The sequence below is a fragment of the Notamacropus eugenii genome, chromosome 1, assembly GCF_028372415.1.
Source record: "Notamacropus eugenii isolate mMacEug1 chromosome 1, mMacEug1.pri_v2, whole genome shotgun sequence".
NCBI classification, from domain to species: domain Eukaryota; kingdom Metazoa; phylum Chordata; class Mammalia; order Diprotodontia; family Macropodidae; genus Notamacropus; species Notamacropus eugenii.
The window spans coordinates 188,004,633-188,148,811 of NC_092872.1; the positions used below are offsets into that span (position 1 = coordinate 188,004,633).

Genomic DNA, 144,179 nt, shown 5'->3' on the forward strand with positions numbered 1-144,179 from the left:
ATCTAGAAAAATTGCAATAAACCTTATATGGCAACACTCAAAGAACAATCTCTTCTGAGTGGCTGATTGAAAAGGTAGTGAGCGCTTCACATTTACGAGATTGCAGCCTCCCTTTCTCACTCCTCCTAGTCCAAAGCATCTGAAATTCAATGTAAAGACAAAATCAGCACAGGCCAGAATCTGGCTAATACAGTACTGATTTAACTCCACTACCCTTCTTGGTCTTTTTTACCAGCCTCCTCCAAGTCCCAATTTTTCTCCTCTTAATGAGGTTTAAGAGTGTCCCTCTAGCTTTATACGTTGCAAATTTCTTTCAGGGAGGGAACGACCAAAGGAGTGAGACATTTGTAATTTATTCAAGGCACCTACTCGTCAGAATACCAAGTTGGGATATGGATTTTCTCATCCCTAGTGAAGATCAGTGAGCCCCTGACAGATGGCATTTCCAAAATGGCTTCTTATTTGAGTGTGAAAAAAAGCCACAAAAGTTATCTGCATGTTTGTATCCATTCATAATCATAGTTTAGTGGCAGTGTTGAATAATGGATAGATAGATTGACATGGTGTTAAAACTTGGGTTTGGATCCTACCTCAAGCACATACTAATTGTGTGACTGTGAACATGTCACTTAATTCTCTCAGTCTCAGTTTCCTCATCTCTAAAATGGGGATAGTAATAGTATCTACCTTACAGTATTATGAGCACAAAATTAAATAATGTGTATTATGAACTATGTAAATTCTAAAGCCAATATAAATGTCAGCTGTTGTAATTATTAGTCTTGTGCAGACTGTTCTCAAGCAGTAGTCAAGTTTAAATGCCATGTCATTGCTGTCCTGCAGATTGTAATAACCTCTTTTTTTAATGTAATATTTTACTTTTCCCAAACATAATAACTTCTTGACTAGTCTGCCTGCTTCCAGTTTCTTCCCTCTCTAGATTGTTGTTTATTCAGCAGGTAAAACAATCATCAGTAATTCCTTGTTGCCTATGGGATAAAATACAAAATCACATCTCTATGGAATGTCTGTCTCCAAACTACCTTTCTAGACTTGTACAATGCTACTCACCTCCATTCATTCTATGTTCCAGTCTCATCTTACATTCTCCTAGAATAGTGTATTTTCATAGATCAGGGGTGGGGAACTGGCCGTAGATTCCCCACCACTGGCATGGACCATTCATCATGCCTGGAATGCATTTTCACCACATCTCCACCCATTGAAATTCTCTTCCCTCGAGGCTTTGCCCAGATACCACCTTCCCTAGGAAGCTTTTCCTTTTCTTCTTCCTCCTGCTTCCTTTTTGTCAGATCTCTCTCTGATCCTCAATGCTAAAAGCATTGTCCCCCTCCTCAAATTCCTATGTCACTTTACCTTGATCTCTCCTTGGCCCCTGTCTCATTATGTTGGTATTTTATTTATTTGTGTACATGTGGTATGGTTCCCCCTTAGTACACTGTAAACTTGTTCTACATTGATGACCTCTAAGGTCCCTTAAGTCTATGATCCTGTGATCTTTGAGGGCAGGCACTGTGTCCTCTTTCATCTTTGCTTGCCCACTGCTAAACACAATGCCTTGCACATCCGTGCTGTAGCTTTCTTGATTTCTTTTTACTCTCTGCCTACCATGTGATTAGGATGCACTAAGTAAAAATGGAAAACTCAGGATGGAGAGATGCCTCCAGGAACATTTTCTGGGCTCTAATTGGAGAGTACTTTCCTAGTTGAACCTGCCTCCCTGTCTAGTGTCATTTGCAATTAAGAATATCACCAACTGGGAAAAAATCGTGCACAAGACTAGGAGGAGCCTGTCCTAAGACTCAACAAGCTCCTGTTCTGGCTATGGTGTTGCCAGTTCAACACACATACAGCCAATTGTACTGTTGTGGATTTCTTTTGTATGTGTTTTTGTTTGGTTTTCTCCCAGAAACGTGGTTTCTAAGGAGCTGGGAGGAAATGTCCTGTGCAAAGGGTGAAGGCATCCTAGCACAATGGAATGATGAGTTGGACATAGGAGACGTGTCTGCTGTGACTCAATCTGGCACCAACATTGGTAGGAAACTTCTCTTCTCACAGTATCCATTCCATTGGGTGTCATATCAGCTCGATAGCATTCTATGTGAACAAATAGGACATCTGTCACTTCCTCCAGGAAAGGAACTTGGCATTTGGATGATGTACAAAGTCAATCTGCTTTGTCAATCAGCATAGCCACCTTTGGGTTCCTTTCACCTCCGTACCCTTGAGACCTAAAAAAGAAATAAAGAAGGCAGAATCTGAACGAAAATGGATTTTCAGTAGGTATTTTTTTTTTCAGATTTTGAAAATGCAGTCCATTATATTGATGGGCCATTCCTTGACTCCTAGTGATATGAGTGTGAGGAGTTTGGGGGAAAACTTTGCAGGACAATAAATGTTTTGGGTAGAGGCCTTTCTTTGCCTCTTCCATGTAGGGCTAAACTAAATAATAATAATACAGTACAAATAACACTTCCCCTGGAATCAGGAGACTCGGTTCTGATATAAGGCTCCATGACCAGTTTGTTGTGTGATATTAGTCAAGTCAGTTTATCTCTCTTTAGGCTTTAGTTTCTTCATCAGCAATAAAATTGAGGGTTAAAGTAAACTATCTCTAAGTTCCTTTCCAGTTCTATGATTTTTTAAGTTTCTAAAAAGCTCTGCTCCTGTGTTAAAGTAAACCTTCCATTGGTCAACCTTAGTGACTTAGGTATTCGTTCTCAGTGACAATCTCAACGGAAGGGCTGAAACCCAAATAAACAGCGGTTTATGGTAAACTTTAACCTATCCCCTGAGACTCTTTACCCTGAGAGTCAGAGAGTGGTTCAGCTTTTGGGTGTTACAGACTGTGGTGACGGAAGATCAATCATCTCAGTCCAGTCAGGAATGTAAAGCATTGGTATCTAAGTCACAGGAAATGCTTGTTTCAGTTCCTGCTGTGATGTCTCACCACCCCCACAGGTGCTCAATAAGTGATGTGTTGTACAGTGATGCAGCTTTTAAGAAATTCTTTGGAAATGAAGCTTCTGTGTAATAAAATTAGATGTTTTGAAAATCACAAATCATGGGAAACAAGATTGCTTTGTAATTCAGCAGTATTCTTTCTAAGTTATATATGTGCAAAGGCAAAAATATTTCTTTACACAACTTAAGTATGTCTGAAAACAGTTGAAGGTAAGAAGGAAAAACTGTTGGCAAACTTATGAAATTGGCAAAGTTTGTCATTAATACCCTCAACTGCCTTCCCCTTTTTCTATGCTTGGACTTCCTCTTTGGCGGTCCTGTTCTTCTAGTACCCCATGTCCTTCTACTCTATAAACCCAGTCACTTTTGGAACAGGAAGTCTAGAATGGGTCATTTAAACTTTTATTCATGTAACTCCAGGAGGATAATCCAAGGCCTCTCTCTCTCCAATACAGGCCCCTGCGGAACATGGGGAAAAGAACCTGGCAATAGTTATAGCTAGTGAAGGCCCATTCCAGGATTAGCTTGGGGCAGAAAAGTGTATGTCCAGGACCTGGAGCCTATCCTTCCCTAACAGGAATCCACCTGCCAGGACCCCTCCCTCATATCTCCTTGTCACTTTCCTGCCTGAGTACAGATCACCACCCTCACCTTCCAGCTTCTTCTCTTCTCTACCAGCTACAAGATTTCCAAATGTATGTTTTATATTTCCCAAACATTTGACATAATTTTTAATGCTATTTTTGTATAGTAACCTAACTTCTTCTACCACTACCACTGTCATCCTACAATTCGTCCATCCCTATGGATCCTGTATCATATATATTTCTGCTAATGAAGTTTCTGGCAAGAAAGTATGCTATTAAATTGCTTTTTTTTTGCTAATACATACGTAAGCATATGCCCAATTAACATCATTAATTCATTCTGCAGAAACAGAGTATTAGACAAAACATCCTTACAGAAAGCACTTGGTTCCATAGGATCAATGCTACAAGTGTGTGACCAGCCAAACATTCCATCAAGGTTTTGTAATGTGGTTCTAATGTTTTTACCCGGGGTATTGGTCAGGGCAATATTATGCCAAATATGTTTGTATCACTACTTCCTGTGTGCAGTCAATACTACTGACCTACATCAGTGAAGCCTGGGCTTTGTACTTTCTTTCCAGGGATGGAATTGGATTTGATCTAGAAGTGCTTTCTTGACCTGTACTCCCTCTGGCCAGTGACTTTGTATTTTTGAGATGCCTGGCCTAGGTTATAGGTGTAATCTTTAACTGGAAACAGAGGAAAACTAATTTTAGACCTATATAGATATCAAATGCATATCCTTGACCTCTTAAGAACTCTGCTCAATAAGTAGTTGAAGTACTGTAAGATAGAAAAAGAACAATGAATTTGTTCTGCTTGGCCCCAGCAACATAACTAGGAACAGTAGATAGAATTTGCAGGGAGGTAGAGTTAGGCTTGATGGAAGATCAAAAAAAAAAACCCAAAGAAACCCAAAAAAACCAAACCAAAAGCAAAATGCTTATCAAAAAGAGCTATACAAAACATGAGATGGGTTGTCTCAGAAGTTAGTGTGTTCATTCTTATTAGAAATCTTTAAGTAAAGCTGAATGACTGTTACAGGACAATTATTGATGGAATTCCTATAAAAGTATGGATCAGACTTCATGGCTTTTGAGATCTCTTCTAATTCTGTTATTTTTTGAAGTATCATTGACAGATTGAATGCATTTAATCAGGGAAGTCTGTGGTGAGATTTCCCTTTGCTCAGGAATAAGGGTTGGAGAAAACAAAAGAATAAGAATAATTTCACTCTTTCACTCCCCTACTTCCCCCCTCACTTACCTCCCCCCTCCCCCTTCCCCCATAATTCCTCAATTTATTGAGAAAAAACCAAAGTATATAACCTCTGTTAGACTCCTTGCCATCTTGGGGGAGGGGTAGGGGATGGGAAGGAGGGAGAAAAATTTTGGAATTCAGAAATCTTATAAAAAAATGAACCTTGAAAACAATCTTTGCATGTCATTGGAAAAAATAAAATACTGTTTACAAAAAAAAGATAAACGTTAAAAGAAAAAAAGAAACAAAGTAAGAGAGATGGCTCTGTGAAATTTAATAAGATCCTCCAAAGAAGAAATGGATTATCCCTGCCTATGCCAGAACGCCCTTCAAGGTAACATGGCTGAGTGGAAATTTCACTGAATTAAGAGTCAGCAGACCTGGGTTCTAATAACTCTGTGCCTACCCCGCTTTAATTTAGACAAACCACCTTCTTTAGGCCTCAGTTTAGGCCTTAGCTATAAATTTAAGAGAGTTGGAGTACATGCTCTATCTGGACCCTTTCAGCTCTAAAATTCCATGAAATGCTACCTGTTGCTTCAGTGTTGTAGTCTAGAAAAATCCCTTTTTGAGTTGGTAGATCTTAGAATTCCCTGTCCCTTTCCATCTGTTGGATCTCCATTCCCAACAAGAAAGAGGATACCCCAGCAAATAGAAAGCATGTTAAAGAACAATTCATCAGCCTCACCTTCTGTTTAATATGCTTTAAAATTCAAAGAGTCAGCTGTGAAACACATCAAGCTAAGAGGAGATACTTCCTGGGTAACTCCCACAGGCTGCTAATCTGCCTGTAAAACTGTTTGCCTCCTGTGACCTGTTGCTCAGACATTTTTGACGAACTTTCCTTCCAGCTCACTGGGAACCTAGACTGCAAGACCCATTCTTCCAGCCAAAGAATCAGACCTACAGGGGAAGTCAAACAGAGGAGAAAGAGATGCCTCTCCTGAGGCTACCATGGCCTGGTTTTTCTCTCAGTCAAAAGAAAAACAGCTGGCCCAGATCACAGAACAGCTTTAGAAACAAGGTGGGGGACAAAACAAAGGTGTACATCAAATTGCCAAATGTTCATGTGTAGAAATCTGCTCTCTCTTAAGAGCTGCCAAGTATTATTTGAAAGTGAGGAGAACTTCTGAATGGTCCCAAATACCAAAGCAAAGAAAACCACTGAAAAGTGTGTTGGTTTTTTTTAATGGTCCCAGACAGGGTATAGCTAAAGGAAAGAACAGTCATATTGGAAGAAAGAGAGCAGGAACAATGAGGACCTGGCTGCTTCCAGAGAAAAAAAGGTGGTACATGTAGAAAGCATGGATCATACGTCTTCACGAAGGACCCTCTGAAGGGAAGGACTTTGGGTAGATGTAAAGAAAACTTGGACGGAAAATCTTGTTGCAACTCTGGAATGGTCATAGTTGAGGAGTCTCCAGTACAATCTGCCAGTACTGTTTTAATGGCAGAAAAGTGCTACAGTAGATCGAGTTCTGGATTTGGAGGGAGAAGGACTTGAGTTTGAAAGCTGTCTCAGATTCTTATTAGCTGTGTGACCCTGGGTAAGTAACTTAACCTCTCTGAGCCTCAGTTTTCTCATCTATAAGATGGGAATGATAATAGCACCCACCCTCCTAGGGTTGTTATGAAGACTAAATGAGATAATATTTGTAAAGTACTTCATAAACCTTAAAACACTACATAAATGCTAGCTATTATTATTATGCATAGGAATGAGAAGTTGGCGTAGAAACATGATGGACACAGTATATCCCCTAGACTTAACTATATCCCTTTTGAAAAGAGAAAAGTTTTAAGTTAGTTTCATGTGTAAGTCTTATAGGATGTGGAATTTGCTTTAAAAAAAAAAAGGAAACAGAAAATAAGTCTTGATGAATTCAGATCACAGGGTAATTCAAGTTAAGGTTACTGAATGGAAGAGGGTGTGGTCAGCTGTTGTTTTGAGCCAACTTTTGTTTGTTGCATAGGAGTCAACATTAGAATCTAATCTCTTTGTGAGTAGGGATTTTGTTCTTTGTAGAGAATTCTATTTTATTCCCAACTCCCACTACAATTCTTGGCATTCAGTAGGCACTTAAGAAATATTTGTTAGTTGGAGACTGATGTACCAGGCCCAGTCTCTTCCCAAGGCTAGAGCCTGAGATCAATGATTATTTCAAAATTGAACCTGCATCATCTTTCCTGCCACCAAGTGTGTCAGCCACATTGACCAATCCTCAAGTTATAGAGAGTTTAGAGTTTCTTTTGAATTCTTTACTCCTATATAGAACTGCATTAAAAGAACCAGAGAGTGGCTTTGAGCATGTTGAACTGACCCCTCTGCAGAGGATTTACCACGAGTCGGATAAGAATTTTGTTAGATAAGATGTGAATGGGTGAGTGTCAGCACCATTAGAAGGGTGTATCCTCACCTAAGGAATCTTCAGTCAAAGTACAGAACTATTTCATGAGAACATACCACAATCCTATGCAGCATGGCAAAGGGAAAGAATCAATAATAGGATATTACAGTATGAATATTAAAATTGGAAATAAAGAATATATTTAATGAACAATCTGAAAGACTCCAAGTGGCTCACAGTAGCAGATGGAAGCACCATATATTGGTGGTTTTTCTATCACCCATGTAGTTATGCTTCATACAAAGTAAGAAAAGAAGAGGACCAAGGATAGAACCTCGGTGAATGCCCATATGTAGAGAGCAAAAAAAGAAAAAGGAATCATCAGAGCTAGGGAAGGAGTGGAGACAGGTGGGAGGAGGTAGCATAGTGCCATGTCACAGGAGCTGAGGGGGTGTTTAGTAATGAAGTCACTGTCAAATGCTTGAAAGAGGCTGAAGAGGATAAGACTTGAGAAAAGTCTTAAGTGCTGTTGTTTAACTGTGTTACCCTACAGCTCAAAAAGCTTAGGCCCTTTACAGGATGGCACCAGCTTACCTTTCTAGGTGTATTACAAATTATTCTCCTTCATGTACTTTATATGTTGTTTTTATTTTATCTCAACCTTAACAAAAATCAATTATAACATGCACTTCTGTATACACCATAGAATAGAGAGGGTGTCCAGGAAACTGCAAATTTCTTTTATGTACAGCTTGCTTTTCTTTTAATAAATTACTTTCACAGCTGTCCTACTTATCTGTGACTCCTTATGGCCTTTTCTTCTGTACATTTCAAAAACATGTTTTCATAACCTTTCTTTTCTTTTCTTTTTTTTTTTGAAGGGAGGGGTAGGGTAACCCTTTCCCTAGCTTTCCTCTCCCTATTTTCAACCCCCAAATTGAGAAAAATAAACAAAACCTGTGTAACAAATTTGTGTAATCAACAATCAAGTGGGAGAAATTGAAGATGCCTAAGAGAGAGAGGATGAAACAAAAAAGAAGCATCTCAGAGAGTAAACAGCAAGAATAGTTAGAGTAGAGGGGGACTTCACCATCATTGAAAATAATAGGGAAGGAGAAGAAAATAATCTCTTTTCTCTTTAAAAATCACATTTCTCCCTAGCCTCAAAACACTATCCCAGGCAGTTTCTCCCCAGCCCAAAGACACAGCCTGCCCTAGCAGGAACCGTTATCTCCCTTCCTGATACAGCAGCCAGCTGCACCTAAAGAACGTATTAGTCTGAACCAGCTGTGTACTGGCTGAACAGGATGTGCACTGGGTCATAACAACACTACTCACTAACCAATCTTATGTATCCTAGACTTAGGCATACGTGTACTCCCTTACATTTATCTTGTCTAACAAGACATTGATGGGAGCAATCTGGTATTTCTGAGCCAGCCCTGACCATTTGTTGACTTAGTGACATTTCAAGCCAAAAACCACACCTCCAGGTAACACCTCCCCCCCCCCCCCCACCTTGGCCTATTTCTGGTGAACTCTGGGTAAAATATCTGTACAGTAGATACCAAAAGTCTAGGTTCCTTTAAGAACTGACCACTCCCTAACCCCTCCCTAATCCCACCCCAAAACACCTAGTTAGCACATTTGGCGCAAGTGATACTATAGAATATCCTATATAAACTTTACCTGTACCTCTCTAAGGTTTCCTAAGAACTTTTGCCCACTGAAAAGCATAATAAATCTTTACCTTGACCTCAACAATGCTTGAGTCCATGAATTCCTTCCAGGCAACCTGCCCCTGGTATCCCAGTCTTTGTGGGGGTCTCACCACCCCCCCCCTCCAGCCCTCATCAGAGGCACAGGCAAACTTTGATTTTTGGAGGAGAGGAATGGAGGTAGTTCATATTCAGTAGCCTAGATCTTTGTTAAAGTAGGGAATAAGTTCATCAGCTAAGAGCAAATTGAGCAGGGCTAGAGTTTGGGGCTTGAAAAGAATGGAATTGGAACCATGTTTCCCTTTATACTACAGGGAAAAGTAGGAGGGACCTTTGACATTGCACAATTTCTTTCCCTCTTTGGGCCTTGAACTATTAATCAAGGTTCCTTTTGCAAATTTCAGCAACTCTCCTAAAGCAGTATTCTCTTTTCTGAGGTCTGTGGATAAGGGCTAGGAAAAAGAGGAGTGATATTTGGATCATCCATGAGGATTTCCAGTTTGACCACCATCAAATGCATGTACTGGCTCTAGACTTCTTTCGCCAAGAGATTACTAAGCCTCTTCTTTTAAAACAATAAATAAAACATGCTCCTCTCACTTCTTTTCTTCCTGCCCACTCAGCTAATTAAACCAAAGAGGCTTAGGCTTGTTTACCATCTCCTGAGTCATCTGCTGATGGCCACTTTCAGAGACAGAATAGGAGGGCAGGGCTTTCCCCATATCAGCTGTTCTCTTCGGCCACCTGCTTCCTCCTTCCTCTCCCCCCAAACTATCTTAGCACCCCAGACAAATTTAGATTTTTTTCAGGAGTGGGCCCTGAGGCATCATGGCATAGTGAGAGGAAAAAAAAGAGCTTTTATTAGAGTAAGAAAATAGGTATTCCACCACACTCATGTTTTCTAGCTGACTTTGGTACAAGTCACTGATCTTTCCAGGTCTCTCTTTTTCTACAAAATGGGTTATTTATGAGAAAAGTACTTTTCAAGCCTCAAGGGGGCCATATAAATATGAACTGCTTTTATCATTTTCACCTGGAAAGCAACAGCTGGCCACATTCAGCATAGTTCTCAAAACTTTTCAGGGCCTCAATTTGGCCAAGTGTGCTGACTCCTATGTTTGATACTGCAGAGCTATCACGGCCTGGATATGTGAAAGCATAGGTTAATAGGTTTAAAAAAAAAAAAAAAGCCAAATCAGGCTGAAAAGTAGCAAGGCTAAATGGACCTAAATACAAATGTAAAGAAAAGGAGAAGTTATGACTCTCCTACTTGGTGCTGAAGTTGCTAAAGAAACCTTCGTTGATTAATGTCTCTGGTGCGGAAGGAAACCTGAAGGAAACCGTTAGTGAGCTGGTGCCTCTCTCATTTTTAAATGCTCTGGGTCCCCAGCAGGAAATTAGAGAAGCATTGCAGAATACAAAGATCCTGCACTTGGAGTCCCAAGTCCTGGATTCTAGTATCAGTTCTGTATCTGACTCCTGGGGTAACCTTGGAAAATTATCTTCTCCTCTCTGATCCTCCCTTTCCTCATTTGTAAACGTGAAGGGGTCAGGCTAAAAGGAAGCTAAATGCTGAGAAATTGCAGTGTTTAGTCTTGGCCTTCAGGAAAGAGATGTGGAAGTACCATTTGGCTTTTGGTAGAGAGGTGAGGGACTGTGGGTGCAGAATGCTACATACACTATCAGACTTGGTTGGTTTCGCTTGTTTTTCTCTGTTATAAGAGAGGGTTCATTTGGCAGTATAGGGGAGTATAATATTTAGAAGTGAGTGTGATATAAAAAGACATCTAAGTGCTTGCTTTAGCAACTCATATACTAAAATTGGAATGATACAGAGAAGATTAGCATGGCCCCTCCACAAAGAGGACACACATATTTATGAAGCATTCCATTTTTTTAAAAAAAGGCATCCGTAAAAAAAATTTTTAACACAAAAATTAAGGGGAAGTTAGTCCACATTAGATGATGTTCTAAAGGTCATTCCAGTTCTAATAGTCTCTAATTCTATTCCCTAGGATTTTTGAAGCACTTGGAAAAATTTTCTCTCTAAGGTTCCCCTCTTGTCCCCATATGTAGTATACTTTCCTACCTCCAGGCCTCTGTTTACATTGTTCCCTCTGTTGGAATCCCACTACTCTCCTCTGTCTATCCAAAGCCTAGCCTCCTTCAAGATTCAATACCTGTTCCACTCCCTCCTTGAAGTCTTCCCTAAACCTGTCTAACTCACAAGGATCTCTTCCTCTTTTGAGCTTTCATAGCACTCATCTCAATCACTCATTCAGCAATTATTCACATTTATTGTAATGTCTTATGGTTTTGGTTTTGGGGTTTGTTTGTTTTTCGACTTAGTGTTATTTAATTCTTGTTAAATTTTTCATGTGTTTAGTTTTGTGTATTTCCCTCACACAGCTACTTCGCTACTTCGAACTCTGGTTTCCTCTAACCTGGAATACTGCAATAACTTTCTCATTAGTATCTGTGCCTCAAGTCTCTCTCCTGGTCCATCCTCCATACAGCTGCCAAAGTGATTTCCCAAAGGCACATGCCTGACCACATTACTAGCCTACTCAGTAAACTACAAAGGCTCTGTATTGTCTCTAGGGGAAAAAAATGCCCATATTTGTCTTTTAAAGTCATTCACAACCTGGCCTCAAACTATCTTTCCAGTCTCTTAGGAAATGTATATATTTCTCCTCCCTACACTGTAGGATCCCACCAAACTGGCTTTTCCACTGTTTCACATATTCAATACTCCATTTCCCATGTCTTTGCCTTTGTATTAACTATTTGCTATGGCTGAAATGCAATCTCTTCTTATTTTCACCTTATGGAATCTTTTTCTTCCTTTGAGACACAGCTTAAGCATTACCTTCTGCAGGAAACTTTTCCTGATTCCTCCCCACCCACCACTAATGTCCTCCATAACTACTTTGCATTTATTTTGTATTCTATTCATCAACAAGCATTTACTGAGCTCCTACTATATTCTAGGCACTGTGCTAAGTGCTAGGGATACAAAGAAAGGCAAAAGAAAAACCTTGCTCTCAAAGTCAAAGACACTAAGATCAGGGAGGACTGGAAAACGACTCTTGTTAAAGGGGAGACTTTAACTGAAACATAAAAGAAGCCAAGGGAAGGTAGAAGGTGGGGATGAAGAGGGAGAGAGTTCCAGGCATGAAGCACACCCAGAGTTGGGAAGTGGAGTATGATGTGGGAGAAGCAACAGGGAGGTCATATCATTGTCATTCTGTATATGGTGTGAGAGACAGAGACAGAAGGGGTGGAGTGGAGTCAAAGGGAGAGAAGGAAGTAGAGGGGAAGGCAATGTGGCACAATAGATAGATCTGGCCTGAGGCCAGGAAGACCTAGGTTCAAACCCTGACTCTAGCATATACTGCCTCTAGGACCCCAGGAAAGTCAATATTACAGGCTTATAAGACTATAAGTTGCAGAAAAGGTACCAACCTGCATTGGTAAAGAGAGTTTACTCACTTCAGATTTCCTTCTAACAGTGAAATCATGGGTCTAGTCCTTATTCCTATCCCTGTGTTTATGTATGTTCATGTTGTCTCCCTTGATAGAATATTAGCTCCTTGAGAGTAAGGAATATTTCATTCTTTGACTTTATATCTCCTTTGCCTAGCACAGTAACTGGAACATAGGAGGTACTTATTAAGGATTTGTTAATTGACTGATTGATCGATTGAGTCTGACAGTATTTACAGCCTCCACTGTGATAATCTCCCCCAGCCTTGGAAAGAAGGAGGGAGACATACTTTCTCTCTTTGGAAGGGTCAAGCTTGATTATTATCATTTTACAGATTCCATTTGTATTATTTTGTTGTCATTATTTCCTTTTTATACTGTTGTAATCACTGTGTATATTGCTTTCCTCGTTCTGCATCTGTTCATGTAAGTCTTCCCCATACTTCTCTTTATTCTTCATATTCATTGTTTCCCGTGGTGTGGTAATACTATATTGCTAGTAGGGCTACAAATTGGTCTGGCCATTCTGGAAAGCCATTTGTAATTATTCAGAGAAAGTCAATACAATTTCCATAACCTTTGACTCAGAGATTTTTCAACTAGGCATATATTCTAAGGAGGTGAGTGACTAAAAGAAAGGTCCCACATCCCCCTAAATATTTATAGCAGCTCATTTTTATAGTAGCAAAACAAAATATTTCCCCATGGTTTGAGGAATGTCTGAATAAGTTGTGGAAAATGAACGTAATGAAATATTGTTGCACTGTAAGAAATGAACATGATGACTACTGAGAAGTATAAGAATACTTACATGAACTGATGTAAATTGAAATAAGCAGAACCAGAAAAACAATATACACAGCGAACCCAACATTATAAATGGAAATTGTGACAACAAAGTAATCAAAACTGAACGCTGCTAAGTGATAATAATCAAACTTGGCTCTTCAAAAGAGAGAAAGTGCACGTCCCTCCTTCTTTCTGAGGTTGGGGACCATCGTAGCACAAATGGAAATAAAAACTACAACCACACACTCAGAACTGAAGGCTATGAAATCATAAATACTGAACTTGAACCCAAAGGAATATGAGAAGACAACTACCTCCCTCACCATTTCTTTTCAGAGACAAGGGACTATGGGTGTGGAACACTGCATCTCATGTCAGACTTTTTTTCCATATGTATGCTAGTTTTACTAAATCATTTTTTTCTCATAAAAAAGTTTTGTTATAGCAAAAATGACCCTCAGGGAGTAGACTGAAGGGATGTAGGTTTTGTAAAAACAAAACAAAATTACTTAAAAAAATAAACTCCAAGTAGCTGCTATTACTTAGACAGCTCTTACTGGCCTTCAGAACCATGCTTTAACTTAGCTTTCCAGGTTAGTTGTGCATTACTCCCTCTCACATATTCTTAGTCTAGCCAAACTGACCATCTTACTATTTGTCATAGAGAACACTACATATATGTTGGGGTTCCATGCTTTTCCATAAGCTATAACTCATGTTCAGAAGGAGCTCCCTCCTCACCACAGCCACTTAGAATCCCTGATTTCCTAAAAGAAAAACTTTCATCCTGTGTCTTTTTCATATAACCTCAGCTGCCTCAACATCTCTTCCCTCTCTACTCCCTACCACTCCCACCCCCAGAAAAAACCCCAAAAGTTTCTATTTTTAATCTATATTTTATATGTGCATATTCTCTACTTCTGTAGAATATAAGCTCCATGAGGGAAAACCAGTTTCATTTTTTTCTCTGTGTCTCTTGGGCCTGGAACATAAGAGATGCTTAATAAATTATTGATTGATTAATTGGTAGACTATAAACTTCCTTAGTGAGAGGGATTGTATTTTATTTCCTTCCCTTCAGTAATCTCTAACAACCACAGCTAGCACAAAGTTCTACATAACAGGTAGGTGATAATTTAAAGCAATGAGGAATAGGTAGGGAATGTAGACTTTGCCACAAGTTCGTTCTTTAAGGATTTAATTTGCTTCTGAGTCTGGGAACAATGACAAAGAGATAGCTAAAAATTCAGTGTTACCTCACTCTCTGAAAGAATTTGGTTTCTTCATAATGATAACTAAGCTCTACAATTTCAGTTTCTATGAATACAACAAGTTTGCTATATGCCTAACCCTGTGCTAAATGTTTTAAGGGTTATTAAAAGGATTCCATAATCCCTCCTCTGACTATTCATAGCACAGCAGAGAATAAGGAAGTAAAAAAAAAATGAGGTAATCAATCAATCAACAACCATTTATTAAGGGCATATAAAGTGTTGCGTACTGGTATGGTCAGCACTTTGTGTCCCAATATAGATAGAAAGAAAAAAACACTACCAATAAAACAATCCTTGCCCTCAAGGATATTCCATTCTAATGGGACAGAAAAACCTATAAATAGGTCCATACAAGATACTTAAAGAACTTATAGAAGGTACTTTTAGAAGGGGTGGTATTAACAGTTGAGGATACAGGAAAGGTATCTTGCAAAAGGTGGGATTTGAGCTGAGTCTTAAAAGGAAACCAGGTAAGCTGAGTCAGAAGTGAGGGGCAGTCTAGGGTGTAAGGATATATATTATCTACACATCTTAGTAGGTCCCCAGGACATTACAATTTATGCCAATATAATAATTTGTACACATTTTGAGGATCCCTAAGTCATCAAAAAGAAATTTTATTATGTACGGTACACTGTTTAAGAAGGTACATAAAGGCCTAATATATCTTAGAATACATTTTCTATTTAGAGAGCAATTTATAATTGTGCCCAAAGAGTTACAAAACTGTGTACAGCCTTTGACCCGGCAATTCTACTACTAAGTCTCTTTCCCAAGGTGATCAGGGAAAATGGAAAAGAATTTGTATGTTCTGAAGAATATATAGTAGCTGTCTTTGCGGTGGCAAAGAACTCGGAATTGAGGAAATGCCTATTATTTGGGGAATGGCTAGACAAGTCTTGGTTGTGATGGGATTACTGTTGTGCTGTAAGAAATGAGAAGCAGGATGCTTTCAGGAAGACAAGGAAAGACTTGCGTGAAGTAATTCAGAGTGAAATGAGCAGGACCAAGAGAACGTTGTATGCAGTTATAGCAGTGTTGTTTGAGGAGTAACTGTGAATGACGGAGCTGTTCTGAGTGACATGATCTTGCCCATCAGTGGCAGAGGATTTGTGAAGGAAAATACTATTTCAGAGAAAGAACTGAAATATGAAAGCACATATTTTATGGTTCCATATATGTGAATATATATGTACATATACACATGTTTATATTTACATCAGATGTCAGCCTTCTCTAGCGTAGGGATAGGAGGGAGTGAGCAAGACAACTTGCAATTCAGAATGTAACAAATATGTGTGTATTTTACACACACACACACACACACACACACACACACACATTAAAAAAATACATTTCCCAATGGAGCAGCTAAGTGGCACAGTGGATAGAGCACAAGCCCTGGAGTCAAGAGAACCTGAGTTCAAATCCATCCTCAAACACTTGGCACTGACTAGCTGTGTGACCCTGAGCAAGTCACATAACCCCAATTGCCTTGCCCCCCCAAAAAAACCAAACCCAAAAAACATTTCCCATCTTTAACTACCTGTTAGTCATTTTGAATTGGATATCTTGCATTTTAATGAAGACATATCCAAAACTGAACTCATGTTCTTTTTCTCCAAACCCTTCCCTCTTCCTAACTTCCCTATTACTGTTGGTGACATATACTCAGGTTCACAAGCTAAGTGTCATCTTTGAAGTCTCTCTTTCTAGAATCCCTACCACCCCTCATCATATCCTATTGCTTGCCAAATCTTGTAGATTTTACCTTTGCGGTCCCTCTCCTATACATCCATTTTGCTCCTCTGACATTACCACCTCCCTGGTGCAAGCTCTGATCACCTCACACCTCAGCCATTACAACAACCTGCTGGTTTGGCTCCCTGCCTCAAGACTTTCCTATCTATCCTCTATGTAGCTGTTCGATTGATCTTCCTAAAGTGCAGGTCTAAACATGTCTCACACACACATCATTCAGTTAAATCCAGGGTCTTCCTATTGCCTCCAGGATCAAATATAAAATCCTCTCTCTGGTTTTCGAAGCCTTTTATAACTTTTCCCTTTTCTGCCTTTCCAGTCTTCTTACACCTTCTTACCCTCCAAGTTCTCTGTGATCCAGCTACACTGTACTCCCTGCTGCTCCTCCCACACAGTCTTCTATCCTCTGACTCCAAGCATCTTCATTGGCTCTTCCCCAATGCCCAGAACTCTCTCCCTCCTCATTTCCACCTCCCAGTTTCCTTGGCTTCCTTCAAGTCTCAGCTAGTCTTACCTTCTGCAAGAAGCCTTTTGTGGTCCTCCTTCCCCTTAGTCACTTCCCTCTGTGGAAATGGAATGGTTAATGACTTTACTAACCATGTGGATTTGCTTGAACTTCCTTACTATTCAGAGGAGGGCAGACTAACCTGGGAATCAGAATCAGCCAATCAGGAGGCAGATTGACTTTGACATACCAGAGATCCTTTGCAGTGTTTGCTTGCTGAACCCAGAACTCCCTCTGCTGTGCCAACAACCATAGAATTAACTTTAAACAGATTCTGTCTAGTGGACAGAACTAGCACAAGCATCCTAGTTCCAGGGTCTTGAAGACTTTTCAACCTGACACTCCTCTTTGTTCCCTGAACCCCCGCATACCTACTGACATCTATGAAACACCCCTTCATGAAGAAAATCAAATCCACTGGTAGTACCTGATTGGGCTACAACACAGTCACTCCCACCCAGCTTTGTGGTTTCTTTTTTGTCTTTATAATCTGTGCAGGCTGAAAAGTCCTCAAGGCCCTGGAACTAGGATGCTTGTGCTAGTTCTGTCTGTTAGAGCTGGTATGAACCTGCTTAAGTCAGTTCTGTGGTACCTGGCACAGCAGAGAAAGTTCCGGATTCAGCGACCAAACACTGCAAAGGATCTCAGTTCCAACTACAGCTCTGCATGCAACCTGCCAGCCTAAGAGAAATAAAACACGCAAGCAATCTAATATACAACCTAATTCTGTTTCTTTCTTAGACTGAACTCTGGGTTTTGACACCTCTGAGATTATCTCCAGCTTATTTTGTATGTCTTATTTGTACATAATTGTTTGCAAACTGTTTCCCCCATTACACTATCATCTCCTCTAGAACACAAACTTTTTTTCTTTGTATCTCCAGTGCTTAACGCAGTGCCTGGCACACAGTAGGTACCTAATAAAACTAGTTGACTTGATGTGTTGGAAAAATTTTCTCTCAAATAGTTAAAATAAATTTTGATGCTAAAAGAGATAAATGGTCAGCTGTCCAGAATATGTGGTTATTTGAGGGAATTCATTCCTTGAGGATTCCAGACACCCAAGATTTTACTGCAAAGGATATAGTTCCTACCCTCAAAAACTGAATTACAAAAAGAAGATATACACCCATGAAGCAATTAGAGGAAACAATAGTACTTGTCATCAGTGGTCTTGAAGGGGGAAAGATCATTGTGAACTCAAATAGTCAGGGAATTTATCATGAAGGAAGTAAGGCTTAAACCTTGAAATCATTAGAGCTGAAATGAAGTCCTTGGAGGTCATCATTTCCAACCCCCTCATTTTAGAAATGAAGAAACAAACAGAGGAAAGAAGTTATTTGTCCAGTGTCACACAGCAAGTTAATTGTAAAGCCAGGACTAGAAGCAAAGACTCTTAGCAGAGTACAGTTGAAAGAACATTAGCTCTGGAGTCAGAAGGTGTGTTGTTATTGTTCAGTCACACCAGATTCTTTGTGGCCCCATTTGGAGTTTTCTTGATAAAGATACTGGAGTGGTTTGCCATTTCCTTCTCCTGCTCATTTGACAGATGAGCAAACAAGGTTAAGCCCAGGGTCACACAGCTAGTAAGTTTTTGAAACCAGATTTGAACTCAGGCAGTTGAGTCTTCCTAATTCCAGGCTCTGTACTCTATCCATTGTACCACCTAGCTGCCTAGATAAGGTCCAAATCCCACTTCTGATACTTATTATCCCTGTATACTTGGGGTACTCTCTGGGCCTCACTTTCCTCAAGTGCCAATTAAGAGGTTGGACTTGATACCCTGAGGTTCCTTGAGCTCTAAACCTATGATCCTGTGGTATAGAGGCCAAAGGAGAAATGCAAAATGCTTTAGGAAAGTATCAGGAAGAAAAGCACACTTTTGACTAGGAAAGCACTAGAGCTATAATCCATGATCTCACCACAGCCCTTCCCATATTAAGAGCTGACTCTTCAATGGAGATCTAACTCTGGAAACAGAGATGCAGTTGTCCAAGCTTCCTACAGGCTTTATCAGGGAGCAAGCTGCTTTAGACGCCTCTTCCCTGTAAGTACCAAAAACCACAGCAACGTGACAAGTTTTATGAACCAAGAGGGAAGGATCACCCAGCACAGCCAGCAGAAATGGGGGAGATAATTGGCTCTTTCGAGACAGCAGAAGATCTGGGGGTGATGAATTGAGTGTGATTCAACGGCACAGTGCTGTGACAGAGGGCTGCAAATGCCATGTTGGGGATGTGTTAATGAAGGCACCACATGCAAAACACTAGAGGTAATTATTCTGTTCTCACTGGCACTGGTTCTGCCTCAGAGAAAAGCTGCTGCCTGCGTTGGAAGGGATTCAGTGGAAAACAACTACAGTTGAGCTTCCGAAAGCCAGATGGAGAAGGAACAAGACTTCCTATTTGAGCTAACTGTCCCTAAACATCTCTCTTATCCTTGAGCGCATGATGGAGATAGGAAGGAATGGTAGAAGGAAATGAAATAGAAACCAAAGATTAAGAAAGGCACTAGGGCTATGCCATCATCCTTGGGAACTCCTTAGACCTGATGAGGTAGAGACACTTTCATGGCAGACCTAGAGCTACTTTGCTATAAGGAGTGTAGATTCCTAGATCATCTTAAAGAGAACAAAAGTGATCTGTTATCTCCTTCCAAAATGACACCCAAACTGTTGACTCAAAAATGTGATGCTGATTTGAATTGCTTATTTTATTATTTGCATCTGCTCACTTTTTTCAAGGTGCATGATTCCCACCTCCCTTTTCTAGTTCCAATTTCCCCCTTCCCCACAGTGAGAGGTAGGGAAAAGCAGACCTCTCAAGGTCACTGAATGATTCTCTCAGCAAAATTGGTTTCCCTCATGGTCCTGTGAAGGGAGCTTATGGCTCCCTCTGTGGCTTCCCTCTGCCCAGAATCATTCCTAGGTGGCTGGCACTGTTCCTCTGCCTGAACATTTATACCTAGGTGAGATCACGTTATAGGGAATAACAAGGACATCTTTAAAATGGGAGAAAAGTCAGGAGCAAGGTGGGGGCAAAAGGGATTATGGGAAGGGTGATACAAAGCATCAAATAATCCCATTCTTTTGCCTTGGTAACTCAGGAAGGGGAGGAAAGTGAATACCTACTGTATATATAAGAATCTCAGGTCTTTTTCAGCACCAGCTTCTCCCCTCCCTGTGACCTTCTTGAGTCCAGCAGTTTGTAGCTGGCAGCCCAGAATAATCATTCTGTTTTCCTGTACCTTAAGGACAGCTATGACTCAGCTTCCACCTCAGCAAGGCACCCTCTCATGTGTAATCCTAACAAACATCCAACCTCCACTCATCTTCATTCCCCCATTTTAACTGTGCATTTAGAAATAGGTTTGTGAATCGAGATGTATCTGCAAGAGGCCCCCTGAAGAAATTATTATAATTTACTCCCACAAATGGATCATCTGAGGAACTGAAATTAGCTTATTGGGAGATCAGCTTTGTAAAAATCTAAGTAATCATTCCTAGAATAGAGCAGAAATGGAGTCCCTGAATCCAGAGAGGAAAGAGCTAGCTGGGGCGGGAAGCAACTCATTTTGCCTTGGAGTGGGAAGCCAGAAGGTTTCTCCTACTGTGATCCAAGCCAATCACAGGAAGAATTAATTTGAATAAAATAGAAAACCCACCTGGATAACTTCATGTGCCAGGGTTAGGGTAGGCAAGTGAGTTTAGTGTGGGTGCTAACAAAGGTGACATTTGCAGATTCAATCCCCTACAGGGCAAAACTTCCCTTTATTCGCATATTTCCAGTTTCAAACAGCTGTCTAACAGAATCACAGAATTCAGCTCCGGAAAAGACCTTAGAGATCATCTGTTCTCTGCCATCCATTTATGCTTCCCCATCCTATGCTTGAGCAGTTTATTTGGTGGACTTCATTGTGGACTTTACATTTAGCCCTGTTAAATTTCATCAATATGCCCACTGCTCTAGCCTGAGGAGATCTTTTTTTATCACTAATCCAAATATTATTCACAGAATCAACACACTCAGTTTTGCATTTAATACTTCTAATAGTTTTATTATGTTCGTCTCCCCAGACAGATTGTAAGCTTCTTGAGGGAAGAAACTATGTCTTATTCTTCTTTTATATCTCCCACAATGCCTAGTGCAGGACAAGGAACATCTCAAGTGCATAGGATAAAAATGTTGATTCTTTAAAGGAGATGATTTCAAGAGTGTCATCCAATCTGTATCCAGGTGTTTCTAGTCGCTTAGAAATCCCTAATGTCTCATTCTTGCACTGCCCCAGACAGTTAAGACCCTTATATTCAGTGTGAGCATTTTGTTCACACCATTCTCTTCCTTTCCGCCCTACCCCCAAAGAGAGTCTCTTAAAAAGCCAGTCTGACTGTTTGAAGTCGTTTTGTGGGCTCTGAAATCAAAACAGAAATCAGCTTGTGAGTAGTGCCAGCATTTTCATTCTGAGGCTGCAGGAAGGGGGAGTGGTTGGATAAAGTCAGCTCTGAATGCGAGGAGATTTTAAGAAAGAGAAGGCATCTCCACATGGTCCTTGTTTGTCCACAAAGCCAACTTTCCTCCCCCTCTCAAAACGTTCTAGCCTTCATCCTTCCTTCCCAAATCTTAGCCCACTGACAAATAAATAGAAATAAATAAATAAGTACAGATCGCAGTTGACGTTTTCAGTCATCCAGTTCCGGTCTTTTATCTCCGGAGTTGCGATGTCACAGTTTTCACCTCCTCCTCTCCTTCTGTTCCTTGCCTCTTTCCCTTCAGTGAGTTCCTATTCTCTGGGCTCTTTTTTTCCCTCTTCTACCCACTCAATCTTTGATAAATCCGGTACCAGGAACCTGAGGGCAGAAACCCAGGCTGAAGTTGACCCAGAGAGGCAAAATATCATTTCCTCAGCATGAAACTTTGGGAGTTGGGTTTGTGGTAACACAAAAGTCCTGTCATTCTTGTTCATTTCTCTTCTCCTTGTACCCAGTGCTCCAGTCAAACTATACTCACTTGGAAAGAGCCTAATTTTGCATCCCAGCCCTACCACTCAGACCTGTGTAACTGAATAAGTTGACTCATCTCTCTGGGCGCCAGTTTCTTCATTTGGAAAAGGACCGGTTGGATTAACTGCTCAATCAAGTCCCTGCTAACTCTAAATAATGTAATCCTGTTCACCATTCCTCAACTGCTACCTGTACTTCCCTGCCTCTACAATATTGCTCATGATTTTCCCTTTATCTAGAATATCCATCTCCCATCTTGGAAATCATAAACTTTCTTGAACACCTAATTAAGAAACAGACCTTTTGTCTGACATAAGATGGCTGGGGAGGAAAGACCTTTTGGTTTGGTGCTCAGTGATTTCTAATAAACAAAGGTCTAAGAAAATAAACCTCATCAGCAGCTTCCTCTGTCTTTTCTTGATTTTCATACCGATTGGAAGAGAGTTGAATAATGTGCTAGACAAATCAATTCACTCTGAATTATCATTATAGGAAGGTCACTGAGAAGGCATTCTTGGTGAGTTTTGCAAACTGGCTCTAATATGGTTTCTGGTGAGTCTTGGCAACTCTCTTGCCCATCTTTTTTAAGGCAGTGGTCTCCAAAATGAGGGCCTCACCCTGGAGAACTATGACGTGACATAAAGGGGTATGTAAGCATTCAGAAGGTGAGAAGATAGGTCATATCCCACCCTTCCCACTATGGACAGTCATAGGGTTTGTCTCCAGTACAATGCCTATCAGCTCCAAACCTCTCCTACTCTACCCATTTCCACTGATGCATGCTTCCAAACTCCCCCTTCCCCTTCTGTGTGGGTGTTAGCGCTTCAAAGCAGTTATAACCTAACAGATTCAGGAAACCCCAGTAGCAAATATGCATGTGCCATTAGGAATATTCACTCTCAGCCAGTATACCTTCTCCTAGCCCCCCAGATTACTTGGGGCAGTAGCCATTGAACAAAATCCCTGCTCCCCTTCCCCTTTCCTTTTCATTTTGGGAGCAACGAGTCTAGTAAACCAAGGAAGGCATAAGTAGAGAAGGAAGCATAAGGAAACATAATCGTAAGGATCTGCATATCAGAGGCCAAAAGCCAGGACCTCTCCTAGGCAGCACCATTATTCCATTCTGCCAAGTTCACAAATGCATTTGACTCTTCACTTTCACATGTATCCAATCTGTTGCTAAATCTTATCTTTTTTGTCTCTTCATCTTATATATGTGGATGTTTGTATATGTATTATATGTGTGTGTATGTGTTTGTGTACATATTCCCTTTTCTCTATTCTTTCTTAATTCAAGACCTTACTTCATTTTGCCTGGAATCCCACAATAGCTTCCTAATTTATCTCCCTGCCACAAAGCTCTCCCCATTCCAACTCATCCTGCCAAAGTGATTTACATAAAGCACAGGTCTGACCATATCTCTCCCCCTCTCTCTGGATGGACTCTAGTGACTCTCTGTTCATTCTAGAATCAAATAAAAACTTTTCTGTTTGGCATTGAAAACAGTTCACAATCTGGCTCCAATCTCCCTTTGCAACTGACCTTATTCTATATTACTTCCCTGCCTATATTCTTTGTTACTGCCAAACTGACTTTCTTGTCCTCACGCTCATTAAAACACACACACACACACACACACACACACACACTGAAGATATCCAAATAAGACATTAAGGTTTAATACTCTTCATTAAGCAGAAAGGGGAATAGATTTAATATTCCTGCTGAGTTGAAATCAGAGGCAATTCATAATTCATTTTTGCTTATTTTTATATTGTGTAGGTAAATATCTATCTACACATAGAAATGTGACTTGCTGAAAACTATTGTGGTTATTGACTATTAGTGAGCTATTGTTTGATTATCATATATATTGAATTTTAAAATATACCATCCCCCAAGTAAATTCACCTTCTTGGCTAGCTACATTGCTCAAACTAACTGAATAATTACTAATTATGTGGAAGTCTGTCTTACACACACACACACACACACACACACACACACACACACACACACACACTCTCTCTCTCTCTCTCTCCCTCTCTCTCTCTCTCTCTCTCTCTCTCTCTCTCTTTCTCTCTCTCTCACAGGGAATTTTTAAAAATTACAAAGCACATTTAATCATATGGCTTGTAGTAAGAACAAAAAGATTTTGTGTTATTGATACATAAAATAGAAAATATTTTAAATACTGTTTATCTGTATCTCATCCTTTTAAAAGTTCTATTTTATAGATGTTTCATAACTTATATAACATAATTAATACATGCAAATAATTTTGGAATGAATGCATATATTTGGGGATACTTGCTGAAAAATTTTTCCATGGTAAGGGTGTGTGACCAAGAAAGTTTGGAAACCACCAGTCCAGGGACAAAACCCTAGCTGTGAGTCAAGAAGATGTGTTCTAGTCTCAATTTTGCCTTAACTAAAATAACTATAAGGGAGTGTGTACTAAATGCCAAATGAATAGCAAAGACAGAAAGGGCTACAAGTATTCAAAGAAGGGAGAGATGACCAAGAGAATCCCTCATGGACAAAGGAGAACTTGAAGTAGGCCTTGGAGGATGATTAGAAGCAAATAAATGAAGGTAGATTTGAGAGTGATAGAGATATAGTGACTGATGAGGTGAGGGGGGAGAAAAAAATGAATCTGTGGTTTTGAGCCTGGGTAACTAGAAGAAGGTTGTTACCATTCAGAGAAATAAGGAAATGTGCAGAAGGAAGAGGTTTTGAGGTGGAGGAGTGAGATGACTTCATATCACCACTACCCAGTTATGAATCTAGTTTTACATAAAGAAAAAATAAACAGTTGCCTATATAGTATGATTTCAGGAGCCTGGGAAACATCTCCTACTCTCCTCCCCTCAGCTCCTAAAAAAATATTCCTTCCCTTTTATGTGATACCTGAAATTCTAGTATTAGAGTTTCATTCCTTTAACTTCAGCTGTAAAGAGGAGGCCTGACCATGTCTACCTTCTGCTCAACAGACTACAGGTACTTTCTATTGTTAGGACAAAGTCCAGCATCTAGCATTGTGAAGTCCTTCACAATCTGACTCAACCTAAACTCCTTTCACATGATTCCCCTTCATTTTCCAGTTGAGCTGGTTTCTTGTTGTTCCCCCACAACCTGCTCCATTCCTGGAATACACTCCCTACTTCTTAGTTTTCTGATTCTTAAACTCTTTAACTTTCTTCAAGCCTCAGCTCAAATGCCACCTCTGCCATGAAACCCATCCATATCCTTCCAATGGCTAATGCCCTCCTCCTGAAATTATTTCTATTTTGTATTTGCTTATATCTATATATATTATTCCTACCTCCCTATAGAATGTTGGGTAGCTTGGTGGCACAGTGGATAGAGCACCAAGTCTAGAGTCAGGAAGACTCATCTTCCTAAATTCAAGTCTAGCTTCAGATATTTACTAGCTATGTGATCATGGGCAAGTCACTTTAACCCTGTTTGCCTCAGTCTGTCATCTGTAAAATGAGCCATAAAAGAAAATGGCGAATCACTCCAGTTTCTTTGCCAAGAAAACCCCAAATGGGGTCACAAAGAATTGAACACAACTGAAAAAAATGACAGAACACACACACACACACACACACAGATGAAAGCTGTTGGTTATATCAAACCTTAGAACACTGTACATATTGCTGGAAAAGATTCAAATGAAATTAAGAGTTGGGCCTGATCATCCACACAGAAAAAAACCAAGTGGAGAAAGAATGCCTATTGTCCAGCTTATGACAAACCTAAAGAGCTCATCCATCAGTATGTATATTGTCTAGATACTGTACATGGATAAACTGGGACCAGAATTAAACAGGAGGAAGAAAGTAAGACAGATTACCATTTGGAAATTGCAAGGTTCCTTTAATGATCCTAAACTTCTTCCTGAAGCAAAAGCTCATCTTAATACTAATTTTCTGTCAGTCTATAATGCAAATCATTATTGTCTCTGAAGAATTACAAAGGAGTAATACACAGAAGGAAATGGAAAATCACATGGAAGGTATGAGCACTATAACACACGAAGAACTACAAAATGAAAACTAAGTAAAGGACCTCCTCAGGGAAATGTATGTTAGAAAAAGAAAATGGGCTAGTCACATAGCAAGAGCTATAGAATTCCATCACTGCACTGTGAGGAATAACCAGTAGACAGGCCATGTGCTCCACTGGTATCCTCATGATGTCAGGAGAAAGTGAGGAAGATCCCCAGCATATTGGTTGGACCCTCTTTATGGGAAAACATAAAAGAGAATTGCATGAATGGATGAATTGCAATTGGAATCATTGGGAGAGTATTTGCATTGCTGAAATCACAGATTCATTTTAATATTTTGAGAATGTTGGCTACTTGAGGGCAAAGATTTTTCTGTTTTTGTATCCCCAGAACCTCATGTATAATAGCTAACATTTATATAGCACTTTTAAGGTTTACAAAGCAATATGTATATATATGTATATATACATACACATATACATACATACATATGTACATACATTTATGTATATGTGTATGTATCTCATTTGATCATCTCAACAACCCTGTCAGGCAAGTGCTAATATTATAACCCTTTTGTTCTTTGCCCTTGGTTCTGGAAGAGGACCATGTCATCAGGAGGGTGATACAATGATTTACACGTGAATTATATTCAAGTGGGGGGTGCTCTGCAAAGTCACCATTTTACCGATGAGGAAACAGGCTGAGAACTTAAGTGACTTACCCAGGGTCATGTAGCTTGTGTTTGGGGCAGTATTGGACTCAGTTCTTCCTGGCTCCAAGACTAGCCCTTTCTCTCTCCTCTATTCAATAAGAATTTATTAAGTGTCTGCTACATTGGACTGAACTGAATGCACTTAGACTACCTCACCTCTAAAATGGGGAGAATGGTACCTTTTCTACCTACTTCACAGGATTAAACTAAGAATCAAATGAAATAAATTTTATCAAGTACAACATAAATCTGAGATGTCTATTATTTAAAGAAAATGAGCTGATGTTCAGAATAATTTCTCCAGGAAGTTGATCTTCCTTAGAATAGGAGCTCTTAATCTTTTTTGTATTGTGGAACACTTTGGCAATTTGTCAAAGCTTATGGACTCCTCAGAATAATGGAGTTTTTTAAAATTCATAAAATAAAATTCATAGAATTCTAAAGGAAACCAATTATGTTGAAATAGTTATCAGAGAAAAATTTTAAGCAATTTTATGAATCCATGCCCTAGATATTCCTGAATTTGATTTTTCCAAATGAGCAAGAAATAAAGGTAATTGTTTTTTTTTTTTGAAAGATCATCATTTGTTGCTAGTTGCCTATGGTGTTCCCTTTTCCTGTTCCCACTGGGTTTCAGGGAATTGTCCTTAACTTGATTTTCTGGAGAACCTAGCTGCCCTGGATTAATTGGACTTGGATAAACTTGAAGGTTTCTTTGTTCTTATTGATCCAGGATTGAGTCATATCCTTGGGGTCATAAGCTGGTTTCTTGTACAAATATTCTATATTTCTAGAGAAAATCCCTTCTTGGAAGGGGGAAAAACTGGTAACTCAAGGAGGGAATAGAAACTTACTTGACTTTTACCCAAAAACTCCCTATGTAAGAAGAGAAACTTCTTCTCTGGGGCTTATGCGTAAGTCACAACCTTGGTTTCTCAGTTTTCTCCAGAGTTTGAAGGGAACTTAGAAGTTGTCTAATCCAATTCTCATTGTGTAGTTGAGAAAACTGAGATCGAAAGAGGTGGTAACTAAGCCACAGTCACATGGTTAGTAAATCCTAGAGCTGAGATTTGATCGTATATCCCCTGACTCCAAAACCAATAATCTGTCATGAAATTATCATTATGTGAAATTTTACATGAAATTATTATGTTAAATTAATTCTGATATTCCTTCTATCTCTAATATTGTCCCATTTTAAATTCTGTAATTTCTTTGACATATGATATAGGGAGGCATGGTACAGGGAGAAGAGCATTCCAGTTAGAGTCAGAGAACCTGGTTCTGAATCCTGACCTTACCCGTATGAAGGACCTTGGATAATGTCACTTTATTTCTCTGAATCTCATTTTCTTCATCCTTAAAATAAGGAGGTTGAACACAGTGACCTCACAGGTGGTCCCTTTCAGCTCTATGATATTCCAGGCAAAGTGGGAAACTGGCATCCTCTTCTAACATGAACAGTTTTTATCTGCCCAGATTCTACTCTAGGTCAGGAGTTCTTAACCTGAAGTTCATGGATTTGAAGGGGGGAAATTACATCTTTATGTTCATTAACCTCTAACTGAAATTGAGCATTTCTGAAGAGTCCATAGGCTTTACCTGGCTGCCAAAGGGGTCAGTGACAGCTGAAGAACTTAAGTTTAAGAACTCCTGTTCTAGGACAAGGATCAGTAGTTATCAACCACACCTAGACCTACTTTGCAATCTCAACCTTTCTTCCTTTCCTCCATCTTTCTCCCTTTTCCTCAGTTGGGCAAGTTGTTTCCTATCTCTGTACCTCAGTTTCCCTATTTATAATTTAAGAAAAATCATGCCTGGTTTATCCCATCCTTTCCTCATCCCACGGGCTATTGAGAATCAAAGGAGGTAATACATGGGAAAAGCTTTGGCAATTAGTAGATACATGGTTAGGAGCCTAGTGTTTGTTTAACTGAACTGAAATGTAAAAATACTACATTCATAAGCATAAGGGTCCTTTGCCATGCCTTCTTCCTGGAAATTCAGTCCAGCTGCTTCTTCAGCTGAGGTTCTACACTACAAGATTGTGATACCCAGGGAAGGTCATATCTTGTTTATTTCTCCTGAGCTTCAAATGACTCCTGACTAGCCTGGGGAAGTACCTTCATCTTACATTGATCCAGGTTTACAGATTAGGTCACTGTTTAAACTACCCAGTATAACTGGTAAGTTGAGGACTTCCTGGGTTAGTTCAAAACATTAGGACCAATCTGATCCTCCCAGTCAGCACAGAATACACAAGTATGATATGATGATCTCTTTCCCTTAAGGAACTTATGATATGGTGAGCAAAGGCAAGATTTAGACACAAAAGGCAATTAGTCAACAGTATAACGCTGTGACTAAATACTAAATTGCATGGTACGGACAAGTTTGGAGAGAGGCTAGAACAGTGTGACCTGGAGTGAACTGAGAAGACTGTGGAATACTTGGGAATTGAGCTGAACTTAAAACAATGAGTGTTGGGAGGGGAAGAGAAAGTGCATTCCAGATCCCTGAGTAAGGTGAGGATAGGCAGGAAGAAGTAATTTGGGTGTCAGAGAGGTGATGGACCTGAATGAGCATCTTGGTAAGAGATGGGGGCTCCTGGTCAGAGCCTGAGGCAAAATTGAGCAAACTGTTCTGGTCATCCCCTGGGCCCCTGTCTGCCTATGCTTCACTCCTTGGGGCATGGTCAGCTTCCTTTCTGTCTGATGTTTTACTCTAGCACTTTTTATTACTTAGATCTTTAATCACCGTAGGTATAAGATCATGGAAAGAGCACCAAGATTAGAGTTACAAGACACAGGTGGGAAATTTCATGCTGGACCTTCAACCCAGGTGACTTTGGGTAAGTTTCTCCTCCTCTCTAGACCTCAGTTTCCTCATTTATAAAAGGAAGCTGGACTAGATGACCTCTAAGGGGCCTTCCAGAGTTAGTATTTGATTCTTAACAGTATTCCTGTAAAACAGAAAGGGAAAGATATTATCATCATCGTTTTATAAATGGATAAATTGTGCCATTGTCCAGTTGTCCTTTCATAAGGTTAAGAGAGGGGTTAAATGACTTATCCAAGTTCACACGGTTAATTAGTGAGGGGGCCAAGATTAATACAAGCTCACTACCCTATATAATCTCCACCTCTTCAGAGAATAATCAAATTTGTGACAACTTTTTCTAACAACACCAAAGATAATAACAGATTTTGCGATGGGATATTTGTATGACATTTGTGGGTGAGCTATTCTCTTCTAGACTGAAATGTTCCTCTTCATCTCCCACCAATCTCATTCATCCATAGAGAATCTTTGTAGAAGGGTTAAACCCTCAAAACTCGGAGAAATGCCCTCTGGGGCTAACTCTGAGAGATCAACTCTGGGACTTTTCTGACCTCCCATCTTGTGACCTTGCATAACCTTACATGTATTTCAGAGTCTTGACCTCAAAAATCACTGCCTCCCTTCACCCCTTCCACCAATATACAAGCCACCTTGCTGATACTGAAAATAGCTCTACACAGGGGATATAGTGAGAGAAAAAGGTGACAATACAAATCCTCTGAGGTATGAGACATCTGGAGTAACAATACATTTGAGGTGGCTACATCTGGAGCTACTTCAATAAATTCAACAAGCATGTGTTTAGGGCCCGGTGAATACTGTCCTAGATCCCTAAGACATGATCCCTGCTCTCCTGGTATCCAGTAAGACAATGTGCCCTAGTATGCTGGAGCCTAATCAAGAGTAGGGCTAGATCAGACTGTTAAATTTCAGTGTGAGTATTCATGCTGTGAAAATCAGCAAGGTACAAACCTGGGCATGATTTTTTTTTATTTTGCTGATTGCCTAGGCTTAAGAAAGTAATGGAGAAAATGTTTATGCAGATTAAACTTTAAAATGTGTCATAAGTACATGTTCTTTTTGGACAGCTGGTTGGTAAACATTCATTATGACACTACTGGCAGCATGTCACATATACTTATAGCTCTAAGTATGAAGGTGTACGAAAAGTGTTTGCTATTGGAGCTAGGTGGGGGCAGGTTGGGGGCAATCTAGAAGGCTTTCTGGAGAAGGCAACATTTGAGTCAGGCTTTAAAGGATGGATAGGAATTCAGCATGTATAAAGAGATAGAATTAAGAGTAGACAGGCTATCATGCATCAACAAGTACCAAGCAGTCCTTTTTGGGTAGGATATAAAGTGCATGTATAAGACAAGGCCAAATTTTAGAAGGCCTTGGATGCCAGGCAAAGACGTTTGAACTTTCCTCAGTAGGACAGTCTGAATCTTTGAACAATTTTGAGCAGAGGAATGATATGGAAAGGCAGACAAAGCATGACATAGTGGAGAGAGTATCATGCTTGGAATTATAAAGGCATATATTTGACTCTGGCCTCAATCGCTACATATTAGCTGTGTGACCCTGAGCACACAGTTTTTGTTATCTCTCAATCCTGATTTTCTTACCTGTAAAATAAGGATAATGAAAGTCAATCAAGAACCACATTGTGAAGATCAAGAGAAATACTGTACATAAAATGCTTTGTAAATCTACATAACGAAAATAAGTCTAGTAGTGGGGTGAAGGATTGTTGGGAAGTAGAGAAGAGAGCCAGGAATGTCTACCAGGAGACTATAGCAATGGCTTAGTTAGGAAAAGAAGGCCCTGGGAATATGCTATGAAGGTTCTGGTAAAGCATTGAATGTGAAATGTGATGAGTAAGGAAGAAGCAAAGACAAGCCCAAGGCTTTCAACGTGGAAGAATGGGTGAAGGGTAGTATTAATGACAGAGACAGAGAAGGCCACTTTGGGCAAGATCAATATACACATAGTTTTGAACATGTTGAGTTGGAGGTGCTGGTGGAACATGTTGGCAGAGATATCCTCAGGGTATTGGGAGGAGAAGATCTGGATCTGAGAAGAGAGAGCAGGGCTAGTAAGACAGACTTGGAAGTCACTTGTGCAAAGATAATAATTGAGACCTTGAGTGTGAATGAGGTTGTCAATCACTCAGTCAATGTGCTTTTATTAAGCATTTCTTATGTACCAGGCATTGTGCTAAGCTCTGGCGATACAGAGAAAGGCAAAAATAGAGCTTATACTCTAAAAAAGAGACATTATTAGTAGATGTATATAAATACATAGAGAATAGGCAAAATAGATAACTTTACAGGGAAGGCGTGACTGAAAAATGCTTCCTGTAGAAAATGCTATTTGAATTGAGTCTTTTTTAAAAAAATTATTTTATGTATTTGGCTATATTTTAGGTTCTAAGCCATTTCCCTCTCTCCCTCCCAACCCCACACTAGAGAAAGCCAACATTTTACATACACACACGCACACACACATACATGAAACCATAATACATATATCTATATCTATATCTATCTGTTTGTATATATATATATATATATATACATATATACACATATATACGTATATACATACATATATACACATCATATATCAATTCTTTCCCTGGAGGTGGATAGCATCTTCCTTCATAGATCCCATGTAGTTGATTTGAATATTCATATTAACTCAGAGCAGCTTAGTCATTCACAATTATCCTTCAAACAATATTACTGTTACTGTATACAACATTCTCTTGGTTCTCTTATTTCACTCTTCATTATTTCATGCATGTCTTTCCATATTTTTTCTAAAATCAACCAGCTCATCATTTCTTACAGCTCAGTAGTATTCCATCACCATCATATACCGCAACTTGTTTAGCCATTCCCCAGATGATGGCATCTCCTCAGTTTCCATTCTTTGCCACCACAAAGAGTACATTATAAATATTTTAGAATATAAAAGTTTGTTTCCTTTTTCCCTGATCACCTTGGGAAGCAGACCTAGTAGTGATATTTTTTGCTGAGTCAAAGGATATATACAGTTTTATAACTCTTTGGGAAGAATTACAGATTGTTCTCCAAAATGGTTAGATCAATTCACACTTTCACCAAGAGTGTATTAGGGTCCCAGTTTTTCTGCATCCCTTCCAATATTTGTCATTTTCCCCATCTATCATTTTAACCAATTAGAGAGGTGTGAGATGATATCTCAGTTGTTTTAATTTGTATTTCTCTAATCAATAATAATTTAGAGTATTTTTTCATATGACTTTGATTTTTTCTTCCAAAAACTGCCTGTTTCTATCCTTTGATCATTATTAATTGAGGAATGGATCATATTCTCATAAATTTGACAAAGTTCTATATATGTTTGAGATATGAAGCCTTTATCCAAGAAACTATCTATAAACTTCTCCCCCAACTTCCTGCTTTTTTTCTAATCTTGGCTACACTGATTTTATTTGTACAAAAACTTTAGTATAAGCAAAAGGATCCATTTTACATCTCATGAAATTCTTTATCATGCTTATTTGTAAATTCTTCTATCCATAAATCTGATAGGTGACATGTTCCATGTTCTTCTCATTTTCTTATGATATCTCCATTTATGTCTATCTAGGTCATGTATCCATTTTAACCTTATTTTGGCAAATGGTATGATATTAGCCTATACCTAGTTTCTGCCAAACTGCTTTCTAGTTTTCCCAACAATTTTTACGAAATAGTGAATTCGTATCACAAAAGCTTAAAACTTGACATCTATCAAACACACAGTTACTATAGTCATTTACTACTATGCATTGATAGTCTACTCTTTTCCATAGATCTGCCATTCTATTTCTTAGTCCACCTTATAATGCAGTTTAAGATCTGGCACTGTTAGACCTCCTTCCTCTCTATTTTTTTTTCATTAATTCCTTTGACATTATTGGCCTTTTGTTTTTCCAAATGAATTTTGTTATTATTTTTTCTAGTTCAATACATTTTTTTGGTAATTTAATTGGGATGGTTACATTTTTTTATATTAGCTTGGCCCACCCATGAACAATTAATATTTCTCCAATTGTTTAAATCTGATTTTATTTGTATGAAAAGTATTTTATAATTATATTTATATAATTCCTCACTTTGTCTTGGCAGGTGTACTTGCAAGTATTTTATATTGTCTATGGTTATTTTAAATGAATTATCTCTTACCATTCCTTCTTGCAGAGCTTTATTGGTGATATATAAAAATGCTGATATTTATGTGGGTTTATTTTATATACTGCTACTTTGCTAATATTTCTCATTGTTTCAACTAACTTTTTAATTTAGTCTCTAGGATTTTCCAAGTATACCATTATATCATCTGCAAAAAGAGGTAGTTTCATTACCTCATTGCCCATTCTGATTCCCTCAGTTTCTTTTTCTTCTCTTATTGCTATTGCTAGTATTTCTAGTACAATATGGAATAATATTGGTGATAATGGGCATCCTTGGCTCACCCTTGGTCTTATTAGGAAGGCTTCTAGCTTATCTCCATTACAAATAATGCTTGCTGATGGTTTAGGTAGATGTTTCTTATTATTTTAAGGAAAAATACATTTATACCTATGCTTTCAAGTATTTTTAATAGGAATGAGTGTTGTATTTTGTCAAAAACTTTTTCTACATCTACTTGATATAATCATATGATTTTTGTTTATTTTTGTTATTGATAGAATCAGTTATAGTAATAGTTTTCCTTATATTGAGATAGCCCTGTATTCTTGGTATAAATCCTCTTAGTCATGATGTATAATCTTTGTGATGGATTATAGTCTCCTAGTCAGTTTTTTTTATTTAGGATTTTTACATCAATATTCATTAGCACAATTGGTCTATAATTTTCTTTGTGTTTTTACTCTTTTTGGCCTAGATATCAACACCATACTTGTTTCATAAAAGGAGTTTGGTAGGACTACTTCTTTGCCTATTATTCAAAATAATTTATTTAATAATAGAATTAGTTGACCTTTAAATGTTTGGTAGGATTCACTTGTAAATTCATCTGGTCCAAAGACTTTTTTTCCTTAGGAAGCTCATTTATACCCTGTTCAATTTCATTTTCTAAAATGAGTTTCTTTAGATATTCTATTTCTTCTTCTGTTAACCTGAGCAGTTTCTATTTTTGTAAGTATTCTTCCATTTCACTTAAATTGTTAAATTTATTGGCATGTAAATGAAAAAAATAACTCCTAGCAATTGCTTTAATTTATCTTCATTTTCATTTTTGATACTAATGATTTGGTTTTTTTCTCTCTTTTTAAAAATCATATTAATGTTTTATCTACTTTTTTTTTATAAAACCAATTCCTACTTTGGTGTTTTGATGTGTATATGTGTTTTTTCTTTTTTCTTTTTTTTAGAAAATCCAATTCCTAGTTTTATTTATTAATTCAATGGTTTTCTTACATTCAGTTTTCTTCTCACCTTTAATTTTGAGCCTTTCCAATTTGGTGTTTAACTGGAGATATTTAATTTCTCCTTTTTCTAATTTCTAAAAAATTAAGCATACCCAATTCATTGATCTGCTCTTTTTCTGTTTTGTTGATGTAAGCATTTAGAGATATAAATTTCTTCTGAGTACTGCTATTGCCATATCCCATAAGATTTGATATGTTGTCTCATTTTTATTATTCTATTTAATAAAATTATTTGTTTCTGTCACTTTAACCCACTCATTCTTTAAGTTTAGGTTATTTAGCTTCTAACTAATTTGTAATCTATGTTTCTGTGATTTTTTATTAAATGCAATTTTATTGCACTATGATCAGGAAAGGATGCATTTAACTTTTCTGATTTTCTGCATTTAATTATAGAGTTTTGATGACCTAATTTATAGTCAATTTTTGTAAAGATGCCATGTGCCAATGAGAAAAATGTATATTTCTTTTAATTCCCATACAATTCTCTTCAGATATCTATCATATCTAAGACCTATTCATTTGCTTGGCCTCCTTTTATTAATTTTTTGGTTAGATTTATCTAATTCTGAGAGAGGAAGGGTGAAACGCACCACTATTAGACTTTTGCTATTTCTGCCTGTAATTCATTTATCTTTCCCTTTAAAATCTATTTTAGTTATAACTTTTTCTGAGATCATAACTGCTGCCCCTGCTTTTTTTTTTTACTATTAGCAGTAGAATAATAAATTCAACTTCACCTCTTTATTTTTACTCTGTGTGTGTCTCTCCTTTTTAAATATTTCTTGTAAATAACATATTGTCAGATCTAGTTTTTGATCCAGTCTTCTATCTGTTTTTGCTTTATGGATAAGTTCATCACATTCACATTCAAATTTATAATTACTAATTGTATATTTCCCTCCATCCTACTTTTCCTCACTGTTTATCCTTCTCTCTTTCTCTATCCTTCCTCAAAAATCTAATTTGCTTCTGAACACTGTCTATCTGCTCCGTACACCCTTCTAAGGGTCCCTTCCTTATCCTATTCCTTTGCCTTCTTATTTCTCTGTAAGTTAAGAAGACTTTTATATCCTACTAGATGTATGTTATTCCCTCTTTAACCCAGTTCCTAAGATTACTGCACTATCTGCCATCTAGCCCATCCTCCCCTCCACTATAAGTTTCTCTTTTCATGCATTTTTTGTATGAGATAATTTGCTCCATTTTACCTCTCCCTACCCGGTTTCATTTTTAGGATCATCCTATCATAATCAGCTCACACCCAAGCTTTCTATCTATGTAGACTCTTGTACAGCTACTCTATGTAACTGCCCAAGTAATGATAGCATTCTTAAGAGTTACAAATATCGTTTTCCCATATAAGAAGTAAACAGTTTAACCTTAAATCCCTTATAAGTAGCCTTTCATATTTATCATTTATATTTTTTCCTAATTCTTGCAAGTCAAATTTTCTATTCTTCTTAGGAATACCTGAAAATACTTTAGTTCTTTATTAAATAGCCATTTTTTCCCTTGCAGGACTACACTCGGCTTTGCGGGGTATGTTATCCTTGGTTGCAAACTCAGTTCCTTTGCTCTTTGCAATATCATATTCCACATCCTTTTGTCTTTTAATGTAGAAGTTGCTAAATCTCGTATTATCCTGATTTTAGCCCCACAATATTGAAATAATTTCTTTTTAGTTGTAATATTTTCCCCTTGACTTGGCAGCTTTGAATCTCAGCTATAATATTCCCATGAGTTTTCATTTTGGGATCTCTTTCAGGTAATGATGGGTAAATTTGTTCAATTTCTATTTTACCATCTAGTTCTAAAATTTTATGGCAATTTTCCATAATAATTTCTTGAAGTAGAGTGTTTAGACCCTTTTTAAAATCATAATTTCAAGTAGTTCAACAGTTCTTATATTATCTCTCTTCAGTGTTTTCCAGATCTGTTGTTTTTTTAAAGGGAAGTTTCACATTCTTTTCTATTTTTTCATTCTTTTGATTTTGTTTTATTATTTCTTGATGTCTTATGAAGTCATTAGCTTCTCCTTGCCCAATTCTATTTTTAAGCAGTTATTTACTTTCATAAATTTTTTTTCTCTCTTTTTCTAACTGGTTGACTTTCTTTTGATAATTTTCTTGATTTTCTTACATTACTCTTTATTTCTCTTCCCAATTTTTCCTCAGTCTTTTTTGACTTTAAAAGTCCTTTTTAAGTTCTTCTAAGAACTCTTTTAGGAATTATGAGCATTTTACACTTTTCTTTGAAACTTTACAAGTAACTGTTTTGACTTCATTGTTTTCTTCTGAATTTGAACCCTGATCTTTCCTTTCATCATAGTAGCTCTCTATTGTTGTGTTCTTTCTCTGTTATTTGCTTCCTTTTTAAAAAATTAATGGCCTATTTCTTGACTGTTAACTTTATGTTGGGGTTGTTCTCTGCTCCTGGCCTGTGAGGGATAATATCTCAGGCTTCAGGTTTTTTGTACTGTTTTTTTCTCAGCTCTATCTCAAGGTCTTTGACTTTTTGGTTCTTCCAATGTTCTATAATCCAAGGTCAGGTGCAGTTACTGTTCCTATGGCTCAAGCCTGAGTCTATGAAAGACTTTGGGTATTTCTCCCTGCTCCTGAGCCTCAACCAGGGTCCCCAATACAGCCAACACTCTTGTTTCCTGTCGTCCCTCAGGTAACTACATGTATCAACTCACCCCTCCACCCTAAAACAGAAACTTTAGGCTCCACTTTCCTGCCATTGATCATAACCACCAGGGCTCCTGTTCGTCCTCACTCACCGCCATAGCCTGAGACCATGTCTGATCAATGAGCCAGGGCCCCATGTCCAGTGCTAGTGGAGGCCCCTCCCAATTGTCGCAGATCAGCTGCCCAATCCCCACACCATCTGTGGAGCAAAATCTGCTCCCAGGGCAGGCTGTTTGTTGACTCAGTCATATCTACCCAATGGTATCTGCATTTTGCTGGGCCAGACCACCACCCCAGGGGATCAGATCTTTCCTAACATCCTCCCAAGTTGTCCTAGGCTGGATGACTGCCGTACTTCAACTTTTAATTATTTCTACCTCTCTAAAATTCACTTTGAGGCATTATTTTAAGTTATTTGGGGGAAAATTTGGGAGAGGCAGGTAATTTCCTGCCTTATTCATCTTCCCACAATTCCCTCTGAATTGAGTCTTAAAGGAAGCCAGGACTTCTAGGAGGTGAAAGTGAGGAGAGGGGAGCATTGTAGACATGAACAATGGCCAATACAAAAGCATAGAGGTAGGGATATAAGTGTGGGATGTGAGGAACAGTAAATAGGACAACATAGCTGGACCACAGGTGTATGGAGGGGATTAAAATACAAGAATAATGGAAAATTAGGAAGGGGTCAGGTTGTGAATAACAATCATAATAATAGCTGATATATATGCAGTGCTTCCTGTGTGCCAGGCACCATGTTAAGCATTTCACAACTAGTGTCTCACTTGATCCTCACAACAACCCTGTGAGGTAGGTGCTGTGACTATTCCCAATTGTACAGATGAGGAAACTGAGGCAGACAGAGGTTCAGTGACTTGCCCAGGATCACATAGCTAAGACATATCTGAGGCTGAATTTGTATTCCTGCCTGCCTGACCCTTGGCTCAGGGCTTTATCCACTGAGGCTTGCTGTGTGTCAGGCTCCAAGTAAAGCACTGGGAGTACAAATATAAACAGAAAGAAAGGCTCTACCTTCAGTGAGTTTATATTTTAATGGAAGAAAATGACACATAACAGGGAAGAAGGCAGGAGGCACACGGTGCAGGGCAGAGAAAGGCTGCAGAATCATGAGTCCAGTTGGAGATTCTGAGAGGAACTAATGAAAAAAACAGGCCACAGAGGCAGTGTGATAAGTCCAGAGTTAGAATGAACTTCCAGAGCAAAAAATTTTCTGTACTATGGTAGAGAAAATGTGGAGAGTCAGAAATGCAGCCTGGAAAGGGTGGGAGGAGGGGGAAGTATAAAGAGAGGAGAGAAACAGAGAAAGAGAGAGAGAGAGGAACAGAGAGAGAGAGAGAAAGAGAGAGAGAGAGAGAGAGAAGACAAAGACAGATGGGGTTAGGAAACACCTATTTGAGAAGAGGATGAGGAGCTAGTGAAGTAGACAAAAGAGGTGTTAGAAGGGTAGGATAAGAATCTGGTTTCTATGAAACAAAGAAAGAGGACACAGAAGTGAGTGGTCCAAGTGTCAAAAGCTGTAGTGTCTTGGTCAAGGATAAAGGCTGAAAAAATGTCATTGGATCTATGATCATTGATGACCTTTGAGAGATAAAAGTTCCACTTGATCTGTGGGGCCGGAAATCAAATTTCAACCTACTGAGGAGAGTGTGGGTGGTAAAGAAGTGGTAGTGTCTGGTATAGGCAAATTTTTAGGTAGTTTTGCAGTAAAAGGAAGAAAAGAAATATAATGGGAGCTAAACCAAATAAAATGATCCAGGGAAGGATTTTTTTAGAGGATTATGTAAAACTGAATTTTTTTTTAATGGATAGTAAGGAGCCAATAGCAAGAGAGATTAGCAGCACATGAAAGATTGTTGTTGTTTGTCCTTCATTCTCTAAGAGGACCATGACATCAGGAAGGTGATGCCATGACTTGCAAGTGAATTGGATTTAAGTGAGGCAGGGCTGTGCAAAGTCACCAGCCTTACTTTCTCCTCCAGAGCCATCTGGGTCCAGGAGCAAGATATAGATCAGCATGACTGGAGATGACCCCAGATGCAGTGTAAGATCTTAGCCTTTTTAGGCTGAGGTCTTTCCCAAGTTTCAGTTTGTCTGAGGACACACCCATTTAGTGATTAAGGCTAGTTAAGGGATTGGGGGAAAAAATTGCTTCTTTTTACCTACTTAAAAAAAAAATCAATCTGGGAGGGGAAGACGCTCAGAGTTTCTAACCAGAACAGAAACAATGCCTGTTTATACTTATTCTGAGCCATCAAAACCCAAGCAATGATCAAGAGTGAGTTGGGCTGGGACCCATAGAAGAAATGGTAGAGCATAGAATAAAAACTGTAGGTAGATTTAGCATTAGCAAGTATTAGTGGTACCTTTTTATCTAAGATAAAGGGAAGAAAGAATGGGCCATGATACTGGGAAGTTTTGAGGATTAGCTAGTAGAAGGAAGTGGAGGGAGGTCATACATATCAAATGACCTTAGTCTTTAGTGAAGTAAACAGCTGTTATTTGCTCTGTCACTGTTGGAGAGTTACTATTCCAGACGTTTTCCTTTTTCCCCCTCTCCTTTGGTGATCTCATTGGGCATGGGTTCAGTTATCATCTCCACACAAATGACTTCCAAAGCTATATATCCCACCCTAATCTCTCTCTGGTCTATAGGCATCTCAGACTTTACAGGTCCAGGAGGGAACGCATCCTATTTTCTAACTACCCACTTCGTATTTCTTTTGAGGGCACCATTGCTCTTCCAGTCACTTAGCTCTGTAATGTAGGAATCTTCCTTGAATTTCCTCTTCAAGTTTTATCAATTCTACCTTCACCACAACATCTCTTGCATCTATACCCTTCTCTCCACTCACATGACCAGCACCTAGTTTAGGTTCTCATCTCCCCTCCCCTGGACTATTACAATAACCTCCTAATTGGTCTCCTTGCCTCCAATCTCTCCCTTTTTCAATCTGTCCTGACCACAGTTGTGAAATCAGTATACCTAAAGCATGTGTCTGAACTATGTTCCTCACCAACTCAAAACTCTCCAGTGGTTCCCTTTTGCTTCTAGGATGAAATGCTAACTCATTTGTTTCACATTTAAAGCCCTTCACAGTCTGGTTCTAATCTATCTTTCTAGGCTCAAACCCAGATCTCTTAAATCCTAATCATGTTTTCCACTGCAGAGCCATAATCATCAGTAGGGTGACACCCAGGGGCTTTGTCCCAGGGAACTAATAGCACCATACCTTCCTAGGACTGGATCCCCCATCAACTTCACCCTCTCAACTACCTCCCTTCCCCTCAACCTTATTCAAAGCTTTACACTACTCTAACCGCTCATAGACTAGGAAGAATTAAGAGCATTAAGACCTAAAGGAAGGGGTTTTTAGTGCTACACTATTAGACAGTAGGAGAGATACCTTGAGCATGATGGTCCTCCTAGGTACCCCCTCAATCATATTGTAAGTTACCACTATGACAGTGTAATCAATCACACACAATACATAAAAAAAACACTTTAAACTCGCACAAAGTCTGTAGAAGTGAAAAGAACCTTAAAGATCCTAGGCTTATAGCCTAGAGCTGGAAAAGCCCAGAGAGATGAAATGACCTGTCTAAAGTCACATAGCTAGTAGTAAAAGTGGCAGAGACTTTAACCCAGATCTTTTAACTCCAAATTCTGAACTCTGTGCTATACCACAAAACAAATTCAAGAAGTTCCTGTCCCCAGGGACAGCCCTCTCCTATTATACTTAGCCTGAGATGGTGATTCATGATGGCCACACCTCCAGCACAGTCCTAGATATCACGTAAATGAATCACCTTGGGGGGGTGCACAGGGAGGAATGAAGGAGGCAAAGGGACTTACCCTTACCCCAAGTAAAGGCTTCAGAAATGTTTAAAGGTCATACTGGTGAGCATCAGAAATTTCCTACCTGCTTCTATTTCACAGGACCTCCTCTCAGGAAATCTTTCCACTGAGTTTCTTCCCCTCTGAGACTAAACTGTGTATCCAAGCCTAACTTCCCTTCAGGAAAACTAAATTCCTTATAGGAATTAAGAGGCTGATGTAGTGACCAAGTACAAGTAGAGTATTTAAAAAAAAATTTTTTTCAATTAACAAAAATGTTTTCTCTTCTTACTATTTCTCTTTCCCCCACTCCCATCAAAACTCATTTAACAAATATGTATAATCAAGCAATCCAAATCCATTCATTGGCCATGTCCAAAAAATGAATGGCTTATTCTGCATCCTGAGTCCAGAGATGGATGCCTTGCTTCATCGTTGATCCTCTGGTATTTTGGTTGACCATTGCATAGATCAGAGTTCTTTTTGCGTAAGAAAAAAGAGAAAGAGAAAGTATAATCTTCACAGGACAGCTAGGTGGCACAGCAGATAGAGTGCTGAACCTGGAATCATTAGACTCATCTTCATAGTTCAAATCTAACTTTAGATACTTATTAGCTATGTGATCCTGGGCAAGTCACTTAACTCTGTTTGCTTCAGTTTCCTCATCTGTAAAATGAGCTGGAGAAGGAAAAGGCAAACCACTCTAGTATCTCTGCCAAGAAAACTCCAAATGGGGTCATGAAAAGTCAGACATGACTGAAAGGACTTAACAACAACAATAATCTTCACAACTGACCAGTCCCCTCCTTGGAGGGGGGGGGGGGGGGAATGAGAGAAAGATTGCCCCACCCTCTAAATAATCTTGGCAGGAAAGTTGTTTTGAGATTAATGTCACTGACAGCCTCCACATCCTCCCATAAGTCATCCCTTAGTACCTCCATCTGAGTCAGACTGCTGGGTTGGAGGAAGTCTTAGGGCTGTCCTGGAACAGCATTGGTGATATGTTTGTAGATGAAAGCTAAGGCCTGGGACATGAGAGATGGCTTAGATGATGAGATAAGGAGAAAGATCTCTAACCATTGCTAAAGTGTTCCTCCAGTCTCTTAATATTCTCTGAATACTAACATCATATTTAGCCCTGAACTATGCACCGGGATGAGGATTCCCAGGAAAGGGGGAGGAGGGGAAAGCAGTCCTCACTCTTAAGGATCTGACCATCTAGTTCAGGCAAGACAGATCACAAATAACTCAAAATTAAGGACCAGAATCTTGCTACTTTGGGCATTAGGCATTAGGACCTGTGCAGATGTTACTGTCACCCATAGTCCTACCTCCTTTTTGTCCCATTCAGCTGAGCCTGGAGAGGGCTTTATCCTAAAATGTCATTCATGAGTGACATCCCATGACCATATCACCAATGAAACCTTCCCCCTTCCCATATGCTCCCACCTCAAACCCAGCCTAATCATTTCTGGGAGAACTTTCCAGGGACAGGAGCAAGTTTCCCTCCTCCCCTCATGTTGGAGCTGGAACATTCCCTATCCTGCTCTTGAAGGGGAAAGAGAATGGGTTTGAGTCACCTAACTTTGCAACTGATTAAAGCCCCAGCTTTCACTGATAATTCCACACCCCAGCTGGAGCCATTGCTTTTGAGCAAACAATGCTGATTTTCTTTAAATAAACACTCTCTAAGCAAAGTAAAGGGAACTCTAAAGACTATGTTGTTTGACTCTGGTAAAGCTTTTCTTTTTATGTTCTCAGGTTCAGTTTAGGGCTTCTTATTAGGGCAGGTGTCCTGAGCACATATTCAAAGTTGGCATTTTCAGAGATATTAACAAGCTGTCAACCTCTCCAAAGCCTAACCATCTTTCAAATTCACTATCTTGAAAGCCTTCCTTCACCAACCTATCCACAGACATCTCTCCTTTCTCTGTAGCCCTAATTGCCTGTACCACCCATTGAGCACAACTGTATGTTGCGTGGTATTGTTAGCTTTTTTTCACTTGAATGTATGTGTTGCTGTTGTTTACACCTGGAATCAAAGCCAGGACTAGTATTGGGCAAGGGAAGCAATGTCCTAGGGCTCAAAACAAAAGTGAAGAACACTGACAAATACTTTTTAACTTGACTTTTTATGATATATTTTTAAGGCCATTCATACAACTCTTAACCCTAGGCCCATATTATTGCAATAGCCTCCTCACTGGTCTCCCAGAATCCATCCTTTCCCCTTTCTTATCTATCCTCCACACATCTGCCAAATGAATATTCCTAAAGCCCAAGTCTGGTCATGTCACTCCTCTTCTCAAGAAGCTCCTGTGGCTCACTGTTGCCTGTACAGAGAAGAAAATTATGTGCATCTCAGTCACACTGATCTATTTGATGTCCCCAAAACCAAGATAACAACAGTTTATTTCCCACTCCTATGCCTTTGCACAGGTGATTCCGCCTGCTCCCCCTCACCTCATGCCTGAAACACTCTCCCTCCTTACCTGTTTTGCGGAACCCTTAACCTGAACGTCAAGGCTCAGTTCCCCTCTTTAACAAAAGGCATCTTTGTTTCTAAGCCTAACGCTCTAGGCTTACATACTGTTACATACTGACTTTACATACCATTTAATGAAATCCAAGGGGACCTCAGAAGTTGGAGAGGACTTCTACCTCTATGTCCTAGTTTTCTCTTCTAGGATATAACAGAACATGTCTATTCGCTCTTTGCCATGCCTTTAAATACACGAAGACAGCCAATGGTTCACCTGAACCTTTACTTTTACAGGCCAAATAGCCTCATCTCCTATCAGCCATTTACAATATGATAGGACCCTAGTGCTCATCTTCTTTCTCCACTTGCTCCAACTTGTCAATGTCCTTCCTATAAAGCACCTAGAATCCAACAGGATATTCCAGAGGGATTCTGCCCAATGAAAAATAGAGGGAATTACTATCGTAAATTCTACTTCCTGTCTGACCCCTACATTTTCCAGATAAAGAAATAAGTTCAGTGATATATCCAAAGTCAGACAGTGGGTGGCAGAAATGTGATAACAAAGAAGGGATATTAGGAAAATGTTGCATTTAATAAGTGTCACCTCCCCCCATATACTGGTTACTGAGGATAGAAAAATGGCAGTGGCCCTGCCTGCAAGGAACTGTGGGTAGGTCACATATATCCAGCTCCTGTCCAAGGACTCTGGGGCTTCTTAAAAGGGAATATTCACACTACTTCCCAATCATCTTCATGCCATGTTGCTGTGTACATACCCTCCCACCCCCACATGTCCCTTTCCAGCCCCAGTTCTGAAAATAGTCATCAAATCAATACTACCGTTCCTGGAAAGCACATGTCAACAAATTATCCTGTTGCCAATAACCATCCCTCTGACTTTCCAGGCCAAAACTTTCCTCCCTAACCACCACACCCCAATATGGATAGCCTTCCCCATTAGAATGTAAACTCTTTGAAGTCTGGAACTGCCTTGAATATTTGTATTTCTCTTATTGTAGAGAACACCACCATCCTACCAGTTCCCCTGAGTTCATGATATGTTATCCTGTACTCCTGGCAGTATTTCACCTTCCCCCACTCCCACCCCATATCCAGTCTGTTACCAAGGCCTTTTACTTTGTGGTTCTGAGTTCTCTGTTGAGGTCAGGGAACCATAATGTTGATGTTTGGGGTGCTTAGGGTTATGGTTATTTAGGGTTAGAGTTTGATTCTAACCCTAAATAACAAAAATACTGACACTGCCCAAATGAATTTGACCCAAGCCTTTTTTTAGCCAAAGTAAAACAAAATTATTAAAGATTCCCCATATTGGGTTGACTCTTAAGAAGCCTAACCATTTGTGATGCTTGTGTTGACAAGAGGCCAGATAGAATTGAGTCTGAGCACCTTCATGGAGACAGGAAAGATCTTATATATATAGAAAGACTGTAGGAGGGATCTAGGGGTGGTCTAGTAGTCTGGGGTGATGGGAGGAGGAGTTTAGGGAAGGTTTTGAGGAGGAATCTAAGGAGGATCTTGATGGGACTGGGATGACTAGAGAACAGAACCAAAAAAGTGGGATTTAGAGGTGATCTAGGATGGGAAACAGCTGGAAGCAATTGGGAGATAACAGACAATGGAGGGCTAGGGTAGGTTAAGGGTAACAGATTTGGTCCTGAAAAGTCTGATTAAGTGGAAAGATTCAAGGAGAGTTCAAAGGGGTTCCTAGAGTCTGTATCCCATCATGGTGACATGAAGAACTCTATGTTAGTCCATTAGTCAGGAAGTATTATCTACTAGTAGGTAGTCTGTCACTGTGCTAGGCACTGGGGATAGAAAACAAAAGACAGTCTCTGCCCTGAAGAAGCTCACAATCTAATGGGGGAGACATTCAAACAACTGCATAAATAAGCACTCTCTCTGTCTTTGTCTGTCTGTCTGTCTCTCTATATGTATGTATATATATATGTATATGTATGTATCTATATATGTACATACACACATATGATTTTTATCTGGAGCTTGAAGGAAGCCAGGGAAACCAGTAAGAGGAGATTGGGAAGGAGAGCATTCAAGGCATGAAGAACAGTGAAAGTACCTGGAGCTAAGAGATGGAGTGTTTTATTCATGGATCAGCAAAGAGGCCAGTGTCATTGAACTGAAAAGTACCATGACAGGGTGTGAGAAGTAAGAAGATTGGAAGAGGGGAGGGGATGGGAGTGAGATTAGTTTATAAAGGAGTCTACATTACAACGTATTTGATCCTGGAGGTCATTGTTGTTGTGTTGGTCCTTCCTTTTCAAAGTAAACCACGAAATCAGAGAAATGATGACTCAACTTGCACTTGATTTTGTTTTGAGTGAGGGAGGGCTGTGCAAGGTCACCAACCTCACTTTCTTCTTCCTGAGCCATCTGGATCCAGTGACCAGATACTCATCAGGATGACTGGAGATGGCCCTGGATGCAGTGGGAGACCTTGGCCTTTTTAGGCTAAGGCCTTTTCAGGTACTTACTTGGAGGTCATGCCCATTTAGTGAACAGACCTCTTTAAGAAGTAGTCAGGGAATGGCTCCCCTCTAGGTCGTAGAGTTTGTTGAGTGGGGGGAGACATGGTCAGACTTGTGCTTTAGAAAAATTGCTTTAGCTGCTGAATAAAGAATGAACTAGACAGGGGAGAGACTTGCGGCAGACAGACTAAGAAGCAGGCTACCACAGTAGTCTAGAGGTGAGGAGGTGAGGACTTGCACCAGGGTGGTGACATCATCAGAGGAGAGGGGAGAATATTCAAGAGATATATGGAAGGCAGTGAGTTTCCCATCAGTGGAAGTGTTCAAGTAGAAGTGAAACTTGTTGAGTATGTTATAGAAAAGTTTTCTGCATCAGATAGTTTCCTGAAGTCCTTTCCAATTATTAGATATTACTGATCCATGTGTGAGAGAAGCGGTGTTGTATGGTGGATAGACTACTGGACCCAGAACCAAGGAGAACTGGGTTCATTGCCTACATCTGAAACCTACTGTGTGACTCTAAGACATATAATTTAGCCTCTAGGTAACTCAGGCAACTCCCCAGGACTTATCTATGGACTGAAATTTGGGGTAGTATAAGTTCTCCTATGTAATAGTAATTTAAAATAGAAAGATCTTTCTCATTAGTTAATAGGTCCATATGATCTGCTTGGATCCCCTGGAAGCCTGGGTCACATGTGGTGGGAGGAGCTTGCTGAAGAGGCGGAACAGGAAGGGTGGAGCAGAACCGGGAGGAAGTGAGTGAGTGGGGTCAGGTCAGAGGGGAAAGAATACAGGTCTGCTGACACAGGTTAGCTGACACAGGCCCAACTGATACATTATGACAGTTGACAGTTGAGAAAACCCTGACTGGGGGAGGGGAGGTTTGAGAATCGCTTTGCCCCCTGCTGTGATCATGTTTATTAACTTCTTGGTCACCATGACAGATTTGGCCTTCTGGTGCTTAAATAAATGTTTTTCTTCTGCCTTCTATATGGAGAGTCTTTTATACTTTGTGATTGAGAACTATGCTGGCATACTCATAGTCACCAGTGCTGTGAATATTGTCTTGATGATACGTCATGCCAGGATTCTCTATACTAAAAAAATAGAATAACACATTTTCTGATTATCTTCCTCTTGTCTGTAATATCCCTTCCACTCCTATAATTTTATGGCACTCTGAGAATGAGAGATGGATGCCTTGAGCAGAGCCCTGGCCCAAATCAGGTAGAGGAGGAACCCTTGGAAAAGAAGTTTCTGAAGCTTCATACCATCCTTAACCTCCCCTCCTTGACTACCTACAACCATGGCCCACAGGCCCGCTCTTGGCCCTGTGAGTAAACGGCACAGCTATGCTTCTCTGACCTTGGCCTTGATATTTTGCTGTTTTTTCTTATAGACTTTTCCCTACTCCATTTGTGATTCAGTGGCTGAGGAATTTTCAAGTGAGTGGCTAGATCAGAAACAGACTGAGGTGGGAACAAGAACTTTGCAATAGACTCAGGGTTAAATTCCATGAGGATGACAAAAAGATTGAGACAGGTCTCTCCCCACCCTACCTCCCAGCTTCAAGGAACTCAGAGTTTCCCTAGGGAGACAGAACCAACACACAGGACATAATTAGAAAGAAATCAAAGGCTAACCTGTGCTTCATGCTATAAAAGCAATAAGAATTCAGAGAAGGGCAAGATGGGTGAGTGTAGCCTAGAATGGTCAAGGTAGGCTTCCTGGAGAGGCTGAGCCTTGGACTGGATTTTGAAGGATGGATAGGATTTGAATAGGTAGAGGGTGAAGAAGGTACAAACTCAGGTAGGACAAACAGCATGAAAAATGCTGATGAGAAAAATATTTAATTGGAGAATGGCCTGGCTGGAGAAGATGGTATACTGATGGGTAATGGGGAAATGAGGCTAAAAAGATTGGATAGGGCTAGACTGAAAGGCCTTGAAAAGGTGGAAAATAATGGAGAGCCCTTATAGTAACTTGAGTAGGAGAGGAACAATTGATAAATCAATGAGACCCATTACTGGTTTGACAGTTTTTGTTCTTTTGTCTTTCTCACCTACCCCCAACCCTAACTTGTCTTCCCTCTGCCTCTGAGAATCCTGCTTGGTCTGAGAAGCCCCTTGCAATCTGGCTTCCTTCCCCACTACTCTTTCTCAAAAGTTATCTCAACATAAACAGTTCCCTCCTCATGGTCGATTCCATTGACCTCGGTCTTCTACTTCCTTGACTTTTCTTTAGCACTTGATATTGCTAATGAGCTACTGCTTTTTGATACTCTCCTCTCCCTTAATTTCTAAGGTCCTGCTCTTCCCTGGTTCTCGATCTCTCTTGGCTTCCTTTACTGGTTCCTCCTCCTTCCCCTACTCTTTAAAAATGAGAATCTCCCCCATTCCCAATCCATCCTCTTTCCTTCTTCCTCTCTCTAATGCTCTTCCTGGGCAATTTCATCCATTAACATGATTTCAGTTATCACCATTTTACAGATGACTCCCAAATTGATTTCTTTAGACTTTAACTCACCTCTGAGCTCAAATCCCCTATTTCTAATTGCCTGATGAACATCTCACCATAAGTCACTGACATCCCAGATGCAACATGTCCAAAATTAAATTCATCATCTTCCCTCCCAAACCTACCCTTTCTGCCATTTTCCCACACATCCAGGCTGGAAACCTCTGTCATTATTGACTCTTCCCTCTACCCTGCCTCCTACATCTAACCAGTTGTTAAATCCTATTGATTCCACCTTCAAAATATCTCTAGTGCTTATAATATGTTTATTTCTCGACCACTGCCACAACTCCAGTAGACTCCCTCGTTGCCTCTTGCCTTGACCATTGTAACGTCTGCCTGTCTTGATTGCTTCTCTGCCTCAAGCATCTTCCTCTCCTATCCCTCCACTACACAGATGGTATGAGGTAGTATTTCTAAGTCCTAAGGAAGCAGCTGAGTGGAGTAAGTAGATAGAGTGCTGGATTTGGAATCAGAGAGACTTGAGTTTGAATCCTGCTTCAGGCATTTGCTGGCTATGTAACTAGGAAAATCACTTCATCCCTCTGGCCCTCATCTGTAAAGAGGGAAATACAATAATAATTGCACTTACTTCACAAGGTTATTGGGAAGATCAAATGAGATAATGCCCGTATGGTACTTTAGAAGCATTAAAGTTATAGAAGTAGTAAATGTTTAATAACTGATACTCTAAATAGGGCATACTTTAAATCTGCTTTATTAACATTTTATACATCACTTTTCTAAGTTTAGACAATCAGCAAAACAATAAATCAAGTCCTGATGTGTCGAGTTTGCCAATTTCCAAAGTGCAAATGCTCCCAACAGAAATTTAACAACCAGTTTTCCCAGTCTTTGTGAGCTGGCTTCAGCATATTCCTGGCTGTACGATAAAGTTCAAACTATTTAGCCCCAAGGTCCATTCCAATATGACTCCAAGCTATCTTTCCAACCTATTTGACATTGTTATTTTTCCTATACTGTACATTGCATTGGAACTAGATGACTCATTGTTCCTACCCTCTCAGCCTGCCTGCTGTCTCCTGACTGTGATCTTTTGGGCATATGGTACCCCATGTCTGGAATGAACTCAATCTCCTGGCCTTAATAATATCCTTTCCCTCCTTCAAGGACTAGTTAAGGTGCCTTGTTCTACTTGAAGTCTACCTTGACTTCACCCTCCCCACCAGCAGCAGTGATTCCCTTCCTCCTGAAGGAGGATGGGAATCCGTCACTTCAGACCACGTTATTTAATATCTCTTAGGCATTTAAATATTTTCTAACATATAATGATTCCTGTTTGCTTAGCACTCTTTAGATTGGAAGCACTTTGGGGGCTCCCAGGACCTAGTACAGTACCCCATGCACTGTAGAAATTTAATAACTTGGAATGAAATGGAGCTTATGTTTATGCACAACAGTCACAAAGGGCTGGGATTTAGAGTGGGGAATGGGTAGGCCACAACATAGGCCCCTTGAGGTCTGTGGTTTTGTGGGGGTGCTATTAGCTTTGGGGGGGCAGCTAGGTGGTGCAGTGGATAGAGCACTAGTGCAGGAGTCGGGAGGACCTAAGTTCAAATCTCATGTCAAACACTTGACACTCACTAGCTATGTGACCTTGGGCATGTCACTTAACCCCAACTGCCTCATCCTGGGTCATCTTCAGTCATCCTGATGAATATCTGGTCACTAGATTCAGATGGCTCTGGAGGAGAAGTGAGGCTGGTGACCTGCACAGCCCTCCTTCACTCAAAATAAAGTCAAGTGCAAATCATGTCATTATTTCTCTGATGACATGGTCTTTGGCAATGAAGGACAAACACACACACACACACACACACACACACACACACACACACACACTAGCTTTGGGGGTTTCCTTAAAAAACAGTTAGATTGGGTCAGGCAGAAGACCAGGTTCTCACCTAATCTAGCTGGGGGTGACTCACTGAATCACAGGAAGCAGGTGGGTGGGCCTACCAAACCCATTTCTTTTAACTCATATTCAGAATGGAGCTTATGATGTAAGAAGGAGCTTCTTTGCTCTCTCCATATTGGTCTGTGATCCTCCATCTTCCTTTCACATTCTGTCCATTGGTCCTGCCATGCTGGGGCTACTTTAGAAGATGAACTCTGTTGGGTACTGACCAAGTTTGACCTTTATTTGTACTCCTAGAGTTTAGCACTTGACTGACATATAGTAAGTTCTTAATAGGTGCTTTTTTGTTGGATTGACTGAGTTGGAGAGTACTTAGGCTACTGTTCAAATGCTAAAAGAGACCTCTGTCTCTGTCTCCTCTTCCCTAGCTGCCTGGGCCCCCTCTCTCTCCTCTGCAGGTTCCAAAGGTACAAAAAGGGAAACTTGCCTTTCAGGCTACTGGGGGGAAACCCAGTTATCCTCTAGAAACCTCTAGGTGAATTCCCCCTCACTATCTCCCATCCCCCCACTCCATGAATTCATGGGACCCTGGAGCACACAGCTCTGGCCTCTGATCAGTTACTGTGACTTCTAGCGTGCTGCCCAAGTCCTCATTTCTGAAGTGTAAATGGATATGTTTATCTCAAAGATCCTAATTATCACACACGGATTTTGTATTAAATGAGATAATGTACATGAAGGCACTCTGAAAATTAGGATGTACATCAGGAATTTTTTTTAAATTCAGCCATCTCCCCTGCCTCTTGGAGGCCATGCTGCAGTTCTATGTAGTTCCAATACCCAATCTCCCACAGCCTTCATCTTCAATAAGTCTTTCAGAGTGTTTGACTTAAAATACATCCCCTATCATGAAATCCCATTTTCTTCAAAGAATGTTTCCAGTAGCATAATTTTTAAATCCCTTAGGGCACTTACTAAGTATATGATTTAGATGTGGAAGGGATTGTAGCGAGTATTTAGTCTAACATCTTTTTTTTTTTTTTTTTTTTTTAACAAATGAGGTCATATGGGTAAAATGTATCAGAGCTGGAATTTGAATCCAGGTCCTCTGGATCCAGAGGATCCACATTTCCTCTGAACCAACTCCTCTTTCTACTACACTGGCCTGAACCTGTGGTCCCTGTCCATACGAAGTCTGGATTCTAGGTAGGTTGGAAAGAAGGAAAATATAAAGAAAATGTTCACATATGAAATAATTTGAGAAAATTTCTACAAGTGTGCCAGTGAGGGCCAAATGTGGTTTACTGGAAAGAGAACTGGGTACACGAGCTCTGCCACTAATCAGTTTGGCAAACCACAACCTCAATGAGCTTTGGTGTCCTCAAATATAAAGTGCAGCTAAAAATACCTAGCCTATCAAAAATGGGTTATGTGGGTATCAAATGACATAATATACATGAGGGTGCTCTGAAAAGATCCTCGGTACATCAGGAATTTTTTTTAATTCAAAAAATAAAGTGAAACAATCTAATGTATAGCAATGGAAGATTCACAATTAACCACCAAACATTCATCCAGCACCTACTATGTGCAAACTGCGTGGAATGGGAAGAATTCTAAGAGATGGTTGTTGTTGTCCAATCACATCTAGTACTTTGTGACCATACTGTTCATGGGCTTTTCTTGGCAAAGATAGTGGAGTGGTTTGCCATTTCCTTCTCCAGTGGATTAAGGCAAACAGAGGTTAACTGCTTTGCCCAGGGTCACACACCTAGTAAGTGTCTGAGGTCAAATATGAATTTAGGTCTTCCTGACTCTAAGCCCAGCACTCCATCCACTAAGCCACCTAGCAACCCTATAAGAGATAGAATTGTAGATTTGGAGCCTTGAGGGTCTTTAGAGGTCATCTAATCTAGGAGTCTATGAACTTTTCAAAAAATATTTTGTTAACTGTACTTCAGTATAACCAGTTTCCTTTGTAATTCTGTGTGCTTTATTTTATGCATTTAAAAACATTATTCTGAGGTGTCCATAGGCTTCTCTAGAATTTCAAAGAGACCTATGACACACAAAAAGGCTAAGAACGCAGATCTAGGCCAACCTCTTCTTTTTATATATGAGGAAACTAAAGCTCCAAAAAGGGCAATGACTTAGCAAGGTAGTAAATAGAAGAGCAGGGATTTGATATCTATTTAATCCTTAAAGGCCCAGGTCAGGGTTCCCACCTCTTTCTTGGAGCTTTCTCTGACCAGTCTTGCTGGAAGTGGTATCTCCCTTCTCCTAACGCCTCCTCTGGGGCTTGTTATCTGGCCCATTCATTCGGCATGTGTCATATGCTTTTCTCTGTTGTTAGTGATGACTCCAAATGCAGTGTTCTTTCCATTACACTACACTTCATGTCTTGCACATTTAATCAACTATGCCTGTAAGATACAAAAGGATAGAATCTACCTGAAATTAATAAATCATTAGAGCTGGAAAGAGTCTGAGAGATCAGCTAGTTTCACTTTAAACAGAGGCTCAGAGAGACTTACAGATCTATAGAAAATTTGACCAGGAACGTCAGGGATGACTTCCTACCTTACCCCCATTTTACTTTAAAGGAAAGTAAACTCCAGGGAGGTTTGCCTTGTCCAAATCCAAAGGCAAGTTAGTCCCAGAAATAGGACTAGAGCTCATATTTCCAAACTCCAAATTCAGTTCTCTTTCCACTATGCTGTGTTGCCTCTGGGGAAATGACTTGCCCAAGGTCATGGAACTCTTAGAAATCAAATTCCCCATGAACAGGAAGAACAGCCACATCCCATTCCAGCTAATTGTGAGCAAATTCTTCTTTGCATTGAGCTGAAAATCTGCCTCCCAGTAACTTCCACCCACATATACATATGAAAAGATAACAAACAATACAGAGAAGCATATGACACATGCCAAATGAATGGTTGACACATGCCAAAAGAATGGTCCAGATAACAACTGCCAAAGGAGGCGTTGAGAAGGGAGATACTACTTCCAGCTAGGCTGGTCACAGAAAGCTTCAGAGAGGAGGTGGGAATATGACCTGGGCCTTTAAGGATAAGTGTAGATTAGATAGGCAGAGAGGGGAGGGGAGGTATTTCAGACCAGAAAGGTCAAGTTGTATTGGCAGGGAAGTCTGTAAACCATTTTAGCTGGTAAGGAGAATTTGCGGGTGTTGGGGGAGGGGAGTGAGTCCTGGGAAATAATGTTGAATGGTAGGTTGGAAGCAGATTCATAGAGGGCCTTGACTCAATCAATTGACAATCATTTATTTTTAAAAATTATTGAAAGTATTTAATTTTAGTGTACAAGCACTTATTAAACATCTAAATGTGTCAGGTGCTGGAGATGTAACAGTTAAATTTTTGAAAAACCTAACAGCTCCATAGTTTTCATTCTATGGTCCAGTCTAAGTAGCCTTGCCTTTATCAGGTGGGCAGTGGGGAGCCATTGAAAGTTTTAAAGCATCATTAGATGCTGAAAGCTGTGTTTAAGGAAGATTATCTAAGGAAGGTTATTATATCTCTCAGTTTTTGTAGGATGAATCAGATGGAGAAGAGAATGTGTTTGGGCTTTAGCTGAGATGATCTTTAAGGTCATAGAGAAAAAGAAGGGAGGGCTTGATGTTGAGTGTGCTAGAGGAAGTGGTATGCTGGTAAATGTTTAATAACCAGTTCTCCAAAAAAATGTACATTTGACACACCTTTAAGTTTTATTAGCATTTTCTCCTGCACTTTCTCTAAGTTTACATAATCAAGAAAACAGTAAGTTAAGCCCTGATTTGTAGTATTTGCCACTTTCTAAGTGTAAATGCTCCATTAAAAATTTAACAGTGGCTCTTGGGAGCCTCTTGAACAACGACCAACATTCCCCTGAATAAAAACACTTCTCATGACCTGACATCCAGGCAGTTCCAGGCTTTCCTCACTCCATCTAGGTCCTAGGGAACATGTAGGCTGTCCCACACAATGGGGCTGCTTACTTATGTATCAGGGCCAGATATTTTATAGGGAAGGTCAGGATCTCTAGTAGGAACCTTTGATTAGTTTCCTTCCTCTTCTGTCCCATACATAGAGGCACCAAAGATTAGCTAGGAAGCTGGAGATATGGGTAGGGTGATGGTGCAGAAAAGGAAATGGGGTGGGGGAGGCAGGAGTAGGCAACATGTCTAGAGCAGAAACAGCCTGTTGCAAGAAAGGCTTTTTTGAATAATTTAATTATTTTAAAATAATTTAAAACTTTATTTTTATTTTAAAATAAAGCAGAATAATGTAAAGAGCCCCTCGGTATTATCATTATTGGAGTTGGCCTACCTCTTGGCTGAGGTGAAGGTAAAGGCTCTGGCTCCTTCCAAGTCTCTGTGGCCAGCCTGACTATAATTACAGCAAGCTGTTATCTGTCTTTAAACATCATCCCCACATGGACTTGGCCATGTGATTGGAAGCAAAAACAACACAAGTTTCCTTTGCTCTGAGAGGTATTTGTTAAGTTTGCAGAGAAAAAAAACCTTCCTGAATACCCTAATCCATTTGGTTGTCTCTGGTTGTACCATGGGGCACTGGGCAAAATGACCAAAAGCAGCTGTTTCCTCTAGGCACAGAGGAAACAGGCCAGCATTCCCTGTGGTATGGCCACGGGTTAAAGGAGAAGGGCCTGTGTGAGATCCTCTGGGCAGGAAGGAACTTGGAATCCAAACTTCCCCTGAAACAGTCCAAACTCCCCCTAGGATAAATAGGATACAAGCTCTTCCTCTGAATGTTTCATTCAGATTGCATCCAGCTTCTTTGGCTAAAGTAGCTTCCCTCAGGCCTTGAACTGGCTCACTGGCATTGAGTTTTAGGGTTTCCTGACTGAACTACTACTTCCCACACTCCTGTCTCTCACTATACTCTTGTGCTACCCCTCAGCTCCAGTCAGGTACAGGTTCCTTCTCCTGTTTCTTCAGTGGTTCCCTGATTGGAACTAGTCCCTGTAGGAGGATTAAACTAGCCCTCTTGACATCGTACTGTGGCAAAATGGTATAAATGAAAAACATGAGGATCGACCACCCATTGATATGGGAAGAAAAACACAAGCCATTAGAAATATGTAGAGGGGAGGGAGACAGAAGAGAGAGGAGAGGGCTCAATTTCCACTTGAATGGATAAAGAAGGACCTCCAAAGGGCTGCTAACTACTTCTCCTGTCAGAGATAAAAGCTGGGATTTCTAATAGTATCTCTCAAGAGACCCCATCTGGTATGCCCCTGCCAATATGAATTAACCAGTTAATATCAGTAAACTTTTACAAAGAGTATTTCTTGAGGCAATCTAGCAACAAGTTACAAAACATCCTCCTTACTGATGACACATTTTCCCCTCTATTCACATTTTATTCCAGGGGACGATGGGCTCAGACTTAAAGCAGAAAGGCAGTGAGGCACCCATGTAGAGAACAAATATTGCCCAGGATATTTTCTGGCCCTGGGAGCCTTTTGTGTCTTCACTGAATCCCAACCAAATTCACTTCTGGGTGTAGCATAACCTATTGGCTACAAGTTAGTCCTCAGCTCATCTGGGCTAGCTCCTTGTTGGCCACAGAAGCTGCCAGATCTATCAATAGCAAAAAAGCCTGTCACCCCTTAAAATTGTTTCCTCACCTGACTCAGCTACTGCTTCTACCAGATCCAGTGGTCCTCAGGGCCTCTTTGACTCTCCCAGTCTCACCTGATACCTGAGTTCTCTCCTCCTTGAAGAAAGTCACAGGATCAGGAAAGAAGAAACACAAAAGGAATTGAAGTTCTAAGCATTCATGGCCGTGCATATGGGCCTGATTTGTGCCTCCCCCCACCCCCATTTGTTTTTGTCCTCATACTTCTCTCACTATTTATGTTTATAGGTTATATCCCACTCCTTTCCCCCATATGAACTCCTTGATGACTGTTTTTCATTTTGCTTTTGTATCCCTAATACTTTACATACCATAAATGCTTAATAAATGCTGGTAAGATAGGATTAGATTTCTCTCCTTGACATCTCTAGAGTAGCTGAGTCTAACCAGGATGTAGTACCCTAGAAGGACAAGTCCAGTGCTCTTTTTTTGGTCTGTTCAGTCCTTTAAGAAAATATAGAATTTCAGTTCTGCATTGAACTGGTTCATCTGGTTTTTAAAAACCAAACAGAAACCCTGGTTCAGTGACATAATTAGCAGAAGGGTTCAATTTGGAGTTTAGCAAATTGTGCTTCTTCCTCATTTATTTCAGCTGAGGTATTGCTGGAAGGAAAGGCTGGGTAGGGATGGAACTGGCACTGGTCTCTACATTCCTTCCAGCGAGGTGATCTGCTCCCCCAGGTGGGTTATTTGTACTGGTGTCCAGGTGAAGCCTTCCGATTGACCTTCGAGCAACCCATTCTATGATGAAGGCAGGGAGAGTCAAGGAGATGGAAAAACTGGAGGAAATAATAAAACAACTGACATTTACATAGTGTTTTAAAGTTTGCAAAAGTCTTTATTTACATTTTCACATTTAATCCTTAAGAGGATTATATCTTATGAGATAAGTACTATAGGTATTATTGTCCCAATTTTACCGAGTAGAAAATGGGCTAAGAATTTAAATGACTTATCCAGGGTCCTAGAGCCAGTAAGAGTCAAAGACAAAATTTAAATTCAGATCTCCTTAATTCCAGGATCAGCACTCTAGCTGCCATCAGCTCAATATGAAACTTGGTTTTCTTGTCTTTTTTTCCCCTCTATCTTTTGTACAAAGACAATGCAGGTATGATTTACTTTATAGAGTTCACCTTCCTTGGGAAAACTGAATCCTAATTTGAACATTGAAAATTTGCAAATGGAAATCCTTGTGTCTCAAAGTTGCTAAGAGGATCCCAAGAGAAAGAGTTTTGAAGTGACCAACTTAAAGCATCATGAAATTGTAAAGTGGTATGTAGAAAGGCACTGTGGGCACAGGCCTTGGAGTTAGCAGAGTGTGAGTGAAGAGATCTGGGTGCAACCACTTTACTAGCCATGTGACTATGGGCAAGGGACCAGTTGTAGAGTCTCAGTTTCTTCATCTGTTAAAAGAGGATAATAATTATTTATGGAATTGTTAGCACTTTGTAAAGCATAAAATATGATAAAAACATGAGCTACTACTCCTATTAGTAATATTAATGATCCACCCTTAAAATCTTACCTTTATGCCTCACCATAGCTGATAATTGATCCTTGAAATGTAGTCCAAGATCCAGTCCTACAAAGAGAGAAGAGCTTAGGTTACAAGCCTGGCCATAGACTGTGTGCCTGTCATTCAGCTAGTTTAGAGAAGACCATCACCAGAGAAATGGTCATTAGGTGATTAACTTTTTATTCTATTCAATTCAATTCAACAAGCATTTAATTTTTGTGCCAGGCACTGTGGATACAAAAATAGAAATGAAAACAGTCCCTGTCCACAAACAGTAACTTTGGAAGTCTGTCTAGCAAGGCATGGGGAGGGTTTCAATCACCTTGGTAAAATGAGAACCTGCACTCATTACATCAGTAGGATCTTTTAAATGTTGAAAATTAATGCTGATAATGATAATAATAATAAAAAATAATGCAGTGGGTTCCAAATCCAGCTGTATCATTTTCTTTACCACCTTCAGTGGATTGATACTGCAAGCAGAAACCAAAATATATTTCTTTGGGGCTAGTCAAGAAATAGCCTCTTGCCCAGAGTTTGCCTTTCCAAACAGAAGGTTCCCAATGCTTTGACTGCCAGGATCTTTTCCTATCCCAACACAGAACAAGGGCTCTGAGGGTACTCCTGAGATCCAACTACTAATGCCCTCCCTCCAGAGCTCCCTTGTATTTAACTGTTTTGTAAATATTTGTGTAGGTCACTTTATATTTATGCTGCATATATTTGCATATGTCCTTGTAACTCCTGTTAGAATATAAGATCTTCTAGAGTTTTTTCCATTTTTGTACTTGTATATTCCCAGTGCCCATGACTGAATGTTTATTGGTGGATTGACTTCACCTTCCCTCTCCCCCTTTTGTTTCTTTCATTCCCCCTGGTACGTAGCAACCTTTTCGGCTCACACTAGTCTTTGAGGCCAGACTATGCCTGTCCTTGATTCTTCCCCCTTAATTCTGTCCAGAGTTCAGGGGAGAGCTTCTTTGGGCATAGAGGGAAATAAGGTCCTTTGTTTTCTGAGTCCCAGGCCCACTCTTTTTATTACATTCGAAACTGCTCTCACCCAAACTCCCCATTTAAAGGTTCCATCCCTCCTAGGAATCTTCCTGGGATCTGCATGAAGTAGCATCATCTCTCCTTCCTCATGACCACTACCATGGTCTTCCCTGAGAAGCTTCTTTTCCTTTTCTCCTCTCCTTATTTACTGGAGCTTTCAAGACTCATCTAAGGACTATGGCTTACAGTCAGAAAGCATTTATTTCATCCTTACTATGTGCCAGGAACTGGGTTGATCTAGCAGTCTGATCAAGTTTCTCCAGAACAACTTTTCTTATACTCTGCATCCCTAACTTTGGAGCAATGACAACCAGATATCAGGGACTCACTTGTTCTGATCTCATGGTCTTCATTATTGAAATAATAGGATAAAAAAACCCAGATTTTATCATGGTGGAGGTCACATTTGAATGATGTATATAAAGGGAAGGAGGTACTTCCAGACACCTGTCTGAATACTTTCTAACGGGATGAAAGCTATTTAGCTCCTCTTATTAGGAGTGAAGCATGCCAATATTGTTTAATTTTGAGAGAGAGAGAGAGAGAAAGAGAGAGAGAGATCCTGTCCCTCATCCCTTACCTCTCCTCTCCTGTCAGGTCTTTTGCTCTCCCGGAAGGTGCTGGGGAAGGTGACTCATGGTGAAAGGTGGGGGTCCATCTGTTAACTGAAGTGGAAATTAATCTGAGATAGGACTACACTGAGGTTTTTCCTAGGTCCGGCTCAATCAGCTTTTTAATTCCAACTGAATGAGTCTAGCTTTGAAACTCCCACACAGGTGAATGGATTGTGGAGAGTCATTAAAGGGAGATTGGGGGGGAGGGTGCAAACAAAGCCTCTCCTCTACCTTGTACCTGCCTCACATACTAACCTCACACACAATTATGACTGTCCTTTCTCCAGCCTCAGAGAATTGTTATCTTTTCATCTTTTCAACTCAAAGTTCTCATCTGAGATTTCCTAACACAAATTTCTCTCCCTCCCATCTCTTTCATTCTTTTCCTCTCTCCTTTTCTTCCTTTCCGTCACTCTTCTCTCTCCCTCTTTGCTTTCCCTCTCCTCCCTTCTTTTTATCCTCCCCCATTCTGCCTCCAACTTCCTTCTTTTTCCCATTACCCTTCTCCCTTCTCTCTTTTCTTTTCTCCATTTGTCTATCCTTTTCTCCTATTTCTCCCTCTCCTTCCCTTCACTCTCCCAAATCTCTCTTCCCTTTCCCCCTTTTCTCTCACTCTCCTTTTTCCCTCTTCCTTTTTTCCCCATTTATCTCTCTGCCTTTCCCCTTTCTTTTCCCTTCCCTCTCCCCTCCACCAATCTTTCTTCTACTGTTTCCTTTTTCCCTTGTCTTCTCCCATCTCTCCTCTCTTTCCATCTTCCCTTTTTCTCTACTTTTCTCTCTGCCTCTTTCCTTTCTCCTTCCTTTCCTCCTTGGCACTCTCCTGGGCTCTTTCTCACTCCCCCCCTTTTTTTCTGCCTCTTTCCCCTTTTCTCCATTTCTCTCTTTGCCTTTCCCCTTTTCCCTCCTCCTTCCCTCTGACCTTCTCCCACTCTTTCCCACTCTCTTCTTTTTCCTTCACTTATTCTCTCCATCTTCCTTCTTTCTCTTTTTTCTCCATTTCTCCCTCTCTGTTTTTTCCTCTTTTCTCCATTTCTCTCTTTGCCTTTCCCTTTTCTCTCCCCCCCCTTCCCTTTGCCCTCACCCCCGTTTCCTACTCTTTTCTTTTTCCCTCTCTCCCGTTTTCTCCCTCTCCCCTCTCTTTCACTCCCTGCCCCACACAATGGCTTTGGCGGTTTTCTCCCCTCTTACAATGCCGCCATATGGCTCCATTATTCTAATATTCCCCAGATTTATGGCAACAATACTGAGAAATAATTAGGTGCTGCCGGGGTGTAAGCCTCAGTGTGAAAACACATCTGTTCTGAAAGGCTCCCTCTGGAAAAGGGAAAGAAAGTGTCACCAGCAATTTTCCTTCTAAAAAAACAAGTGGTAAGTACAACCAGGAACCGGGCTTTGTGCTCACAAAGGCTTTGTTGCTTCCTTGGCAGAAAAGCCTATTACTCAGAAAATAGACGGGAGGTGGGCCAGGGGAGGGAGAAGGCACCTGTCCTATAGGAGCAGCCACGTTGTTAGATTCCCTCCTTATCTGGCCTGGGCAGACAGGCCTGGGATTTGCAACTCACTTGGTCTCCTTTCCCCCAAATTGTTGCCCTTGGGGGAACAGAATGTGTGTTGAGTAAATTATCTTTAACAGAGTCACACATGTGCTTGAACAGATCACACAGAGGCTCACACATGTACTCCATCTGAAATCGCACTCGTATATATAACACATTTCAAAGACACATATTACAGACACTCCTATCCTCACCCAGTCGCAAAACATACAGCTCCCAGTTCCTGTAGAGTCCTGAACTGGGAATCAGGAAAAGTCCTCATTTGAATCCCACCCCCAGATCTTGACTAGCCGTTCAGGCTTAAGCACGTCGTCGTTCAGCTTCTGTGAGGCTTTGTTTCTTGTCTGTTAAATGGAGATTGTAACAGGCAACATTTATACAGCTTTTTAAGGTTTGCGAATAGAATACTGTTGCATTTCATTCTCACAATGATCATGGGAGATGAATGATATTGTTATTTTCTTTCTTTTACAGATGAGGAAACTGAGGAAGACAGAGTTGAAGTGATTTGTCTGAGGTCACTCTGCTAGCAAGTGTCTGAGGCAGATTTTGAATTCAAGTCTTCCCGACTAGTTCCAGAGCTATCTAATCCCACAGCCTATCTAATGACTAATTACTGGGCAGTAATGACATCTACCTCACAAGGATTTTGTGAGGATCAAAATAGGAAATGTTCACAAAGTGCCATGTAAATGTCAGCTTATGTTATTATCATATAGTACCTATTCCTTTATAATTCATACAGATATATACACACATCCTAGGCACTTATTCACAACTCGTACCCAAACCTAATAATAACTCCTCTTTTGAGCATTTTAAGGTTAACCAAGTATTACCCTCACAACAACCCTATGGGATAGTTAATGTCAGTATTTTTATCCCCATTTTATAGGTAAAGAAACCTATAAGGCTCAGAGAAGTGAATTCACTTGCCCAAGGTCACATAATCATTTAGGTACATTTGGTACCTAAGGACATGAGTCAAGGTTTTCTGATGTCTAAATCCAGAGCTCTGCACCATCATCACCATCTGTGAGCGTGGTGGACTCACATACAGGTCACACACTCCTTTAAATGTACTCATACTAGCACATATAGAGGTAGTGTTGTCCATGGTCCATGGTCAACATGGTCATTTCCCTCCAACTCAGCAACCTCTGCAAGACCTGCTGATTTGGAGGGAGCTTAGAGTCCATCATAATGGGAGTGTTAAGGTCCTGGCATAAAATTTTGTAGTCATGGATTGGGAAGACTTGTACTCAAATATTGCTTCATGATTTGACCCCTGCACGAATCATTTTGCTTCTCTGATCCTCAATTTTTTCATCTATAAAATGGGGATAATAGAGGCATTTACTCCACAAGTTGTGAGGCTCAAATAAAATAATGTATTAAAGCCCTTTGTAAACCTTAAAGGTTATATAAAATGACCTACTGGTATCATTTTCAAGTTCAAACACCTCAGAGTTGTTAATTGGTTTATTTAATTAACATTAACAGGCTAAAAAAAGATGAACTAATAGCTAGTTGAGAACAAGGATTGAGCATACCTTAATCTCTTGGAGGTAGAGATGGAGCATGGCAGGAAGGGGAGGTCAGGATTGAGAACAGAATTTTGAGGAATCCCCATTGACAGATGACCATATTGTGGCTGTAGGCCCACATGAATGAATGAGTGAGTGAGTGAATGGAAAAGTATTCATTAAGATGGAGCTATAGGACATCTCTGCAATTCTTTGGGGCTTTTGGCTCCATTGCCTTTCTGGATTGGGAAGCAGGAAGGGGGATCCTCTGGGGTTTGGGTCACCGGGCCAGGGCCTGGGAAGCATCTATTAAATGAATTTAGGAAGTCAGTTCCTGATAGACAGACAGACAGGTCAGACTGGTTCCCTGGAGCACTTTATCTTCTGACTGACTAAGTGAATTCTAAGTGAGTGATGTCCTTTTGAATTTGCCAAAGAGAAACATGTGAAGAACCTAGGAAGAAGCTATTCTAGAGGGTCAGTGCTAAAACCAGAAACAATTAAGATGGTGGTTCAATCTTGAATAGTTTTGCTCTGTGTCCCTTCCCCACCCCAGGCTGTCTTGGGAAGGACCAGCTGGGAGAAGAGGGGAATGAAACTGCCATCAACAAGTACTTATTAAAGGTCATGCGAGGCACTTTGTGTACAAATCCATGTAAGCTGTGACCCTTGACCTCAGAAAATGTATTTATCACATGTGATCAACTCCACAGGACAAATTTTATTACCCTCTGTACTTCTTTCACTTTCTCATTCAATTTTAACAGCTTTAAACTTTTGCTGTAACATTAAACTGCTCTGACCCTGGCTCTTCAAGGACTCTGGGTCATCTAAATGAATGATTTTATTTCTTCTGAATAAAAAATATTGAGCACCAAGGATTCTATGGTATAACATACCTCCTACTCTTAACACAATCCACCCCGTGGCAGGAGCCATCCCTATGTTAATTACTTTGGGGCTCTTTATTAAACAAAAGATGTGTTCCATTTGGTAGGGAAACTGACCAGTTAGAGCCCAAGATTTATAAGCATGCAGCGTGGGATTGATCTGCTGCAAACTACCACAGGGACTTTGAATCTCTTACAAGTATTCTGTTTCCAATCCACTAACCAACCATGTAGTGAAAAAATGATCTTTTGATTGGCTGCTGAACTAGAACTGGATCTTAAAAGACATTATAAAGCACCAAACCAAGTCTCTCCTTTCCTCTCTTTCTTCCCCCCCTCCCTCCTTCCCTCCTTCTTTCTGTCTCTTTCCCTCCATCCTCTCCCCACCCTCCTTTCTCCTTTTCCCCCCTTTCCTCCTCCATCTCTTTCCTTCTCTCTTCCCCTCCATCCCTTTTTCCTTTCTCCTGTCTGGCTGTGTTTGAATGAGGAGGCAAGTATGCTGTAAGCCTCCAACTCGGGGGAGAGACCCAGTACCACTGACCTACTGTCCCCGTCTAAATTGGCTTGTGATCTTTGAATGCAGGGCTCTATGTTTTGTTTCTTTGCTTCTGTTCTTTCCTTAGGTGATCGGACTAGACTAGGACTTTGTGACTTTACAAGGATTTGAAGGACAGGCCTTCAGAAGGCCCGGGGCCAGATTTTATGGACACATAAGCCCAATTTCCAAGGACTGAGGTAGTCTAGAGAGAGTGTGCCCCCAGGAAGTGGGGAAAATGTTTGCATTTCTGTTCTCGCTGTGAAATTTCAGTAAATATCCTTTGGTGAAGGCTAATTCATCCTCATAGGTGAAATGAAACCACTGGTCATTGATATTGGAGAGAGGCACCAAAAAATGGAAGCTTGAGCTGATAGCATTAGAGAAGAGCCTCCCAACTACTCTAGAGCATCCCTAGCACTTTGAAGGGGAGATGTAGCTTAGGAGAACCTGATTTATCAAGGCATGTGGGAGTTGGGATAAAGATCCCCACTCTTCAAACAGGCCAGATTGATGTGGTTTAAGTTTTGTCTCCATGATTTTCTCTTTGTCTCATAGAATATTAGAGCTGGAAGAAATCGTCTAATCCAACCTAATTTTAAAAATGAGAAAACTGGGGCCAGAAAGGCTACATGATGAGTAAGGCCAGGAATGAAGGAACCAAGCATCTCATGAACTTCTACTTCTGTGCATCACTGCGCTAATCACTTTACAAGTATTATCTCATTTGATCCTCACAACAGCTCTGGGAGGTAGGTGCTATTATCATTACCCCATTTTGTAGGGCAGCTATATAGGGCAGTGGATAGAGCACCAGTGCAGGAGTCAGGAGGACCTGAGCTCAAATCTCACCTCAGACACTTGACACTCACTAGCTGTGTGACCTTGGGCAAGTCACTTAACCCCAATTGCCTCCTCCTGGGTCATCTCCAGTCATCCTGATGAATATCTAATCACTGGATTCAGATGGCTCTGGAGGAGAAGTGAGGTTGGTGACCTGCACAGACCTCCCTCACTCAGAACAAAGTCAAGTGCAAGTCATGTCATCATTTCTCTGATGACATGGTCTTCTTTGGCAATGAAGGGTGAGCATACACGCACCTCATTTTATAGTTGAAGAAATTGAGACAGAGGGAGGTTAAGTGACTTGCCCAAGGTCATAAAGCTAATACATGTCTGAGACTATATTTGAACTCAGGTGGTGCAGTGGATAGAACACTGTGCCTGGAGGCAGGAAGACCTGAGTTCAAAACCATCCTCAGGCACTAATGACCCTGAGGCAAGTCATTTAACCCTGTTTGCCTCAGTTTCTTCATCTGCAAAATGAGCTGGAGCAGGAAATTGCAAACCACTTTGCCAAGAAAACTCCAAAAGGGGTCAGGAAGAGACTAAGCAATAATCACTTCTTTATTCCAGGCCCAGTGCTCTATCCATCGCAACCCCTAACCTTGACTTCCAAGCCTGATCTCTTTCCCCATACCATGCTATTTTTTTGGCTTTGTATTATTTCTAGCACAACTTGACTTGCTGGATAGAGATCTGACCTCAGGAAGACTTGTGTTCAAGGCCAACCAGTGATCCATACTAGATGTGCGACCCTGGGAAATTCATTTAACCTCTCCCGAACCCTAGGTGAGTCCAAGACTACAAGTTATAAAGATGGTGCCCAAATGCATTGAGAGAGGAATTTCCTTTCTGGGAGCTCTTTATACCTATAAAATAACTGGTCTATAGCCATTCCCTCCACCCCACCCCCCAAAAAGAAATTCCTAGTACCACACCCTGTGCATAGGAGGAACTAAATAAATGTTTACTGAACTGAATCTGCATTCTTTTTTTGCTGTCTTTTATGCTGTGAGTATACAGAGAGAATCAAGGGAACTGATGTGGATGGAGAGGAGTAGGCCTTGGTCTCCTCTGTATAGCCCAGAATCAGGCAAGAGTCTTGTCCTGTCCCTGAGAAGATTCCCCACCATTGGTTCTTTCTTCCTAATACTAAGCCCAGAGATTATCAGATGTTTTTCTGAGATTGGGTTTTGATGTGAAGAAGGGGAGAAAGGAGGAAGACCATGAAGACACTGAACATGCTGGGTATGGATGGTAAATTAAGCACCAATTATAGTGTAATCCCATTCTGGTCCTAGGCACTGTGTAGGGAAGAGAAGACACATTGCTTGCCCTCCAGAAGCTTACTCAGAGATATGAGCTCATCTCTGCAATATATAAATGCCATTTTGACAAGGGTTGGAAAGAGGCAGGGTGAGAACCCTCCAAAGACTGGAGTACAGGGGCAGATCAACTAATGAATTCTAGGATTCAAGCATTTTTAAAATCAAGTTGGTAAAGATTTACTGTTATGCCTTTCAGTGGTCAAGAGTTCATAGGACACCTGTGACCTTAGAGGGGTACAGTTAAAGTTTATATAAGATAATAAAACGTGAAAAATATGCTAATTAATTAATTCAGGGTAGGATTAGGGAGTAGTTAAGGAGTGGTCAGTTCTTGAAGGAACTTGTACTTTTAGTATCTACTGAGCCAGATCTATTTTACCCAGAGTTCATTGGGAAATAATGCAAGGGGGGGGCTACCTGAAGGTATGGTTTTAGACCTGAAACATCACTAAATCAGCTAAAGTTCAGGAGTGATTGAGAAATACCAAGGCTGCCCCCACCAGTATCTTGTTAGACAAGATAAATTTAAGGGAGTATATATATATATATATGTCTAAGTCTAGGATGCATATGATCTGTCAGTGAGTAGTAAATATCTTTATGATCCAGTATACAGCCAGTTCAGCCAGTATACAATTGGTTCAAACTAATAAATTCTGTAGGTAAATCTGGTTACCATATCAGGGAGGTAAAAGTTTTGCTACCTGGGGAGAAACTGCCTGGGATAGTGTTCTGAGGTTAGGGAGAAATGTGATTTTAGAATTGGGGTCCAAGCACAGGCACCCAAGCACCCCATCAGTTCCACAGAGGAGGAAACTGAGGCATTGGGGCTCATATAGGGGAAGTATGTTGCTCAAGGTAGAAATACCCAGCTCTCCTGATTCCTTAATATTGTAACAGAAAAACCATTGGACTTGGAGCCAGATGACCGAAGTGTCAGGCATGACTGTTATTATCTAGGTGACCTTGGGTAAATCACTTCTCCCCTCCGGGCCTCATCTGTAAAATGATAACATAGGAGCAGAGCATCTCTACCATCCCTTTTTACCTTTAAATTCTGGGAACCCTTTCCACTATATTGTGGTTATCCTACAGATGAGTGCTAGGGTGATAAATAGTAAAACAAAGAGTGGGAAAAGGACAAGTCAACTGCTTCCTCCTCCTCCTCCCACCCTCAGTGGTGTTTATGGTCCCATTTCCCCAGCACTGGAAACTCCCAGGGTATGGAACACAGTATCAGCTGATTGTGGTTTTTATGGCTATGATGACCCACAGGTAAACTCCAAGTTAAAAGACCAAAGTGGGAAAAAGTCAGTAAGGTAGTTTCTATTTTTTGAACAGGTCTCTTTTTCCTTATCTTTATTCTGTTCTGAAGTAACTGATATCTACTGAACTATTCCCTTCCCCTTATAGTCTAGAGCTAACCAGAGCTGAACCTGATGGAAAATTCCATTCCTGGGTCTCTATGGCATTGCCATCACCCCCTGCCTCCAGGAGCCTGCTGATGAGTTTGAAAAGCGCTCCATTTGGGGGCTCCAGATAGACTAGGCTTCTACCCATACACATACAGTTCAAACCACCTCTAAGCTTTTCCTCCCCATCCCCTACACCGGGACACATCTATCCGTCCTTCAAGCCTCAGCTCAAATCCCACCTTTCCTGGTGAATTCTTCCTTGACCACCACCACCCCTTAATGGTCCTATAATTTAGCACTTAATTGTTCTCTAATGGCTTCCAATAAGCTTGCATTAGTTTTGTTTTGTCTTGAAATGGCCCCCTTTCCATCTCTTCCTTCCTCCTTCTCTAGTACCTCCAGCTGGGGGGAGTAAAAGGGATACTTTGCTTGTTTACAGAAGGACACACCCAGAATCGAGGGCAATCTGGAGGCTGGAATGAGTCATTAGTATCAGGAGCAAGGCCTTCTGGGTCCACTATCCTCGGCACAAAGAGCTGGAGATTGGGTCACACCTAGGCTGAAACTGGAGACCCAGAGATTATGTTAGGGAAATGCTAGCGGAAATATTAAGTCTCTGACCTGACTGTTCACCTCCTGACCTATTTCTCACAATGTGGATTTATCCACCTTGCACTGGAACTCATGAGTCTTTAATCCAACACCCTGTTAGCTCTCCTGGACTCACCCCACACAATTCTTCACCCAACCTCTCTCCACACATTAAGTCAGAGTGGCTCAGCTCAGGGAGTTATTCTAACAACAATAACAATGAAAACTGTCATCCAGCATTCAGAGCCAACCAGAGCACTAGGCTGGGGACCAAGCCAGATTCCTCTTCTTGAAGTCAAATCTGGCCGTAGACACTTAGTAGTTGTGTGACCCTGGGCAAGTCATTTAATCCTGTTTGCCTTAGTTTCCTCGTCTGTAAAATGAGCTGGAGAAGGAAATGGCAAACCACTGCACCTTCTCAGCCGAGAAAATCTCAAATGGAATCTTGAAACTTCAGACGTGACTGAACAACAAAAACTACGTGCCTGGCACTGTGCTAAGTACTGGGGCTACAAAAAAAGGCAAAATGCAATCCCTGCTCTCAAGGAGCTTACAGTCAGGTGGGGGAGATGACATACAAACAACAATTTACAAACAAGACACAGCACACACACACACACATACGATTGGTTGTTGTCCTTCATTCTCAAAGAGGACCAAAATGATATCACCATGATGAAGTGAAGTTTCAGTGTGTAGGACTATGGCTGATCAGACCAATATGAGCTCAGAATGCTCTACTATTGGAAACGGATAGTCTGTGTGAACACTTAGGGTGTTTACTACAGTTGTGTACATCCTACATTTTCTTTGTGCTGTTTCAATTCTGCTCATAGATCACAGCACCCTTTCTGATATTGGCACACCATGCTGAGCTGTCCTGTGCCAGTGTCTCCCATGTTCCACAATTAAATCCAAAGTTCTTGAGAGAGGCCTTGAGAGGGTTCTTGTATCACTTCTTCTGACCACCATGTGATTGCCTGCCCCATGTGAGTTCTCCACAAAATAGTCTTTTTGGCAAGCATACATTTTGCATTTGAACAATGTGACCAGCCCATCGAAGTTGTGCTCTCTGAAGCATAGTTTGAATGCTTGGCAGTTCAGGTCAAGCAAGGACATCAGTGTCTGGTACCTTATCCTGCCAGATGATCCTCAGAATCTTCCTAAGACAGTTCAAATGGAAGTGATTCAGTGTCCTGGCATGGAGCTGGTAGACTGTCCATGTTCCACAAGCATACAATAATGAGATCAGCACAATGGCTCTGCAGACTTTCAGTTTGGTAGTCAGTCTAATACCTCTGCTCTCCCAAACCTTTCTTTGGAGCCTCCCAAACACTGAGCTAGCTCTGACAACCTGTGCATCAACCTCATTGTCAATGTGTACTTCCCTGGAAAGAATACTACCAAGGTAGAGGGCAGCTAGGTGGTGCAGTGGATAGAGCACTAGTGTAGGAGTCAGGAGAACCTGGATTCAAATCTCACCTCAGACACTTGACACTCACTAGCTGTGTGACTTTGGGCAAGTCACTTAACCCCAATTGCCTCATCCTGGGTCATCTTTAGTTATCCTGATGAATATGTGGTCACTGGATTCATATGGCTCTGGAGGAGAAGTGAGGCTGGTGACCTGCATAGCCCTCCCTCACTCAAAACAAAGTCAAGTGCCAGTCATGTCATTATTTCTCCGATGGCATGGTCTTTGGCAATGAAGGATGAACACACACATTACCAAGGTAAGTGAGCTTATCCACAGCATTCAAAACTTCTCCATTTGTTGTAACCAATGGTTCCACATATGTATGGTGTAGTGGTGGTTAATGGAGCACCTGTATTTTCTTGGTGTTAATTATTAGGCTAAAATTAGCATAGGTAGCAGAGAATTGATCCATACTTTGTTGCATCTCAGCTTTGGAGGCTGCATTGAGTGCACAATCATCTGCAAACAGAAAATCATGCACAGACACTCCCTCCACTTTGGTCTTGGCTTGTAGCCTTTTCAAATTGAAGAACTTACCATCAGTACGGTAGTGAGGGAAAGTTGAGCCAACACACAGTTGGCAATAGTGGAGCAGAAAAGGAGTGGGCAGCTTTCAGAGATTTGGTGTACAGCACTGCGTTTGCTCATCTGGGTGAGAACACTAGCAAATACACACCATCATTTGGAGCTGATCAACAAAGGGAATTAAGAGGGATCAGGAAAGGCTTCTTGTAGAAGGTGAAATTTTAGCTGAGACTTGAAGGAAGCCAGGAAGCAGAAATGAGGAAGCATAGAGTTGTAGGCATGAGGGAGAACCAGGGAAAACACTCAAGTCAAGTTCTAGGAACAACAAGGAGTCCTATCCCTAGATCCCAGAGTACTAGGTGGGGTATAAAGGTGTAAGAAGACCAGAAAGGTAGGAAGGGGATAGGTTACAGAAGCAAACAAGATTTTATATTTAGATCTAAGGTCAATAGGCAGTTACTGGAATTTATTGAACGGGGGCAAGGGGAGGGTGGGCTGTGGCATGGTCAGACTTGTACTTCAAGATGAGTTTGACAGCTAAATGGAGAATGAATTGGAGAGGGGAGAAGCTTGAGGTAGGGACACCAAACAGCAGGTCATTTCACTAGTTGAGAGACTCTCATAGTCATGAGATAATGAGGGTTGGACTGATTACAGTGCCAGAGGAGAAGGAGCTTTTATGAGATGTAATGAAGGTAAAAATGACATGGGGGGAGGTGGGGTTTGAGAGAAAGTTAAGGATGACAACAAGGTTGCAAGTCCTGGTGACCAGGTGAAAGAATTATGGTATTCTTGATATTTTGTGTTATGTCCATTATTTCAACTCGACCTCATAACCTGGTGAGGTAGATACTAAAGTATTTTTGCCCCTCTTATAAGCAAAAATCAGGTTCAGAAAAGCCACAAGGTCACACAACTTGTAAGTGTCACAAATGAGATACTGGTTGTATCTGGATCCCAGACCAACCCCCAGAGCCAGTACTGAGAGGCCCAGGACCTGTGAGAGGACAGGTTGGAAAAGTATCCCCTTGGGAAAGGAGTCTCAGTTTCTCCTTAGTGCTGAAACATAGATCATTCTCTCTCTCTCTCTCTCTCTCTCTCTCTCTCTCTCTCTCTCTCTCTCTCTCTCTCTCTCTCTCTCTCTCTCTCTCAACCAGGTCTTCCCAGGCCAGTTTCCCTGAGTCTTTCCTGTTCTCAGAAAGGAAATTGGCTTGGGCTATTTCCTTGCCACAAAGGGGTGGGTGGGGTTGGTTCATTTGTGTTCCCCAGCTTCCCTTCCCCCTTAGCTCCTCAGACCAATTGGATTGTCTGCCTGTGCACGTGCAGTCAGGCACATACACACTCTGGGATTAACGGGCAGGGGTCATGGTAACTGTTCCCATCCTCTCCCCTGATGAATACAGAGGCACCAAGCAGCAGCTCAGGTCTGCACGTGCAGCCTGGAGTGCCAGCTCTCCAGCTAACCAACTGTAGTGTGAGGAGCCCCAGAGCTGAAGTCAGGAGATCAGAGTCTGCGTACCACCTGACATATTTATGAATAGTTCACCTGTGTGATTAAGAAGGTCATGGCTTCTCTCAGGTGCAGTCTCTGAATCTGTAAATTCAGGAGTATAATACATGAGCTAACTACTTCACAAGATTGGTGTGAGGTTCAAATGAGATAATGTATGTAAAATGCTTTGCCAACCTTAAATCACCGTATAAATGCCAGCGATTATTTGTATAATTAATTTTAAATTTATTACTGATAATAAAATGTTCACATTGAACTATGATTTCTAAGGTCCTGTTCAGCTCTAACATTTCATGAACTCTGATCTCTGTGTTTAGTCTGACTTGCCTCATACATGCAAATTATACACATACCATCTGCGCACATGAGGACCCTATTGCTCCCACCTCCAACTCCCTCCCTCCCCCACAACCCTATCTGTACACACACTCATTCTCAAGCTGAGGTTCATACAAAGGTCTCTCTTCCCTTTGGTTCTGTCTCCATCTAAGGGTGGGGTACCCAAAGACCTTCAAAGAATAATCATTTGAGCAACTTCCTTTCTGGCTTCCTCCTACAGTGCTGATTGTGTGACAGACACATAGGTCATCAGCTGCCAGCATCTTTCCAGGGCCTCTTTCCCAAGAGTTATCCCAACTAGTTTTCACTAATCAGCACCAAAGTGAACACTGGGTACCAGACTCAGAACAATTGCACAGCGGAGGCTGGCTTTTTTTTTTTTTAATCAATTTTTATAATTTCCCCCACCCCTCACCTCCAGAGGATCTCAAAGTCCACACCCAAAGGGACTACCCTGGAGAAGAATAATGAGAGAAAAATTGGCCTCAGACATTCCCAGTCTTCCTCTTTTAACTGCCCCTTTCCCCTCACTCCACGATGTAGACTCCCCTTCTGAGGCACGTACTACAACGCTGGTGCCAGATTGATCTTCCTGATATGCAGTTATGATTGCATTACCACCCTGCTGAGAAACCTTCAATAGCTCCCTACTGTTTCCTAGATAAAGTCCAGACTCTATCCTAGTATTTAAGGCCCTCCCTATATAGTCTTTTTCACTATTCTCTTTTACAACCAGCTCTCAAGAAAGATTCTGATACAGGTGACTTATACTTCAGTGTAGAAGAAACACTAGATTAGAGACAGAAGACTAAATCAAATCCTGTCTCCTCATTTACTGAGTGTCCTAAATCACCTTACTTCTCTGAGTTTCAGTTTATTAATCTGTAAAATGGGTGCAGTATTAGTCCCACTGCCTACTTCATAGCTGATTAAATGAGATAAGGTCAATTTATCAAACACCTACTGTGCGTCAGACACTGGGCTAGCACTAGGGTTATAAAGAAAAGGCATAAGACATTCCCTGCTGTCAAGGAGCTCACATAAAAAGAAACAGAAAATTAGGTTGGAGGGGAGCAGGGGAAGGTTACCTGGAAGGGCATAACAAAGTCTTTCAGCTGAGGTGGGAAATGATCCAAGAAGGTATGTGTTTTAGAGTTGATTTCAGCTTGTAGAATAAGTTCATGGAGAACATAAAATCCAGGAGGGAAACTGGCTGGGAAATGATAAAGTGAATTCCCTGGTTGCCTTCCCTAAATGGTGGAGGTATGTTCCAATGTCCAATATCCACCCTTTTCAATCTGAGAGAGGGCAGGGTCTCAGGAGCAGTGGGTGCTAAGTAGGTGAGAGCTTCACAGCCGATTTCATCTTGCCAAAGGATAAGTTTCTAAAGATCTTGAAATCCAGGCATTTAGCTTCCTGAAAAATGAGGGCACTTTTATAATGATTTTTTAAAGTACTTTGTAATTATGAAATGTTATACAAATGTGAACTCTTAAGACTCCTATGCTCCCTACTTCATGGGGACTTGCCTTGTCTCTGAAGTGATAATGGCACACAGGTTTTGTCCCCTGGCAACAGAATAGAAGGGATTTGTTGGGGAGGTCTTTTGAAAGGGGTCAGCAGGGACTTTGAAGGACCCTTAACATCACATTATATGTAAAGACCCGTCATATTTACAAGTATCATGGGAGCTTGTATCTCTCAAGGAAAAATAACCTAGCAAGGGTAACTGTGTAGAACAGACACACCAAAAGATTTCAGGCAGCCCTTGGAAAATGTAGATGTTTTCCTTTACATTTTTCATGGGCTGCCCAAAATCTTTTGGCAGGTTGCAGGTTGTATAGGCCTGGTGTAGAGAATGATGTGGACATTCAGTGAAGGGACTTATGAAAAAATTTCAGCTAAAATTATGGGATATAGCTAGCATTTCTATCATACTCTGAGGTTTGCAAAGTGTCTTATACACAATAACTCTTTTTACTCTCACAATAACCTTTTCAATAAGTACTGTTATCATCTCCATTTTACAGGTTAGGAAACTGAGGCAGACAGAAGTGAAGTGACATGCCTAGGGTCACACAACCCGTTAAGTATCTGAGGCTACTTTTGATCTCAGGTATTCCTGACTTTAGGTGCAGTGCTGCCTCTACTAAACCACCCAGCTGCCTCTCATATAAAAAGATAACTGGAAGAGACCTTTCTTTCTGTTCCCACAAATAATACAATGTCATGGAATGACTGAGTTATCTCTCATTATCAACTTAGCCCACAGAAGTTTCAATTGACAGTTTAAGCAACACCATAACACAAGAGAAGAGGAGGGAGCCCTTTCTTCCTACTTCCCAATTCATTCAATATAAGAAAACGGTCCCTGGTAGCAGTCCGAGAATGCAAAGAGTTTTCAGCCACTTTAGAAATGTTGGAACCACAATAGATACAAATGAATCTTCAGTCATTTCACATCTTCTTCATCACCTCCATAACTAAAAGAGAGCCCACAAATGGGCCGATGTTGCCTCAAACAGATAAAAACAGAATGCCAGATACATTGGTCTGGTTCTCTTGTCAGGATAATTCCCAAGTGCAATATTCCTAGAGAATAATGAGGCCATTGGCCTGGGAGCCTGAAGTGTTGTCCTTTCCCCAGGGGGAGTGAGCAGCAGTAAACATGTTCTTAGTTAGTCAGTAAACATTTATTAAGTTCCTATTATGTGTCTGGCACTGTGCTAAGCACAGGGCATACCAAAAAGGGTAAAAGATAGTTCCAACTCTCAAGGAGTGTACAATGTAATGGGGAAGAAAACATTCAAATTGTGTACAAATAAGCTGTCTATAGAAGTAAAACAGAGGGAGGACGGACACTACCATTAAAAAGGATAGGGAAGGTTTTCTGTCTAAGGTGGTATTTGACTGTGACTTGAAGGAAACCAGGGGGTTGGTCATTGTACTTTTTTAAAAAAATTAATTAACATATATTAATTTTTTCCCTTTCACTTCCTCAATTGAAAAAAACTAGTAGGAAATATGCATAGTCAAGCAAAACAAATTCCCACTTCATTCCGGTTCAAAAATGTATATGGGGTTCTCCATCTTCAAACCTTCACCTCTCTTCCAGGGAGTGTCAGACCTAGAGGAGCGGCATCCTTCTAGAATCATGACCTGTCACTGCACTGCTCAGAGTTACTGAGTTTCAGTTATTTGCCCTTACAAAGTTCTTACAGTTCTACAAATTGTTCACTTGTCCCCATTCACTTTTTTCTGCATCAGTTCAAACAAGTCTTCCAGTGTTTCTCTAAACCCATCTCTCCTATAACTTTTTACAGCACAATAGTATAACTTTACATTGATTTTGTTGGTGGTGGTATTTAGCCATTCCTCCACTGATAGGGACCTCTTTGGTTTCTGGGTTTTTTCCACTAGAAAAAGAGCTGCAATAAATATTTTTGCATTTAAGTGTATGCTTCCTCTGTCTTTGAACTCACTTCTGATCTGAGGGCTGGCAGGCTTGGGGAAAATATCCAGGGCAAAGCCTAGTGCATACATAAGTAACTGAAAGAGGTGGCTGCTCACATGGAATTATTTTAAGGATGTTGGAAAGTCCTTTCTACCTCCCCCGATCAAAAGATCTTGCTGTCCAGATACCTCAGTTCTCCCCCACTACCACCACCACTATCTTAGAGGTTCTTTCATTTGGGTTATGAGATTGTCACCTTGTGAATTCAATTGAATTCAACAGATATTTAAGTGGGTACTGTATACAAGGCACTATACTAGGTGCCAGGGCTACAAAGATTAAAAAGACAATCCCTGCCCTTCAGAGCTTACATTTTGCTGGGAGGAAAGTTGTTCACAGATAAGTAAATAGTATACCTATACCAAATGAATACAAAGTGATTTGCAGGGAGAAAGGGTGGAGTGGAATCACCAAGAAATATTCCTGGAAAGAGTAAGACTGTAAGTTATTACTGGTTGTTAGCACTTTAAGACTAGTTTATCAGACTCTTTTGGGATGCCCCAAAGTTGCCTCAGACTCAGAGAAGGTAGAAAAGATAAAACATGAAGGAGTCTTCCTGGGGGAGACAAAGACAAACTTTGCTGACTTTATAATTCTGTCTTGACTGAGAACTACTTAGAATCCTGACCCACTGACGGAGAAGATGGGATTCTCTGGAAGGCCCCAAAAGACAAGTGCAGGACCGCAGAAAAAAAGAACCTATTTTTGCAGTTTGAACTAACCTGGGTGCTGAGCATGGCCAGTGGTCAAAGGGCTTCCCTTGGACCAGCTCCAACAGGATTTCCTTTGTCTCTTGACATGTTTCTGGAGGAAATCAGGTCTTATTCCCAGGTTTGGAGAGAAAATACCCTCTGACATCTGACTCCACCATAGAGCTTCCATTCCCCCCTTCTTCCTAGGCCTGCCCCCATACCCTGTTGTGTGGGATGGCTCAGGTCCCTACATAAATCAATTACTCAGAGGCCTCTCAAAGTGATGACAGAAAAGAGATTTATTCGATTCTCGAGAATCTAGACAATCCTACAGCAGTTCACCTGGAGTAGGAAAGCCGAAGACAAAGAAAAGGCAGTGATTTATATAGACTCTAACGCAAGTCCCTCCCCCCCACTGACCATTATTCTCATTAGCTGAGAATATGATCTTACATTCTAGACACGAAATCTAACCAATCCCTTTTGAAATGAAGACACTGAAGAATTAGGTAAACTTTATCCAATCATTGAGACCCTAATGTACTACATAGTTTTATATCCTTATATGGAATTATTCTGTTCTAAAAATATAGTAACCTTGAGCCTCTCGGTCTTACCTCACCCCTGGGAGAAGAATTACAATCTGAGAAGTCTTCACTAAACCTATCCCACTCACTGTGGTGGGAACTAACTAAGAAGTTGGGGGAATAGCTTTCTCATCCATCTCCTCTCAGCTCCTGGCCCTACTCCAGGCTCTTGTCACTGCTTACTTTGATGACTTCAGTAGCCTGCAGAAAGGTCTTCCTACCTTCAGTCTCTGCCAGTTTCAAATCTCCTCTCCTTCTAATCTTCCTAATACACTTGATTCTGATTCTAACTTGCTCCTACATTACCTGCAGAATTAAGTTCAGGCTCCCCAACTTGTCATTCAAAATCTTCCAAAATTTGGACCCAACCTACCTTTCCAATTTTATCTATTACTATGCCCGTACATCTGGGCTGCTAAGTGGTACAGAGGGTAGAGCCCTGGACCGGAAGTCAGCAGGAATCATTTTTTGAGTTTAAATCTGGCCTCAGACTCTTACTAGATGTGGGACCCTGGGCAAGTCACTTAACCTTGACTGTGTTACCTCATCTGTAAAATGAGCTAGTGAAGGAAGTGGCAAACTGCACCTGTATCTTTGAGATGGGTCATGAAGAGTCCAACACCATTGAACAACAATTCCCCTACATGAATGCTACTGTAGTCCTACTGCATAGATAGTCCCCACCTTCTCTTTGAGGCCCTTCTTGATGCCTCTAGCAGCTTCTTGCTCTCCTTCCTAAAACTACTTCATGTCTATCTTGCATGTATTCTATATATACACGCATGTATGGACACGTTGTTTCTTCATTAGAATGGAAGCTCCTTGCAAGGGCTGGGACTGTTTATCTTTCTCTTTGTATCTCCAGAGCTTAGCGCTATGTTTAGCACACAGTTAACAAATATTTGTCAATTGATTGACCCTTTGAGTTTTCTATTTACATGCCTTTGCTTACATCATCTCCTAAGTCTTAGTTGCCTTAACCCCCATCTCTGTCTATCAAAATTCTGGCTGTCCTTCAAGAACCAATTCAAATGCTTTTGCCATGAAGACTTCTCTCATCTTTCACCAGCTAGAAATGATCTCTCCCTTCTCAGAATTTCCATAGCACTTTGAGAGAAATGATTATTAAGTAACCAATTATTGGGGAGATCCAGTATTATTTCCCCCACCCCATATTAGAATAAATCCACCTCTCATTATAATATTCATCCTCATTAATTGTTAACTAATCAGAGTTGATTGCCACCCTCAGGAACACCATTTTCCAAAGGCATATAAATGTTGAGTATATTCCATGAGAAGGTCTTTGATATTTCAGAGTGCCACAGACTCTTTATTATCTGCTAGCTTGATTAATAAAATGATTGATTACCCAGAATTTATCTCTTGAATGTTTTATACATTACAACTTTGTATCTATTTCTATGCTTATCAAATTCTGCTTCATTTTTCACTTACAGAATATAACCTCCTCAAGGACAGGAACTATCTTACCCATCTCTATAACCTTTATTATGCTAAGCAGAAGGCCCTATATAAAAGGGACTTAGCAAATGTACCTTAGCAAATGGGGTCTATTTTGCTAGGGTGTTCAGGGAAGACTAGCACGTCTGATGTGAGAGCTTACTGAACCCTTTTCAGGACTGTTCATCCATCTTTAGTGTCCAACATTCCCCCAACTCTCACCTGGGTCTCCAAGAAGCCACACCCTGGTAATCTGTCCCATCAGACAGGCTAAACCAGGTTGAGGGTATCTGAAAGGTTTCAAACCTGTTGGTGAGGTAGGGGGATGTCTACCCCAAGCCTGTAAAAACTGTCCCCAGTGGAATGAGTAGATGAGGACAATTTGTTACAATGTCCATGAAGACTGTCAGAGTTTAGTCAGACAACAAAGGCATCAAGGTCATCTACCGCATTTGAGACTGTCACCAGTCATCCTGACCTTTGTCATGCCACAGGACTTCAATAACTCTGGAACAGAGTGAGACTAGTAACTCTGTGCAACTGTGCCTCTCTTAAATTCAATTTAGTTGTCGCTGGTCCTCTTTGAAAACAAGAGACAAACAATACCAAACCACGGCAAATTTATGTTTTCAAGTACCCAAACTGTATTCGTTCATCTTTCAAGACCCACTTCTTGAACTCCTTTTGTTAGAAGTAGTGTGGTTAAGTGGACAAACATCAGATTTAGGCTTAAGTCCTGGGTTTGAGTGTTTGCTCTGCCATTCATTGGCTGTGTGACTTTGAGTAAGACCACTCTAGGTTAACACAGCTTCATCTAGGAGTCAATAATACTTTTTTTTTTTCATTTTTTTTTTCAATAATACTTACACGGGGTTGTTGTAAAGAAAACATTTAGTAATGAGGCAGATTGGTGCGGTGGAGAGAGAGTCAATCTTGGACTCAGGGAAACCTGGGTTCAGATCTTTTCTCTGACTGTAACCTTGAGCTTACTCTCTTCTCAACAACTAACCCTCTCTGTGTCCCAGTCAGGCAATTCTCTCTTGGCCTGTATTGGTTAAGAGAGAGCTCCTTCCCCTGGAGTTCCCTATGCCAATGAAATCACAGATCTGGTCCAAAAGATATAATTATTATTAAGCTATTATCCAGAGAAGGCAACTGAGCTTTTAGCAAATGTGCTGCTTTGTGCCACTCTCTACTTCAGTGTGTACATATTTCAAGAAGTCAGAGACCTCTTCCCCTAATTGAGATATTCTCTCAGCACAGTGTCAAGCAAGGAGTAGGGGCTTCATAAGCATTTATGGCCTTTATCTGCCATGTAGTTGGGGAGATAAGATGCTCCTATTCATATAGGCTATATTCATGGCAGCTGGAGAGTACAGGCGCTTAAGTCAGGAAAACCCGAATTAAAATCCTGCCTCAAACACTTCCTGATTGTGTGACCCTGGACAAGTCTCTTAGGTTCCTCCATCTGTAAAATGGGAATGATACTAGCACTTCCCTCCCATGGTTGTTGTGAGGATGAAATGAGATAGTGATAGCAAAGCAAGCCTTGAAGCACACCAAAATGCTGTTGTTATTTGATTTGCACTCAGGGAGGATCCTGGAAAGGAGAACTCTGCTCTCTGGCCCCTTGTTCTTTCTGCCACTCTTGTCCTGTGTAATTAAAGTCAATGGCAGTATGAAAGTGCTCCAAGGTGATTAAAAATTAATTCAGCATTCAACACTCATGGAAATGAAATACATTGGGAAACGTATTTTGCATGCCTAGCGAGATGTAATTAGAAGATGGAACTGCTGGGAGAAGAGTAAGTAACATGTATTTTTGCTGCCTCAGTGGTGTCCGTAGGAAAGGGATTGCTGCAGTTAAAGGTAATGAACCTTCTCTTTCTCCTAAACATCTCCCCTCTTCTAGGAGCAATTGATTTGTATTCATGGGGGGTTTTCAATTAAAAATTTGTAAGAATTCACTGTGATCTTCTCTCTGTTCCAGTTGATTTAAAACTCTGTTCCCCAGTCTGTACCATTTTGCCTCTAGGAGAGCGTCTCTCGTTCTACCCCTCCCCCCCTTGAGTCTGGTGCCATCTGTAGCTGGCTCCATTTGGTGTCCCTCTCCTCTCTCCTGGCTCGGCCCCAAGGTGCCTCCACCTCTTCCTTTAAGAGTCTCTGGCTCTGGCTCTGTCTTCTATTTCTCTGTCTCCAAGTCTCTGTCGGTTTGTCTATCTTTTGCTGTCTGTCTTTCTGTCTCTCTCCCCCCATCCCACCACTTCCCTTGTCTTTCCCTGTAATCACTCACTTTGCTTCCGGCTCCTGTTCTCCATTCTCTCCAGGTGTCCTTCCAGTGGGCTGTCAAGACCTCTGGGGACAGTTTCCGCTCTCCTCTCTCAGCAACAGCTCTTCTCCTTGAGATGCCAGCTGGGAGACTGGGTGTTCCGGGAAGCCTAACTCCTGCCAGTACCCCCCTCCCTCCCATGGATATTTCCTTTCCCCATCCCAAAAATCTGCCAGCCGGGCTTCACACCTCAAAGCCCCTTCCAATTTGCCCATCTGGTGCCTTTGGGTATTTACAGGCTGGAGAAAAAGGTTAACCCTTGAGAGCCTGGATCACTGGCTTTAAGAGCTTAGGCCAGAGGAAGGAGAGACTGTTTATGTCACTTTGGATGACACCTAACACTTTGTCTCTTAGGACTGTTGCTTAATGATGGCTTCTTGAGGAGGCAGAGGATAAACCCATAATAGATACTCAAAGGAAATTATTCTGGCCTTTCAGGGTTACAGTAAAAACTAAACTCTTTGAGGTGGCATTCAAGGCCCTTCAGTCTTGCTCTATCCCTATCCTTTTCATCAGTCAAAAAATATCACCAAACATTTATTAATCATCATAGGAACAGTGTGAGATACTGGGAATCCCAAGTCAAAAGTGAAACATCATCTGACCTCAAGGAGAGACCAACATATACATATATAGCTATAGACACAATATACATACAATGGAATTTTGAGGGGAAAAGGAACTATACTTCATTTCCCCTATACTTCAGTCATTCTTGCCATTCCCTGAACATTTACCTTGATTTATTTGATCTGCGTCTTTGCCTATATCATTTCCAGTGCCCAAAATACTCGTCTCCCAAATTTCCGCCAGTTGAAATTGAATCCAATGTTCAAAACCGACTTAGCCGCCAGTAACCTTCTCTAATCTCCCTTCCCACCCCACAGCCAGAAGTAATCTCTTATTGTTGCAGCTATCACACTTCCTTTTATATTGTGGTGGTCTCTATTTAACCTCTCTGCTATTAAACTGTAAACACCTTGAGGGTTGGACTTTGACTTTCCTCTTTGAATCTGCCTAGAACAATGCTTTGTACTTTGTAAAGGAAGCCTACAGTAAATGCTGGTTGAATTGTAAAGGATTTCCCATAATGCCCCTCTTTACCCATCAAGTGGCATTTTAGACTGAAGGGGCCCAACTCAGCTACTCTGAAGATCATTGCTGATATTCTTATGGGAACCATAGTATGATAAATTAGGAGCTGGATAGAACTTTAAAAATTTTCTAGTTCAACTATGCCCAAAGGCCTATAAAAACATGCATGACCTTTGACTTAGCAATACTACTACTAGGTTTGGATCCCAAAAGAGAACAAACAAAAAGGAAAAAAAAGGACCTGTATGTATAAAAATATTTTTAGCAGCTCTTTTTTGGTGGCAAAGAACTGGAAATTGAAGGGATGCCCATCAATTGGGGAATGACTAAATAAGTTGTAGTATATGATTGTGATGGAATACGACTGTGCTCTAAGAAATGATGAGCTAGATGCTCTCAGGAAAACCTGGAAAGACTTACAAGAACTGATGCAAAGTGAAATGAGTAGAACCTGGAGAACATTGTTCACAGTAACAGCAATATTCTATGATGATCAATTGTGAATGGCTTAGCTCTTCTCAGCAATACCGTGATCCAAGACAATTCTGAAGGACTTAGGAGGAAAAATGTTATCGATCCTCAGAGAAAGAACTAATGGAGTCTGAGTGGAGATTGGAGCATACTTTTTTTTTTGCTTTATTCCTCTTGGGTTTTTATTTTGGTCTATATTTTCTTTTACAACATGACTAATATGGAAATATGTTTTGCATGTATGCAAACATGTATGACTTGTTTTAAATTGTTTACTTTCTCAATGAAGAAGGTGGGAAAAGAAAGAGAGAATTTGGAATTTTAAAAACAAATGTTGAAAATTGTTTTTACATGTAGTGCGGAAAATAAAATACTAAATACAAAAAAGAATAACCAAATTAATAAAGCCAAAGTAACCAGGAAAAGAAAAAGAAAAGAATTTCTCTAGTTCTGCTCCCTCATTATACAGATAGAGAAACTGAGGAGACCTATAGAGATTTAATGACTTGCTCAAGGTCACAAGATCACAAAGTCCTCTGTCTTCAAATTCAATATTCTTCCCACTGCATCATGGGGGTGACAGTGGTGATGTAAATTATGGGATGTTCAGACTGGAGGGGACTTCAGATATCTAATCTGTTCTCATTTTACAGGTGAGGAAACAGGCCCACAGAGGGGTTGGGATATGTAATTTCATAGATTCTCCAGTTGTTATATATATGTTAGTCTTGTCTCTTCAAGTCAGGTGTAAGTCTCTAGAGAGAAGGACCATATCTTTGTGTCCTTCACAGAATCGATGAGAGTTCTGAACCAACAGGCAGTCATTCAATAAATACCTCAACCAATCAGCAATTATTTATGTAAGAACCTTTCCAGGTGATTTGGAGATGTAGAGAAGTTTAAGAGATCCCATACAGTAGTTGGGAAGAAGAGATATAGATATAGATTTAATGAAAACTGATATGCACAGTGTCTCTGATGCTATCTCCCCGTGGGTATCATCTAGGGAATCTGCATTTAGGAGAACTGTAATGGCATGTGATGGAAGTCACTTGGAAAGACTGTGGAGCATGTGTAGATATTCTGTAACTGGTTCTGTTCAGCTAACCACATTGTTAGAAGTCCTTTTTGATTGACTAGTGGCACCTACAAAAAGTCAACCTTAGCCATTCTCTTGACTTCATTCTCTTGGCTTTTCTGACCCTGGTTTGACTTTGCTATGAGCATCTGAAAAGAGATAGTGCTATCCAGGGAAAGACCTTGGAGCTTCTCCATTACAAATGCCATCTAACCCTATGAATATAGACCGAGATTCTTTAACTGGCTTAACATTTGTTCTTTCATTTTAGGTGAAGGGAGAGTAGAGTTCCAACATTCATATTTTTCACCTGTCTTTTCATCAGTACCTTGAGGATCAAGGAGTGACCTTTGGCACTCAACTGGACACATTAGTCAGAGACGCCACATTTGGGACCAATGTTATATAGCAACTGAGGTAAATTTGTGCCCATTCTCCCCAGAAACCAAGGTGGGATAGGAGAGAGTGTATCATGAGGTTTTGGTAGAAGTTTACATTTGTTCTTACTATATTTTCAAAGGATGGAATGGTGTATCAGTCACTGTCACCTAACAGTGGAGGGGTGGGAGACAGTCATTTGGGGCTAATGGGAATAGATTAGGGACACCCTTTCCTAGCCCTTCTTAATTCTAGGGTTAGTTATTTCCTCTTTATCTAGTATATAGTTTGTTTGTACATGTTTGTTTGTTTGTTGCTCCCCTGCCCCCTCCCATTAGATTGTGAGCTCCTTTGCCTCTTTTTGGATCCCTAGTGCTTAGCACCATGACTGGCACATAGCAGGTGCCTTTTTTGTTGTTGTTCAGTTGTATTTGACTCTTCATGACCCCATTTGGGTCTTGGCAAAAATACTGGAGTGGTTTACCATTTCCCTCTCTGGCTCATTACAGATGAGGAAACTGAGCAAACAGGTTTAAGTGACTTGCCCAGGGTCCCACAGCTATTACATGTCTGAGGCAAGGTTTGAACTCAGATGCATCTTCTTGACTCCAGGCCTGACATTCTATCTACTACACCACCTAGCTGCCCTCTTTTATTAAGTAGGTGCTTAATAAACATTAATTGACTGACTGATTGGAGGGTGTGGTATGGGAAGAGAGATCAGCCTGGAAGTGGGGGATGAAGCAGCCAAGTAGAAAAGTAGGAGGAAGTCAGAATGGGGTACAGGCTATTCCAGGAGTGAGTATAGCAAGCTTAGACTAGTTAGGGCAAAAAGAAGCTGAGAGTTGCTGATATGGAGTGGGGGGAGGGAGGAGATGGAAGGTTGACTAGCAGGAGGTCCCATAGAAACAAGGGAAGGATTGGAAAGAGAACATTCAGGACAGAATGGTAACTTACCCCAAAATACCCATTCAGTCCAAATATTTGAATTCTGATGAATAAGCAAACCATAACCCGAACTTTTGAGAAGGCAAAGAAGTGGGATGGAGGGAGGATTTGGGGCTGAGAGGTTTGTCTTTTGCCAGTGAGGAATCCCTTATTTTTGCCAATGGCTTTTTGCATCAGGGCTGGGTAGGGATTTGTGTCTCTGTATGGAGGCGATATCAGGAAAGGGATACAGTCAGTGTTTTTTCTCATTCTTCTTTCCATCTTTCCTCTTCCCCTCTCTGGTAACTGGTAGAACTTGTACATCCAAGTTCCTCTACAACCATCCCTTCCTCTGACTCAACGGAAGGGGAGTGCCAAGGAGAGCCACCCTGTTTCCTTTCTACTCCATAGTAGCCCTGGCCTGGAGCTTTGCCCTCGGGGCCTTCCTGTGTGTTTCCTAGATTCAACAAACACTTATCAAATGCCTGCTATGTTCATGGTACTGTGCTTATGACTAGGGATACAAAGATAAAAATGAAACCTGGCCCACCTTGGAGGTAAGGTACATTTTACTGGTGATACAGAGTAGGCACATAAGGTAAATGCAACACAGGAAGAAAGTGTTCCTAATTGGGGCTAGGTTGAAATAGACAGAGATAGAACCTTTGATTTCTTGGGTAGAGGGAATTCCCACATAAAGAAACTCCCTCTACTGAATTAGATTGGCACCTTCAATGTAACTTCTAGTCATAGAGATTTACAGTGAGAGATGAAGTGATTTGCCCAAAGTCACAGGTAGGGAAACAAGCATTAAGTGCCTACTATGTGCCAGGCCCTGTGCTAAGTACTTGACAAATACTGACCTTCACAACAACCTCAGAGGTAAGTGCTGATGGGAGCTGAAAGGTTCAACATGTGGCAAGAAAATCCCATGGGCCCTTGAACACTCCAGTCATGAGTCAGATAGACAGGGCTTCTTAGAATTCCTTCTGAGTCTAGGCCTGCATACTCCTGGATGTTCCTCAGTCTCTCTCTCTATTGTACATTCTTCTTCCCATTTTGGGTGAGGGACTTCTCTGACAGGCCAGCATCAAATGGGCACAGGGTAAAAGGTCAGGGAAGGCATGTTGATTGAGTGAATGATTGGTTAGGGGCTTTGAGCCTCCCATTCTTTTGCCTTTAGACATAAGTTTGGCTAATGAGTAGAAGGGATCTTGGAGCTTCCAGTCCCGCCTCTTGTTTTACAGATGAGGAAACTGAGGCCTGCAGGGGATCAATGACTTTGCAATAGACCTTTTCAGTCTTCTACTTCACACCCCTCCAAGTATCCCATGATGTAGCCACATTGGAATCTTTGCTATTCTTCACACAAGACCCTCCATCTCTCAGTTCCATTCTCTTAGACCCTTCTCCAAGAAGCCTTTTCACAGTCTCTACAATGGGGGGCCATCCTTCTAAGAATGCCTCCATAGATGTCATGTTTGTACATATCTGTTTGCATTTTTCCTCCCCCATTAGCATGTGAACTCCTTTAGGACAGGGACCTTTCTGCCTTTCTGGGTATCCCTAGCATTTAGCAAAGTGCTTAGCAACTAGTAAGCCCTTAATAAGTGTTTGGTGACTTGGCTTGTTGATGACTGTTGAAGATCACACTGACAGAAAGTGGTGGTCTCAGTCAGGTCCCATGACTCTAAATTTAGCCCTCTTTTCACGGTATTATGCAAGAGGAAAGAGAAAAAAAATAACTACCCATCATGTAAGTCATAAAAATGTATCTTCCCCTCCAAGGTTATTTATTGCCAATAGTTGAGGTAGTTTTCTTCTTTCTGTGGTTCTCTCCTATTTCTCATTATGCCCTCTGGTCTCACTTCTCCCTAAGCACCCACCTGCTCATGCTAGAGCCCAATAATTCCTCTCCCTCTTTCAAGATGACAGGCTGCAGATACTTGGAGGCAGTGACCGGCTCTCAGCCAGGACTTCATTTTCCTCATTCCTTCCTCCCCAGTCAGGCCTCACCCTATCCCACTGCAGAAGCCCTCCTCAGTGATGCCTTTGTGGCTTACCAGTTCCTGAAAGCATCCCCAAGTGTAGTTGCTACCAGAGCTCAGGGACAGGAAGTCCCAGATGGCTTGGTGCTCTGTGGGTGTATAGTCATACACACAGATACATACAAGCAGACATGTATACATGGTAGATGGGGGTTGAGAAAAAGAAGAGAGAGCAATTTTGACTGTACTGGGTCTTGATGGGGCCTTAGGACTTTCAGCAAAAAAAGCTACCAGGTTTTACAAAGAGCTTGCTTCCTTCATTCAAGGAATCTTCTCTAGTAATTTTTTGCTAGACTACTTTTCCTCCAAAGTAGACTCCAAATGACTCTTTCCCCCAGTATTAGACCCATAGGATAAGATTAATGGAATTAAAGATAGAAAGGGCCCTTTAGAATTCAACTAGTGCAACTGTCTTACTCTGCAAAAGAGAAAAATGAGGCCCAGGGAAGAAGAGATTTACTTGAGGTCCCACAGTAAGTTAGCAGAAGATTCTGGGTCAGAGCTCAGGTCTCCTGACTCTCAGTCCAGAGCTCTGTCTGCCTCTGGTAGGTAGCCTGATGACATCCCGGACAGCCTCTTGTACTTCTTTCCTCTCTCCTCTCTGCTTGAACATACTTCATTTAAGCCTTGAGGCCTGCAGGGACTGTGGCCAAAGGTAGATTCTTGCGCACTGTCTGGACTGAATCAAGCTGCTCAGGAAAGCAAACATAGGCGCCTATCCTGCCTAATTTGGTAGAGGAGCTGGAAGCCAAAAAAACAGAACAATCGTATTTGCCCTAACATGTCGCTTTTTATGGGCTGCCCCAAAGATGTTAAAGGCCTCCTTCAAGCTGTAATTCTGCCTGGCACGGGAATTCTGTGGATGGAAATAGGATTTCAGGGAAAGGAGATGGAAGTTGGGGGGAGGTTTTGGGGGTAATAAATGCCTGAGGATGGTTGTTCTCCTCCTCTTTCCCATTATTGGAGGTCATCTCCTGTGATCCTGCTCTCTATCTTGCCACTAGACCCACATGACTCTGGAGGAGAAAGTGAGGCTGGAGACTCTGCACAGTCCTCCCGTACTTAAATCCAGTCCACCTGATGGCATGATCCTCTTTGAGAAGAAAGGACAAACAGCTACCCATTATTAAAGGGACAGTGTCATTCATTTTAAAATAAAATTAGTGAAAATTGTAAAGTTCTAAGAGGGTCTTCCTTTGAAACCAAGCTTGGGCCCACTGACTCAGAGTAGTTCCAGTCCAAGAGGGATGGTTCAGTCAGAGCTCATGGCTTTAAGGCAGCTGGCTGCTGCTGCAGTGACTATAGGAGGTGTGGTATTGTTATTGAGATATCACAAGGAAGGCTTGAGTGGGTAGCCCCAGTCTCTGGTCTGAGCCAGAATCAGAGAATTAGAGCTGGAAAGGACTGGCTGAGATCATTTAAGCCAACTCTTTCATTTCACTGAAAATAGAGATAGGCTGATGGCAGTGGGATGGCTAGAGCCCAACTGTCCACCAGGCTCCTCGTCAGGTAACTTGAGTCTAGGCCCTTAAGAGCCTGTGATTTAGGTCTCAGCTCTACCGGTTTGTGACCCTGGGTAAGTCACTTTCTCTCTAGGCCTGTTTGTTCAACTATAAAATAAGATGGTTATATTTAATGATCTCTAAGATTCTTTCCAGTTTTAATGATTCCTGGCTACCAAATTAAGGAGTCTTCCACTATAGGAAAGAAAGTGTTTGGGGTTTAGAGTTGAATTCTCTGGATAATTTTCTCAACCACCCATTTCCCTTGAGATATGGAGATAGCTCCTGGGAGGCAGGGATTATATTTGCTTCTTAATGAGTTCACCAGGGAAAAGGAAATACTTTCTATTTCCCTTGGAATAGAGAAGAGAAGACCATGAAGACAGGCAGGTCAGGCCAGGCAAGACCACAAAATCAGACCTGGTGCTCCTTGTGGAAATCATCTTGTCTTCTCCAGGACACTGTGCTTGCTTTAGCCCCTTTGGGCTAGTAGCTCGGGTCAGCTTCTTTTCTTTCTTCCTTCCCTCCCTACAACCCTTCAGGAGCCAGGGAAGGAATGTAATAGCGTAACAGACCAGATCAGACTTGACTTAGACTAATTATTTAATGACAACAAATAAGAGATGAAGATGGCAGAGGGAGAAAGTAAGGAAGCAGCAGGAAGAGCTAGGAAATGTGTTGTCATTTTCTTTCAGTCAGCCCTTCCTGCTACTGAGGCACCTAAGGGAAATTAGGTTCAGCAGGGACACCACATTTCCCCAATTCAGGAGGTTTTCACTGAGCTTGGTGAGTCACTCACCTGCTGGGAGAAGACTATTTTTAGCTGGAGGTAAATCAGCTCTCTGATTGCCAAACCAGGCCTTTTCGTTGGTTTTCTTTGTTTGGAGGGGAGATGAGGCCCAGAAAAGACAGACATCTGTGTCCTTCTGCTCACCCCTCTTTCAACATTACCTCCAATCTCATGTCTGGAATGCTCTCTCCACTCCCCATCCAAATCTATTCAAGGCCTACTTCAAGTCCTTCCTTCCCTGGAAGACCTTCCCAGATCATTCCAGATTTTCCTTTCTCCAGAATGCTTTCTTTAAAAAAAAAAAAATTATTGATTTCTTTTGTTTTTCTATTACCCATATCTCCTCCTTTTTCCTCCCCCCCCCGCCCCGCAAAGAACCATCCTATATAACAATACTTGTAAACAAAAAAGAAAGAGGGGGGAAAAAAAGCAAAAACAAATTGCAAAACTGATCCATAAATGCAAATAATTAAAAATATATCTAGTGTTGCACACTTTTGGGTTTCCCATAGATGCAAAAGATCGGAGAGAATTATCTTCTCATATCTCTTTTTCTGAGGTCATACTTGTTCTTTGGAATAATCTAACATTCACATTCGATTACTTTGTGACTATTCTCTCCATTTACATTGTGCAGCCATATTCTGGAATACTTTCAATGCTTAGAATCTGGATGGCACAATTGTAGTGTTTCTTATACCATCCTCAAATTGTTTCATGTATGTAGGTCACCTCTTCTAAAGAGACTGGAAGCTCAAACTTAACTAGTATTAATCATAGGACTTAGCAGAATCACACACTCAGAGCTGAAAAGAGCCTCAGACACCATCTAGTTCAGTCAGGATACATAGAAGAGTCCTCTTCTACAACACCCTGGTAGGTAGTTATCCAGCCTTTACGTAAAGACCTAGGGTATTGACTAATATGGCAATATGTTTTGCATGATTGAACGTGTGTAACCTATATCAAATTGCTCACTGCGTCGGGGGGGAAGAGGAGAAGGAGGGAGAGAGACAATTTAGAACACAAAAGCTTTTTTAAAAAAAGCGAATATTATGTATATATCAAATTGCTTGCCTTCTCGATGGCAGCGGGGAGCAGAGGAAGGGAAGAGAATTTGAAACTCATTTTTAAAAATGAATGTTAAAAACTGTTTTTACATGTAACTGGGTAAAAATAAAATATTATTTTAAAAAAGCTATAGATCAAAAATTTCCTCTAAAGTTATCTTTAACCATGCTTGTATGAAGCCAAAATACTAACATTTGCTTAAACACTTCGATACTATATTGATTTAAGAATGTTTTTATTGTTTTATTGAGCAGTAGAATAAAAATAAGCAATATTTATTTTACCTTAAAAAAAAAAGTCCTATAGTAAGGTAAGGTAAAAAAGGCCTATATCCCAAAGTAGACAAACCACTTTAATTTGGTCTAACTCTAATTTTTTTTTTTATACTTGGCTTCATTCTGCCTCTTGCCAGCCTCCACTCATGGCTCCCAGTTCTCTCTGGGGTGGGAAGAACAAATCCAACCTCTCTTCTATAAGACAACCCTCCTAATATTGAAAGACTATTCTCCCTAAATCTTCCATTCTCCAAGCAAAATATCCTCAGTTGCTTCAACCATTCTTTCAACGAAGGTTTCAAGAGCTTCTTACCATGATTAATCTTTTCTTTCCTAAAATACTTGCTCTAGAGACACTCTGCCAAAGACAGAGTATATAGCAGGACAATCATCTCCCTAGTCCTGGACGCTGTATCTTTCTTAAAGCAACTAAGGATTTCATTAAGTTTTTGAGCTGCCATATTTTACTACGGACTCATAATGTGTTGAGCTTGTGGTATACTTAGGCTCCCAGGTCTTTTTCATAGGCACTGCTGTCTAGCTACACCCTCCTGGAGGTACCTCTGAAGATAATTTTTTTTAACACAAGTGTAAGGTTTTACATTTATCTCTATTAACTATTATTGTATTAAATTCAGTCCCTTGTTATCTCCTGTTGAGATCCTTTTGGATCCTGATTTTTATCCAATGCATGTATAAATTACATGCGCATAGTGAGCACCTAATAAATGTTTACGGAATGGTTGAATGAACCAAAGACATCCCTCGACTCTCCCCCATAATGCATAACCCTATTTTGGGTGCCAACCAAGTTCTCAGTATAAAATTTTAGAATTGGAAAAGACTTTAGAAATCACCTAATTTAATCCCGTATCAAATTCAACCCAACAAGCATTATATGTGTTGCTATATGCAAGGCACCACAGTTCTTGCCCTCAAGGAGTGTATACATTCTCCCTGAGCAGAAATGACTTACCTACTGTCATGTTGATATGTAGCAGAAGCAGGATCCAAGCACTTGTTTCCCTGAATCTCACTCTAATGGTCTTTCCCTATATAATACGATTTTGATGGGAATTGCAAGGATTCTCCATTCTGTTTTCTCCTAGTGGGCATTCAGTCAACAAAGAGATTAGCATTCCAGAGATCCCTGCCCCTGTATTTCCATGCTTATTTGTAACTTAAATTCTGAATTAATCCAGACTTTTCTTACATGTTTTGTTCTTATAAAAATATTGCTTTCTATATTGCCATCATTTTTTGCCTTCTAGTACAGGAGTCAGGAGGACCTGAGTTCAAATCTTACCTCAGACACTTGACACTCACTAGCTGTGTGACCTTGGGCAAGTCACTTAACCCCAATTGCCTCTTCCTGGGTCATCTCCAGTCATCCTGATGTCACTGGATTCAGATGGCTGGAGGAGAAGTGAGGCTGGTGACCTGCACAGCCCTCCCTCACTCAAAACAAGGTCAAGTGCTAGTCTTGTCATTATTTCTCTGATGGCATTGAAGGATTGACACACAAACATTATTTGCCCTACTTCTTCATATCTTTTTGTTCCTTTGTCTTCTGTAAAGAACTAGGAGTTCCAGGTTCTAGATTTGCCACTAACTGGAAGTATGACCTTGAGCATATCCCCTGCCTCCTCTAGAACTCATTGTGCTCCTCCTCAAAGTAGTGAAGTTGAATTATTTGATCTCTAGAGTCTCTCCCAGCTCTAAGATTCTATGAGCTAAAAAATTGCTTAGCCCTCCAAGCAGTATTCTGTACCCACAGGACACTCAATAGATGTTTTTATTAATCTGTTCAACAAACATTTATTAAGTTGGTTATACATAAGGCCCAGTGCCAATTAGGGCATAGACTCTGCCTTCAAGGGACTCACAGACTCGTTGGGAAGATAAGACTTGAAACAGATAAGAGAGTTGTTGAGAGTATCTAATGAGATAATAGATGTGGAAAATATATATATTTAAAACTCCATCCAAATGTAAGGAGTTTTTGTCATGATTTTTTCCCAAGTGTTCCTCATTCCTCTAGTTCCCTTTCTAATAATAGGGACTGCCACTAGGTTACATATTGTTTCTCCGTATTCTTGTTCTCTACAACTTCTGGCCTCTCGAGGATTTTAAAGGGACAAGCAGAGAATTCCTTCCAAGTGGGCAGAGGTCAGTGATTGCTAAGGAACAGTCTGTTGACCCAACTGGAAGGGAAAGAACATGAAGCATTAGTTTTTGTTAATAATTGTTAATAATTCAATTAAGATTTCATTAGCTTTTAACTATATTATAAATGATTAATTTTAACTGTTATATTATTAATGATACATATAATTATTCTTAATAACAATAACCAACATGTTTGTATAGGTTGTCTTACCCTTTAGAATGTAAGGTCTGTGAAAGTAGGGCCTGTTCCAACTTTATCTTTGTATATCGAGTACTTAGACTAGTGCCTAGCACAAAATTAAAGCTTAACAATTGCCTGTTGAAGACAATTCTAAAGGACCCGTGATGAAAAGTGTTATCCACCTCCAGAGGAAGAACTGATGGAGTCAGCATACTATGTTTTACTTTTTTTATGCTTTTTTTTATCTGTGTCTTCTTTCACAACATGACTAATATGGAAATGTTTTGCATGGTTGCACATGTATAACCTATATCAAACTGCTTCCCGTCTCAGGGAGGTGGGGGGAGGGGGAGGAAAGAATTTGAAACTCAGAATTTTTTTTTAAATGTTTAAAATTATTTTTACATATAATAAGGGAAAAAATAAAACATTTTTTTTAAAAATTGCTTGTTGATTTATATGTATTTAACTCAATTGAGCCTTGAATCAATTTTGTGAAGAAGGGATTACAGACATTATTTTATCCATTTTACAGATAAAGAAATTGAGACTCCAAAGAAATCCAGTGACTTGCTTAGTTAGGGTCATACAACTGATAAGCTTTGGAAGTTGGGACTTGGCCCCTGGCTAAGTTGGTGTTTGGTTCCAGGAGCCAATATGTTGCTTGGGGGTGGGGGAAGGGGTAGGTATCTATGGATGGAGAATAGGCATGGTTAGAAACAGAGAGAGGCTTATAAAGTCTTGACAGAAGGAAATTGATGTAGGTTAGCTCCTTGGTCTAGGGCCAGGATGCTGACCCAAGGAAGTAATGAGAGGAATTATACTGGAATATCAGGGTTTTCTCCAGCTGTAGTCCTTAGGGCTCTTGAATCAACCCCTCCCTCTCTGCCTCATTAGCACCATCTGCAAAGTAGGGGTAGCTTTGTTCCCCATCTCCTTACGAGGATGTGGATCTGCTCAATCCCCCGTCTGAGATCTTCAGATGAAAGGTGCCAGGGAAATGTAAATTATTATTACTCTTGGTTACGATTTCCTTCCGGCCCTACACAGCGTGCTGGGCCCTCGGCAGGTCTCCAAGGCTTTCCTCCTGCAGAGAGAGCACCTGAGTGGATGGATGAATGAATGATGTACAGAAATCCTCCAGGAATCCGGCCAAGGGCAGGGCTGCGTAATGAGTACGAAAGCCAAGTTGCTGGGTGGTGATCACATCAGCACCTCCTGGTCTCTGCCACGTGCCCAGTACAGTGTTTCTTTGTTCTCCTGGGAAGGACACTGAGTCACAGGGCCTTTGTTGTGAGCTGGTGTTTCCCACTTCCAGCCCCCCTCCCCCTCCCAGAGGTCACTCATCCACATGGCTGCGCCCTGGAAAGGGTGTATCATAGCCCTGTTGGTGTAAATAGAGGACAAACAAATCAACCTATGCAAACGGGCCAGAAATTTTCTTCTAGGGAGAAGCTATTTTTAGCTGCCAGTCCTTCCTACCACCCAGGACTCAGCTAAGAAGGCCATGCCTAGTCAAAGCATTAATGACCCCAGGAATGTAGGTTTCAATTTACCCCTTCTCCCACAAGGGCAACCAAGGGGTGGTGGGAGAGAGGGATCAGAGAGGCTTGCATGGATATACCAACAGTGTCTTCATTTTAAGAAGGGCTGAGGGTAAGGAGAATGGGAAATATTTCTAGGAAAAGGGAGAGTTTCCCATGGAGGAGGAGAGGATAAGTTTGACAACCAGTAAATCTCAAGAGGAATCATAGGATTAAGAGCTAGAGGAACAAAGGAAAGAAAGAAGGAAAGAAAAGGAGGGAGGGAGGAGCAAAGAAGGAAGCCATGTATTAAGCAGGCTAGCTATTATGCTCAGCACTTTACAAATAGTATCTTATTTGATCCTCACAACAACTCTTTGAGAGACATATTATTATTGTCCATGAGGCTGGGAGAGGTTAAGTGACTGCCAGGATCACACAACTAGTTAAGTGTCCAGGGTAAAATTCTAACTCAGCTCTTCCTGACTCCCAAGTCCAATCTCTTATGCCACTTGGCTGCATCTATACCCCCTTGAATCAAAGAGTATAATCTGCAATAAAAAAAAAAAGGGGGGGCAGCTAGGTGGTATAGGGGATAGAGCACCAGTGCAGGAGTCAGGAGGATCTGAGTTCAAATTTCACCTCAGACACTTGACACCTTGGGCAAGTCACTTAACCCCAACTGCCTCATCCTGGGTCATCTCTAGTCATCCTGATGTCACTGGATTCAGATGGGTCTGGAGGAGAAGTGAGGCTGGTGACCTACACAGCCCTCCCTCACTCAAAACAAAGTCAAGTGCAAGTCATGTCATTATTTCTCTGATGGCATGGTCTTCTTTGGCAGGGAAGGACGAACACACATAATCTGTAAACACAAGTGCTCAGGGAGACCATTGTCTTGGGATGGGATAGGGGAGTCAGAGAAGGCTTTCTGAAAGACATTAACTGGATTCAGTGTTTTCTTGGCTTAGTGAATAAAAAGCCCTTTTCTGATCTCAGTGGAGGAGTTAGAGCCAGGCAAGAGGGAGTAGACACCCAGAAAGGGGCACAGCATGCACCTGCCCCCAACCTATGAAGGGAGGAATGATGGGATCAGTGAGGGAGGGAATCAGAAGGTAGGATTTGTGGATCAGGATTATAGAGGAACAGCAGCATTTCTTGGACTCTTCTGAACACAGAAGTAACTAGGGATATCTCAGTTCAACCCTGGGTCTTGGCTTTACTCCTTGGGGCCACTCAAAGAGGGTTGGAGCTGGTCCCTCTAGGAGTGACTGTTCTCACCTGTAGGGAGTGTTTTGTTGATGGTACCCAGCAACTAGGCTTGGGTTTTACCCTGAGGCTAGAGTCCCCCAGGAAGGAAGGCCTGGCCTGTGAAATCCCCAGCCAGCCTCAGAGTGAGACTGAGAGAAATGGTTAGTGAAGAGAAAGAGCGGCTAAAACAGATCTAAAGACAAAAAAGCAGCATGGCCTTATTCCTCCCTTGGCCTCCTCCCCCAAGTTGCATGTACTTTAGATTTTCACTCTCTTACAATACAATCCTTAGAGAGGATCTTTGAATTTCTCTTCTGGACTTAAAGGTGTATGACCTTTAAGACCCTAGTCCTTCTCACTCATCCTCAGGTTGGGCGTGGGTGCTTTATGTCCCCTCCCCTTACTATCTTTCTGATACTGAGTGAATCACCTAACCGCACTGAGCCATGGTGTCTTCATCTGTAAAATCGAGAGAATATTTGCACTACTTGCCTTGTATACATTGGTTGTGTGAAAAAGTCTTTGTAAATTTTCACAGAATTTGCCTTGTCCACAGAAGCTACCTTGTCCAACATAGACCTGAACAAGAATTCCTTCCACCACATCCTTGACAAGTGGTCATTCAGCTTTTGTTAGAATACCTCTAATGAAGGGGGACTCTTTACCTCCTGAGGCAGTACTTACCACCAAAGTACTGTCCTACTGTGCTTCTTTATCTCATACTTATTTGGAAGTTTTTCCTTGCATTAAGCCTAAATCTGCTTCTTTATGCCTAATTCTGTTCTCTGACATCAACCAGCAGGCCAGCCTTCAAATATTTGCGTATGTCTGTTGTGACCCCTCTGTCTTTTGTTCTCCAAAGTATCCTTGGAGTTATCCTTTCCATCAATTCTAATGTCATGTGATCTCAAAGCTCTTCCTAATTTTCATCAACTTCCTCTGGATACTCTCCAGTGTTATCAAAGTTGTTCCTAAAACATGGCATCCTGGACTAAATACAATACTCCAGGAGGCATCTGGCTAGGTCTCCCTTGTTCTGGGTGTTATATTTTTCTTAATGTGCCCAAGGTTATATTAGCTTCCAAAGCTGCCATTCCACACCACTGACTTGTCTTAAGCTTTCAGTATGCTAAAAACTCCCTTATCTTTTTTTTTTAGATGAATTGCTATACTTAGGATTGATTTTCTAATGCAAATATAAGACCTTACAGAATTTATACCTGTCGGATTTTATCTTATTAGACTTGACCTGGGATTCAACCCTCTTGAGATCTTTTTGAATCCTTATCCAATATGTTTGCTTTCCTTCCTCATTTTATGTCACCTTCAAATTCAATAATCATTTTATCTTTAACTTATCTCAGACTTAATTTCCTTATTTGAAAATGTAGGCAGTTGAAGTCACTGGCCTCTAAGGTCAGCTCTAAATCAATGACACCATGTCTTTATCCAAACGTTGGTTAAAAAAAAAGTTAAAAAACACAAAGCCACGCTTAGATCTTAGGGATACTTCAGTAGAGATATCCTTATAATTTAATATCACTTAATGATTACTGTTTTGGTCCAGCCATTCAACCAATTATGAATCCATCTATGATTATGATTAGGCCATACCTCTCCATCCCATACACAAGAATTGCTTGAGAGACTTTGTCAAATGCTTAGCTGAAATTTAGGTAAGTTATATCTATTGTATAGCATTTCCCAGAGTATAGTAATGTTGTCAAAGAAAATTATGTTAGTCTGGCATGACCTGTTCTAGATGACTCCATATTCATCTACATTTTTTAGATTCTAGGTTCTTTATGATCAAAGCTTTCTTTTCTGAGTGTTCACTATCCATTTAATGAACAAATTCTACAATTTTATCAGAAATCAAAGTTAAGCTCACTGTTTTATTTATACCTTATAGATTCTATTCACTCTTGTTGGTTTTAAAATTTAGATTATTTATTTTTCTCCATTCTTGTGATGCTTCTTTCATTTTCCACAATATTTCAAAGATCACTGGCTTAGCACTTACATTCACCAATTCTTTCGATACCCTGGTATTTAGTTCATCTGGACTAGGTGACTAGAACTCAACTGAGCTTATTTAAGTGTTCTCTCTCTCTCTCTCTCTCTCTCTCTCTCTCTCTCTCTCTCTCTCTCCCTACTTATCTCGAGTATCAACTCCCCATTAGCTATTTCTGTTCTATCCTTTCCAGTCCAAAGATCATTCTTCTTGGCAGAGAAAACAGAAGATAAAAGTTGCTCCACCTTCTTTTCATGCTCGGTTATCTTTGTCTCATCCCTGAGTCATCCCATCCACCACTTTAGAGTACTCTATAAATATGTAAATGTCAATGATCCTTTGCCGTGGGGGAAGGTGGTCTGGTGGGAAGAGCCCTGAGGTCAGAGACCAAAGACCTAACTTGGTGCCTTGGGCTCGCTCTTCCTACCTGGAGCTAAGGTTCGTAAAAAGCAGGACCCTTCACCTCTCCAGGATCAGTTTCATCATCGGTATTCATAAATAGATTAAACTAGATTCCCTCTAATGTCATTTCTGGCTCCACATTGTATGATTTTAACTCTAATTCTAGCTGTCCATGCGGGGCAAAGGAAGCTCTTCAAAGAAGAGAGGGAGAGGCACGCTTTTGATTCTTCTCCCATCCAAGCTCCTTGGTCATTATAATTACATAAAAGCCAACTTCTTTTTGTCACCATCCACACTGCAGTCATTGTTCTTCCCACAGTATTATAGCCATGATGTATATTTCAAACTTTTGAAAATGCCTCATGACTTAACAGTACGTGATGCCTGTTGTTGGATGAGATATAGGGTCAGAGAAAACATGGTCCTCACCTTCCTGGAGATTACAGTCCAGGTAATGGGAAATGATTCATAAATAATAATAAAAATGATAAATAACAGGATAATTTCACAAGAGAAGTATACACTGCTGGGTGAGATTTGAAGGAGGAAAGGTGGAAACCAGGGAAGGCATCCTGAAGTCATCAAATCAAATCAGCATTTATAAAGCATTTGCCATGGGCCAGGCACTGTGCCAGTCACTGGGGATACAAATACAAGCAAAAAATGAAAGAGGTTTCCTGCTCTCAAGGAACTTATATTCTACTAGGGGAAGACAATGCATAAAAGTAAATTGAAAAGCAGAAGGTGGGGGTAGGAGAAGGTACTTCCACAATGACCAAGAGAACAATGGCTGTCCTGGGCCCTTCCTCAAAATGGAAGTTTAAGAGGAGGTCTCCAATGGGAGAAAGGGCCAAAAGGATGGAAGTGTGATGGAGATGGCATTTAAGGTGGGTTTTAAATGATGAATAGGAATTCAACAGGAAGAGCTGGGATATGGGAGAGAAGACACCTTAAGCATACTTTTACATATGCTTTAACAAAGACCTGCAGGTAAGAAAATGTCAGGAGTGTTAAGCATAATATCCATAATGCATGTAGTATCTCATTCTGAGGAGCTAAGGATGAAAAGGGAGGTGGTAGCAGCTTTTTGTAGGACTTTGAATGCCAAGCAAAAGAGCTTCAAAATAACAGGAAAGACTGGAGGGTTTTGAGGAGAGTAGTGAAGTGATCAAACTTAATCATACAGAAGAGAAATCTATGAGGAGGCTTTTGCAATAGTGTGTGTGTGTGGGGGGGGGGGGGGGGGGTGTGTGGGTGTTCATCCTTCGTTGCCAAAGAAGACCATGCCATCAGAGAAATGATGACATGACTTGCACTTGACTTTGTTTTGAGTGAGGGAGGGCTGTGCAGGTCACTTCTCCTCCAGAGCCATCAGAATCCAGTGACTAGATATTCATCAGAATGACTGGAGATGACCCAGGAGGAGGCAATTGGGGTTAAGTGACTTGCCCAAGGTCACACAGCTAGTGAGTGTCAAGTGTCTGAGGTGAGATTTGAACTCAGGTCCTCCTGACTCCTGCACTAGTGCTCTATCCACTGCACCACTTAACTGCTCTGGCTTTTGCAATAATCCAAGCAGATGATAATATCTAGAGATCCAGGTAAAGATTTGCCAACTTAGATCTCAGAGCTGAGGGAGATTAAGTAGATAAAAGGTGACAGGAAGATAAAAAGAGCCCCAAACAGGGGAGCTTAGGTGGATGGCAGTGCCTGTGACACAAATAGTGAAGTCATAAGAGACGCATGTTTAAGGGAAGAGACAGTTAGCTTGGTTTTGGACCTGTTGAGTTTGAGGTACTGTAGGCATTTGGAGATGGTGGTCTAAGGCTCTGCAGGTAGGTCAGGAATGAAGACACAGACTTGTAAGTCACCTGCATAGAGGAGGAATGAGAATGTTCTCCCACAACCATGCTAGTGAATGTTTGTCCTTCGTTGCCGAAGAAGACCATGCCATCAGAGAAATGATGACATGACTTGACTTGACTTTGTTTTAAGTGAGGTAGTGCTGTGCAGGTGAATAACCTTGCCGAAGGAGAACACAGAGAGCTCTCAGAGGTTTGTTGTTGTTCATGGCACAAGTAAGAGGCATCTTGGAATGATGAACGTTTCAGTTGATAATAAAGAAGGATCCCAGGCCACTGGGCCTCCTGTGCCCTTGAGGATTTCTCTTTGGGATTCATCTGCCTCTCCTTCACCTCTCCCTCTGTCTTACAGGCTTCCTTCTTTACTTCCTTCAGCTCAGCAGAAAAGGAGCTGTTTCTGTGACCTCCTCTACTCCAAAATAGGAACATCAGACAGCATACTGCAGTCGGGAGTGGGAGCTGGGGATTTTAAGGCACCCACAGCAGAACAACTTTTAAGAACCAATGATATAGACAAGGAGAGAAATTGACCGGGAGTAGAACCTGGGGGAACTTACGCCTTAAAGGACATAGGTAACTGGTTCCATAATAAGGAGTAAAAGACACCAGAAATGCAGGTGTCCTGCGTATGAGATTTCTATTGCTTTCCTCTGCATTCCCCCCTTCCTTCAGTTGTAGCTTTGGGGTCCCAGAGATGAAGTAAGAGGATTCAGAATCCACTGGACTAACTCCAGCCACGGGAGCTTCTGCCTGAAGAAACACAGGGTTAGTGAAGCTGGGCTTTTAGTTTACTCATCCTGAAGAGGAATCGTGTAATTTTAGAAAGTAGAGAATATCACAACTGGAAGGGGCCTTGGCAATCCCTTTATCCAGGAGGAAATGGAGGCTTAAAAAGAGAGAAAGCTAGGGAGGAACTTCCCCAAGATCACAGTTAACGGCAGAGCTGAGACCAAAATCCAGGCCTTCTGATTGGGTAAATGAGGAATTGCCCCCCAGATCTCAAGAAGAGGCTGGCACTGAATTGTCTGTATGTCCTGGAGATGCTGACTTCGGGCAGATCTCACCAGGCACTTTAAGGAAAAGAATTATTTTTCAGAAACCTGAGTCCTGCACTTTTGCCCTTAGGGACAAAGGAACCAATTTACCTTGCACAAGCTGTTTGGACAGGTGCCCCCCATCTTAGAGTACCTGGGCCACAGCTGCCTGGGAGGTCGAGATGCTGAAAATGCCCGAGAGCCCTCATTCCCTCCCTCCCTCCTTCATTCCCTCCCCACCACGGGTGGTTATTTAGCAGGGACATCTTGCTACCATTTCTAATATCTAATGACATCATCTTCCTGAGCCTGTGACCTATCATTAAGCCTTCAGTTCTGGCTCCTATTATTAACAGTACCATCTTCTATCCATATAACTCTAAAATTTGCAAAGTGCTTTCATGTCTGTTGTGTCATTCGAATCTCACTGCAGGCCCTCTAACATAGGAAACAATTATAATCCCCATTAATAGAGAATAGTGAGAAAAGTGAAAAGATGTGTTCAAAGTCACTCAGTCAATTAGCCACAGAGTAGTGTCATCTCTCAGTACCTGAGAGTGTACGTGTACAGTATTGGCATGTAGTCAAGTTACATTGACTATTCTGGAGTCCTTTAAGGAAAAGAGACGTTGCCCAACATAAGCACAGCCTAAGGGCTGAGTGTGAGAAGGAAAGAGTGAATTTCCTCTTTTACCACAGTGATGAGGTGGGTAGATAAACCAGCTTTTGGAGCTGATGCTATATGCAGGAGCCTCAGGTATTTTATTTATTAATTTTATTTATTTTCAGTGTTCTACAATCACTACCATATAACTTAGGCTTTTTTCCCCTCCTTCCTTCCCTCTCCCTCTCTCCTCCTTTCCCAAGATGGCATACAGTTTTATATAGGTTCTACACATACTTTCCTATTAAATACATTTTCACTATAGTCATGCTGTGAGGGGGAATAAAAATGAATGGGAGAAATCATATAACAAACCAAAACATAATACACACAAAAAAACTGATCTGCTACATCCTGTGATTGAATTCCATAGTTCTTTCTCTGGATGTGGAAGGCATTTTGTCTTAGAAGACCACTGGGAATTTTTTTAAGTCCTTGTATTGCAATGAAGTTCCAAGTCTACCAGAAAAAACTCTCTCACACTGTGATCATTGCTGTGCACAAAGTTCTTCTGGTTCTTCTCCTTTCACTCAGCATCAGTTCACATAAGTCTTTCCAGGTCTCTCTGAAGTCTTCCTGTTCATCATTTCTTACAGCACAATAGTATTCCATTACATTCATATACCATAATTTATTCAGCCATTCCCCAATTGATAGACATCCCCTTAATTTCCAGTTTTTGGCCACCACAAAGAGTGCTGCTATAAATATTTTTGTCCATGTGGGACCCTTTCCGATTTTTATGATCTCTTGGGGATACAGTCCTAGAAGAGGTATTGCTGGATCACAGGGTCTGCATATTTTTGTAACCCTTTGGGCATAGTTCCAAATTGCTCTCCAGAAGGGTTGGATCAGCTCACAGCTCCACTAACAATGAATTAGTGTTCCAACTCTCCCACATCCTCTCCAACATTTATCATCTTCCTGTTCTGTCATGTTTGCCAATCTTATAGGTGTGATGTGGTACTTCAGAGTTGTTTTGATTTTCATCTCTCTAACCAATAGTGATTTAGAGTATTTTTTCATATGACTATAGAAATCTTTAATTTCTTCCTCTGAAAACTGCCTGTTCATATCCTTTGACCATTTATCAACTGGGGAATGACTTGTATTTTTGTACATTTGACTCAGTTTTCTATATACGTATTTTTTTTTTAATCACAGAATGATTTCACATTCTTCAATGATCTTCACATTCATGGTTGCCTCCATGAATCTTTGTGCATATTTTCCATACCCCTGGAATGGCTCTAGAATTGAGACAACTCACACAGCCTCTTTCCATTGGACCACAGTGGGACAATAGGGGTGATCCTTGCTGGCCCTTTCCAAGGAGTAGGGAGCAGAAATCTAAGAGACTGGATGCTGCCAGGGGAGCTTACTTCCTTAAGATTCATGTAGAATCTCAGCTTTGGAAAGAATTCAGAGACCATTTAGACTAACCTATGTTTGAACAAGAGTCTCTTCTACTTATGATGTGCCTGGCAAAACAGTTACCCAGATTTTGCTTGAAGACTTCCAGGGAGAGAATCTCTCTATTTCAGGGGATAGCCCTTTCCACCATGGGACAGTTCTAACTGTCTGGAAGCTTTTCATCAAGCCTACTTGGCCTCACTGTGGCTTTCATTTGGGGCTCTTGTTTATGTACTCCTGGTCCTAGTTAGAGACCAAGAAGAAAAAGTTTCATCTCTCTTCCTCTACATAGGCCTTTGAATACTTATTCCCAGGATCTCAGGAGTCATTTAGCCCAACTCATAAATGTACTAAGAACCCCCTCTACAAAGTACTTAACAAATGGCCATCCAGTCTTTCCTTAAAGACCTTCAGTGAGCAGAGCTCACCATGTCCCATGGCTGTTCATTCTACTTTTGTATAACCCTAATTGTTAGGAAATTCCTCTTACAACAGCCCTTGCGTAGTTTTCACTCACTGCTTCTGTGACTATATTCTGGGGCCAAACAGAATAAATCTATTTCCTCTTCCAAATTAAATTCCCTCTTTCAAATATTTGGAGACATCTATTATATCCCCTTTAAGTCTTCTCTTCTGATACATCACCATTTCCTTCAGCCAGTCTTCATATGGCATGATCTCAGGAGCCTTCAACATCTTAGTTGCCTTCAAATAACTACAATTTATTACAATGGAATTGATGGGGATGGTATCTGGACTCCAAACAGGAAAAGACCCTGGACTTTCCCAGTGTGTTCACGTGGGGCAATTGGTCCTTCCCAGTTAACTGCCCTTTCATTGGCTGCACCTGGCTCCAGCATAGACCACCACTCCCTTAATTCCATCTAGACCCCTCTGTTCCTATAGTCCTCTGTATAAAAGATCCATCTTGCCTCCATTAAAGTACTCAGTTTCCTTAAGCATCTGGCCAATATGGCAGATTTTTAGAATCATGTCCAACCTTGTCTTTGGCTGAAAAAAGACTTGGATTGAATTCATCTGAGGCAGGACCCGATTGTCGCTATTTTGGGGTCCCAGCACCCCTAAACCTCGACAAAATGAGAGAGGCTCTGGGTTCAAATCTCACTCTGATGCTAAATACCTGTGTGACTGTAGATTACCAGTTAATGAACATTTATTAAATGCTATGTGCCAGGTAATGTGCTAAATACTGGGGATCCAAAAAGAGGTAAAGACAGTCCCTGTCCTCCAAGGAGCTTACCATTGAATGTCACCATCAAGCTTACTATCACAAGTCACTTTTCTTCCCTGAGTCTCAGTTTCCTCACCTGTAAAATGGAGGTTGGATTAGATGGTCTCTGAAGACTGTTCTAGCTCTAAATAGATGATTTCACAATCCTTCCCCTGAAACTCTCTGATTAATGTCCTTCCTAAAGTTTGACTCCCAGAAACCAAACGTTGGCACCCAGATTTGGGGGCAGCTTAGTGAAATAGGAATGAGGGTACTTGCATTCCCATAGGACTGTTGTTGGGGAACACATTTTGAAACCCTTAAGAATAATAGATGACTGAATCATGTATAGTATCAATATCATTACTTAGGGGAGTAGGTGCCCAGAAGGGAGCTATAGCCCTCCAACCCTAGGAAGCTAGACCACAAAGTCAAATATCCACGGGTTCAGGACCCTGTAGCTCCCTCCCATCAACCATGGAAAGAGTTGACAGGAAAAGGTCAATCAATCAATGAAGCAGTGCTGTAGAAACTCACTGTGCTCTTAAGTAACTCCCCCTCTCTGAACCTCCGTTTCCTTACCTGTGAAGTGAGGGGTAAACAGACCAGGAGATCTTTAAAGATTCTCCTGAATGACCAAGTTATTCTGAGTATTAGAAATACTCAAATCTACTACAAAGGACTTATAAAGGAAGATACTATCCACTTCCAAAGAAAGCACTGATAAATAGAAGTATGCATAGTAGGATTTTACATATATTTATATATCTGTATCAAATGGTGGCCTTCTTTACTATTGTGAGGTAGAGAGGGAGGGAGGGGAGACAGTTTGGAACTTAAAATGTAACCCCCCAAATTAATTTTAATTTAAAAAAAAGGAGAGTATCCTTGTTGGTCAAGCTTCTGGGACCAAGCAGCTTCTGCTGTTGTACTGGTTTGTTTTAGGTTTTTTTTTCCTCTCTTATCCAGGATGTAAACCAGGAAGGGGGCATGAAATCCTGGGAGATTATGAAATGCAAACATCCACTTATTGGCAACTGTGTCTTCTTTTAAGTCCCCAGAAACAGACCTGGAGGCCTGGACTCCAGTTGGCCTCATCCCTAGAAATCTTGCCTCTCCATTTCCCCAGGGCTTTTTAGGAACAAAGAGTGGCATTGAGTTGCAGAGAGTAGGGCCTAACTCAGTTCTCCTGCATCATTTTAGAGAATCATAGTGTTAGAACTAAGGAGAGGGATCTTGGAGACTATCTAGTCCATTTAGTTAGGAGTTCTTAATCTAGGGTCCCCAGGGGGACTCTCTAGGTGGATTTCAGTGAGTGTCTGAACTGAAATTGTATTTCAATGTAATTGGCTTCCTTTGTATTCTTATGTATTTTGTGCATTTTAAAACATGCTTCTGAGAAGGGGTTCATGGGAGCTCATGACATAATATAGATTAAGAAGCACTGCTCTAGTCCAGTGACATCATTTTGCAAGTGAAAAAACTGAGTAGAGAAAAGGATACACACTGAGTTAATGACAGTGAGATTTCTTGAACCCAAGTTCTCTAACTTCCAGTCTTATGCTCTTTCTTCTCTGTTGTGTTGACTCCCTTTCAGCTTACTTTCCAATTGGTCCACTGGAGCCTCGCTGTAATGCCTCACCTCAGTGTGGCAGTGACCCTGGAGTCCCCAAAGCTTCTGGCAATGGAGCATAAGCTCTGGTTGATCCTGTTGATCTGGAAAGGTTTCAGGTAAGGCACTATATGTTTGTTATTTGAGGGCTTCCCCATATGAGTGAATGGTTGACCCTGGCAACTCTCTTTTCCCAATTTTACTTCTACCTCTCTTACTTGATTTTTAAAATCCTTTTTGAGCTCTTCCAATAGGACTTGTTGGGCTTGAGACCAATTCCTATCCCCTTTTGAGGTTTCACATGTAGGCATTTTGCCATTGTTGCCCCCTTCTGAGTTTGTGTTTTCATCTTCCCTGGTGCCATAGTAGCTTTCTATGATCAGGGCTCTTTTTTTGTTTTTTGCCCATTTCTGAAAAGTTGAGCTCTGCTCCTGGGGTTCAGGGGGTACTGTCTTAAGCTTCTTGCACTAGGGGCCAGAGGTCTGATCACTGGCTTTTTGCATCAGGGTCTCTGGGTCTGGTGGCTTGCCCACTGCACTGAGGTGGCCTGGCATGGTTGTGCCAGTTGTGCCCTGGGTTCTACGACTGATAGTTTGCTTTCTGTGCTGGGGCTGGAGGCCCCACAGCTGGCCTGCTGTGCCACTGGTCTGACTATCCTGGACTGAGGGACCTTGGTTGCTGATCTGAGTCATGGCTAAGAGATGTCCACTAGTTTATCTGGATACCATTTGTGCTGGGCTGCGTTCTCCTTTCACCCAAATGAGATAGACCTTTCCTGAAGTCCTTCTAAGTTATCTTAAACTGGAAAATTGTTTCACTCCATCTTTTGTGGATTTTATCACTCCAGAATTCTCTTAGCGGCTTGACTTAATGTTTCTGAGGGAAACTAGGGAAAGTTCAGGTAACTTCTTGGCTTCTCTCTGCCATCTTGGCCCCTGGCAACTCTCAAACATCATCTAAGTTACAGAGGGCCTTGGTGGAAGATTCATGCCAGGGAAATCACAGATCCTTGAAACACTGAAGTGTTGAAAGTAACCACAACACTTCTCCAGACCTCAGTGTCCTTATCTGTGAAATGCGGGTTGGCAAAATAATCAGAGGTGCCCTTTTTGTAATGACAAAGAGGTGGAAACATAGTAAGAGTTGGCCATTGATGGAAAAATGGCTATGTTACATAAATGTTATAGGAATATAAAGAATGCAGAGAAGCTTCGGAAGACTATTATGAATTAATGGAAAATGACATAAGCAGAAACAGAAACAACTCTAAATACAATGAATACAATGAAAACAAAACCAGCGAAAAGAGAAACTGAAAGCATGTAATTATAATGACCAGGCTTGGCTCTGGAGGAGGGACAGGAAAATGTTTCTTCCTCCTTTCTTTGTAGAAGTGGGGGAATTCCAGTATGAGTAGAGTGAATATTCCATGAAGATGGAATTCCATACATACTATCAGACTTGTTTGAGGTGTTAGGCATTTTCCCTGCCCCCACCCCCTCTCTTTTTTATACTTTGTTAAAAGCCATAACTCTTTGGGTAGAGGAGAGGGAAGAATTTGGAAATAAAGGTTATATAAAAACAAAATAATAAAAATTATTTAAAGCCAATTGTTGTCATTCAGTTGTTTCTGACTTTTTGCGACCCCATCTGGGGTTTTCTTGGCAAAGACGCTGGAGTGATTTGTTGTTTCCTTCTCCAACTCATTTTCCAGATGAGGAAAGTAAGGTACATACTTACCCAGGGTCACACAGCTAGGAAGTATCTGAGATCGGATTTGAACTCAGGTCTTCCTGACTCCAAGCCCAGCTCTCAACCTACTGTACTACCTAGCTGCCTTTTTAAATTAGTAGATGACCTATAAGGGCCCTTTCAGCTTTAAATTCTATGTCCCTAGCATTATAGGTTAATCTTTTGTGCCACAAGGATAGAAGTCAAACTGGGATATGCTAAAAGGCAGGGACATTCTTTCTCAGGCCCCCAGTAGCATGACTGGACTTGCCAGAGCCTGAGCCTCATAATTCCCTCCATCCCTAGGAAGGTGTTTCCCACCAGATGTCAGAAATTCTTTAGTAGTCTACAGGTTTTTGTAAAGGTGTTGCCGATAATAGGTATAATTAGTAGGCTGCGATTTCTGACCGGAACCTGCTGAGGATGTTGCCCTGATGAAGGAGGTGTGTGCTTGGTCATGCCTGATGGCTTTTTTCCGAGATGTCAGGGCCCATAACTTGCCAAAAGGTTGAAGGAGTTCTGGGTTCTGGTACTGGTTCTTTTACTAATTAGCTGCCAGACATTTTACAAGGGCTATCACTTTTCTAGGCTTTAGCTTCCTTAGATGTAATAGAAGAGAGTTGAATCAAGTGATCTCTGCAATCCCTTCTAGTCTTAACACACTCTAATTTTAATTCGTAGCTTGTGTGGGAGCAGCCATTCTCCCTCCTCTTTGTTTACCCTTGGCTTCTGTCACCCACTTCCCACTCCAATCCTTTCAGCTTCCTTTCTAAAGGCCACAGGAACAAAGGTCAACAACTCGAACAAGCTGCTTTATACAGGTTCCCAGCTCCCTAGGAGTTGCCTCACTCTGTCAGTTAGTAAATCCTACCTAGAAAGGTTGCAGAATGCAGCCAGAAACATCTCCTTTCCCCCATGGTCACCCCTTCTGCCCTGGCTAGGGATACAAGGAGTCAGAAGGAGGGGTAAGATGGCCTCTGGAGGACCCGCCAAGAGCAAGACTGCATTTTCCCATCTGAGTTTTATAACTAACCACCTCCCTGACGGGTGTAATTCCAGTGGGTGAGATGCTGGTACAACATCTTATTGCTGGGTCTGTGATACAAGGTGCCCTGCAATTGTCCTGCCTAGACTCACATAGGAGACATTATCACATACATGATGTGACCTATTTTCATTTTAGAGTAAAGCATTCTGTAAAGGCCTCTCTCTGTCACAAAGTGGAGGAAACACTCCTGTTGGCAGGTTGGTTTTCGAATCAGAAGTGATGGCTGGTGGCAATTCGTTCTTGCTCTGGTCTTGAGGTTTAATTCACCTGGAGGAAAGAAGAAACCGATGCTTTGCCTCATTCTTGGCTCTTTACTCCCACTAGGCTCATGTCCTTCCCCCCCCAACAATTAAACTATGTTCTCTGATTATTTTCTGCTTCTTTTTTTTTAGTTCCTTCCTCCCTCTCACTGCTTTCTCACAGAAATAGACCCGGGCTGTCTCTGCCTGGGGCCAGGGAGGGGAGAATACCAGGAGGATAAGAACCCAGACTCCAGAGAGTTTCCTACTAAACAGGATTTCCTGCCAGGCCTTCTTGCTGATTCTCTGGCCACCCTGAGATCCTTTAGCCGGATCACAGGAACCCCAGGGCCTCCTAGTGTTGGTACCCACACCCTAAACAGAGGGAAACACTGGGAGCTTCTGCTGAACAGCAGGTCCAGCGTTCTTGTCATCATGTTAATGGTCACTAGGGTTGATGATGACCTTGATGAGGAGGAGGAGGAGAAGGCAGCTAAGTGGTAGATAGAATGCTCGACTTGGAGCCAGAAAGATTGGAGCTCAAATACTGCCTTCCACAAACCACTTAACCTTTCTCAGCTTCAGTTTCCTCATCTATAAAATAAGGATAATAATTGTACCTACGTCATAGGGGTATTGCTAGGATTAAGTGAGAACATACATGTGAAGTTCTTTGCAAACCTTAAAGCGCTCTATGAATGCTAGCTCTGACGATACTTCGATGGTATAGAAACTCCATCAATGCAGATTGCAATCCCTCTAGGTTTTAATAAGCAGTTTTCATAAATTGTTCTGATTGTAAAAAAAAAAAATCATCACCTGGTGGTCGACCTTCTGGTGATGAACTTTTTTTAAAATTTGAACTAGCCTGGTCCTTGAATGACAGGTACACAGGCCATCACTGGGCCCCCACTTGAAACCTTTGAACTTGACAGGGGCTTGCCAGAGCTTGTCAGTCTTTGGCATAACCTCCTAGAGAGCAGGGTCTCCATCCCGCCATGATGGCCTAAAGTGAAAGAATAAAAATGATGACCATTTTTATCCCAACCTTCAAGGCGGGCGCTTTTATTATCCTCATATTATAGTTGGGGAAACTGAGGCAAACAGAGGTGAAGTAACTTGCACACTCCACACAACTAGTAAAGACCTGAACCCAGATTTTAACTTGGGGCTTCCTGACTCTGGGCATAGCACTCTTTCCACCGTATTACCGGTTGTCCCAGGACCTGTGATTTCATTGGTTCCTGTTAAGGAACTTCCTCTACAATTTATGACCAAACAAGAGATAAAGAACATTATGAAGTTCAAAATGGATAAATGCCTGGGGTGCTCTACCCTGGGGAAAATACATTTCCCCTGCCTTTTTCCCTTTGGGTTTACTGGCTAGTTTTCTCCTTCAAAGACGAAACCTTAAGTCCAATTTACTCTGGACAAAAGGTCCCCACCCATGTAGCACCGAGTGAATGTAAATAATAAATAGTAACTGTTCCTCTTTTACCGAGGAACCCTGAGGGTCTTCCTCTCCCAGTTTGATTTTTTTTTTAATTAAAAAATTATTATTTTTTTTGTTATTGAGTAACTACTTAAAGAAGTCTGTTCATTGAATGGGTGTATTTCACTTAAAGTGAGAATGTGATAAGATCTTAGCCTGAAAGGGCCAAGGTCTCCCATTGCATCCTGGGCCATCTCCAGTCATCCTGATGAATATCTGGCCACTGGACTCAGATGGCTCAGGAGAAGAGGGTGAGGTTGGTGACCTTGCATAGCCCTCCCTCACTCAAATCAGCTGCAACTGCAAGTCATGGCATCATCTTGATGTCATGGTCCTCTTCAAGAATGAAAGACAAACACAACTCTAATGACACATCATAGTGTGGAGGGGATGCTGGGTTTTCCTGTTCTGTACCAACAGAACCCAAACAATAAGAGGCCCCATCTTTCCAGAAAGCCTTCAAAAAGATTCTTGTGATAGGCTGCATGTAGTTTGTTGTTTGTCCTGAGTCAGGAAGATGATGCCATGACTTGCAAGTGAATTGGAGTTAAGTGAGGCAGGGCTATGCAAAGTCACCAGCCTCACTTTCTCCTGCTGAGCCATCTGGATCCAGTGGCAAGATATAGATCAGGACAACTGGAGATGGCCCCTGCTGTATGAGGACCATCCTAGCCAAGCTCAGAGAGGCTTGTTACCAGTTTATCTTCATTGTAATGATTTTTTTTCCTGCTACAATAACTACTGATGCCCATCCATAAAGTTATAGAGGGATTGAGATCTGCATTGGTGATCAGAATAACACACAAATGAAATTCAAGTTCCTTGAAGTAGAGAGATAGACAGATAGATAGAGATATAGAGAGACAGATTGATAGAGACATAGACACAGAGAGACAGACAGACATATAGACAATACGAGTAAGAACATTTCTCTAGAAACTAACTATAAAGAGGTTTTGACTGAACTCACAGATGTGAGAGAACACCTGGTTTAAGCAGCATCATGGACTACTTGGCCCTCCCCAAACCATCTCTTGCTGTCCCCATCAGAGACAATCTTTAGGTCTGATCCAAAGAAATCATTTTCTTTATGGGAAACTTTCTATCCCATTCCATAAGGAAGAATTCCCTAAGGATGCTACATACATGCTTGGCAAGGAACAAGAAAGGGATCATCTCCTTAGAAGTGAAAGTGATCTTAGAGGTCATGGAGTCCCATCTCCTCATTTTACAGATCAGGAAACTGAGCCTGAAAGAAGTTGTGATTCACCTAGGGTCATACAACAAATGGATATTTGAGGCAGGATTCAAACTCAGGTCTTCTTGACTCCATGCCCTGCAACCTCTCTGTCACTACTCTCTAAGCCATTTCTGCATCAAGTCTAGGGAGATTTGTCCTCAAGACCAAGACCAGTGTTTTTACTTTTGATCAATGAAGAAGAAGGATGAGAAGAGATCATGGGATCTTAAACTGAGGCCTGGAAGGTATCTTAGAGCTAATTCAGCCTTCTTATGCACAGCTGAGAAAACTTAAGTTCAGAGCAGTTAGATAACCTCCCCAAAGTCACACAGGCTAGAAGTGGCAGAGCTAGGATTTGAACTGAGGTCCTTCGATTCCAAATCTAATTCTCCTTCTAAGACACCATGCAGGTATTAGTGAAAGACTTGTTTCCAACCTTTCCTGACCCTGGAGATACCATGCCTTCCTCTTCCCACTGAACGTTCAAAGTTGCTGAAGTCCCTTCAGAATCCTTTGGACCCAAAGTAAAGTGGAAAGAGCCTTTGGACTGAGTCAGAGACTAGGGTTAAAGATTGTGCTCTTCCTCTAAATAAGCTTGGGCTGGTGATTTCCCTTTGCCAGAGCTCAGTTTCCCCATCAGTTATATGAAAAGCTTAGATGATCTCTAAAGTCCCTTCCATCCTAACATCTTAGGATTCTCTGGTTTCTAGGGGCCTCTTCCCTTCCCCCAGCTCCCCTCCACTGGGCCTCAGGGAGCTGACACACCTGCTCACAAGAGAATTGCTTTTAATTTGTCACCTGTCACATTTCAGACTCCAGAGGGTAGGGTGGGCCAGGGAGGAGATGGGAGGCCTCCTGGGAAAATAAATGCAGGTGTGAAAATTAGAGGGGACAAATGTGAGAGAAAGCCCCATAGAAAGGCTCGGTCATACAAGTTCTTTGGAGAAACAAGAAAGGACAGATGCTGCCTTCCTTCTCTCTCTCTCTCTCTCTCTCTCTCTCTCTCTCTCTCTCTCTCTCTCTGTCACTCTGTCTCTGTGAGACAGACATGGAGACATAGAGTGCTGGTTTACAAAACCAGTGCTTTAACTTTTGATTAGTGAAAGAAGAGAGAGAGAGAGAGAGAGAGAGAGAGAGAGAGAGAGAATGCTCTTATAAAGGAAAACAGAGGAAGATAGAAGGATGCACAAAGCTCTGACAGTCATTCTAACATGTGTTGTGTGTGAGTGTGTGTGTGTAAGGAGGCTGCTCTACAACAATTTAGTTCACTATTGGCCAGAGGATTAGAGAGGCTACCTTGACTTGGACATTGTTCTGTTTATGTTTTGTTGTTTTTTTCAGTTGTGTCTGACTCTCCATGACCCCATTTGGGATTTTCTTGACAAAGATACAGGAGTGGTTTACCATTTCCTTCTCTAGCTCATTTTACAGATGAGAAACTGAGGCAAACAGAGGTAAATGACTTGCCCAGGGTCACACAGCTGGTAAGTGTGTCTGAGGCCAGATTTGAACTCAGGAACATGAATCTTCCTGACCTTAAGCCCAGGACCCTCTCTACTGTACCACCTAGCTGCCCCCTAATAAATTATTTTATTATGTAATATAATATATAATTCTAATTGTTAATATTACACAAATGCAGAGCAAATCTGTTGTGTTAACAGGTTATCAGTCCTTTCCGTTACACGTGTAGTATTCTTTGAGTTGAGTCTAATCTTAACTCTCTTTTAACCAGTATAACCACAGACATTTTTACTTTGGTCTAAATAAAACTGAAGCTGTATGAGTTCTACATGGAAAGTAATACTTTGAATTCTACAGTTCTTCTTTTGTAATGCAGCTTGTCTAGCTTGTCCTTTAAGAAACATGGACATTGTAAATAAAACCATTTGCAAAAGTTGAAAAAAAAATAAAGGTTGGGATAATGAAAATAATAATGGACTTGGAGCCAGAGGTCCTGGGTACAAATCTCAGTTCTCTCTACTTATTTGTGCCCTATGGCACCAAAAATAAGGACATTGGACTCACTAATCTCTAAGGTCCAATGGATTATGTGAATTAGGAGAACCAGAAATGAATTTTAACTCCAACTAGGATGAACTGTCATGGCAGAGATGGGTATGAAGATGGAGAAGGCTAAAGGAAACCCATAAGGAAGCATCCACCCCAAGTGGAAACTTTAATTAATGTTTCATCCATCTCTAAAGTAGGCCCCAAGGGACAATGGCTACAGAGTTAAGCAGAGACTCCTGGCAAAGGCATCAGCAGATCCACATCAGGGTCATGAGACTGCTCCCCCATGACCCGAAAGTATAATCAGTCCCTTCACACCCACCCTGGCCCCTGGCATCCCGCCAATCCAAGCTACTCCTACTGCTTCTGCAGCCTTTTCTCCCAGTTGACTTCCATGTTGCCTAGGAAGCCTGCAGGGACTTCTGAAGGAGGCAGGATTGTTGGGTGAGAGGATGAGCCATGTGCTCTGTTCATTGATAGGTCCCCTGGGGGCCAGGAGGAGGATTCTCCATTTGGACCCTGGGAGGCAGAGAATAATGCTTCATTCAACCTCGTTTTTTGAGGTCTCAGACCACTTCCTTTGGGAGTGATCCCCCAGGCTCCCTGATCTCATGGTGAGAAAATGCAGCTCCCTAGGAGACAGCCCCTATTTGCTCCTTGCCGTGGGCGTTGGGGTGGGGAAGGGAAGCAGGAAGTAAGAAAGCACCGCCATTGTGTCCTTTCCTCTTACACAGGGCAGGCCATATTGTGAAGACAGTCCTTTAGCCCAGGTGTCATCCCACCTTCTCTCTCAGTGCATTTCCCTCCCCTTTCCTCCTACTCTTTGGTCAGGCACTGGCAAGGATAAGTCCTCACCAGGCATAGTCTATATGGCATTTTATCCTCCTCTTTGTGAAGTCTTCCCTGGGCATTCCAACCCACGATGATTCCTCCCTTCTCTGTACTCCTGGGTCCCTCATTTATCTGAAACATATAATCTTCTGTCTTAGTCTGGCAAAGGAAGTAAGATAGCACACACAATAACAGGGATTGGTTTGGGGTGTGTGGGGTATATGGAGTGTTCAGAGAAGACTAACATCTCTGGTGGGAGGGCTTGCTGAGCCCCTTTCAGGGCTGCTCATGCACCGTTGGTGTTCACCTGTCCCTCAACTCTCACCTGTGGCTCCAAGAAGCTGTAGCATGCACAGTGGCCACACCCCAGTAACCTGTGCTGGCAGACGGGCTAAACTAGTGTTGAGAGTAACTGACAGGCCTCAAATCTGTCTGTGAGTTAGGGGAATGTCTACCCCAAGCTTGGGAACACTTCCTAGGCAGAATGGGCAGATGTGAACTTTTAAACTCTCCTCTCCTCTTCTTTCTTTTTTCTTTCTTTTTTTCTTTCTTTCTTGTTTCTTCCTTCCTTCCTTCTTCCTTCCTTCCTTCCTTCCTTCCTTCCTTCCTTCCTTCCTTCCTTCCTTCCTTCCTTCCTTCCTTCCTTCCTTCCCTCCTTTCTTTCTTTTTTTTAGAGCAGGTTCTGTGGAGGGCTTAGTGCTTGGTCAGACACCAAAGATGCCAAGGTCATCCATGTATCCAGAGCTATCACCAGTTGTCTTGACTTTTGTCTAGCCACTGTACTTCCATGACTCAGGAAGAGAGAGTAAGGCTGACTTCATCAGGCAACTCTGCATCACTTAAATTCAATTTACATGGCAGTCAAAAGACATGAACTATACCATTTTACTATTTCATTATTTTAATATTCAATAATTTTACAGTTTTATCATTTTTAGTATTCAAGTATTTTATCATATATTATTTTACTATGTTACTATTTTTCTATCAGAGGCAACTAGGTGGCACAGTGGATAGAATGCTGGCCCCAGAATCAGGAGGACTCATGTTCTTGAGTTCAAATCTGGCCTCAGACACTTATTAGCTGTATGACCCTGGGCAAGTCACTTAACTCTTCTTGCCTCAATTTTCTCATCTGTAATATGAACTGGAAATTCCCAAATGTTCATACAGACTATTTGTGCCCAACTTACGGTAGAGCCTTCTGAGCTAGTATTGTCTTGATCAGCCACAGCTGGACACACTGTACATTGGCCCCAAAATTATGATGTCATTTTGGTCCATTTCAAGCATAAAGGATAAACAACAACAAGGAATATGTTGTTTTTTTTTAAAGTGAGGAGGAGCTTACTCCCTTGCCTACAAAAACAGGATAAAATTCCTTAGCCTGGCATTTAAAATCTTCTGTCACCTAGTTCCAAACTTCCTTTCCTAGTTTATCTCATGTTCTACTGTAGACTCTCCTCTATACTCCAGTTCACCCATTGAGAACCACCCACCAATCCCCCAAATGTCCTATATTCTCCTCTTTAACCATGCTAATGCTCATAGTCAGTAAGTAGCACAGTGGGATGGATGCAAATCTTGGTCTTCTGACTCCAATTCCAGTGCTATCTTCTCCAAGTCCTACTATACAGAGATACATAAATTCTACAGGGCTCAGTAGTTATTTAGAGACTACTGAGTTGAGCTAGTTTAGAAGAAGCACTCTTGGAAGAAGATAGAAGCATCCCATTCACTAACCAAACACACTCAGTCTGCAGAACTTGATTTTTCAACGGATGATAGTCATGACTGTACCTCCTTCATTCCACGTAGTAGAACTTATACCATCTTGTTCTGAGCCTGCTCCCAAGATGAATCATGATGGGTCAGCCTTGAGGCAATTCTCTTCTAGTCTTGACTCCTAACTATTTCATAGGCTCTTTCTCCATAGACTTTCCTATCACTGGCCTTCTTAAACCTTTCATCTCAACATTCTTCTTTGGCAATTTCATTCATTTACATTGTTTCATCTAACACTTTTGTGGCGGGTGACTCCCATATCTATGTGTCAGGTCCTTTCTTTTTTTTTCTTTTTTGTTAAACAGGTTGGTAATTTCATTGGTGTGGGAAGCTTCCAGCAAGGAACACCCTCTACCACTACTGCTCAGCAATTGATATTCTTAGGAAGATGCATGAAACATTGGGAATTTAAGTAACAATTTTTGCAACCAATATATGTCAGAGAGGAGACTTGAACCAAAGTCTTCCTGTCTCTGAGTCTAGCCCTCTATCCACTATGGCATGCTACATCCACTCTTGACTTATCTTCTAAACTCCAGAGTAGTGTGATGTAAAAACACCACATTTGGCATTATATTGCCAAATTATATATTTGGCATATATAAAGTTAGCTATTTTTTAGGGGCAGCTAGGTGATAGAGTGGATGAAATGCCATGCCTGGAATCAGAAAGACCTGAGTTCAAATCCAGCTTCAGCCACTTACTAGTTGTGTAACTATGGGTGAGTCACTTAGCTACTCAGCCTCAGTTTCCTCTTCTGTAAAATAGGGGTAATAATAGCACCAATCTCATCGAGCTGTTGTGAGGATCAAATGAGATAATATTTGTAAAGTGCTTTCTTTACTTTACTATAAAGTGCCTGCCATATAGTGCTGTATGAATGTTAGCTGTTATTGTTGTCATCATCGCCGTCATCATCGTCATCATCATCATCATCGTCATCATCATCATCGTCATCATCATCATCGTCATCATCATCATCATTGTCATCATCATCATCGCCGTCATCATTGTCATCATCATCATCATTGTCATCATCATCATCACAGTATATGGGTTCAGATCCCATTCTGCTACTTACTGTTTGTGTGGCTTTAGGTAAATAACTTCCCCTCTACTATTCTTGGTTCATTCATCTATAAAATGAGGAAGTTAGACCAGATAACTCTAAGTCCTTTTCCAGCTCGGAATCCTATGATTCTGTGATAGTCATCAGGCATGCTCTGGTAAATGCTGAAAAATCAGTTCTCTGACTTAAAAAAAGAGGCACCCACAACACACTTTAAAACTGAATCTGAATTTCTACCATTTTCTTCATCACTTTCTTAAGCCTAGAAAATGAAAGCAAAATAATAAATCAAGCCCGATTGGTAACATTTGCCATACAAACGCTCACATTGAAAATCTGACAATTGACTTTTGAAAATCAATACAAGTTGGTTCCAACACAACCCTGTCACTATGTGACATTTCCACTTGGATGTTCCAGTGGCATGTCCCGCTCAGCACATCCAAAACCAAGTTCATAATTTTATTCCTCCTGATGTCACTGTTTCTCTCAGTGGTACTACCATTCCCTTTGTTGCTCATCTTTAAAACTTGTAATTCCATTTGATTTTTCTTCCTCATCTATCATACATCTTTAACTGGGGACCAGTCACGAGTTTCCTATGTCATTCCAGCAAGTGAACTAAGCTATCTCCAGTTGTCCTGATCTATATCTTGCTATTGGACCCAGACGGCTCCAGAGAAGAAAGTGAAACAGGTGACTTTGCAGTCCTGCCTCACTTAAATCCAATTCACCTGCAAGATATCATCTTCCTGATACTAGAATGAAGGACGAACCACCATGAAAGTTCTCACATCTGTACCCTCTCCTATAGTCAAACTGCTGCTACCCTTATCTACAGACTCATGAACACCTTTCTGGATGACTACAACAACATCTGAACACATCTTCCCACTTTATCTCTGCACTATCCAGTCCATCTTAATATTGCCTCCAAATTAATCTGTCTTATGCATAGATTGAGTCATGCCGCTGCTCAAAAAGCTTCCGTTGATTTCTGTCACCTAGCAAATCAAACATCTTTGGTTGACATTCAAAGTCCACCACAACCTGCTACTCTCCCCCCTTTCCAGGCTTAGATCATGTTACTCCTTTCTACTCACTCTAGACTCCAGCCAAAGTTGCTCAGTCCCTGAAATATGTTCAATATTGTCCCACATTGGTCCACATTGCTTCCCATTCCTAGAATCAACTTCATCCCTTTTTTTCTCATCTTTCTAAATTCTATCCATCCTTTAAAGTCCAACACAGATTTCACTTGCTCCATGATGCCTTCCATGACCTTCACACATATTTCCTCTACTACAACCACCTTGGTAATAACTTCCCCTCAGACCTCACATAATGCTTCACTTTGCAACTTTGTAATGCACTGAGGTAATATCATGTATTCCACTTAGCTGTGTGTATCTTATCCCCCTTTAAGCAATTTGAGGTCAGGGATTATGTCATCTAAACTTTGTATATTCCCTAACATCTAAGAAGTTCTTCTGTGTATAGTAAGTACTTGACAAATATTTTGATGTCATCCCAATCTGCTGGCCAGCCACCCCTAGGGAGCTGAAAATGACCCGAGTGACTGAGTGGACTGCATTATTAAGCAATGTGCTAACAAGATCTTCAGTTGCAAGAATTGAAAATTGGTCTCCAGAACATGGGAGAATACAAATCTACTGTACTGTGTCCTAATAAGACCATAGCTAGAATATTGTTTCCAGTTCTGGGCACCATATTTTAGGAAATAGATATACATTACAAATTATACACACTATAGTATGTCCTGACCAAAATCCTTAAGATCCTTGAAATATCAAATGAGGATTGATTGAAGAAAATAAGTACATATGTATACATATGTAGGTACATATGTATACATATGCACACACATGTATGTGTGTATATGTACACGTACATTGTATATGTACATATACATGTATACATATGTGTACACATGTATTTATAGACTGCTTGAAGAACATAGGTATATATAAAGTGAATGGAAGAGGTCATGGCAAGGATATGATATCTGTCTTCATATTACATGAAGGATTGTCGTATGACTTCATTACTCCCCTCTGCCTCTCTGATTAGAAGACAGGGCCTTGAACCTCAAACTTTCCATTTAAGGAGAGAACTCAGTTCAGACATCTCCTTATTTTTCACCTGGCTGTACAATGTTGGGACTTCTCTGACTAACTTCTCTACCATGCCCCCCTCAAAGTTGGGGACTTTCTCCTCTCCACACCCCTTTTTGCTTCCTTTTGTGTGTTGTTTTGCCCTGTTAGACTATAAGTTCCTTGAGAGCAGAGACTGTCTTTCTTTTTTGTATCCCCAGTGCTTAGCACAGTGCCTGACACATAGCAGGCATTTAATAAATGCTTATTGATTGATTGGTTAGATTATGTTTCTGTTTGTACTCACAAAATAGAACTAGGACCAATGTATAGTAATTACAGAGAGGAAAGTTTCTGCTAGTATGAAATAATAAAGGCCCTTCCAACATGATGGAAAGATCCCTCTTAGAGCATTTCTAGAAGAACATAGATAAGAATTATATAGTGGACTTGGATGGGCTATGATCTGCATATGTGAAGGGAGAACTCACGTTGGTGATAATCCAGATCCACTGAAGTATCAAAGCATAAAGAAGAAATTTCTTGTGTAATTTTAATTAAATATAATTAGAATTGTCCATAGTTAGGATAGGTTGCCTGCGCCACAAGGGAGTAAGCTCCCCATCATTGTATGTGTTCAAGTAGACGTTCTTTTATTTATTTATTTATTTTGCCTGACATTTTATTTTATTTTTACAATCACTACCATAAAACTTAGATTTTTACCCCCACACACACACCTACACCCCATCACCCCCCTCCCTCTCCAAGACGGCATAAAATTCTATATAGAATCTACATATACTTTCCTGTTGAATACATTTTCACTATAGTCATGCTGTATATACGAACTAAAATAAATGGAAGAAATCATATAACAAATCAAAACATAATACACACACACACACACACACACACACACACACACACACACACACACACACATGATCTGTACATTCTGCAAATGAATTCCATAGTTGTTTCTCTGAGTGTGGAAGGCATTTTGCCTTAGAAAACCATTGGGAATTTTTTTTTTTAAGTTCTTGCATTATTACGAAGTTTCAAGTCTACCAGAAAAAACTCTAGCATACTGTGGTCGTTGCTGTGCACAAAGTTCTCCTGGTTCTGCTCCTTTCACTCAGCATCAGATCATATAAGTCCTTCTGGGCCTCCCTGAAGTCTTCTTGTTCATTATTTCTTATGGTGCAATAGTACTCCATTACATTCATATACCCTAATTTATTCAGCCATTCCCCAATTGATGGGCATCCCCTTGATTTCCAGTTTTTGGCAATTACAAAGAGTGCTGCTATAAATATTTTTGTACGTGTGGGACCCTTTCCCATTTTTATGATCTCTTGGGGATACAGTCCCAGCACTATTGCTGGGTCAAAGGGTATGCACATTTTTGCAGCCCTTTGGGCATAGTTCCAAACCGCTCTCCAGAATGGTTGGACGAGTTCACAGCTCTACCAGCAATGAATTAGTGTTCCAACTCTCCCACATCCTCTCCAACATTTATCATTTTCCTGTTCTGTCATGTTTGCCAGCCTTATAGGTGTGATGTGGTACCTCAGATTTGTTTTGATTTGCATCTCTCTAATCAAAAGTGATTTAGAGCATTTTTTCATATGATTATAGATATCTTTAATTTCTTCCTCTGAAAAATTGTCTGTTCATATCCTTTGACCATTTATCAATTGGGGAATGACTTGTATAGTTGTACATTTGATTCAGTTCTCTATATATTCTAGAAAGGCCTTTATCCCTGAGATTAGCTGTAAAAATTCTTTCCCAATGTACTATATCCCTCCGAATTTTGGTTGCATTTGGTAGAAGTTCTTTTAGCAGAAACCTGGAGCTTAAAAGAGCAAAGGTAAAGCTTGAATGTGATCCCATAGTTATCCTTTGCCCCTCTTTTCCAACAATCACATGCCTTTGCCATTTGTTAAGTTTCTGAACGGAGCACCAATTATTGAGCTATAGATGCAAGATTTCTCTATACTATTAATGGTTTTCTTCAATACTTTCAGAAGGTCTTCGCTAAATGGTCTTAAGCAATGGTCTTATATGGTCTTCACTTAAGACCTTATATAGGTCTTAGGCATAAATACATTATCCAAGAAGCTCTTGCAACAATAAAGTATGTGCCCATCAATTGGGAAATGACTGAACAAAACATGACATGTGAATGTAGTGGAGTCTTTTTGTTCCTTAAAGAATGATGAAAGGGACAGATTCAGAGAAACCTGGGAAGATTTGTATGAACTGATACAGGATAAGGTGAGCAGAGCCTATAAAATGACAAAATATAAATCAATTAATGAACATTTAGTAAATGCCAACTATGTTCCAGGCATCAGAAATCAAATACAAAGAATAAAAGAAACCCTATTCTTAAGGACCTTATGAGACTTATTGAAGACTGATCAATGTGAAGACCAGTCATAACTTCAGAAGACCAATAATGAAGCATCTCTTCATGAGGACATGATGAACTAGAGGTGCAGACATAAGAAATGGTTGAATTTGTTTTGCTTGACTCTACTTGTTACAAGGGAGGGGTTTTATATGTTTGTGAAGTGAGTTTGAAAAGCATAAGTGATGTAAAAAAATAAGAAAGAAAGAAAAGATTGAAAAAATATACCGAAGAAAATTCAGAAGGGGATAACAAGTAGCAGCACAGCACATAATAATCCTACCCTACCCAGGACAGTACTCTCATGTTAAATGTAATTGTAACATCCCATTGGGAAGTTCCCTGAAAAACATCTCTGTGCTTTGCATCCACAAGGAGATATGACTCTTGATTAGCTGACAGAGCTGAACATTACACAACTTGCCTCCAGGGCACTTAGTTGAATGCAGACATGTTTTGAGAGAGGGTCTGCAGAAAAAGACAGACAGACAGACCAACAGATAAATAGAGGCAGAGAGACTCGAATGGCAGACTAGAGCCCTCAAAACCATGGAAATTTGTGGGAAGCTGGTGCCATCTTATCCTTTGACTTCCAGATATGACTTGCAACTCTAGAAACTACTGAAAGTGAACCTTCTCTAAGTGAGATCATTCTCAAACTCCTGGTTTCATTTGGGAGCATATCTTGCTCCTAGCCGAAGAGTTCTTTTATTGTTATGAACTCAGTATATTTTAGTCTGCAGAAACCCTCTTATTTCTGTTTTGCTTAAATAAATGGGTTTATTCACTTTTTGCTATTTGTGATGGTCTTTTGTTTGATGAGAAAATCAGTGTTCAGTGAGAAGGGGCTAAGATGGTGAGTGTAACCTAAGGGTTGTCCTTCCCCTTAAGAGTGATTAGTGGAGTGTCTTTCCTTTTGGACCTAATTCATACCCCTAGACTAGAAATATTTGAGGAATGGCAGATTGATATCATTCTCTTCTGATCCCCTCTTGGAAATTAAAGATAGGGAAGCACTCTGCCTTGGTAGTCTTGGATCCTGATTGTCTCTTCCTCTCTGCAGTCCTAGCCATGTCACTAGCTCTTCAAGCATGGCCCTGCTAGATCCCACAAAGAAGGAAAGACAATTCCTGTAGGGATGGAATAATGTAGATGAGATCTCAAATCTCATAAATCCATTTCATCCTCAAGCCATATCTATATACTTACCCTGAACATACACATTCTATATAATATAAACACCCACACAAAAAAAACTGAACTCGGACATTTAGGTGGCACAACGGATAGAGTGCTGGACCTGGAATCAAGAAGACTCATTTTCCTGAGTTCAAACTTGTCCTGGGATCCTTACTAGCTGTGTGACTCTGGGCAAGTCACTTTACCTTGTTTGCCTTAGTCTCCTTATCTGTGAAATGAGCTGGAGAGGGAGATGGAAAAGCACTCTAGGATCCTTGCCAAGAAAACCCCAAATGGGGTCACAGAGATCAGACACAACTAAAATGACTTAACAACAACAATATATTTAGCCTAACATACATATGCCATATAATAGACACTTTAAAAAAACAAACTATATGTAATAAAGACCAACAGTTTCACATGCAATTCTTTTTTTTTAATCTTCCATGTAAAGGAATGTTTATGTTTGTTAAGTTTATAATAAAGAATGACTCATACGAATAAGAACCGGAATTTGTCTGGCTCTTGATAATTGTGATCAGTCTTATCCTTATTCTTTCTGCTAGAGTGATTTTATCTTTATTCTCTCCAAAAATTTATCTTTATACAGCCCTGCAGAATATACTGAGGAAGAGAAATGGTGATTCAGAGAAGTCAATGACATTGCTGAAATCACATGGCTAGTTAATGGGTAGCTGGGATGAGAACCCAGGTCTCCTGACTCTTCTTTCTACCTACCACTTCCCTTAGGATAATGCAAAAAGGCATTGATGGAGCTGCCAGACAGAAGAAGGACTGGGAGAGATGCTTTACAAAAGTTAGCTTGCATTTAAATGCAGTCATTGGGTCTAGGGACTAAGAACCAAAAATGTCTGGGATCTGAATTGTGCTGCAGGCCTACTTAGCAAGGATTGACTGGGCAGATGGAAGTGCTTTGAGTTCAGATAATTATTGGGAGAATTCCTACATCAGGTCACTTCACAGTCTCTGTGTTGTTGTTCAGTTGTGACCGGCTATGACCCCATTTGGGGTTTTCTTGGCAAAGATACTGGAGTGGTTTGCCATTACCTTCTCCAGCTCATTTTATAGAAAAGGAGACTGGGGCAAACAGGGTTAAGTGACTTGCCCAGGGTCACATAGCTGGTAAGTATCATAGGCCAGATTTTTACTCAGGTCTTCCTGATCCCAGACCCAATGCTCTAACCACTGTACCACCCAGCTGTCCCTAACAGTTAAACCAATCTTTTTATCCATCTCTCAATAGCCATATTTCCCCATCATTTGGTTTTTAGCACGTTCACTCCTCCCCTCTCCCTCAATAATCCCCATCCCAGACCCCAGTCTCACCTTACTCTCTGGAAATCTTGCAGACTTTTTCCTCCATGCTTCCTGGAGCCAGAACCAGATTTCCTTACAATAGCAAACCCCATACTTCTCAACCACTGACCTTGGTGAGGGTGCCTGAGACATTTCCTGATATCCATTTGCCCTGGGCTTGGGGGTCACATAGGTTCCTCACATGAGATCAGAGAGGGAAGGTAGGGAGAGGGTATTAGTGCTCATATATCATGAGGCCAGGCCAGACCTTTGGCAATAATTCCTTCCGGGCAAAGGACAGCTGTGGTTTCTGTGCTAGAGTCTGGATTCTTGTCAAGCGCTGGGAAACTAAAACTAGGATAAGTTTTTAATACTTTGGCCATCTTCATTCATCTAGCACCCCCAGTCACTGTGAGTGCCTTTAATAATAATTCCTAACATTTATATAGTGTTATATGTTTTTTCAAAGCATTTTCATATCCATTCTTATTTAACTATCATAATAATGACAATAACTGAAAATTTCAACAGATCTGAGGTTTACAAAGCGCTCTAGGTACACTTTCTTTCCATCTGATCCTCAGAACAACTTTTTAGGGTAAGATACTACAGGTATTATGATGTTCACTTTGTAGATAAGGATGCTGAGCCTCAAAGAAGTAATTTCCCAAGACCACCCAGTACTGCCTAGCTTGGAATATGTTTCCTGACTATGAGTCTTAGGTTTAAGTTTTTAAAAGAACACAAAACCTTAGCACAAGATTGGGGAGGCATAGCTAGACCACCGCTCATCTGAAAAAGTATCAGAGAGTTTCACTGCCCTGCAAATGCAATAAAAATCAACAGTGAGACAGAACAGTCAACAAAGTACTGCCAAAATTATATTCCCAAGACAGTTCTTCCCATTTCATCCCTCCTCCTCATTAAACTCCAGTGGCTCCCTATTACCTCCAGATTCAAATATAAAATTTTCTGTTTGGCATTTAAATCTCCATTAAAGCCTACATCCCTGGCCCCTTCCTCCTCTTCCTCTTCTTACACTTTGCTAACCTTCATAAACCCTACCAGCTGTGTGCTGTGAACTATTTACTTTTTGTACACATTGTTCTTTATCCCCCACCTCCACACCTTTGCACTGACCTAAGATGCTGTCTTTCCTCATCTCTGCCTCCTAGTTGCCCTGGCTTCTTTCAAATCTAAAGCTAAAATCTCCCCTTCCTGGCTTTTCTGGGGCATTTCATGAAACCTCCCTTTCCCCTTCACTCTTAGAGAGATTTTATCCCATTTACCCCGTATATATCTTGTTTGTTCAGACTTATTTGTATTTTGCTTCTCCCATTGGAATGTGAGCTCCTTGAGAGGAGGCACCACTGTTTGCCTTTCTTTGTAGCTTATATGCTTAAGTGTAGTTGACTGGCTGACTGATTGCATTCTTAAGTTGTGTTAAGAAAGAAAGGCATAAAGGCTACCATGCTCTGCCTTGGTAGGCACACATAGGAAGTATCATTTTCCATTCTGGGTACCACATTTTAGTAAAGAAGTTTTCAGAAGGAAGCAGTCCAAAAGAGAAAAGCCGAGATGGCTGTAGGTCTTGAGATCATTCTAAGACCATGCTATATGAGGATTGGTCAAAAGAACTGGACTTAGATTAAAGAAGAGATGGGGAGATATAACAGCTGTCTTCAAGTACTTGAATGGCTACTGTGTAGAAAAAGGGACTAGGTCAGGGGTGGGGAATCTGTGGTCCTGAGTCTACATGTGGCCTTCTAGGTGGTAGAGTACGGTCTTTTGACTGAGTCCTAGTTTTACAGGACAAATCCTTTTATTAAGGGGATTTGTTCTGTGAAGTTTGAATTCAGTCAAAGGGCTGCATTTGAGGACCTAGAGGGTCACATGTGACCTTGAGGCTGCAGATTCCCTGCACCTGAACTAGGTTATTAGAAAAAGGATTGGCTCCAGAAGATAGAACTCCAGGTGCTGGATGAAAGTTGGTGGAAGAGAGACAGACAGACAGAGAGAAACAGAGATAGAGACACAGAAACAGAGAGAGAAGAGAGAAGGAGACAGAGAAAAAGGCAAAGAGAGAGGAGAGGCAGAGAGAGAGGAGAGACAGAATGAGAGAGAAAGAGACAGAAAGAAAAGAGAGAGAAAGAGACACAGAGAGGGGCAAGAGACAGGAAAGAGAGAGACAGAGTAAGAGAGAAAGGCAGAAACAAAGAGAAAAGAGACACATAGAAAGAGAAAGAGGAGAGACAGAGAGTTTTAGGTGCCTTGTTAGAAAAATTTTTTAACAATCAGAGCTATTTCTAAATGAAGCAGCTTGCTTTGGGAGGTAGTGAGTTCCCTTTCACTAGAGATCTTCATGTTTGGCAATGCATTGGAACATTGTAGAGGGAATCCATGTACAGGTTCAATTTGGACAAGATGGCCTTTCTGAGTCCTTCTATCTCAGTTTCCTTCTCTCTACTGCACTGTCACCTCATTTTGAGGCCAGCCTCTCTTGGCGGCACCTTATGAGACACAGCCTGGTACATTGAGATGTTGGACTTAGGGTCAGAAGGCTTGGTTCACATTGCAACATCAGCATTTATTACCTGTGTGACTGACTGTAAACAAGTCACTTAGGGACCTGAGACTTATTTTCCATAGTTGTAAAATGAGTATAATAACTGTTCCACATACCTTCCTTAAAGAAGTATTATGGGAAAAGTTCTTTGTTAGCCTTACAAAGTCTATAGAAAGGGAATGAACGCATGCATGCATGCATGCATGAATGAATGAATGAATAACGATTAGTTAACATTATTTTTTGATGGTGCTTACTATGTGCCAGCCACTGTGCTGAGTATTTGACTGTTATATCATTTGATCCTCACGACAATCCTGGCTCTTGGCTCAGTTACTAGATTGGCCAAATGAGACTGACTAAATTTTTCTTGTAGCTTTGATCCTCTCAGACTCTAGATATAAAGCCTTAGGGAGGGGAATGGGGGCAGAGCTTACAGGCTAGCTGAGATAACAAACAAAAATAACTAATAGCTGACATCATACAGTGCTTAAAATACCATAGTATCACCTTTGGGCCTCCCTGTGACCCTGGTAAGTAGACACTCTGGGTAACATTGCCCCCATTTTGGAGAGGAAGAAATTGAAGGTCATAGAGGTTAAATGATTTGCTCATCTCAGGTACATGCTGGAGATGGGATGTGAACCCAGGTTTTCTGACACTCTGTCTCAATACCAGAGACAGAAAAAGGGAGAAGGGAATAAATATTTAGATAGTAACTACCTATTATGTGCCAGGCACTAAGAGCTTTACAAATATTATCTTATTTGATCCTCACAAGAACCCTACAAATTAGGTGTTGTTAATCTCCCATTTTACAAATGAGGAAACTGAGACAAAGAAAACTTAAGTGACTTGCCCAGGGTCACATAGTTAGCAAGGATCTGAGATCAGATATGAACTTAGGTCTTCCTGACACCACTGTACCATCTACCAGGCTAGTCTATTCTCAGTGCCATTGGGGCAGCTAGGTGGCACAGTCTATAGAGCTCCTAGGAAGACCTGAATTCAAATCTAGTTTCTTAGATACTTACTACCTGTGTGACCTTGGGCAAGTCACTTTAACCCTGTTTGCCTCAGTTTCTTCATCTGTAATGAGCTGGAGAAGGAAATGGCAAACCACTCCTGTATCTTTGCCAAGAAAACCCCAAATGGGGTCACAAACAGCCAGATGCATCTGAAACAACTGAACAACAGTTCAACAACAAATGAGCCAAATAAGTGATACATATTGTAGGAGCTCTGGAGGAACAAATTGCTGTAGGTTGAGGTAGTTTGCAGAAGGCCTCCCAACAATGATGCCAATTCAAACTTTGAAGGATGGGCAGATTCATATAAGCAGAGATCAGGGGAGCCAGGAGCAAGGGCATGTGAGAAGGCAGGACTCCAACATATCCAATTAAACAAACACCTGACTAAGCACCTATTTTCAAGGAGCTCACAGTTTATAGTAGGGGAGATAACACTGTGCAAATAATTTAAAACAGATAAAGCTGGCAGATCAGAATGTGCTAGATGTACAGAAAAGGTCCAAACCTCCTGCTATGGAAGATTTGATGGGGGAAAATCAATCATTTCCCACTATGAGTTTCAAGGAGAATGTGTGAAGTGGAAAGCAATGAGTCAGCCAGTTTTGTTGGAGCCTTTGGAGTTGAGTTGGAAGGAAGCAGGTAAGGAGCAGATAATGGAGAAGCTCAGAATGTTGGCTCTTGCATCTTCATCTGAGTTCAAAGGGACCTTGGAGGTTATTTTGTCCCTTTCACCCTCTAGCATTTACAGTATCCCTGACAAATTGTTATCCAGCTTCGGTTTAAATTTGGCCAGTGATGAGTAAAACTCCCAAGGCATCTCATGCTACTTTTGGATAGCTCTGATTGTTCCTAAACTTTCCCCTATACCCAACTGAAATCTGCTTTCTGGGGCCAAGGAGAGTAAAGCTAAACGTTCTTCCATATGACAACCACTCAAATACTTGAAATTCTTTCTTCACCAGGATAAAAACCTCAATTCCACTAACTGATCCTTGAGCTGATCCTACTTTTGAGACCCCTCTCCATCTTGATCACTTTCCTATGGACATATTTCAGCTTTTTTTGACATGAGCACAGTCCATCAGACTGTGTGGTCTAATTAGACCATATGGTCTAATCAGGACAGAACATTTAATGGAATTATACCCTCCCTACATTTTGACCATTAAATTTCTATTAATGGAGACCAAGACTGTATTAGATTTTTTAATATTGTGTCATATTATAGATACATTGAACCAGCAGTCCACTGCAATTCCCAGGTTGTTTTATTTTCTTTTCCCTTATAAATTGCTTTTTGGTCATGTTTGTCTCATGTTTTACCAGTTGCTGATCTGAGGCAACCAAGTATAAGACTTTACATTTGTTCTCAAGTAAATTTAATCTTATTTGATTCGGTCCATATTCCTAGGTTGTCTACTTCTTTGTGTACCCTGATTCTGTCATCCAATATATTGGGTCTCCTTTCTCATTTCACTGTTATGTACAAATTTGATAAGCATGTCATCGATGATGAATATACTGATAATAAAGTTCAGCGAAAGCTTTAGAGTTGTTTGTTTTTTTTTTAAACTAAGTTATTTGGTTCATATTGATTCTGACTTCCTCTTTTTAGGATCTGGTCCTTGTTGGAATTGGAAAGGATCTTTCCTACTGAAGTGGACACTGATGATAAGGACTTCACTTGTGATCTCTCCCAGAGGTACGGGCATCTTAATAGGGGCAAGACTTTTCCCAAAGGAATGACTTCACTTGACAGTGGAATTTTAGGCATCAGAAACAGCCAGTGAAGAGGTCATTTGAAGCTGGGTGCAAGGGGCCGGGGGCAAGTGGCCCCTTCCCTGGAGCCTCCCATATCACAGGACCTCAGTGACCAAGTACAGGAAGGCTGACCCTGCCTCCCTCGTGGGAACCGTCTCTGGGCCCTTACTCCAGAGAATTGCTTTCACCAGAGAAAAGGAAGAGGTGGGAGAAAGAGCAGCTTAGAAAAGCCACAGTCATTCCAGACCCAAAGCTCACTCTAGCTACACCACCCACTCCCAGCTGGAGTCAATGCATTCCATTCTCTTTCCTGGGCCCTAGCCGACACCCACCCCTCACAACACAAATCAGTCTTGAGCCCATTGGTCTCCCCCACTGCTCTCACATAAGTGCCTTTCCCAACCCTGCCCATCAGGAAGTCAAGCCATGTGGAGGCCTTAGCTTAACCCCACTACCCCTCCACCCCCTTCCTGCCTTTGTGACCCAGCCTCTTAGGAAAGGCTTCAGGCCAGGGCATCCCTGTGGCCAGATCAACACTAGCCTGATAATTTATGACTTCTGCAGAGGTTGCCATTTTCCCTAGAGGGCAACAGGCTAGCATCTTTCTTCCCACTGAGGCCCCAGAGGGCAGTTACTAGGCTTTGGAAGGGGTCATGAGAGGATTGTTTCCCCACAAACAGGGAAAAGAAATGGTGGCTGCTTTCCAAAGCTAAGGAAAATGAGGGAATGAGTATATTAAGCAGGATACACAACTATCTTTCCTGAGATTACAGAATTTATCCCTCTGACATCCTAAGGACTCACCTCCACTCTGGTAGTCTCACTGTCTATATCTTCCTTTCCTCCCAAAACATCATTCAGTCCAGTTCAACACACATTTATTACATGCCTTCTATGAGTCTAGAATTAAACAGAAGAGATGATTAGACTGCTTTGGAGAATCACAATAACCTGAAGCTTCTCTCTGAAACATAGAGCCATCTTTTTGACCAATATTCTTTCTACTGGTGTTGAATGGCTGAGGGTCATGGAATTTTACAGTTGCCAGAAAATTAAAAATGAGTATATTCAGAGGGCAATGGACAAGTGTATGATGGATGTCCCTGAAACATAAAAAATAAGGAACTATGAAGAAAAATCAAAGGAAATGTAGTTATGCTGATTGCCATGAAAAAAGTGAAAGATAAAACATTTATCAGCCCATGTGTTCCCATTAATCTTAACGTCAAGAGGAAGACCTCCTGAATGTTGCAGAACAACCTTTTGAACATGGTCAAGAGTCACAGAGGGTGGTCTGGCATGAATGTATGGCCCTGTGTATTGTTGGAGGGAGCATCCATATAGATAAAATCAAAAATGCATTTGAAATTTTGGGTATATACAAGGGACTGTGCTCAAGAAATGTAATGAGGGGGATAGACCTACACAAATCCAGCCTAAACCAAAAAGCATTTATTAACCACCTACCACCACAGGGCACTGTGTTAGAAAATGGGTATACGAAGGGAAAAACAAACCGCACCTCTTACCATCAGGGAAACAATCTGTGCATGTAAGTATATACAAGGTAAATTTGGGGTAATTTAAGAGGGAGAGATATGACTAGCTGCAGGAATTAGGAAAGATTTAAGGTTGATGTGAGATATGAAGAAAGCTAGGGATGGTAAAAGGCAGAGATGAGGGGGAGACTGTTCCAGACATATAAAACCGCCTACTGTCACAGAGCAGTAAGAACAGTTTGACTGAACTGTAAGGATGGAGTATGTATTGTGAAGGTGTATAATGGGGAACTGTATAGATATCCGTGGTACCTGGCTCATGCAAACTCTTCCCTGGAAGAGGCTGAAGAGTGTGCTTTTGAGAAAGTAATAGAAATATCTTGGAGAGATGTTGGAGTGTGGATATCCTGTAATATGGATAAATATTCAGTAAGATTAGATTATAAAATAAGCTCTAGGCACTGTCTTTTTCTAATTTGTATTCCTAGCACTTAGCAAAGTGCCTGGCACATAGTAGGTACTTAATAAATATTTATCAAATCGAATTAACTGGTTCTGATAGGCTTACCACGTGGTGAACTCTTTGGTGGCTCATTGTCTGTAGAGATATTTAAAAAGACTAGATAGAGCCTTGGCCAATTTCTTCTGGTTGTTCTACACTTGGTTTGACTCCTTTGCTGATAGCATCTGGTAAGAGACAATATTTTAAAAGAAGAGAGCTTCAGTCCATCCCACTGAGGCTGACACGTAGCCCCATAAAACAGGCCTGAGTGCTTGGCCTCTGTATTGTCTTTTCCCTTCTATGTGAAGGAGTTAGAACCTCTAACCTTTTGTGTTTTGAAAGGTTAGGAGGGTAAGCCCCCAAACTTCTAGGTATCCTTGTATCTCAGTGTCCAAGGATTTTGCAGCCAGTGCAGCATCAATCCCCCAAGGAAAAGGAATAAGAAGAGACCTTTAGGACTCAGACAATTGGTAGCTGAGAGGAGGACTCACCTAGTAGTCATGCTGCACCTGGATGCAAACTCAGCAGGAATCATTCAAATAAGTCCACTCTTCCTGGAGACTAAGGTAGGCTAGAGCAGAGTGTGTCTCCAAGGTGGTGGGAAGAAATGTTTCTACTTTATTCTATTTACACGTCTTTGAAATAAATATCCCTTTGTAAAAGCTAGTTTATTTTAAATGGCTAAATGGAACTAGGGTGCTGGCACCTAACTACCAGTAAGAAGAGCTCAAGTCAATGACATTGGAGAAAAAAATACCCCTGCCCAATCCCTGAGGGTACCCCTAGATGTAGCTGGCCTGGGTCTGAGAGAGTGAATCAAATATATTCTTCCTACCTGGAGGAATAGGTTGATGCCCTGGTTGTAAAGAGCTTCAAATATCAGAGAAAATTGTATTTGATCATTGAGGTAATAGTGAGTCACTTAATGAGCTTAAGGAGCAGAGAAGTGATATAGTAAGATCTGTGCTTTATCAATATCATTTTTGCAGCTATATGGATGAATGAGGAGGGCAGGGATTTGGTCAGGGAGACCAATTAGGAAGTTAATTACCATAGTCCAGGAGGATAGTGATAAGGGTCTGAACTAGGGTCATGGCTTGGCCAATATTGGTTCTGAAAGCTTGAAGTTAAAAACACCTTCTTCCTTTCAAAATAAAAAAAATGATTCAATGCCTACCATATGTAAGGCACTGTGCTAAGTGCTAGGAATACAGAGGTAAGGCAAAGAAGAAGCCCCTGGCCTCAAGACAATTATTCTGAGCATATACAATATTTGGACCTGTTATTCTCCCAGCTATTATTCAACATTGATCTAGAAATGCTAGCAATAAACAAGAAGAAAAAAGTAAAAAGCATAAAAAAGGCAAGAAGGAGGAAGAACAAACTATTTCTATTAGCTAAGGACATGGTTTAAGTAGAAAATCCTAGAGAATCAGCAAATGGACTGAGTCTCAGTAGAGTTGTTAAATCATTTTTCAGTTCTGTCTGACTCTTCCTGACCCCACTGGCGTTTTCTTAGCAAAGATACTGGAATGATTTGCCATTTCCTTCTCCAGCTCATTTTACAGAGGAGGAAATGGAAGCAAATTAGGTTAAGTGACTTGTCCAGGGTCACTAGTATCAGGATACAAAAAATCCACCCAAAATCTCATTTATGAAGATGAACAAATAATCCTGAGGAGAGAGAAAACATTAATGCCTTGATAGAGGGAATTTCCTCACCAGAGCACTCCTTAAACTGATAAAATAACAGATCAGACCAAAAACTAAAAACTGGAAGTAGAGTGAAGACAATAGAGGTTTGAGAACAGAGGAGCATAACAGTGGAAATGAAAGACATCTCAGAAATAACACCATATTCATTCACTTTTATCTTTGTATATAGTTTCTCTTCACTCCTAGCCACCCCGTTCACTACCACCTCCACCTACATTATCTCAATTCTATCTATCCCTCAAGGCCCAGTTCACTCTGCCTCTTCCACAAAACTTTCCCTGGGTAACCTGGGTAGTACAATGGATAGATTATGAGACTTGGAGTCAGGAAGACCTGAGTTCAAATTTGACCTCAGTCCCTTATTAGCTAGCTATGTGATCCTGACAAGTCACTGAACCTTTGTCTGCCTTGGTTTCCTCATCTGCAAAACGGGGATAACCTCACTGGGTTGTTATGAAATCAAATGAATTATCATATTTAAAGTCCTTTTGCAACCTTAAAGTGCTAGTTATTATTACTGGAGTACACCCTTTTTTCTCTCCTCTCTGAATTCCTGCTGCCCTTAGAGTTAGTGCCCAGTTATAAGGGCTCAATAAATGTCTGTTCATTTAGGGTTCCCTTCCACCCCTCAGTAAGTCCTGCTTCCATCAAGTATCAGAAGATGGTGACATGATCCAGAACAGCCTTGTCAGCTGACTGGGGATAGGAAGAGACCTAGAAGTCTGAGATAGGAACTGAGAGCCGGCTGGCACTGTTTCTCCAGCTTCTTTACTCTGTCTGAAGAATCATCACAGCCATTAGGATGCCAACAGATGAGCAGAAAGAGCCCTGTAGACCTTGCTTGTAACTCTGTTGCTGTGTGACCTTGGGAAAGTGACTTCTGTCTCAGTCGGTTTCATCCTCTGTAAAATGAAGGAACAGGACAAGATGATCCCTGAGGTCCGCTCCATCCTCAGTTCCCAAGCCTCTATGAAGATTCTATTTCCCTTCTCCAGAGAAACAAGAGGAGGAATCTTCTCCTCCCCCCACCCCAGGTCTGGCCCCCAACTGATTTCTCATCCTACACCCAGCATGATGCCTCTTCCTTCCTCAGGTTCAGCACAGGAAGTGGAGCCGGTGATTAGACCCAATTGAGAAGGCACTCCCTAAATTCCAGGTAAAGTCAGGGAGCATTAATTAGTGTCATTAGTCCAAGGGACTGGCACCAGGACAATACTGCTCGAGCCTCTGGTTTGAGGGGAGGTGGGAAAATGCACGAGGTGTTTCATGACTCAAGCTGTCTTTCATCTCTCTCCACCTAAATGGGGACTAAGGATTAGGATGATTTTAGCATAATGTCATCGGTTCCTTTAGATTTGGCTCTGTTTCTTCCCTCCCAGGGGTTCTTAACCTGGGACCATGTTAAGAAAAAAACAAATTGTGTTTTTAAAAATTTGGTACGTTTCAAAATCATTGGTTTCCTTTGTAATCCTACATGTTTGTTTTTTTTTTATGCAATTAAAACATCATTCTGAGGAATCCTTAGACTTCATCAGAGAGTCTGAGGGGGTTCTTTGTACACACATAAAAATGTTTAGGTGGGGCAGTGGGTAGAGTACTGAGTTTAGAATCATGAAGACTCCTTTTCATGGGTTCAAATCTGGCCTCAGACACTTTCTAGCTATGTGACCCTGGGTAAGTCATTTAACCCCATTTGCCTCAGTTTTTTCATCTATAAAATGAACTAGAGAAGGAAATCGCAAACCACTTCAGTATCTTTGCCAAGAAAACTCCAAAATGGGATCATGAAGAATCAAACGAGACTGAAGCAACCTAGCAACAAAAAGTTAATAATCTCTGCTTTGGTGCTTTGAGATCACTAAACTCTGGAGCTCTCCTCAGCACCCTTTTGTATTGAGATTGGCGTTGAGATAATGGTAGAATCTGGAGACTTGTGTTCCAGCTCTAACTCTGCATTTATTGAATTGTGTGACTGCTCTCGTTTGCTTCCTCTGTAGAATGAGGAGACTGGACTAGCTGACTTCTAAAATCTCTTCCAGCTCCAAGATTCTGTAATGTTATCTTCAGGTTCAAATGTTCTGGGGACTTTGGGGATGTGTCTCCGTCCTCCTGCTTTCTGGGACTACCTCACCTCCTTCCCAGCTAGATCTGGCCCCATCTGCTTGTAGTCTGCTGTGTTGCTCTGACAAAGTGGCCTATAGAAAACCTTTCTTTCTGGGTCTTGGTTGCAGATGCTAACTAGCAGGACCTAGAAGCTGCCCTCTGGCTGCCTAAAGAGGAGACTCCTGGGATCCTGTCACAGAATTGCACAGGCCTGGTCAGTAGGTAGCAGGCACTTAATCAATACTTGTTGATTGATTTAATTAACAGTGACCACATTCCTTTGCCCCCACCTTCTCACCCCTTCCCATTCCCAGGGGATGAAGAAATATACAGAATTAAAGAAAAGGAGTATTTCTATTTCACCAGGCCTATTTTCCTGGTTTATTTAGGTGGTGGAGGGGCAAAGTAGATGCCTGATTTCTTTTAGTCTGGCCGCTCAGTCATAAAATCCTAGGCTGTTGGAGCTAGAATGGACCTTAGAGATCATCCAGTTCAAATCTCTCATTTTACAGGTGAGGAAACTGGCTTAGAGAGGGAAAGTAATTTATCCAAGATCACACAGCTAATAAATGAGACTAAAACCTAGTTCTCTTGATAACAAGTCCAGTATTCTTTCTACTATATCACTATAAAGAAAGAGAGAGAAGTAGAATGGGGTGAGGGGAGAGGAGAGATAAGGAGAAGACAGGAGAGAAGGGAGAGTGGAGGGACAGTAAAGGGAAGGGGAGAGGGGAAAGGGAAATGGGAAGGGAAGGAAAGATAGAGAGTTAGAGGTAGAGGGGGAAGAAAAAAGGGAGAAAAGAGAAAAGAATGGAAGGAAGGAAGGAAGGAAGGGAGGAAGGAAGGGAGGGAGGAAGGGAGAGAGGAAGGGAGGAAAGTAGGAAGATTTATCAAGGAGTTATAGAGAAGGGGTTCTGAACAATGATCTCTCTTGCCTGTCGGTAAAATTTCTCAGCCCATGAGATAGAATGCTGGGCCTGGAATCTGGAAGACCTGAATTAAAATCCAGTCTCAGACACTTAGCTTTATGATCCTAGGCAAGGTACTTAACCTCTGTTTGCCTTAATCCACTGGGAAGGAAATGGCAAACCACACCAGTATCTTTAGGAAGAGTTGGACATGACTGAACAACAAAAAATTTTGGAAAAGGATTATTCATTTATTCCTTTGGCTGGGGCTACCCAATTTTGGGAAAGGGAGGGAGGTTTCAGGTAGCCATGCCCTTATCATCCAACCATCTGAAAGAAACGGAAGCTAGAGGAATTGAGCAGGTTATGAATTTAGATAGACCAGTTGCTAAGTTCTTGGAAGTGATTCTGTATGACTTAATATAAGAGTTGTGTTTGGCCTTATTGTACAACAGTTGGCTCAGTCCTTGATCATCACATGCAAGAGAATTTGCTGAGAGATGGGTCAACTAACAGGGCAACAGTTGGGTTTGAATTTCCCAGGAGAGAGCTTTCTGTGCATTAGTGGGTCTACCTATTGGCAGGTCATCTCCAGTTCTAAGTTGATGTCTTGGGGCCAACAGTTTGTCTATGGTAGCCTGGAAGGAAAGACAAATAGATGGATTGAGGAGAGGATACATCAAAAGTGTTCACAATTTAGCCAGGACTAGGAAACATGGGAATTCAGTGGAGTTAGTTGGGCAGCAGTTAAGAGACTATGCTTGTTCAGAATTTTCTTCAAGTTATTTAATTCTCAATGCCCCTCTGTCAAGTGGCTGATTTAGTCAGCTGACACTGACATGTGTTTACTGAAGGGCAGACTCATCCTTGGGGGTAGATATGGCCTTCCTTGCACTTCCTTACTCCTCAGAATCCTTGAGTGCTCTTCTCCTTCCCAGAGACTGGTAGCTCTCCCTTCTACCCATCCAAATCCTCTCTCTTTTTCCAGGCAGGCACCTCCTTTATGAAGATTTCCCTATGGACTCCAGACCTCATTTAACCACTCTTCCCTCTCAACTCCTTGACTTAGAATAGTGCATTTAATTTCCAGGAAATCCCAACTTGTGTTGTAAAAGGCCACTTGCTTGTGTTACATGAATGTAGTAAAATATTACTAAGAGGTTAAAAACAACCCAAGAATATGAAGAATTAAGAAAATTGAGGGAAAATATATAAACTGATGAAAAACAAAGGAAGCATAACCAGGGATATATATATTAATAAGAATAAGAAGAGACTTTTAGGATACACACACACACATACATATGTGATATATAATGTATATATATAAGACATATTATACATCTTATATATACATATATACACCATATATAATGCATTTGTATATTATATATACACCATATATAATGCAGCTGTATATTATATGCATTATATATTATATAATATGTGCATATTATATATGCACATATTAATATGCACATAATCATGTATGTGTATATATATACATGTATCATATAATGACCACAACAGTGTAAATCAAAGGAATTTTTTGAAAATGAGAAACAAATTTCATAATTAAAATGGCCAAATTTAGCCCTAAAGAAAGGATGAGAAAAATGTATTTCCCTCCCTTCGTTTCAGAGGTGGAGGACTACATATAGTGAATGTTGTATACACTGTCAGAGACAATCAATGTGTTGGTTACTATTTTTTTCTATTTCTTTTGAAATCTTTGTCCCAAGAGATGCCTCACTGGGTAAGAGAGAGGGAGGAATACATTTGGAAATGAACCTAACATTTAAAGGAACCAATAAAGATAATTTTGAAAGTGAATTTACAATTTCGGAACTTGGAGCTGTTTCCCCATAGAGACAACATTTGAGTTGAGTGGGACAGTGGGAGTGCTGTCTTCAGTGGGCTCCATTTGCCTACATGTCTGCTAGATGTTTGCTTCTCAAAGTTTTCAGTGATGTGCATGTGATATAGGGCTAATGCAGAACTTGTGCAGGCATACTGTGATATCCCCTGTCCGCTTGCTTCAGTCCTAACTGGTGGTGGTCAGGTCCTAGGTCAACTCACAAAAGCCCCTTCCTAAGTCATTAGGTATTTGGGCTCTGACAAGGAAGGAAGCGTAGGGGCACAGGAAACAATCGTCATACTCTGGGGGTTGGGGTGGGGGGAGCCCCTCCTTGTGTAGGACTGTGTAAGCTAGGATCAAGCTTTTCCTAAAGAGTGTGCTGGGAAATCAGGGAGTAGCCAGTGCACAGGGACTGAATTGAACATGTTGAATTCCAGCGGCCCATCTGATGACCAATGAGACTGATTTGCCCTTTACAGAGCACCCAATCTAGAAGCCTAGGGTGAAAATTTCTTGATCTTTTCAAAATGCAGCCAAACCAAGCACCTTCAGGCAGACAGTCACCTGCCAGCTAATATACGTCAAACCTCCAGCCTCAAACACTTCCAAGGCACCCATCTGTTCCGGAACTAGCCCAGCTACAGTAAACAACGGCCCCCCACTCCGCCCTCCCCCACAGTCTGCATGATTAGCTCACAAGCCCTGCAGGGCAGCCATGTTCCCTGACTTGTCCACTTTCCCTGGGGCAACAGGTCAGGAGCTTCAATGCCTGGCTCCTAGCCCTGCTGGACCCTGCTATGGGGCCAGAACAACCCCTGCTCCATGTGAAATGGGTCAGCTGGTCCCTGGGGTGCTAATCCTCAGTGACAAGGAGGAAACAGTGGGAGAAGAGGCCCAAGCTGGGATGAACATTAATGATTTGCAAACAGACCTTCCTGGGTGCTATTTCCACTTAGTTCCTGACTCACTGGCCACCTCCTCCTCACGTCCTTGCTTGGCCTTGGGTTGCAGCTTCCCCCCTCTCCTCTGAGTCCTAGCCCTGCCAAGGCCATCTGCCACCCTCACCCCACAGAGCACCATGGGCCTCATGACTCAGCTCTAGCCCATAGCTCTCTCTGTGGGTGGCGTCTCCCCAACCTTCTCAGGGAAGGGAGTGACCTGAAACACAAGAGACAGAGAAGAGAAGGGGAGGGGGATGCTTCAACTTTCTATAGATTTCATCACCTCTGAAGAGATTAAAATCCCATCAGGGTTAAAGCACCATCCCCAAAACAGCGCCACTTAGAAATCCATGAAAGCGCATTTTACATTAAATAAATCCTGATTAATTAAATGACAAGAATCTTTTCTGCTCCTTTCCCCTAAACTATCAGCCCTGTAGTCTTATCTGCCTTGGGTCATGCTGAGAAATTTTTCTTCAGCATCTTTCTCTTCCTTTCTCCCTCCCCCTTGCCCCCAACATATACATGGCTCTCCTTTTTGTGCTCTTTCCCCTACTTTCAGCAATTGTGGAATTATGGGATTTTACCTCATTTTACAGAGAAGGAAACTGAGACCCAGAGAAGGAAAGTGACTAGCAGAAAATCAAATGGTGCCAGAGCAAGAATTAGATATCTTTGCACCTGAACCTCATGGCTTATTCTCTTGTGCCATGCTGCCAAGCCCACACTTATATGCTTTCAGGCTAGCCCCTACCTCCCCCTCTCTTTGATGTGCTCAACTCATTCATGTATGTGATTAATTCTGTGACCATATATGTTATTTCTGTGTTAAATATGTAGCCAGAAGAATTTAAGAAAAGAACCTGATTCCACTATAAGTTAACGCTATAGAATAACTAACTTTGGAATTGTACAAATGAATTCATAGTAGCAGAGACTTAGAGCTGAAAAGCACATAAGAAACCATCTATTCTCTCCTCCCCTCTTTTTATGAACAGATGTGGAAACTGAAGCCCAGAGAGGGCTACCCAAAGTCACATAACTAGCAAGTGGTAGGTCTGGGATTCTAACCAGGGCTGAGATTTAAACCAAAGTCATCTGACTCCAAGCCCAATGTCCTCTCCATTAAACCAAGATGCTCTGACTCCAAGCCCAATGTCCTCTCCATTAAACCAAGATGCTCTGAATCCAGGTCCAGTGTCCTCTCCATTAAACCAAGGTGCTCTGAATCCAAGACCAATGTCCATTAAACCAAGATGCTCTGACTCCAAGCCCAATGTCCATTAAACCAAGATGCTCTAACTCCAAGCCCAATGTCCTCCCCATTAAACCAAGGTGCTCTGAATCCAAGACCAATGTCCATTAAACCAAGATGCTCTGACTCCAAGCCCAATGTCCATTAAACCAAGATGCTCTAACTCCAAGCCCAATGTCTTCCCCATTAAACCAAGGTGCTCTGAATCCAAGCCCAATGTCCATTAAACCAAGATGCTCTGACTCCAAGCCCAATGTCCATTAAACCAAGATGCTCTGACTCCAAGCCAAATGTCCTCTCCAAGGTCATCTGAATTCAAGTCTAGTGTCCTTTCTCATTGCTCCATGGGTTAGTGTAGGGGGTAGTAGAGGTTGAGAGGGTGGCTGAGGTGGGTCTGGGGGTGTTCCTAGTCTCTAAAATTGTGCCTGTGAAACTCTATTGAAATAACAATAATGAGAGGCTGGCAGGCATTGAGCTGCTGTATAGGGGGTTCTTGTTCAGATATAGGTAGACTGCATGGTCTTTGAGATTCCTTTCAGCACTTATATTGTGAAATCACATTCCTATAAGACGCACAAAGTCCTTTCTCCACAGCAACTCTGAAAAGCCTTAGTTCTGACCATGGTACAACCCTGCCTGAATCTCTCATTGTATCTCTACCACCATATTTAGAGTCCTTTAGCAATGAAGCACTTCACAAAGCAGGTCCCTTTCTACGTCTCCAATATTCTTACATTCCACTCCCTTGCACATTCTCCACAATCCAACCATCCTGGCCTCAAGCAGGACACTCCCTCTCTTACCACTTTGTACTGGCTGTTCCCAGTGCTTGGAATGGTCTTTCTTTCCCAACCTTTGACCCTCCCTGGCTTCCTTTGAGACTCAGCTCTACTGCCACCTGTTACAGGAAGTCCTCTTAGGTTTCCCTGACTTTTAGAATCATCCCCTCTAAGGTCCCTTTTTACCTTGTGTCGTTGTTTGGTTACATATTTAGTTGTGACCCTGTAAACCATAGCAAGCCCATACTGTCTACTGGGGTTTTCTTGGCACAGATACTGAGGTGGTTTGCCATTTCCTTCTCCAGCTCATTTTACAGATGAGGAACCTGAGGCAAACAGGGTTAAGTGACTTGACCAGTGTCACACAGCTAGGAAGTATCTGAGGCCAGATTTGAACTCAGAAGCTCCTGACTCCAGGCCCAGAACACCATCCATTGAGCCACCTAGTTGCCTCATCCCTTTTACCTACTCAGTATTTATTTTGCACATTTTGATTTATAGATGTTGTCCCTGCCACTGGAATGTAAACTTCAGGGAAGGGATTAATTTTGCTTTTTCCTTGTATGTCCAGTGCTTTAGCATAGTGTCTGGCATATAGTAAGAATTTAATAAGTACTTGTTGATGGATTACTTGATTGAAGTAGATGATACACATTTTATGTTCCCTGGTTTTTCATATGTAGAAAGTAAGGATGAGAAGTTGAGTAGCTTATCCAAGAGAATTCAACTAACACGTCAGAGTTGGGATTGCTAAGCCCAGGGTTCTTCTTCCTCCCCTGTCTCTCACTATGTATGCCATCTTACCTTTCTTGGTTATGATATCCTCTCCCTGACAGAGGCATACAAGTTACCAAGGCCAGTGGGATAGCGTGGTCCCACTAAATCAGAAAAAAGCCACCTTAAAGTTCCTAGCTTCGAAGTTCTCACCCACCAATAGCACCTCATTACACCCACAGGAAGAATAGCCAACGACTCAAAGTAGCCCATGGGGAGGAAACTGCAGGAGCAGGACCCCTCAGGGCATAAACCATTTCTGGGACTTGCTCTGACTCAGCAGTTCTGGTTTCCTGAAGTTCTAGCCCCCAGAGGTCCCTGCTCAGAGCATGAGGCCATTGGTCCAGGCTCATTTTTAACTTCCAGTTGCCTATGAGTATTGGCTGCCTACAGGCAAAAAGATGCTAATGGCAGTGATGCAGGCAGATCAATGAACTGCATAAGCCAGCTTCCCCTGGGACACACTTTATTACTCCTTAGGAAGTTGCCCTCATTCCTTTTCCCCTGCATGGACAATGTGTCTAGTGCTACACTTTCAATCTAGGAATTTCAAGACCGATTCAACCAGGCATAGTCCCATTTCTCTTTCCAGGAGATCACCTGCCTCTTCCTGGGATAGCCCTGGTCCTGAAGATTGCCAGGAAGGAAAATTTTGCTCTCTGTCTTAGAAACTAAATAATTCTTGTTAGTAACTGTCTCATTCATTTTTCTCCTAGCGTATCCTTAGGCTACTGTTCTACACGTGTTTCCCAATGCTCAAAAAACCAGTAGGAATGACCTTGGAATGTTGTAACATGTCTTTTGCCAATCTGGAACTGGGGAAGTCAAAATGATGGTGATTAATCAATCAATCAACAAGCATTTATTAAGTTTCTACTATATTCCAGCAACTATATTAACACTGGGGAGGAAGGAAAGAAGGAAAGAAAGAAGACAGAAGGAAGGAAGGAAGGAAGTCTCAACCTTTAAGGAACTTGAATCCTATAGGCAGAGTATATTTAAGATATATAAAAGTAATTTTTTCCCCAGGGAAGGCATTAGCAGTTGTGGCAATTAGGAAAGATCCTATACAAAGGTAGTATCTGAGCTCAGTTTTGAAGGAAAGTAGGTGTTCTAAGAGGTAGAAATAGAAGGGGAATAAATTCCAGACATGGGGGGATAGCCCATCCAAAGGAACGTCACATATCAGAAACAGCAAAAAAAAAAAAAAAGCCATTTTTGACTGGACTATAGAATGTATGAAAGTAGTAATATATAGTAGATATGATATTGGGTTCAGGTGTGGAAGGACTCTAAATGCCAAATAGAGGAGTTTGTATTTGATCCTAAAGATAATAGGGATCCCCTGAAGTTTAAATTAGGCCAAATCTATCCTTTAGGAATATTAATTACTTTGGTAGGTATGTGGAAGATGGAATAGAGAGAGCAGAGGTCAGTTAGGAGGCTACTGCAAGGCAGGAGATGAGGAGACCTTGTACTAAGGTAGTGGGGTGGCTGTGTGAATGGAGGAAGAGGACGGGTAAGGGGATTTTATGGAGCTAAAACTGACTAGATTTGCAACTGGTTGGTTGTGGGGGAGAGGGGAAGAGGGAGAGGGAAGAGTCAAAGATAATTCCAAGGTGGCTAGAAGGACTGGGTGACTAGAAGGATTGTGGTCCTCTTGACAAAGATAGGAAAATTTTGAAGAATAGATTTTTGGGGAAAGAATAATGAGTTCAGTTATCTTGGGTTTGAGATCCCTGTAAGTCCAATTCAAAATATCTAATGGACAGTTTGTGGTATAAGGCTGCAGCTTAGGAGAGATACTAGGTAGGGTTAGAGAGGAGGGAAGATGTGTGTACGTATATGTGTAAATAGGTGGGATGAGTGCAGGTGTATGGGTATGTATTCACTGTGTTTTTTTCCTACTTTGTAGGCATACCTGTAAGCAAACTTGTCAAAAGTTACATACCTCCCAATACATCGTGTTTCAACTTTGAGCATTACATGAGGAGTAATGTAAGTCTCAATTAAGGCAGAATTTCAGATATGCGTTCTCTTCTTGACCTTGCTACGAAATGCTTCCCTCATGCATCTCACCCTTCTCCCCACCTCCAGTCTATAAGAAAGGATATTGTTTTTGCTCTTGTTTTGCGTTCACAAATGTTCTCGAAAAATAGTAAAACTCCTAGGCTGATGGGAGCCTATGATAAGATAATCATGCATAACCTGTTTTGTGAGGATGATGGTCAAGCACATTTTGGCCTCAGGGGGAAACTAGAAGGGTGACATCTGGGACCCTAGCCTCAGTACCACACCTACATAATTTGCGTAAGGAGGGAATGTAGGGAAATAGAGTGAGAAATTTGAATTAAACCTAA

General features: G+C 41.2%; 2 long non-coding RNA genes and 1 other non-coding gene across 5 annotated transcripts; 1 reads left to right on the forward strand and 2 right to left on the reverse strand.

Moving 5' to 3' along the window:
- Nucleotides 1–337: 337 nt before the first annotated feature.
- LOC140512787 (uncharacterized) lies at nucleotides 338–53,133 on the reverse strand. Of its 2 annotated transcripts, none has more exons than XR_011969916.1 (2): nucleotides 52,911–53,133; nucleotides 338–2,252 (listed from the first exon to the last, which is right to left on the reverse strand). It is a non-coding gene; the product is annotated as an uncharacterized lncRNA (long non-coding RNA). The 2 variants fall into 2 exon arrangements; XR_011969918.1 differs by lacking the exon at nucleotides 52,911–53,133 and adding an exon at nucleotides 8,934–9,769.
- LOC140521743 (U6 spliceosomal RNA) lies at nucleotides 10,693–10,799 on the forward strand. The gene has a single exon (XR_011973045.1). It is a non-coding gene; the product is annotated as a U6 spliceosomal RNA (small nuclear RNA).
- Nucleotides 53,134–54,431: 1,298 nt separating the features above from the next.
- LOC140512778 (uncharacterized) lies at nucleotides 54,432–80,749 on the reverse strand. 2 transcript variants are annotated; one of them, XR_011969913.1, is made up of 4 exons: nucleotides 80,620–80,749; nucleotides 59,498–59,582; nucleotides 57,874–57,930; nucleotides 54,432–57,127 (listed from the first exon to the last, which is right to left on the reverse strand). It is a non-coding gene; the product is annotated as an uncharacterized lncRNA (long non-coding RNA). The 2 variants fall into 2 exon arrangements; XR_011969912.1 differs by lacking the exon at nucleotides 54,432–57,127 and adding an exon at nucleotides 57,186–57,751.
- Between the last annotated feature and the right edge of the window lie 63,430 nt (nucleotides 80,750–144,179).